The sequence below is a fragment of the Arvicola amphibius genome, chromosome 10 (genome assembly GCF_903992535.2).
Source record: "Arvicola amphibius chromosome 10, mArvAmp1.2, whole genome shotgun sequence".
In the NCBI taxonomy this organism is placed as follows: domain Eukaryota; kingdom Metazoa; phylum Chordata; class Mammalia; order Rodentia; family Cricetidae; genus Arvicola; species Arvicola amphibius.
In genome coordinates, this window is record NC_052056.1 from 101,679,575 (window position 1) to 101,819,990 (window position 140,416).

The following is a 140,416-nucleotide window of genomic DNA, read 5'->3' on the forward strand; positions in this document are numbered from 1 at the left end:
AGATGGCTCAGCAGTTAAGAGCACTCCTGATCCTGCAGAGGACCTAGACTTGGTTCCCAGCACCCACATGGCAGTTACCATCTGTGACTCCAGCTCCAGGGGATCCAGTGTATAATTCTGACTTCTGTGGGTGCTGCTTACACATGGTGCTCATACATACGTGCAAGCAATACACTCTCACACATAAAACAAAGATAAATATATCTTTAAAGAATAGTGTGTAGAGCCGGGCGGTGGTGGCGCACGCCTTTAATCCCAGCACTCGGGAGGCAGAGGCAGGCGGATCTCTGTGAGTTCCAGGCCAGCCTGGTCTACAAGAGCTAGGTCCAGGACAGGCTCTAAAAAAAAAAAAAAAGCTGCAGAGAAACCCTATCTCGAAAAACCAAAAAAAAATAAATAAATAAATAAAAGAATAGTGTGTAGAAAGATTGAGGAAAAGATCTGATGCCAACTTCTGCCCTCTACATGCACATGCATGTACCTGCACCCACAGGCGTGTGTACAATCTACATAAACATAAGCAAACAACACACATGTACATGTGTGTACCTGCACCCACAAATGTGTGTACAATCTACATAAACATAAGCAAACAACACACATGCACATGTGTGTACCTGCACCCACAGGCGTGTGTACAATCTACATAAACATAAGCAAACAGCACACATACACATGTGTGTACCTGCACCCACAGGCGTGTGTACAATCTACACAAACATAAGCAAACAACACACACGCACAGTTGTGCATACAAGATCTTTCCTCACTTGCTAGCATGTCTGTGTTGTTCCACCCTTGTAGGGAATCTCAGTCCTTTTCCTTTCTCTTCACTAATTTCAGTGATGTGACACACAGTCACCGCAGAAAGACGGTCCACAAGAGAAAGGCATCTGAGAAATCGCAGTAGCTGGGATGGGAGGTGGCTCAGTGGTTAAAGCATTTGCTGTGCAAGCCGCAAGCTTGAAGACCAGAGTTCAGATCCCCACGCCATGTAAATGCCGGGTGGGCACAGCATCTCTCCTGTAATTCTGGCTCTTGGAAAACAGAGATGGGGGCCAATGTGTGTCCTTAGAACAAGAGAACAAGCTGGAGAGACTCAGTGTATTGGGAGCTTTGGGTTCAAGAGAGTCTGCCTTAATGAATAAGGTAGTATGCCATCAAGGAAGACATTAGAAATCAACCTCAAACCATCCCACACCCTCACATATACACAGATTTACACACAGGCGAACATGGAGACACCCATTACTGCATAACACACACACACACACACACACACACACACACACACACAGAGAGAGAGAGAGAGAGAGAGAGAGAGAGAGAGAGAGAGAGAGAGAGAGGTCACAGTAACATACATTCATAGAACATGAAACACATTTAACCTTTATTATCTGTCCCTGGGGAAGGGCCTTGTGACACGGATGCTCTTTCAAACACACACCCCTTTTAAAGTGATACACAAACATGTCCAAGCACATCAAAGTACCAAAGCTAAATGTTGACATTCAACAACAGAGAATAAATATGAAATAAGTGAAAGCTTGTATTCACAAAGATCTAGGGTTCACATACAAGACAGACAGACACATAAGTGTAATAGATTTTTAAAGGTAAAAACTCTCCATTGAGTCAAAATAGTCATGTATGTATAAACATTATAAGAGCTATGATAAGATATAGGAGCAGCGTGTTCTCAAAACATGAAACTAATATGCCAATTATTTTGTAGTCAGCATAGAATAAGACAATAAAATTTATTTATTGATAATACAACAAAACTTGCTATGTGTACTAATGATACAATAAAATATGTGACGTGTGAAAGTTATTACAATTATATAGATCAAATATTTTCCTTCTCGTCTGACCCCTGAGGTGCCTCCTTCAAATGGCCCCAGCCTGTGGAGGCCAATTATAGGGAACCACGGGGCTGCTGCCTTGGGGGGATGGGACTGGGAATATCCGGATGACATTTAGACGGTGTCGCTGAGTGGAGTGAGCCCTGGAGGAATCCTGATGTCTGGCTTCCCCACCAGAGCCCCTGCATGTGTTCCCGCTCCCAGGAGCATGGTGTGGTGATTCCATTCCACTCCTTCTGGAAGAGTCTGGGTTCTTCTAGTTCCTGTGGAAGGCGTCCTCTCTCTTTTCCCCCAGAGGTTCTTAATGTTGGCATAGAGTGTCTCCCTCAGGCACAGGGATCTGGGGGAAGAGGGAGCCATGCCAGTCTTCATACATGCAGTTCCTCAGGCATGATCAAGTGCTTTGTCCACGTCAATCCTAACTAGAGATCAGAACATTTGAAATGGGAACTTATCTTGAACCCAATTTATCTCAGACTCTTCTTGCCTTTGTCTGTTTGTTCTGTGGTGCTCAGGGTCAGATGCTGAGACTGACACATGGAGGCTCTATCATGGAGTAGCTCTGGCTTTAACAGTATATTCTTTATTTTTTGAAGTGTGTGTGCACACATGTGTGTGCGTGTGCGCACACGAGTGCATGCGTGTACCTGTGTGTGTGTAGTGATGGGACTGATAAAGCTGTGAAAATGGTTGGGTTGTTTCAAAAGATGGAGTCGAGTGTGGGATGATGGTGGGCGGGGACTTAGTGGTTTTCCTTATCAGGCCAGACGGGACTCTGCACCTCAGAGAACATCAACATACCTTCCTTAGGCCGATGACCTCAGGCCTCTACAGTTCTAGGTTTCTAGGTGAGGTTGGTGCGATCTCGTGCCCACACCCACAGCTCTGGATCGTAAGCCTGGATCTGCAGAGGGAATAAGATCCTTGAGCAATGCCAGTCCGTCCCTCCCCCAACACCCTTACATGCCCTGTTTATCCTCAAGGTTTCCCACTCCGCAAAACCCCACCTCCCACATTTAACCACACTCCTCTCTGTCTGTCCAGCCCATCCCGCTGCGCCCCACGTGCCCCACACTCACCTCTTCACACTCCTCCCGGGACACCCAGATCCTCCAGCCCATGGACCGAAGGAACTGGAACCGCAGTTTGTGGAACATGGGGCGCTGGGCGTAGCTCTTCCCGTAGAGGAAGTAAAAAATATCTTGTTTAGGGGCCTGGTTGTCCTCCTCCATGTCATTGGCCAGGTACCTGGGGAGGGAATCAGGGTGTTGTTGAAAAGCTCAGAAGGACCCAGAAGAGGACCCGGGAGCCACCTCAGCACGGGATCACATCAGCTGAGCAGATGAGGATAAGCCATGGGCAGAACCTGATGCTGTCTCTGCAACTTTCACCGTGAGCCGGCTCCACCACCCTCTCCCTTCCTTTTATGTGTGCGTGTGCACACACCTGTGTCCTGCCTCAGGATAAGCATCCCAGAGCCCCAGAATCAGGCCTGATCCTGCTTGTTTTCCCTTCCCCTTCTCTCCTTAATGTCAACTAACATTTCTGAGGTCTCTCTCTCTCAGCGTCACCTCATATTTTGGCACGAAGAGGGCACTGTCCAGAATGTGCTGGATGAATTGCTGAATGTGTGAATAAATGGATGGAAGTGATAGACAAGGCAGACGTAAGCTGATGATGTGCATGGCTGAGTTTATAACAGAAACACCTCCGGAATAAAACAGAATCAAGGTGTCTGGAGAATGACTGGGTGTTTGACCAGATCCTGCTTTCAACAAGTGTCCACTGTGAGGGAACTGGGAAAGAGGAGAGGGCGCCAGAGGCTACAACCCACCTCTTACATGTTTTTTAGTATTTGTGTGTGTGCATGTGTGTGTGCATGCGCATGTGGGTGGGTGTGCATATGCATGTGTGTGTGCACGTGCATGTGGGTGGGTGCACGCGCATGTGGGTGGGTGTGCATATGCATGTGTGTGTGCACGTGCATGTGAGTGGCCTCAGAGGCCAGAAGAGGGCATCAGATACCCCTTGAGCAGGAGTCCAGTGTACTTTCTTAACTGCTGAGCTGTGTCTACAGCCCCTTAAAAATACTTTTCATTTTTAGGTATGGATATGGGTATGTGTGGGTATGTAACATGTGTGCAGGTGCCCATAGCGAGAGCTGGACCCCTGCAGTGCTGTGAGTGGCCTGATTTGAATGTTGTGAAGCGAAATTCGGTCCTTTGCAAGAGCACTATAGCTCCTAGCTGATGAGTCGTCCCTCAGATCTCCCACAACTTCATCTTGATAGGATTTCAGCACAGTTCTGCTGGAGGCAAAAGCTGGCAGATCAAACAGCGCAGACAAAAGGCTTCCTTCATGATCATGTTGATTTGAGGTGCCCTGCTATGTGGCTATGGTGCCCTCAAAAACTTGGCTCAAAGGATCATCCTATCTCAGCTTCCTGAAGGATTTCGGCTAGAGGGAGGCTCTGCCTCATCCTGTTAGATTTCAGAGTATAAAGTAATTTGAAAGAAGGTGATTGTCTCCAGGCACCCCAAGATGATTAGAAAAGAGGGCACCGCTGGGAGGAGACAGGGAGGAAGGGAGTACCGGGTGGAGGCTGGGTTTGGTCGAGGAGCACCTAGAATGATGACTGAGCTCACCCTGGGAACGCGAGCCTGCAGGTATGGGCTGGCTAATTTTGACTGTCAATGTGACACCCGCTAGAACCACCATGGAAGAAAGCCTCTGAGGGGGAGTGAAGAAGGGGACACAGCCACACCTTAATGCTGGGGACAGAATTGAAACTCTTCAAAGAGCTCTACGCTTCCTGGTTTTATTCTATGTGTCCTGAGTGTGTGAGGGCATGCATGTGTGTGCCCATGCGTGTGTGGAGGGGGGGGTGCACAATTGAGCACTTAAATTTAAATTTAGTTCCAGCACAGCCCGGAGTTCTTCCTAGGAGCTGTCTACCTCGTTTCACGGGACAGGGTCCCTCACTGAGATCTCAGTCACACCAGTTAGGTTAGGAGGCTGCTCTGAACCCCAAGTGGTCTTCCTTTACCTGACTGCTAGCACTGAAATTGCAAGCACCTAGCTCACCATTTCCTGTGAGTGCTAAATATCTGAACAAGTCTTTGTGCTTGTACGGCAAGCGCTTTACAAACTGAGCCGTCTCCGGCCCTTGTTAAATTTCTGGATGGTATGAGTTTGAAAAACAAAACACACACACACACATACATCTACACAAAATAAGTTTAAGGACATTTTTGCTAAAAAGACAGGCCAGACACCCACTTTTTGTGATCCCCACATGCAGGATAAGGAACAGTGACCAACAGGAGGGGGCAAAATACTCACAGAGCCAGGAAGAAGTGGATGGGCCTATACTGCCAGGAGAAGAGCCCAGCGCGGCTGAAATAAGCTATGACCATAGACAGGAGGTACTGAAGGAGAGAGCAGACAGGAGAGGAGCCATCACACCCTGGAGAGGAAGACCATAGGGACAGGGGACGGGGGCTGAGGGGGCGTGAGGCTCAGAGAGGAGCCCCGAGGTTTGGGTGCCTGCTGGTGTGGGGAAGGGAGGGTGAAAGGGGCCTTCAGGAAGGCATGGCTGGCTCCGGGTCAGTTCTGAGGGAGGACTTAGGACAACTGGGACAAGGAGGTCTTTGCCCAGCGGGAACAAAGGGTCTCAGAGAACTGTGGGAGAGAAGAAGCAATTCCCAGGGTAAGATGGTGACTGTGGGGCTCAGACCCCAGTGAGGCAAGGGTCTCCTGTCCACTCTGTAAGACACTGCCAGGCCCTGAAGAGAGACACTGGCAGGATATCGAGGGTCAGGATCGTGTGACTTCTGGTGGCTCTGGGTTGGGACAGAGAACAGTGGTCAGGGAGGTCCCTCCCCAGGCAGGACAGGGTCTGGAGCCCAGCTCGGCACACCTTATCAGACACTCTCAGCGTCTTGTCCCAGGCCAGGAACTTTTTCACCACAGGATCCTCTGTGAAGGAAGCACACGTGTCATGGTGTGAAAGGGAAGAACTTGGGGAGAGCCAGGAGAGCCGCTTCCCTGGGGGAGAGCCAGGAGAACCCACCCCCTGGGGGATGGCTCAGGTCAGAAGCCTGCCTCAGAGCTCCATCCGCATCCCAGCATGTGTCAAGACACCATGACATCCTCTCATTACAGCAAATGCACACCATGCACACCGTCACAGGCCAGAAGCACTTAGGCCGACTGTCTGGTGTGATGTCATATGACAGTGGGAACTTGGCTGGGTTGCCCTTGTGTGGGCAAAGACACCCAGCTCAGCAAAGCCGGGAAGAGGTAAGTTACTATCCTCTTCCTCACCTCCATGTGAACCTTTGTCAACTCTAGCCTAAGCCCCTGCCACCTATGGGTCCCTGAGAGTCAACTGAGCTTGAGCCTCCCAGGCAGACCACTCTGGACTGGGAGGGCAGCTTTCCCACGGAGAAGGAGGTTGACTAGATAGAAGCTTCCTCCTTCGCCTAAGGAGGGAGCCATGCAGTGTCACCTACCCAGCATCCTGGTGAAGACCTTGTGGTGTTCAGGCCTCACCATAGACGCGCGCCTCCTCTTCAGCGTCATCCTGAGCCCACACAGTGTCTCCACGGACCACACCGGCTTAGGCTCAAGGTCCAGTAGCTCTGCCAGGTCATCCTCAGAATCCGATGACAAGTTCCTCTTCCTCTTTGGGCTGGTGTATGGAGGCTGGGAGTTGGCCTCCACCCTTAGTTCTAAGTGAAGAAACCACACCCCAGTGTGAAGCTCAGGCTTTGGTGAATCTCAGCCCTGCCCCTTGATACCCCAAACACTCCAAACCTTTTCAGCTACTGCCTTTCCCCAAACCATCGTGCCGTTTCCCTCTGTGCTGATGGCCACCTGCCCCTCATCTTGTCTCCACCTCCTCTCCCCGTTTCTCAAGACTCTTCCTTATCAGAGACAAATAGTTCCCATACGAAGGAAGTCTCTTAATACGTCCCTTCTTCTCTGTCCTGTCTCTGACTCTTGGTGCCTAACCCCTTCCTTGTACTGCGGGTTTTCAGTCCATGTGTGTCTGACTCCCTGTCCTCCCTACCCCCAACCTGCCTCCTGGGCCTCCCTCCTTCCTTCTGTGCCCTTCCTTCTTGCCATCACCCTCTCACATCTCTCCTCACCCAGTCCCCTCACCTGCTGGTCCTGAGATCTCCCCATGCGTCAGCACCCCAGGTGAGGGCCTGGTGATGCCAGGCTGAGTACTCTGTCCCTCAGAACACAATGACAGTTGGCCAGCGGTCACGATTCTCCCAACCTGTTTCCTCCCTTCCACAAATCTCAGACTTTGGTTTATCCCGCCCTCCTCCTGGACTTTCACTGAATCCACACATGACGTCCCTTCCCCCATCGAGGGAGAGGTGAGGTGTGGAGGAAAGCTCCAAGAAGATGCTGTTGTCCACCGAGCTGCCCACCACCATGGAGTGCTTCTCCTCCAATCAGGAGGGGCAGACGCCTGTGATGTCATCAGCCTTCCAATCTGGCAACCAGTTTGAAATAAAACATGTGTAACTGACAGCTTGATGTGTCTACTTGTTCTGAGGATTAGGGCCCCGTCTGCATCCTGCCGCGGACCTACGCTCATTCCATCTCCAAAACCATCCTCCATGTCTGTTCTCTTTGCAATGCACATGTTAGGGGGTGCGGCCCCTTCACATTCACGGAAGCATCTTAAATTCCCCTTCACTCTGTGCATGCCCATTTGAAACCTCAGTCTCTTCCCCATTATACACTCTTTCTGCACTTGGTAAAAAAGGAAACATTTTAATTTTTAATTAAGTAATAATTAAATTCTTTTTTTTTGTTTTTGTTCTGTTTTGTTTTTTGAGACAGAGTTTTTCTATAACCTTGGAAACTGTCCTGGAACTCACTCTGTAGACCAGTCTGGCCTCGAAATTACAGAGATCTGCCTGCCTCTGCCTCCTGAGTGCTGGGATTGAATCAGGCATGCACCACCACTGTCTGGCCTTAAATTTGATTTTTGAGTCAGGGTTTCTTTCTAATAATCCTGGAACTTGTTCTGTAGGTCAGGCTAGCTCCAACTCAGATGTCTGCCCCTTCTGCCCCCTGAGAGAAATTCCTTTTTACAATTCCTCATTCTCCTTCCTTGCTTTGTAGATTGCCTGTCCATGTGACATTCATGTCCCATTGCCTGTCCTCCCCTTCTCCAGTCTCTAGCATCTAGGGCCCCCTCCTTCCTTTCTCCTATGCCCTTTCTGCTAATGGCCACCTGCTCACATCTCTTCTCACCCTGGTAATCTCACCTGACAGTCCTGGGATATCTTCGTCCACCACTGGTGATGACACCGTGGTGCTAAGCTGGGGACACTGCTCCTCCTGTGGCAAGAATGGGTCACCAGCAGCCATGATCCTCTGAGACACCTTTTCTTCTACAAACCCTAGACTCTTGTCTCCCCCACCATCCTCCTAGGCTCTGGCTGAATCCACCCCTAACTTTTTCTTCCGTCGTCTCTGGAGAAGTTCAGTGTGGAGGAGAAAAGTGAGTTTAACCACCGAGCTGCCTAGCTCCACAGAGTTTGACCCTTCCAATCAGGAGGAGCGGAAGCCTGTGAGGTCATCAGCCTTCCAACCTGGCAACCGGTTTGAAAGACAACATGCATAACTGATGGATTGATGTGTCTACCTGTTCCGAGGAGGGACGTGCAGGTTTGCAAATCCATAGTTGAAGAATGCAAAGGGATTCTACAGAAAGCACGGCCACTATCGATGAACACAGCAAGGTAGAGTCTTTTGGGGACTTGTGAAGTGATGGAGATCTGATATGTAGGATGCTGTCAGGCCAAAGGTGCTTACCTGACAGCACCATTGATCCAGTGCTTCTGGCTGGTGAGTGGTACCCATAGATGGAGTGTCCCTGTGAAGAGGAAGACCTCAGAGCAAAGTTGAACCTGGGCTTCTACCCTTAGCATTGCCACAACCTTGCTGGGCCTGCCCCTCCAATCTTCCCATTGTGTCCTCTGGTGACTGTGGTCTTTAACCCTTGAAGCAATCTCCCAATGCTATGACCCCTAAAATCTAGTGAGGCCTGCAGAGGCAGAGGATGGCTGCTAATGATGGGTTTTTGCTACCTGTGCTCACAATGCAGTTTGAACCACAGGAGTCAAGATTGACTCTTTCAGCTGATCAAGTTTGCAAAGAGGGGAAAGTATATGAAGTGACAGTCTCTGGATTCAGACACCTGAGAGAGAGGCCAGCCCTGAGGCTCACTCCCAGGCCCTGGAGGAAAGGACAATCCTGGGTGGAACTGTAGCATCCCTTAACAGAAGAGTTGATGTTCAGTGTCTTCCCTGCTTATATTTTTGTTCCTGCGATTAAATATCCTGATGAAGAGCAACTAAGTGAAGAAAAGTAAGTGCAGGTTACAGTCAGTCACTGCGGAGAAGTCAAGGCAGTGTCCAACAGCTGGTCACATCACATCTGCAGAGAGACCAGTACACAGAGGCTCACTCATCTACTTGGGCACCACCCACAGTGGGCTGGTTCTTCTCACATCAATTAACTCAATTAAGGTGATCTCCCACAGACAATCCACTCACTGGAACTCTCATTCCAAATTATTCCAGATGGTGTCAAGTTGACAGTTGAAGCTAACCAATGATGTATCCAAGAGGGCAGTCTACTGCAGAGCACAGGACAGAGGACTAAAAAGAACCACGGTACCAAGGACACCCAGTCCTGGACCGAGTGCAGTCACTGTACAGTAGGCAGGGATCCAGCTGATGCCACCCTGTCTCACAAGCTGTCCAAACACAGTCCCATCCTCTGGCTGATGTGGAAGCACACTCCAGTGACATTTGGGGGTGTGAGCATGGTCATGATGTTGTCACTTTGGCTCCACTGCTGAGAATTCTAATGTAGGATCTGCTGAACAGCAGCGAGTGCTGGGCAGGATGCCCCCACTCGCACTGCTGCCTTTTCGGAAACCCCCTCTGCTTTGGTCTCAACTTCATATATGCTTTGCTGACCAAAGCACAGACTTTCCCCCAAGTCTTTCTGCTCTGCTATTTTTTTTAAGATTTATTTTTTTATTTCTTATGTATACAACATTCTGCCTCCATGTATGCCCCCATGCCAGAAGAGGGCGCCTGATCATTCCAGATGGTTTTGAGCCACCATGTGGTTGCTGGGAATCAAACTCAACACCTCTGGAAGAGCAGCCAGTGCTCTTAACCACTGAGCCATCTCTCCAGTCCACTCTACTCTGCTTTTGATACTAATTCTTACTTTTAAACCAGACTAAAAGCAGTCTGAAATAACCATGCCATATCCTACACGCTACAATGTCTCAAAATTTCCTTTACGGTATTAGTTAGTATATTATTATCTTGGTCTTTTTGTCTGTTGCTATAATAAAAATGCCTCAAAGAAAGCAACTTAAGGGAGAAAGGACTGATTGTGGCTTTCAGTTCAAGGGTATAGTCCATCGTGGCAGGGAAGTCCAGCAGCAGGAGGTAGAAGTAAGTGGCTGGTCACATTGCATCCACAGTCAGGAGGCAAAGAGTGGCGGATACAAAAGGCTGTTCAGCTCCCTTTCTCCATCTGTTACAGCCCAGTGTGCCCTGTCTAGGGAATGTACCTGCCCACAATGAAGATGGGTTTCCTGACATCAATTAATGTAAGATAATTCTAGACTCAGTCGAGGTGACAACTATAACCACTGCAGCTGCGAAGTCTCAGAGCAGCTGGGCATGGTAGCTCCTGTCTATCATCCTAGCACTCCAATGACAGAGCAGAAGGATCTTCTGCAAGTTGGAGGCTAGCCTAATCTGTATCTGTATAGTGAGTTCCAAACCAAAGACACATAATGAGGGCCTGTGAGAAACGCAGAAACCAAACCAAAACAAACAAACAATAAAAACAAAGGCACAGGCAAAAGATTTACCTGGCTGAATATTCCTTGGCAGAATGTAATACAAATGGCCTCTTGCACAATTTCCAACTCTCGCGTGAAACCTCTGGGTGCAGTCTACGCTGTCAGTGTCTACTGGGATTCTTACCTTTTGGACTCACGTCGGGATCTCTCACCAAGTCAGGTTTACAACATCCTAAGACTTCCCTACTGTGCACCTCCACACATCTGCAAATTCCTCTTTCAAGTCAGCCCTAAAGGTTTAGAAACCATAAGGTCAGTTTGATCACAACCGTGCTCCCATTTTCCTGGCACCAGCTTTTTGTTCTTAAAACAGGCTATGGATGGAGGGGCGGGGCTGTGTCCCGCCACCCGGCTAGCTTTACACCTGAAATAATTACACGGAAACTGTATTCATTTAAACACTGCTTGGCCCATTAGTTTTAGCCTCTTATTGGCTAATTCTCACAACTTGCTTTAACCCATATTTAGTAATCTGTGTAGTACCACAAGGTGGGCTTACTGGGAAGTATCTTAACCTGCGTCCAACTCAGAGAGGAGAGGCATGGTGACTGCCTATGGCGACTGCTTGGTATCTGCCTGACTCTGCTTTCTTTCTCCCACAATTCTGTTCTGTCTACTCCGCCTACCTAATTTTCTGTCCTATTAAAGGGCCAAGGCAGTTTCTTTATTAACCAATGAAAGTAACACATAGACAGGTGACCCACCCACATCAACAGGCACCTGAAAGATGGACATTTTATTTGACTTCATCCTTTCAGAGGGTCCCTTGGCTCTGTGGTTCTGGGATCACTGTGAGGCAGAACATCGTAGTGGTAGGATTGTTGCTCCTTGCATGGTAGACAGGAAATATAAAGAGGGAGATGGGAAGGGACCAGATAGCCCCACTAAATCCCCCCTGCCACCACTGAAGCTGCTTCCTCCATCTAGGCCCCATACCTTACGTTTCCAGGACCTCCCCAAACAATGCCATTAGTTAGGAACCTAGGCTTTAATACTGCAGGGATGAAACATTTGACAAAAGCAGCTTCAGGCTGGAAATGGGTATTTGAGCTCACGGTTGGAGAGGCTGTAGTCCATCATGGTAGGTGTGGTGGCAGGAGCCTGAGAAGGCTGCTCAGAGTCAGGAAGTAGAGAGAGAGGGGGGAGAGGGGGGAGGAAGGAGGGAGAGAAGGAGGGAGAGAGAGGAGAGGGGGAGGGAGGGACAGAGAGAAGGAGGGAGGGAGAGGGAGGGAAAGAGAAAAGGAGGAAGGGGGAAGAGGGAGAGGGGGAGAGAAGGGGAGGGAGGAAGGAAGGAGAGAAGGAGGGAGAGAAGGAGGGAGAGAGAGGAGAGAGGGAGGGAGGGACAGAGAGAGGGAGGGAGGGAGGGAGAGAGAGAGGCTGTTGCTTAGTTCACAGTCTCCCTTTCTTCTTTTCATTCAGTCTAAGACCCCATGCCCATGAGACAGTGCTGTCCATTTCAGGTGTGTCTTCTCAGAAAACCTCTCAGGAAACTCTGTCAGACACACCCTGTGGTGTGTCTCTGGGATGGTTAGTGTTAATTGCCCACTAGACTGAATCTCGAATCGCCTAGGTGACAAGCCCACAGGCACACCTATGAGAGACTATCTAGGTTGGAATGGCCTCCAGGCAAGCTTGTGCAAAGTTATTTCAACTAGGTTTGCTGGTAGGGAGTCCCACTCTGAAGACACCCTTTCCCTGGGGTGAGATCACAGACTGTGTAGATGGAGAAAGCTCAGTTGGACATAGTGATTCCTCAGCCCTTTCTGCTTCCTGGCTCTGTAGATGCGATAGGATGAGCTACTTCAAGTTCTGGTCTGTTTGGCTTCCCTGCCATGACGGACCATTTTGAACTGTGAGCCAAAATAATCCCTTTCTCTCTTAAGTAGCTTTTGTTGGGTATTTTATCAAAGTGACATGAAAAGAAACTAAGGCAGTATTTTAGGTGTCTCTAGATCTAATCAAGTTGACAATTCAGATCCACCATGAGGAGCGTTCTCCACTTGTTAATGATAAAAAGTGTACTTAATATTTTTAGCTGGTTGTTGTTGGTGCATGCTTTTAATCCTGGCACTTCGGAAGAGGAGGCAGGAAGATTTCTGAGTTTAAGGCCAACCTGGTCTACAGAGTAAGTTCCAGGACAGCCAGGGCTACACAGAGAAACCTGTCTCCAAAACAAAACAAAACAAAACAAAACAGCACAACAACAACAACAAAAAAAAACAAAACAAAAAAGATTCACCATTATACCACCTGAATAGGTAGTGGTGGCTGCCAGGTGCTGAACTGGAAGGGTTGACAGCGAACATTACCTGTAGCCTAGAGCCATGAGTCTCTAGTGGCTGGAAGTATAAATACAGAACGATTTCTTTAGTGGCCTTGTAGCACACAGAGGCACCGACTGAGCGGAATCTGCTGGAGTATGTGAGATTTGTGTTTTCCCTGTCTTTAAGACCATGTGGCTTTCAGATGTGTTTGTTTATATTGGTGTTCATGATAGTTTTGTTTTTTAACTTGTTTCTTTACTGTTTTTTTTTTGTTTGTTTTTGTTTTTTTTTGTTTTTCGAGACAGGGTTTCCCTGTAGTTTCTAGAGCCTGTCCTGGAACTAGCTCTTGTAGACCAGGCTGGCCTCGAACTCAGAGATCCTCCTGCCTCTGCCTCCCGAGTGCTGGGATTAAAGGCGTGCGCCACCACCGCCCGGCTTTTACTGTTGTTTTTTATGTGAGTGTGTCATGGCACACGTGGGAGATCAGAGGGCAACTTTTGGGAGTTAGTTCTGTCCTTCCACTGTGCGCTCTGGGACTGACATCAAGTTTTCAGGCTTACATGGCACCTAGCTGACCCTCCCGGGGAATTTTCTGAAGATAAAATAATTATGTGGCTTGTGTGTGCATGTGTGTGTGTGTGTGTGTGTGTGTGTGTGTGTGTGTATGTGTGTGTTGGTATGTGTGTGTACCTTTAAGATACTCTGAGCTGAGGTCCAGGTGGGGCAATCTGACAGACAGTGGAGCTGGGAGCCACATACAGGTCTTCAAAGAGAGCAGTGCACACTCTTAACTGCTGAGCCACCTCTCCACCCTGCTCCGGGTCAACTGTTTGTGAAAATTCCTTAGGAAGTTGGATCTGCTAGTGTAGACTGTCAGACTGTCATGGTAGCTGCTCAGGACTGCAGGCTCAAGGCCTGCCTGGACTCCAGAGCTGGCACAAGCCAGCTCAGGTAACTTACTGAGTGAGTCACCTCAAAACAGAAAGAAAACAAAAAAGGGCTAGATGTAGCTTAGTGGCCAAGGGCTTGCCTAGCATGTGCAAGAAACTAGGTTCAACCTCACTAACACACTAACACACATACACACACACACACACACACACACACACACACACACACACACACCTCTGCTTTCCTTGGAGTATCAGATAGCAAGTATTTACGTAGTCTTGTGAGTACATCTTCAAATGATTTACCTATTAAAATTCCATTTGTGTGTCTGTGAAGTCCGTGTGTGGATGCAGGTGAGTGACGACCACGGCATGCACAAGCCACAGGGTGTCGCTGTGGCTCAAAAGACCTCTTTGTGGAGTTGGTTCTCTCCGACTCCATTTACATAGGTTCTGTGGATCAAAGCAAGGTTGTCGGGCTTGCTAGGCAAGTATTTTTACCAGCTGACCCATCTCTCCAGTCCTTCTTCCTTTTTTTTTTTTTTTCATTTCTGTGGGGAAATTAATAACAGAAACACTTGAGGAACAAGGAGCTGGAGAAATGGCTTAGTCTACAGGCAAAGTGATTTCTGCACAAGCCTGAATCTGGATCTCCCGCACCCGTGTGAGAGCTGGGTGCAGTGTGTACCCAGTGCGGAGAGGCAGAGACTGGCAGATTCAGAGAGTTCACTGGCCAACTTTTGTCGGCAAATTGGTGAGCTCCAAGTTCAATATGAAGACCTTGGAGTACGCACATGCAAACAAAAACACATACCAAAACACACAGACACAAATACAGACACGCACGGACACAGACACACACCTTCAAAATACATTTGGAGTCAATAGGATGCCCAGCTCTTCAAGAGTATTTAGCAGAGTATAGAACACTATTAAATAGTATTGAATGATTGTCAGTGTTAACAAGAAGCCTTTATTATAAGCACCCATATTAATGTTTATTTTTCCTTCAAATAAACTCAGATTTGCTCCCCTAATTGATAGCTGCTAGTCTCTGCCTGGGTATGCCAAGCAGAAGACTATTAGCCAATCAGTTTGGTGGACCACCCTGCCGGGGGGGGGGGTGGTTGGGGAGGGGAGGGTGGCAGCTACTCTGAACATGCCCCAGCCCCCTTGAGGAAGCTGCACAGCTTTCACAGATGGTTGCTGTTGAAAAGAGTCTCCACTTCCAAAAGCCTCTACCCTGGGCACCACTGTCCCGGACAGCTTCTGTCTCCTTCCCTCTCTCCCTCCCTCTTTCTGCCTGTTCTTCCCTCCTACCCTCCCTCCAGGATCTCACTGTGCTGCCCAAGCTGGCCTCAAAATCACACTCCTCTGTTCATCCTCTCCAGAGCGCCATCCTACCCAGCTTTCTAAAGGAATCCTTTTGTGATCACAAGCCTCGGTGAACTGAGGCGGCCATTGAAACTCGTGCTGCCGCAGCAGGCTCCATAAAGAGCTTCTCTCCGGGGCTCTTTGCCTACTTTTGATTCTTCTCATCAGTTCAGTGGGCTGAACTGGGAATATGATCGTGAGACGACTGGAGGACTGCCAGAAGAGGCCGGAAGAGAACGAGCATGGACTCCAAGGGAGGACGGGAGTAGAAACAGCAAATGAGCGACCCTGAGGGGAGCTGAGACTGAATAGGACAGAAGGCAATGAAGAGCCACAGACAGACAGTGAGCTCTCAGGAGCTGGCAGCGAACCAGGGAGCTGTCAAGCATTAAGGGCTAAGGGGACACCTTGAACTCAATAACCGTAACACAACACCCAAGTCCATTGAGGATCAATAGCACCAGCAGGCACAGCTGCTACCTGTTGCTGCTATTGGAGGCCATATATGACAACAGCTGCCACGTGCCAGGGCCACCGGTGGGTTAAAGGCCGGGACATTAAGTCTCTAGTTTATTAAGCTGGACACAGTAGACCTCAAGGTCAAAACTTGTAGCTGAAAGCCTGTAGACCTGCTGGTCCAGTCAGTAGACTGTGGGCACACCTGGGATGCTGGCACTGGGTGAGCTTCTCCTTGCTACTGAGCAGAGTAGAAGGACCTCAGCCTGCTGGCTGGTGACCCTTGTTCTGTCTGTACACACGGAAATCTTTTCTTAATACGAAAATCTATAGGCTTGAGATATCCTCATTGCAAGGAAGGAATTCCTTTTCGGAAAGACCCGAGTCCCCTCTGTGCAATGTAAATCTCAGGAAAGAGAGTGTTCCTATCTCCTTGTCACCTGGGGAGTGTAGTCAGGGCCCCTGTTCAGAGATGTAACTACCTGCTTGTCCCAGGGATGTGGGAGCTTTAGCTTCGTGAGATAAGACCAGCTCAGATGGGCACCTCAGTGGCCAAGTGACCTCAGAACAGACCTGGGAGGAGAGGCAGCCATTCTTGCAGAGCTGTCCTTCCAAGGAGGAAGAGTCTTCCTCCTGAGACCACAGGCACCTGCAGTGTCTGAAGGGTTATTCATGATGCTTCTGCCTCCTGCCTACTCTTCACGGGGCAGTGGTTCACCTGCGATGGGCACCACCCGTTGACTGGGGCGCTTCGTTCATGATGAAACTTATTTCCTGCAACTATGTAGAGAATTTTCTCATTGGCAGCTTTCGTTCCGTCTCCATCAACTTTGGAAACCGACAGGACAAGAACCCGGTTGCGTTAAGGAGCAAGGGTGGAACTGGGAAAATCATTGACCAAATGGTATCATGTTTGAACATTGTTATTGTTGGCTGACTTCAAATATCGAGGCATCTGTAATAGGACTTTCTGTGTGTCCGTACTGGTTGCTTTTAGAACTTTTATGCCTTCGTTGTGTGATCCAGAAAAATCACTATTTTTGTCTTCTCTCCCTTCTTCGGAAAAAACTGCTGGTCATTTCTTGTAGTTGGTGTTTTATGAAAACTTCTAGCACTTCGGTTAATAGAGCACGACACACAGTTATCTGTCAGAATCCGCCTTTTATCTAAAAGTCCCTGGCCAGGAGAGGGAGTGGTGCCTCAAAGATAGAACCCCTCGGGCCATTTCTGGAGACTCAAAGGGAGTGGGGACCAACACGACGGTGACCGCGGGGCCCCGAATTATTGTTGCTCCCAGCTTGGTGAGACGAGGAAGAGACTTGTGCGACGGTCCCTAGAAACAGGGGCGCCTAGACTTCTGGGAGTCCACCCTCTTCGCCGGGGTGAGAGGAAGACCACAGGGACCCGCTACTTCGGGAACTCGGCTGCGCGTGCGCACCTCGGCCTGCGTGCGAGCTCGCGCGTGCGCACGATCGCTGCACCGCCCTGGCTTCCTACGGTCTGTGTTTCTGCCCTCGCTCCCGCAGCTTTGCCTTGCGCGAGTTGGAGTGGTGGAGAGTGCGGGTCCGAGGCCGGAGCGTCCGGGTCCGCAGCGGGCGGGCACAGCTGTGCAGGCCGGGGAGGCCGAGGGCCGGGCTGACAGAGGTGTCAAGACCCGGGCCCGGCGCGGCCTCCTAGGTGAGGCCTGGGGATGCAGATCGCGGCCTTGGTGGGGGAGGCTGGATCTTGCTTGCGGGGGAGGCGGGGCGGGGGGCTGAGCAATCAGCGCCTGAGCGAAGCCTCTGCTCCCTCCTTCCATAGTGTTAGGGATCCGGGATGGTCGCAGTGGTCAGGCTGAAGGCAGGGTGGCTGCGCCACTTTGGGCAGCGTTGTCAGAGGACGAGGCGTGCGGGCATAGCAGGGGTTAGCGGCCTGAGCTGCAGAGGCTCTGTCCACACTCCTTCCTCACGCAATACTCCTTCCTCTCACCGCTTCAGATTCTCACGGTGTCACTCGGCACCCATCGGTACCCGTGCACTGTCTGCTTGGCTCCCTCGAGTCTGTCCCTTCAACATCATAGGGTTTAGTTCCGAGAAAGTTTGTGGGGAGACTGTCTGCCATGGTGGTGACTTAACCGATGTCACACTGAAGTGTTTTCAGTAGGAGTGCTCAGTCCCAGGCTGACATTCCTTCTGCAGTATTAAAGATGCAGTCACAATATCACCTAATTTTATACAAATATAGTCACCACCAGGCTAACTGTGTTGTTTTCAGAGCAGCCTGTGAGTATTCTTTTGTATCCCTATTAAACAATGTAAATTATTTAACCAGCATTTCGTGTTAGTTTACCTAGACAGTCCCGTCCATCCATTCCCCATGCATCGTTAAAACTCTCCAGTCCCTTCTGAAAGCCAACGAGACCATCACCCATAAGGTTTCCTTCTTGGAATGTTCTAGTAGGTTTTTCTATAGATTTCCCACTTGTTGTACCACTAATAATGGCTTTGTTTCTCCTTCCCCAGACCCAATCCGAGTACTTCTCCAGACTTTTCCTTCGGCAGCAGAAGATGACAACATCCTTGGTAAGTTTTTTTCTCTTCACATCTCTATGGTCTCGTTTGGTCCATGCACTCAGAGAGGCGAAGAACAGTTCAGGCTTTAAAAGGGAAAATAGATAAAAGAGTCAGACAAAACCATACTGAGCAGTAGTAAGTGGTTTTTGTTGTGCTTATAGCTCCAGGTAGCACGGCCCTTGAAGAGTCCTTATGATGGTGTAGTTGTCACCTTGACCAGATTCAGAGACGTGGGAGATGGGCCTCTGGGAGTGTCTCTGTGTGTGTGGGTGGGGGTGCCTGTGTGTGTGGTGGGGGTGTCTTGTTATATTCACTGATGTGGAGAAACTTGTTTGATTGTGGGCAAGACCATCCCCCTGGGCATCCTGGGCTATGTAAGATGGAGAGAATGACTTTCACACTAGCAGGCACGCCTTCCTTCTCTGTTTCCCGGTCATGGATTCGATGTGGCTAGCTGCTTTCTGCTCCTGCTGCCTGGGTTATTCTCCATGATGGATTGTAGCCTTGACGATCTACAGCCCAGCTCTCCAATGGTAACAGGCAGAGAAAAAAGTGGTTCACGAAGAGACAAGAATGAACCTTTGCTCAGCCTGATTTTATGGTAACCGGCGCCGGAGCAGGACTTACAGGGTCCGGCCCAGATCATTTAACTTTAGCCATACTTAAACACAGCACAGTTCTGGAAAAAAGTATTCAGATAACAATGAACTCAGCCCCAAGTGGACAACAACTCAAGACATGTTTACACTGAGATTCTTTACAAAGTCCATCTGGCTTCTTTCACAAGCATGGCTACCGTTGGCCCAGAGATAGTGCCCGAGTCCAGGGAGTTTGACCAAGGTAAACATAGTGCCGGTGGGTGTCAGGATTGGCCTGGCCCTAAGATGACATAGAAGTCTCTTAGGTTGTCGTGAAGCACAAGTGACGTCACTTGTAAGAGTGGGGCTCATGGTCTAAAAACAATGTTTAAGATGTAGGGGACAAATGTCTTAAATAAGCAAAGACAAATTCTGGGAGATAAGGGCAGAGCCTGTCTCGTCAGACAGCAGAGGATCACCGGGCTGTAAACGACATCATCCTAGCGTTCCAGGAAGAACAGCTGCGTACCTCAGCTGTTGAACTCTTCTGGCTTCCCCAGTGCTTACCCGTGTGCACAAGGTCTTTCTGCTCTGTACAGTATCCTGACACACACACACACACACACACACACTGTTGACGCAGCCTGTCTCTAGTCTTCTGTCAGTTTCTGTCTTGCTGCCCTCGTCCCGGAGTTAGGATTTCTTCTGCCTTCACGTGGCACTTCTTAACCCTGCTCTGACCTCGCTCTTCTGGTGTTAGCCAGTGGCTCTGTGTTGGTCCACCTGTGGATCAGCCAGCTGCCTGCTGACCACCTCTGTGGACCATGGCCCTACAACACCCAATAGACTGTGGCATCCACGCACGTCAGTCTTTCTCAGCCCATCATTTTGCCTTCTGTTCTTTTCCTTTCCTCGTTCTGTTGTCCAATTCAAAGGATGCAGTTCGTTCAAAACTGTCCCATTTTCTGTCACCGTGTTCAGTTTTCTTTTACGGTCTCAGTAGCTTTTCTTTGTTCTATTTCCATTTCTTTGTTTTTGCGGCATCGGTTGATTTGAAAAGGGGTCTTGATGTGTAGATCAGGCTGCCCCTGAGCTCTTGATCCTCCCTCTTCCACCAAGAGTTAAAGGCGTATACTACCATCCCTGGCCCTGGTGATGACTTTCAGTGTCGCACAAAGTTAAGGGACAGACCCCTTGGACTTTTTCAGCCCTCACTTAACCCTCCTTCCCTTTGGCTGGAGTTATTTGTTTATTGGAGTCATTTATTCTCCCGCAGATGCCAGTGTGCTCTCCTAGACACCAGCGTTCTCCAAAGAACGGAATATTCCCTCCCAGGTGCTCACCTAGTTCCCTCAGTGCGGGAGTCTCAGATAGAAACGCACAGGTTGGGAATATCTACGAATGTGAGAATAGAGTGGTCGTTCTCAGAGCTGGTCCGTGGCGGCTTTTACTAGAAGAGAGGCTCTACTGCTCTGAGACAGATTCTGTCAGCTTACACTTACGGAGTCATAGATCTCTGCTCTTGTTTTATCTTACTGTTTGGGTTGATGGTATTTTTGTTGTTGTTTGGGTTTTTTTTTAATTACTTTGTGGGTGTGTACATGCCATGTTGGGTGTGTGGAGGTCAAAGGACAACTTTCAGGAGTCAGGTCACGGGGATTGAACTCGAGTTGCTAGATTTGGTGGCAAGCACCTTCACCTGCTGATCCATCTTGCTGGCCCTTGTGTTTTTATTCGTAAGATGCTCTGTTGTTTCCTTTCATTTCCTAGAGCATTGGCTTCACATCTTTCTTCCTCTCTCGAAAACTGGCTTACAGGTCACTGGCTTGAAGCATGCTTATAATAATATATATTCGATAACCAGCAATAGGTTAAATACCGATGGAATCTACTTCACTGTACTAAGTGCTTCTCATAGGGTCCATGATACCCCCTGATGTTCACGGGTGGCGGTGATGCTGTGGCGGGAAGCGGCTGCACTGCTGATATGTTCGGGTGATGCTGTTATGCTAGGGTGATGCTGATGTGTTCGGGTGATGCTGTGGCGGGAGGCAGCTGCACGGCTGCTGTGTTCCGGTGATGCTGTTGTGTTCGGGTGATGCTGTTGTATTCAGGTGATGCTGTGGAGGGAGGTAGCTGCACGGCTGTGTGTTCATGAATGAAACAGTTTAAACACTAAATGGAAGTTTGAGGAGCTGAGGACATAGCTGTGTGGTTAAACACTTGTCCCACAGAGTGTGGACTGGAGTTCAGATTTCCAGAAACCCATAAAAATGCCAGGAGGATGTGCCTGCCTGTAATGGCAGCCTTGAAAGAAAGCGACAAGGGGATCCCAGGAAGACTACCATGTCCCTAAGTTCTGGGCTTGATTAAGAGGCTGTGCAACGGACAGTGTTGAAGAATCTGGGGTGTCTGTGTCGAGAGTGCAGGAGGAGACCTGACCTGGTGCTGATTTGGGAAGGGTTTGTACATGGAGGGCAGTTTAACTGCCGTGAATCCACGCAGGCTCCTCCATCAAAGCAGTCAGTGATCTGGAAACCCGAGTGAGAGAAGAGCCAACAGAGGACACAAGGAAGAGTCAGGGAAGTAAGGGGGGGGAGACTAATATCATTCATGTAATGGAGACCAGATGGAGAGTGTTCCAAAGAGTGGGGTGCACCTAGGATTGTGTGGGGGCTCCTCAGGACTGAGCTCTTCAGTGGTGGGAACTGTTTCTGATGGGTTTTGTGTCCCCAGTAGCCAGCATTATTCCTGGCTTGTAGTTCAAGCCCAGTACTTTCTTAATGTGTATAAATGAGTCCCAAGGCAGTTGGGGTTTTTCTTTCTGTTTTTCATGTGTGTGTGTTATGTGTATTTGTGTCTCTGCACAGTTTTGCTTGTGTGTGAGTGCGTGTGGAGGCCCAGGGCTGGTGCTGGGAACCGTCATTCACCCTTCTACTTGATTCCTTGAAGGAAGATCTTAGTCAAACCCAAGGCTCTCCAGTATGGCTAGTCTCACTAGCCAGCTTCCTCTGGAGAGCCCCTAGCTTGTCTTCCAAGATTAGAACTACAGAGAGGCTGTCATGCCTACCTGGCATTTCCCTGGGTTTCTGGAAACCTAATCTGGTACTCAGTAATACTGCAAGTGCTTTAGGAGCCGTCTCTAGCCCCAAGGCAGTGTGTTCTGATAGGCAGGCTTTCCTTTCACAGTCTGATATAAAATAAAATGTGCAGTGTTCATGGTCGACAGCACAGCGAGCTTGGGAAGAGCTTGTCTTCAGATGCCTGTTCCTTGTGATTGCATTCTGAGCATGTTGTTGCAGGGCCCACTGTCCTTCAGGGACGTGGCTGTGGCCTTCACCCAGGAGGAGTGGCAGCGGCTGGGCTCTGAGGAGAGGACGACGTACAGGGACGTGATGCTGGAGACCTACAGCAACCTCGTTTCCGTGGGTGAGCACCGCTTCCTTCTCAGCTGCTCAGATGTGGGGTTGCCTTTAAAGTCATTAGAGAGTTGGTGGCTTTAATTTGAGCTCTGTGGGATGATTGTGAGCAGTTCGCTCTGATTGGCCGTTCTGTAACGATAAAGCGCAAGGGCTTGTGCTCTCCCGCCAGTACAGCGGCAGTTGCCCTGCACGGTGGAAATGATGAAGCCAGGCCGGCAGGCTCAAGCTGTGTTTCATTTCTCATTAACAGGGTGTCACATTATCAAACCGGATGTTATCATCAAGTTGGAACAAGGAGAAGAGCCATGGATAGTAGAAGGAGCATTCTCACCTCAGAGCTATCCAGGTGTGTTAGTGGAGGCAGAGAGGCAGAGATGAGGTGGTAACTGGGGCGTTTCTCCCAGGAACATTCTGATCATCCCACGCTTTGGAAGTTACTGAAGGTAGTTAGTCGCTCCTAAAGGTTTCTTCCCCACGAACATATATGCTTATAGAGAATCTCCCCCTGGCTACCTCTTTCCAGAATCAAAGGTTCCTAGCTGCCTGTGAAGGGCGCTCACCTTTAAGCCAGCACTCGGGAGACAGAGGCAGGCTGAATTCAAGGCCAACCAGGGTTACACAGAAGAGTCACCCATTATCATAGTTTTCTTAGGTGTTCATAAGTGTATTGTCAGTAATCAGCCTTCAGCTCTTAGGCTGTTAACCCCTTTACGTTTATTTTCATTCTCTCCGACCGTGAGATGCTTTGGGCTCTGTGTCGGTCACTTCCCTGTGGCTGTGATAAAGCCTCACAAAAGGAGCTCACAGCTCCTGGTACACAGCCCGTCACAGCCTGGCAGTTGCAGCAACAGGGCTTGGAGGCAGCGGCTCATGCTGTGCCCGCACTGCGTCCGCAGTCAGGAAACGGGGTGATGCTTGCTGGTGCACAGCTCCCTTCTCATTTTCATTCAGGCCAGAATCCTAGCCCAGGGACTGGTACTCTATCAGGATGACCCCACAGGGTGCCTAGAAGCTGGACTTCTAGGTGATTGACAGTATTAACCATCATGGGCTCTTTTTTTAAAGCCTTTATTTTTATCTTATATGTATGTTTTGCCTGTGTATGTGTCTGTGTAACGTGTGCATGCAGTGCTTGTGGAGGACAGAAGAGGGGTTGGATGCCCTCAGCTGGAGTTCTATGGCTGTGAGTAGCTGTCTGGGTGCTAGGAATCTAACCCAGGTCCTCTGGAGGAGCAACTAGTGTTCTTAACTGATAATCCATCTCTCCAGCCCCTTTCATTCTATTTACTGTCATTATTGGGAGTGTGTGTACAGGTTCAACAGCATGCACCTGAGGTCACTGGACACTGTGACTGTGGAGTGGTTCTTTCCTTCTGTGTTCACGTGGGAGTCAGAGGTTGAACTTAGGTTGCTAGGTTTGTTCAGCAAGCTTCTTTACCCAATGAGCCATCTCACCTCCCACCTGTAGCTGGTGTGTTTTACTCTTTGCTCTTAGGGGGCCTGCCACACAGTCCCAAATAAATATACAGAGACATAGTCTTCCTTAGGAATGCCCGGTTTTAGCTTGTCTTGATGCTAGCCAGTTTTTCTTAACTTAAGTTATCCTGTTTGCCTCTGGCCTTTTACCTTTCTCCTTCCTTCCTTCCTTCCTTCCTTCCTTCCTTCCTTTCTTTCTTTTTGGTTTTTCAAGACAGGGTTTCACTGTAGTTTTGTATCCTGTCCTGGAACTAGCTCTTGTAGACCAAGCTGGTCTCGAACTCACAGATCCTCTTGCCTCTGCCTCCCAAGTGCTGGAATTAAAGTCATGTGCCACCACCACCCAGCCCTTTCTCTGTTCTATATTTCTTTCTTTTCTTTTCTTCTTATCCCGTGGCTGACTGGCCCCTGTCGTCCTCTGTCCTCCTTTTCTCACTCCTCCCTCTCTTCTCCTTCTCTTTGTTCTTTGCCTGGCAGCCCTGCCTGTTTCTCTCTTTTGCCTAGCTATTGGCTATTCAGCTCTTTATTAGACCAATCGGGTGTTTGTAGGCAAAGTAACACAGCTTCACAGAGTTAAGAAAAAATGCAAAGCCGGGTGGTGGTGGCGCACGCCTTTAATCCCAGCACTCTGGAAGCAGAGGCAGGCAGATCTCTGAGTTCGAGGCCAGCCTGGTCTACAAGAGCTAGTTCCAGGACAGGCTCAGGAAAACCCTGTCTCGAAAAACCAAAAAAAAAAAAAAAAAAAAAAAAAAGCAACACATCTTGCATCATTAAGCAAATATTCCACAGCATGAATGAATTGAACACATCTAAAATAATAATCCACAACACCCACCTCTTTATTTTCTTTGAGGTCGGCTTATAAAATCCCTGTCCTAAACCATTTGACCCTGGCCTGTCCCTGCCTCCGTGGCCAGGTCTTCTCATTCTTTGGAAATCCAGCCTGATGATGTTTAGCTCCTGCAGACCTGGTCTCTCTCTTGCTTCCAAAACACTTGTTTTTCTCTTAGCTTTGTACTTGCTCTCTTCCCCAGCCCTTGAATGATGTTCCATTGTATTGTGTACATAAACAACATTTGATTAATTTCTCTTTCCACCTTCTGAAGTATCTAGGAAGGGTATTTTTCCACCTGTGCCCTGGCTTCATGATTCTTCAGAGGGCTTCTCTACTGTCAAGTCTGAAGTTTTTCTTCGCCTGCTTGTTTCTCTGCAGACTCACACCCGTGTTGCAGCTGCATGGCACCTGCTGTCTTTTCTCTGCTTACAGCGAGTGTTTCTCTCATTCTTGCTGTTTGTGAAATTGATCATGAACTCTTTCAGCTTATGGCTGCTGAGCACTTTTCCTATCCCCTTAATTAATTTATTGCATACTTCTCGTTTCTCACCATGGCCCTCATAGACTCTCTGAGAATATTTACTCATCGGGTGGTGCAGGTCTCCAGAGTGGCTGTGTGTTTTTCCCTTAGGAAATGTCTTATTTACCTTTTATGCCATTTTAATGTAAGCATGAAATGCGTCTGGACTGCTGTTGCTCCTGATTGACTTGGGAAGACTCTTCGCCGTAGGTACCCAGTTGATCCTCTACAAAGAAAACCTGTCTCAGAGTCGTAGCCCTAACGACTCTGAACCGCCTGCAAGAGTTTCCTGAAACCCTCACTAACCACATTTGCTCCATGGTCCTAGCATGTTCTCGTCATGGGGTTTTCATCTCTGCGCTTTACACTTCACTAGGAAGGGCTGTGCTGTCAAGTTTCCTCCCCTGGAAGTATTTTCTTTCCCAGCTCTTATCATTACTCCAGTTCCACCTTTCTCTCTGCATTAAAAGTAGGCAGGACGTCTAGCAGGAAAGCTTAGGAACAGAGACTTGTAGGTGCCCGTGTGCTAAGAATTTGCTGGCTATCCCAGGAATCCTAGCATAAGGCCGTGGGCACTGTGATCTGTGTCAGCCAACATAATAGGATGTGATGATGTATATAGTATTGACCTCCAGAACAAATCAGTGTTCCACATGACCCTCTTTCTCAGTTAATAGCCTGCTTTTCCTGGGACAGAATGTTTGCAGTTATGACCTATCCTGCCTGGCTTTGAGTCATTTTTGAGTCCAGGTGGTGACGTATTGTTTTTTGGCACTGTTGGATTCTGGGAGGGCATAAGAAGAATAAGATTAATAATTTGAGATTTGATATGCATGACATTGAGTGAAGTAGGTCCATCCCATAATTTCTGAGATAAGTGAAAGCAGACCCACCATTGGAAGAGCGCGCTGAGGGCCCTGGCGCCCGTTTGCACAGGAAGTGGAACTCAGAATTAGCCTGCGGCAGGTGGTGTGGGACGGCGGTGTTGGCGCTTTTCAGCTGCTGTCATGCAGTGCCATGGCGGGTGGGGTTCTTCCCAGGGGCCACGGGCTCCCAGATAACCACAGACTTATTACTAATTATAAACACTCGACTAATAACTTGGGCTCGTTACTAACTAGCTCTTAGAACTTAAATAACCCATAATTCTTATCTACAGTCTAACACATGGTGGTACCTTCTTTCAGCATGGCATGTTCATTTCCTGCTTCCTCTGTGTCTGACTGGCAGCTCTATCCTTCTCCGTTCCCGAGCTTTCTTTTTGTTCACAAGTCTCAACTAATCTCTACCTGCCTACCTATTGGCCATTTAGCCTTTTATTAAACCAATCAGAAGGCACCTTGGCAAAGACACATCTTCACAATGAATGAAAAGATTATTCCACAACACAGCATGACCAAGGGAACAGAGAAGAAAGAGTTTATGTGGGGCTGATGGTTCCAGAAGGATAATATATCGCTATCACAGCAGGGCATGGTAGCAAGAGGCGGGAGCAGCTGCTGAGAGCTCACATCTCAGTCTACAGACAGGAAGCAGAGAGAAAATGCCAGAGTCTTTTGAAACCCAAAAGCTTCTCTTACTGATACTTCCTTCCAAATAGCCACCCACTGGGGACCAAGTATTTAAATGCTCAAGACTTACAGGGAACATCTCGTTCAAACCAACACAGAGCTGGCAGATTGAAAGCGGGAAAAATAAATGCTCAGGAAACCTTCAGCATGTATTCTGTGCCTCTTGCTGTCATGAGCATTTCGAGTCCTGTAATCCCACAACAACCGTGTGAGGTAAAGCCCGTCACTTCCTGCTGATAGGTGGAGATGGTGGCTGTAGAGGCTGTTAAGTAGCTCTCCCTGGGTGACCGTATCAGCTCAGACAGCACAGTTAGGAACTGTCCAGCTAGGAACAGTTGTACATTTCATGGTCAAAGTGAGTTCAGTCCTAAACCACAGCCTTGATAGAAATCCTTTTTTTTTTTTTAATTCAAAGCTTTTAGGGGATGACATCTTTTTCTGTGCCTTTTGATACTCCCTGTCTCACATAGATGTTCCAGAACTCGCCTTCCAAGTGAAGCTTAGAGGGAAATCCTGGGTCTCAGGTTCTAGACACGAGGAATTTAGGTGTAAAATTTATGTGACACTGTTGTGTGGAATGCAAACGAGATACTATGGTAGGATGCATGTGGAGAACGAGGCACAGGTGTGTCAGCGTGGCCAGCAGCGCCTCAGATTCCAGCCTCTCCCCGTGTGAGTGATGTGGAGAAAGTACTTGTCGGCCACCACACCGTCCTGTTTCCGGATGTCTTGGGCAGTGGCGCTCCTAACTGTCCTGCAGGCTCTCCCTTGCTCCAGGTCCTTTTATCCAACCCCCCCCCCCCCGCCCCTTTCCACCAGTCATTGCTCTGGATCTGTGAACAAAGTGTTAGAGAGTGACCCAGATCAAAGGTGCTACCTGTCATCAGTTTCCTTCCCTTACCGCCCGTGGAGATCTGTCCGTTACTCCAAACGATTCAGCAGGTGGATATTCACAGGATTGTGAAGCTAAACTCAAAACGAGAGGCTGTGTATCAGTTGTCAGACCATGTCTTATGTAGGAAAATGTACAAACTTGGGTTCATTTTGTTTTTCTTCAGATGAAATCTGGCAGGCGAATGACCTGACGGAGAAAGCCCAGGGAGCTGGAAAGAAGCTCTCGAGGTCGGCTGTGCTCAGCTACAGAAGCATGGTCGGAAAGACAGGCGATGCTGCCGGTGAAGCTGCTCCTGCAGAAACACTTGTTCCTTCAGGGAAAGTCATCCCTAAATGCAGCTCCTGCGCGAAGAGCTTGACGTGTATCTCCGCCTTCATCAGCAGCGATGGAAGCTACGCAAAGATGAAGCCCAATGTCTGTGCTGGATGTGGGAAATCGCTGCTCCACGCTAAGCCCGAGAAAACACATCCAGGAGATGATTCTTATGAATTTAGTCAGAATGAAGATGATTACATTCTAAGTGAAGAAAATTTTTACCAAAAAATTTGTACTTTGGAGAAGCCCTTTGAATATGTTGAGTGCCAGAAATCCTTCCCAAAGAACACAGTTTTTGTTGATCCTGTGGAAGAGAAGCCCTATGATTGGAGTGAGTCTGAAATGGCTTTCCTCCAGATGTCAGAGCTCAGTGTTCACCAGGGTTCTCACATGGAAATGAAACCCTACGAGTGCCGGGAATGCGGGAAGTCCTTCTGTAAAAAGTCAAAATTCATCATCCACCAGAGAACTCACACGGGAGAGAAACCCTTTAAGTGCAACCAGTGTGGGAAGTCCTTCTGCCAGAAGGGAACCCTCACGGTGCATCAGAGGACACACACAGGGGAGAAGCCCTATGAGTGTCACGAATGCGGGAAAAACTTCTACCAGAAGTTACACCTCATCCAGCACCAGAGGACTCACTCGGGAGAGAAGCCCTATGAGTGCAGCTACTGTGGGAAGTCCTTCTGCCAGAAGACGCACCTCACGCAGCACCAGAGGACACACTCGGGCGAGAGGCCCTACATCTGTCCCGACTGTGGAAAGACTTTCTCTCAGAAGTCAGCCCTTAACGACCACCAGAAGATCCACAGCGGGGTGAAGCTGTACAAGTGCAGCGAGTGTGGCAAGTGCTTCTGTCGCAAGTCCACGCTCACCACCCACATGCGGACGCACACCGGGGAGAAGCCCTACGAGTGCAACGAGTGCGGGAAGTTCTTCTCCAGGCTGTCCTACCTGACCGTGCACTACAGGACCCACTCAGGGGAGAAGCCCTACGAGTGTGCCGAGTGCGGGAAGACCTTCTACCTGAACTCGGCCCTCATGCGGCACCAGAGGGTGCACACGGGAGAGAAGCCTTACGAGTGCAGCGAGTGCGGGAAGCTGTTCTCACAGCTGTCCTACCTCACCGTGCACCACCGAACTCACTCAGGAGTGAAGCCCTACGAGTGCAGCGAGTGTGGGAAGACCTTCTACCAGAACTCGGCCCTGTGCCGGCACCGGAGAATCCACAGAGGGGAGAAGCCCTACGAGTGCTACATATGCGGGAAGTTCTTCTCGCAGATGTCCTACCTCACCATCCACCACCGGATCCACTCAGGGGAGAAGCCCTACGAGTGCAGCGAGTGCGGGAAGACCTTCTGCCAGAACTCCGCCCTGAACAGGCACCAGCGGACACACACAGGGGAAAAAGCCTACGAGTGTTATGAGTGTGGGAAGTGCTTCTCGCAAATGTCGTACCTCACCATCCATCACCGGATCCACTCTGGGGAGAAGCCCTTTGAATGCAGCGAGTGCGGGAAAGCCTTCTCTCGGATGTCCTACCTCACCGTGCACTACAGAACACACTCGGGAGAGAAGCCCTACGAGTGCACCGAGTGTGGGAAGAAGTTCTACCACAAGTCAGCGTTCAATAGCCATCAGAGGATTCACCGAAGAGGGAGCACCATGTAGCTGTGTGGGAGGCTCCCCTACAGCGGACTCAGATGACTGCCTCAGTGAGCGAGTGGAGCCCTGTGTACATTTGTTCCTCAGCACCCAGAGCTTCCATGTCCAAGGATTCAACCGACCAGAACTATTTAGGGAAAAGGTTTTATCTATACTGAATATATACAGACTTTTTTCTTGTACAATATAACAACTTTGATTTGCATTTGTATGATATTAAGCATTATAGATCATCTAAAGATGAGTTAAAATGCATAGGAAGATTATGTAGGCTGTATACAAATGCAGCATTTTACATAGGGACTTAATATAACTGCAGACTTTGGTGTTCAGGTGGTCCTAGAACCACACTCACACATACCAAAGGATACTTTATCAGAGAGCCCACACAAGTGAGCAGGACATGTCCATGTGAAGTAGATCCATCCGGAAATTCACAGGGCAGAATCCATAGTTGTGAACAGAGCACATAGCAGCCTATCCAGGAGTAAGAATGTATAAATATGTTTCAGCGTGATTTCAGACAGCCGTTAGGGAGTCGACTCACTTAAATGTGAGACATACACTCCTTTGGAAACTGCTAGTACTAAGGGATGTTTTGTAAAAATTAAGATAATCCACTAGAAATAAGTACACTCTGTAACTACAGGATATAAAATGTCAGTCGAGTTAGCCAAGTTTGCTGCATTAAACTGGCAAATAATTCCCTAGGAACACAGGACTTGGGATTTTTTGTTCTTATTTTAGTAACCATCACAGAAATCATATGTTCGTTCTGTTTTAATCAAGCTTAGAAAAGTGTATCCTTAGTTTGTAACATGGTAAGGTAGCCCATTCTAACTAAGTTCACATCTTGTTACTTTCTGAATATGCATTTCACTGAAGTAGGATTTGAAAGTTATGAACTATGCTTTTTCCTTGTTGCTTGTATTTTAAAATGCATTTGGTCATTGTTACAGGATTATATCTGTAATAAGCCAATTTTTTGTTGTTTTAACTATAGCAAAGACGACAGATATGTATCTATAAAATAGGAAACTCTGAATAGATCATTTTAAATTAAGCCAGAAGTCTTCAAGGGTGAGAAGTAGCTTTAGCACTCACTACTCTGTACAACCACGACCTAAGAATGTGCTCCTTCCTCTCTGCTGTTTGCTTGCTTACTTTTTATGTAGATGCTGAGGTCGTAGGGCACAAGGGCTGCGCAGCTGTCTGTGCTAGTATGCTGCCATCACTAGGAGGTGAGAACGCATAAATCAGGGTGTGGCAGACATCATCCCTGCCTCTGTCACTCCCTCCTTGCTCTTTGCCCTCCTGGGAGTATGGGCTATAACTCCTGGTAAGTGTCATTGGTAGTGATAATCCTTCCCTGTAGCCTTGGGCCCAAGTCTAAAGAGTTAACGGGGTCATCAGAGATCATCTCTTGAAAGGGTTTCCTCAAAGAAGCTGAACCTTAGTGAGCACCGCCTCGTCTGGATGTGGTGCTAATGAGACTCCCTACAGTGGCCACAGTGTGACAGTCATGCCATACAGAAGTAGAATAGACTGGGACCTGATGTCACAGAGGCACGAAACCAGCTTGACTGTAGCCACTCCATATCTGGACTGTTTCTTTTTCTAAGAAACTATGTGTTTCTAAGCCACTTGACTTAGGAACATTCTGCAAGTAACAAGACAGTCTACCTGGTATAGTATTATACTTTGTAGGAGTTATGCAATTCAGAAGTGGGCTTTAGCTAAATCATTTATTTTGATGTGTTAATAGAGAGATTTATTATCTGTAAATTTGTATGTAAATAATCTGAACTTTGAAAATGAATTTGAAACAAACGTATATGCTTTCTTGAGCTGTCCTGTCATTAGCTTGTAAGATTATTTTCCTATGTGTTTGTGTGTGCACAAGTGTGTAGAGGCCCAAGGACAACTTTCAGGCGACGTCTTGTTTGCTGAGGCAGGGTGTCCCTAACTGGCCTGGAGTTCACCAAGTAAGCTAGGCTGGCCCAGCATGTCTCAGGAGCCACCTGTCTCCAGCTCCTCATTGCTGAGATTACAGGTGCCCATGGTTCCATTTTGTACATGGATTTTGGAGCTGGAACTTGATTCATACATGTGCACAGCAGGCACGTAACCAACAGCTAGCCACAGCCATAGCTGACTTTTTTCACATGGGTTCTGGGAATAACTCAGAGCCTCATGATGGTGAGGCAGGCATGTCGCCAACTGAGGCCTTGTTTTGAGAGACAAGTGTTGCACTGTAGCCCTGGCAGGCCTTGAACTCATGGTAATCCTCCTGCCTTACTATCCCAAGTGTGGAAGTCCAGATGTGAGCCACCAGAACCAGCTTGACTTGTGAAATTAATTTTTGGAGACAGTCATCAGGTGTGCTCCCGTTTTCTAATACATTAGATTTTGTTTGGGGTAGTTTAGCCTGCACATGGACCATTGTTTACATCTGGCAGTATGTGATATGAGGTAAGGATCTAGTTTTGTTCACTTACAGATAATTATCCTGGTAGCCCATAACTTTTGAACAATGTATCTGTTACACAAAATGCCACATTTGTGTGTGTGTGTGTGTATAAAACTTACACAGCTCTCCCCACTCCCCATGTCCTTGTATAATACTGAGTATACCTCGTAACAAAAATTTAAAGTCTGGTAGGTGGTTTAGTTCGGTATTGAGACAAAGAGTTGGTGGTATATTTGTTGAAATGGTAACTACAGCAAAGCATGGTGCTGTGTGCCTGTAATCCCAGCACTTGGAAGATTGGAGGCAGGACAGTTAAGAGGCCCAAGCCAGCCTGGAGTAAATAGCAACATCCAACACGAATGTTCCACAATTATATCATAACTTGATGACACAATGTACATTTGTGTGTGTCTGGTGGTGTGTGCCCAAGGCAGATGCTGTGTGTTTCTCCATTTTCTGAGACAGGTCTCACTGGACCTAAAGCTTATAGGTGCATGTCTAAATTGGCTGTCCAGTGAGCTTCAGGGATCCACCTTTCTCTACTCCCAACCCCCATAACTTGGGTTACAGGCATATATCACCGTGCACGGATTTCAGAGTCAGAACCCAGGTCTTCCTGCTTGTACAAGAGGCACGTCACTGACTGAGCCGTCTCCTCAACCCATGATGCACATGTAAAGAGACAGTGAAGATGTGCTACCACCAGGACCATTGTGTAAGCATGGTGTGCACAATGCTACCTTCCTTCATTCCTGCCATCTCTTCATCTAGCTGCCATCCAGCTCTAGCCAGGAAGCCACATGACTGGCCCCCAAATTATGGCAAGCTCTGTAGAGTGCCTCTACTTTAAATGTACAAGGAAATTTACCACATGGGTAACTATGGCTCAGAACCATCTAACTGGTTTGAGGGGATCTGACCCCTCTTCTGACTTCAAAGGGTGAAAAAACAAATTGGGTGGGAGATCTCAGCGGCTAAGTCACTCGTTCTGCAAGTAGAACAGAGTGCAGGTCCTCAAAACCCATTTAAATGCAAGAGCATGTGGTGGCCCATCTGGAATTTCAGCCTCAGCAGGCAGAGACGAGGTCCACAGAGCAGGCTGGCTAGTCCGGACAGTGAGAGAGAGCCTGCCTCATGAGTGATGTGGAAGAGTGATCGCAGACCATTCCAGGCATTGGTTTCTGGCTTACCCGTGTGCACAAACCCAAATGTGGGACTGCAGACATACATGCTCTCACATGAAAATGGAAAAAGCAAAATCCATCCGTTGGATTTTTTAAAATACATTTATGTTATCTGTGTGTGTATACCTGAGTGTATGTATGCACACCATGTGGGCAGAAGCCCGTGCAAGTCTGAAGATTTTTGGGTCCCCTGGAACTGGAGTTACACATGGCTAGCTACCACCTGACTGCTGGGAATTGAACCAGGGTTCTCTGCAATAGCGGTACGTGTTAACAGGTGAGCATCTCTCCAGCGGCACTCTCCTCTTCTCTCCCCCCGTTGGATTCAAGTTTATGATGCTTGTGGAAATGATGGGCTGGCACAGCCAACGGGCTTGTTGCTGCCACCTGAAGCTGGAGATGGCATAGATGCAAGGGTTACAGAGCAGGTGAAGCAGTTTAGGAAAGTGGTAACAGATGGGCACTGAAGAACGCATGAATTGGAGTCTTAGCAAAGCCTTTCCCTTCTATATAACCTTTTAGAGAAACAGTCAAGGTTCTGGTGAAACAGCTCAGTTGATGAAGTGCTTGCCATGCAAACACGAATCTGTTCCCCAGTACTTCCTAAGCCGGGGAGACAGGAGGACTCCTGGGGTTTCACTAGCCTGCCGGCAAATCAGTGAGCTCTAGTGAAAGACCATCTTAAAAAAATAGGTGGAGGGGCTGGAGAGATGGATCAGAGGTTAAGAGCATTGCCTGTTCTTCCAAAAGTCCTGAGTTCAATTCCCAGCAACCACATGGTGGTTCACAACCATCTGTAATGGGTCTGGTGCCCTCTTCTGGCCTGTAGGCATATACGCAGACAGAATAATGTATACATAATAAATAAATATTTTTTAAAAAATAGTTGGAGAGTAACTGGAGCTACCTACCATCAGCCTCAAGCCTGCATGCATGTGCCTGCACACGTTTTCATATACATACACAATTTCTAAATTTTTATGTTTGAACAATGTGTACATGAGCCCTCGGAGGTCAGAAGAGGGGTCAGATCCCCTTAAAGCAGAGTTACACATGACTGTGAGCCACATGGGTGCTGGGAACCGAATCTGGTTCCTCTGAAGAGTGACCGGTGCTCTTAACTACCGACCTGTCTATCTAGCCACACAAATTAAAAACAACAAAAGAAAAAAACTAAGACATGTTCTAATTGTACCAGGTGAAACGAAAAACGTGTGGAATGGGGAAAGTAGATAGGAATGTGGATGAAGCAAATTCAGCATAAGTTGTCTGTGGCTTTTATTTGTGTGTGTGGGTGCTCAGTGTGCCACATAACGTTCCCTGTGTCTGCAGAGCCAGGAGTTGCAGACAGCTGTGAGCTGCCATGTGGGTGCTGGAATGGGACCCAGATCCTTTGGAAGAGCAGCCAGTGCTCTGAACGCTGAGCCATCTCTTTAACCTCCTGTTGTTGTTTAGACTACAACGCACTCTGGAACTTAGAATCTGAGATCTTCCTCCGCTGCCTCCCAAGTGTTAGGACACAGGCATTATATGTCACCATGCACAACTGTGCACGGTATGCTTTGAGGTGGGGGAAAAAAGCAAGTTGCTGAACAGTATCTGAAGTACATTCTTGGTCCTGAACCGTTTCCATATAGACATGTGCATATGAACAGGAGCCCAGGTATTGGATGGGATGAGCTTGATATTTTCATACTGTTAGTGGTTTTACAATTCATATCTAACTTAAAATCTGCAGAGAAATAATGAACAAGGAAGGTAAAACTTTGATATAACTAAATCTAAAATCACTTTATTACATAAAATTGAGGGAGAGGGAGAGAGAGGGAGAGGGAGAGAGAGGGAGAGGGGGAGAGAGGAGGAGGAGAGTCTAAATAGGAAAATAAAGTTAAAAAAAAAGGCTGAGAAAACAGGGGCATGAGAAAGATGAAAACAGGTAGGTAGAGGAGAAAATGCCCAGCCATGATGATCCTCCAGCTGTCACGTTTGGTTGGTCACATTTCACAGGTAATAAAGACTTTATGAGGCAGTTGTTGGATTTGGGATTTCTTACCCCACAACAAAAGAACTCCAACTGCACATCAATGGTAAGCTTTATCAAAGAATTGCTTGGCCTTTCTCAGTAGGCTAAGATCTGAATGGTCATCCATCCTTATGACTTCTCCATCCTTCTAAAAGTCCTAAAAGTCCTAAAAATACCTCCTAAAAGTCCGGGGTATTTTTGTTTGTTTGAGGTAGTCTCTATGTAGCCTAGGCTGGCCTCTAACTCATGGAGCTGAAAATGATCCTGAACTTGTGGTCCCCCTGCTTCTCCTCCCAAATACTGACATGACAGGCATGCTCCACCATGCCTGGTTTATGGAGTTCTGGGCATGAAAAGCTGAATGCTGGGCAAACACTGTACCAACTGAACCACACCCCCTGAGATACTGGTTTCTTTTATTCTGAAGCCTCAAAAATCATATCTGCATATTCTCAAACCCATGGGAAAAGATCCTATCACAGAGACCGAATAAGAAAAAGTTTAAAGGGAGTTGTTTGGGAACTCCTGGGGATGGCCATGCCTTTGTGGCTTTGGAGTAGATAAACCCCACAGCACTGGAACCCCTGAAAAAAAGGCCAAAGCATGGATCTGCACTCTGAGAAAGATCAGGCCCTCTCTTTAAACCCAGAAGGTTAGCCGAATGAATCCCCGTCATGTCCCATGTGTGTGTTCCACTTGTGTGGCAGTGTGAGGCATCCCAGGAAGGAGGAGTTGACACAGGCCAAATCCATGATGTGCCAAGCAAGAATCCGATTCCAGCTTCTCGGAAGGGGAAAACAAGTCAGAAAAGAGATGGACACAGTAGAGTGAGCTTCCCTGATGGACACCAAGGTGGGGCAAAAGCAGAGTCCAGTCCCAAAGCTTGTTTCTCCATCTTTATTAAAGCTAGGTCCTCCTGCCCACAGCAGAGGGGCAGAGTGGAAACCGCTGGGGAAAAAAGAGGGATGGGGTTGGTGCCCCGCAGCCCACCTTGCCCTGGCTTTTTCTGAAGTTCATGTACCAGAAAACATGGGAAGAGCATAAAAAATAGGATAGAGAGGCCACTGCTGAGCAATCAGGACCCATGCCTTCCCACTTCACCTCACCCAGCCAAGCTACCTTCTGACCATCACCACCCCAGCTCCTCCCACCCATGGACTACCCACCCGGCACCTAGCAGCCTCCCAGCCTCCCCGTTAGCTCTTGGGCCCCAAGAGCGTGTCTACACTACAACAAAGGATCTAGGTCTAAAAGGGAACCGCAGTTGGGTGGAAATCTCACTTCTTTAACACTGGCCCAGAATTCATGGAGGATGGGAGGGGCTTGTGTGTGCCACACCTCAGATGCCAGCAGTGCAGGCTGGAGAGTTAGCTATCCACTGTGCAAGGGCCTTGCATAGTAAGGCGTTGTGAGCTCAGGTCCACGTGATACCTTAGGTGGACAACCACTGTGCAAACCACCAATCACTCTGTAAGCCATGGACCCACCCATGGCAGAAACACTACCTGCTTCTAGCGTAGGGTGATTACAGCAGAGTTAAGAGTCTTGCAGAGGATAAAGGGCCCTTATTATAAGCTGAGGGGAAGGTTCCAGAACCCACCCCAGTGCTGTGAAAGGCTGAGCACAGGGCTCCGCAGCTACCTGCTCCGGCGGAGGGAGCTGCTAGGGAACTCCTATGGAGACCAGGTCTGTAGGAGCCCACACCAGGCACTCCAAAGATGTCCATGTGTGCCACTCGCAGCCACTAGAGCACCAACAAGCTTGGAGGGGATTCCAATACCAAAACGCACCTTGTAGCCAGTGCTACAAGGGGTTGGTGTAAGGATTCTCAAATAAGGCTTCCAACTCTCTGGGGTCCTAGCCAACATTGGCAGCCTGACTACGCATTTGGTATCTTGCTTTTTCAACACCTCCCCAGTTTTCAGGCCATACAAAAGATGGAAATAAATACCCAGTCGATAGAACAAAAGCTTCCCCTGTTCGCATCTCCATCCCCCCAAAACCTAGTGAGGCTCCTGCCTGTCATAAACCATGTTCTTAAAACTTACTGGACACACCCAAGTGACCGGAAAACGGTCCCTGAAACTCCTAGGGAGACTGGGAAGAAGCCAAACCCACCAAGAAACCCGGATGCAGCTGGATGACCTCTCTCACCCTCTCCCAATGATAGGGCTTCCCCATCGTGACAGACTCCTAAGCCACTGGCCCTACGGGCCACCTGAATCTGAATCCGTGATGAACGAACTGGCTTTGCCGGCTATCTCTGCAGCACAGATCCAGGGATGGGGCGCTCTTGATCAGGGTGGCGGCCTGTGCGCACCCAAGCAAGATCTGAAGCTCGGGGCGATAGTGCCAAGAGCACCCAAGATTGGGAATCCTCAGCCCGCCTCGAGGAGCGGGAGGGCTCCACGCGCTTCGACCTGCTTCACAAGACGCTCTCCTCGTAGGCACCCGAGGGCCCAGCGAACGCGGCAGGATCGGAGCCGAAGCTGGTTCCGCCGGCGAACTCGAGCAGCGTTCCTGACCCGGTGCCCGAGCCCGGTGGCGGCGGAGGCGGCGTCGCCTTGGCAGGGGCCTGGGCCTTGGCGGCGGTATTCTGCGTCTGTACGCCCGCCTGCCCGCGGTGCGTCTTCATGTGCGTGAGCAGATGCGAGCTCTGCGAGAAGCGCCGGCCGCAGTTGGCACACGCGTACGGCCGCTCCCCCGTGTGGGTGCGCTGGTGCGTCACGAGCACAGATCGCTGGGAGAAACGCTTGCCGCACTCGGGGCAGGGAAAGGGCCGCTCGCCCGTGTGGCCGCGCCGGTGCTTGGCGAGGTTGGAGCGCTGCGCGAAGCCGCGGCCGCAGTCGGCGCAGCGGAACGGCTTCTCGCCCGTGTGCGTGCGCCGGTGCCGTTTGAAGTCCGAGCTGTGGCCGAAGCCCTTGCCGCAGTCAGGGCAGCGGTGCGGCTTCTCCTCGGCGTGCGCCCACTGGTGCCGGGTCAGCGCAGCGCTCTGCCCGAAGCGCCGGCCGCACTCGCCGCACGCGTAGGGCCGCTCGCCCGTGTGCGCGCGTCCGTGCGCGGTGAGATGCGCGCGCCGGCTGAAGCCCGCCCCGCACACGCCGCACACGAACGGCTTCTCGCCCGTGTGACCGCGCACGTGCGCCGCCAGGTGCGAGCCGCGGGCGAAGCGAGCGCCGCACTCCGGGCACGGGAAGGGCCGTTCGCCCGTATGCGTGCGCCGGTGGCGCGCCAGGTGCGAGCCGTACACGAAGCTTTTGCCGCAGTCGGCGCAGCGGTGCGGCCGCTCGCCCGCATGGTAGCGCTGGTGCTTGGCTAGCGCCGCGCGCCGCCCGAACGTCTTGCCGCAGTCAGAGCAGATCCACGGGCTCTCCTCCTCCGCCATTGCGGCGGGTGCGGGCTCTGCCAGCAGCGACCCCACGGTGGGCGCGAACGCTCGCAAGCCACCATCCGTCCCGACTCTGGGGCCCGCGCTGCGGAACGGGTCACAAACCAACCCCGTGCCCTCCAGGGACAGCGGGGCGCCCAGGGGGCCGGAGAGATGACGCCCGTCTACCTGCAGCCGTTCGGAGAACTCGGGGAACCCCAGTATGGGGAAGCCGTCTGGATGCAGCCAAGACTTGGGGTGCATGGGAAAATGGAAGCCGAGCGGGTGCGAGGAAGGCCCTTCGCCCCCACTCAGGCCGTTGCCCATCTCACGGAACCGCCTGTCAGGCTCAGAGTCCTTCTTGCTACCGGGGACCGTCGCCTCTGCCGCCGCAGCTATCACCTCCTCGTCCTCTCTGGCTTCAGCTTCAGTGTCTCCAAATGCCACACCACTCCCGGGCTCTTTGGTCTCCTCGGGCCTGGCCTCCAGTTCCTCCGGCTCCGCTGTGGCTACAGCAGCTACTGCCATCTCCATCTCGTGGGGAGGCATCCCCGCACCCTCGCCACTGCTGGGCTCCGTGCAGCCGCCGCGCCGGTGCCGCTGGAAGTCAGCGCGCAGGCGGAAGGCCTGGCCGCAGTCCGGACAGCAGTGAGGACGATCGGCGGTGTGCACAGCCTGGTGGCGAGCGAGTGCTGAGCTCTGGCTGAAGCTACGGCCGCAGTGTAGGCACGGGTAGGGCCTCTCGCCCGTGTGCGTACGTTGGTGGGTCACCAAGTAGGAGCGCCGTCCGAAGCCGGCGCCACAGAAGGCGCAGCGGTAGGGCCGCTCGCCAGTGTGGATGCGCCGGTGCGTGACCAGGTGCGACTTGTAGACGAAGCGCTTGCCACAGTCCGGGCACGGGAAGGGCTTCTCGCCGGTATGCGTGCGCTGGTGGATGGCCAGGTGCGAACGGTACACAAAGCCCTTGCCACACTCCTGGCAGCCAAAGGGCTTGACCGCTGCATGGTAACGCTGGTGCTTGGCCAGGCGCGAACGGTGCAGGAACACTTTACCACACACGTCGCAAGTGGTCTCCGGATGTCCTACGGGGACAGCTGCTGCGGGAAATGCCCAGGGCGCCAGAAAGTTCTCCCCAGGCTCCCGGCCAGACAGGAAATGTTTAGCTTCAACCTCCTCAGCCAGGATACCGAGGCTGCCTGGGCTGGGTCCCCAATCCTCTGGAGTCTGAACCGAATCTGAATCGTCGGGTCCCCAAGTCCCAGGCACATCCCCCACACCATAGGCTGCAGACCACAGCCCTGGGGGCTCGTTCTCCTCCTCTGCCATCTCAGCGAGGAAGTCCTCGTCGTCTTCCTCCTCATGGTCCTCTATGTCATCGTTCCAGAACCAGGCTCCTGAAGGTGACGAGACAAGAGGATGAGGGCACAGGAGCTTGGCAAGGAAATTGGAACAAACCAAACAGACCTGCTTCAGGCAAGTCAGAGGTGGTGCATGCCACAGCCAGTACTGGCCAACTGCAAGGCAGGAAAGCCGCTGGCCTCCCCTCCCCCAGTTAGGAGGTCTTACATGCACACCTGGCCAGGAAAGCCAGGGTCTCTCTAGGGCTTGCCACTCTGTAGAGGACAGGAGCCTGCAAACTGGGTAGTTTATCAGCAGATAAACTTGTGCACAGAGTGAGACCTGGGGCACTGCAGTCCCCAGACACCCAGCATGGCCCATCCAGCCATGTCCTCTGCCTGGAGGCCCTGCCTCTGTGGAACTTACTCCTCAGTAAGTCTTCCTCTCCTTGCCTTTACCAGTGGCCAGGGGGTTCTCTTCCACTCTAAACAGCAGAATCAGGAACTGCTAGCCGGGGAAGAGCCTCTGGGGAGCTGTGTATTTGGGGTCTTGAGTTCCTCCCCCTGCTGTGGGGTCACCCTGGGCTTCACTTTCCTGAGCTCTGCATTTGAGAAACCCCAGGCCACCTGAGATTACGTGTACTGTGAGCACCCCTCCACTGAGATGCACCCCTGGCTCACTCTCTGCCCTTCCAGGGGATGGTGTGGGCTCTAGAATCAAGTCTGTAGGGCCGCTCTGTTCAGGAAGTGAGAGCATGTAGACAGAGCCACCATGATACACCCAGGAGACACAGGGACACCACCTGCACCACAGTGTCCAGGTGTTCAGAGCACCTGTGTGCCGCTCTCTTGTCCATCATTCCCACCTCACTGAGATCCCATCCACTTGATTCTGAGGGCAAAGTTCTGGACCACAAAAGCCAGGGGCTGGGCCAGGAAGTCTCAAAAAACAGGGCTGGCTTCACATGTCAAGTCTCGCACCCCAATCAGCCCTAGTTCTACATGCTAGATGTCATTCACAGGGGAAGACAGCATAGTTCCACATCCATGAAGCAGAGAGAACGGTGAGGGCCTTACTACAGATGTGAACACACACGCTGTTCATATGAAAGGACAAGAAAACGGGTTACTTTATTTTTGTTTAGTCTTTAACACTGTTTCCCACTATTCTAGTAATATATAATTTAGATATTTTAGATGGAAAAATTTCTTAAGCTGAGTTTACCTCTAGCTGCCAACGTGGCCACCAGAGGGACAAGAAGTGACAAAGAGAGGCCCTGTTGCTGGCTGGCTGCCCTTCTTTGTTCAGCCAGAACTTTGCAAACCTGGGACGGCAGGAGCAGCCCTGGGGCAGAGAGAAGCTGGCTGACAAAGACATCCCCCGGGCTCTGGTGAGAGGCTTCTGTAGTTTTTAACTAGAGCCCAAGTAAATCAGGGGAAGCTGATGCTAGGGAATGAATACAATCCCTGGATCTCTCCAGGAGCTCGAGAGTAGGCTGCTACTTGCCCAGAGTCTGGGAACAGCAGGGACATCTGTCTTGAGGAGTCGACTACATGACGCTCTGCAGGGTGGGCAATCATGAAAAAGGCCTGGGGATCTCACGGCTGCCTCTGGAGCTGGCATGGCCACTGCTCAACAAGGGTGTGGTGTGTTCTACACAGCTAGAAGGAAGTGGGGAGGGCAGCAGTCCAACAGGTGGCCCTGAGGGTCACACCCAGACCCCTGGGGAGTAAAGTAAGGATGGGGGCTCCTTGCACCTAACGTTTGTCCAGAGATCTGACCACAGGTGAGGGTGATTAGGCCTCCAGGAAGAGGCAGGGCTCAGAGTCTACTGTCTAGACAAGTCACACAGCATTGCCACAAGGACATCTTTACAGCCCACGTCCTGAGCTAAAGACACCCGGACTCTGGTGAAAGAGGTTTTGGGAAAGATGAGAGGAGCAGGGCAGGAAGCTGAAACCCTCGGGATTGTGGGCTGTCACAGTTTCCCCCATTCTGCAAACGTCACTCTCTCTCATGGTGGCTGTCAGTGTGAGTCTTACAGATTTGTCCCTTCGAAGCATAATACTGGGGATTTATAAGCTCAAAACTAGCTCGTTCCACTGCGCTCCACCCCAGGGGATCTCCCATGGCTTATGTCCCCAATCTGCTGGATCCCCCCCAGGACTGCATAGGCCAAGCTGGGCCCTTGACCCAGCTCCTTTATTCCAGGGACCTTGCGCAGGCCAGTCCCCTCCAAGGCTAAGGCTGGGGAGTGGGTGTGGGGGGAGGGGAAGCTGGCTGTCTTAGAGGCAGCCTGTCAGCGGTTGCAGAGAACCAGGGATCCTGACAAGACATGGCAGGCATAGAGGTCCCCAGTCAAGGTGCCATTTCCTTTCCATTGACAGCCAGTTCTAAGGTCCCCGAGTAATATCTGTGCCTGTCTTCATTCTCCCCCCAAATCTCCATCTAGACCCAGAAACTGAAGATGAGCTCAGGCAGAGTTCCTTCCCATATTGGGGACAGTCCCCAAGGGAGGAGGCATACCAAAAGGATGCCCAAGTCTATGGATGTGGGCAGCCTCACTGAGGGTTGCCAGGAAGGTGTCTGAACTGCAGCCTGGGAAGGTAGCCAGCTTCTACACTGGCATCTGTCCTCTGTGCCAAGTGCTGGTGGCCTTTCTCCTAGGATGGGCTCTGGGCTGCCCCCTGTTGCTGGTGAGTGGCCTCTAAGAGACCAGCAACACTTTGGTCTTGATGTCCTCTTGAGTAATGTAATTGAACACCAAGGCCCGAGTATTAAGAGGACCAAGGCCTGCCTTTGTCATGGGGATTTGGGAGGAGTAAGCCTTCCCTCACCCCATCAGAGCCTCCAGCACTTGGATACCTGTCAGCCCCTTTGTCCCAGATGCTAAGAAGCCAGCCTCTCTGCCAGACGTTCCCTTACTTCTTCCCTTCTACCTGCACTAAGCCCAGGGACCTAGATACAACGGGGCTCAGTGCCTTGTGCCCTGGCTAGGACCAGAGGACTCTACTATCCAGCTTCCAGGGCATGGCTGAGTGAAACTCCACCAAGAGACCCTCTACGGTTCCTAGTTCATAGCTGTGTGCCAGACTCTGCCTGCTGGGGGTGTCCATGCCCTGCTCCTGGCTGAGAGCCCTTCCCCTTGCCTGTGTGCATCTGTGCTAAGCTGAACCAATAGATAACCGGTACTTGCTGTGTCTGCCCAGATGGATACCAGCTGTCTGCAGGCTGGCAGTGTGCACTTTGAGATCAGTCTTGCTTAGGATCACACGTGGGGCTCCAGACCCCCTGGCTGTGCTCACTTGCTGGTTATTGGAGTCTGACTGCCTCTTAAACTCTTTAAGCTGGTTCAATCCTCAGTGGTATGTTTCCTTCCTATCCTCTTTCAGAAACGGCTTGGTTAATACTTGCCACATAAGTACAGACACCTGAGTTCACTTTCCAGCACCCACGTGAAAAGCCTGGTGCAGTAGTACATGCTTGGGTAGACTCCTGGGGCTCGCTGGCCAGCCAGCCCAATCATCAAGCCCCAGATCCCGGTGAGAAACCAAGCCTCAACAAGGGGACCGCTCCTGTGTTGACCTCTGGCCTCCATGCAAGCCTGTACACCAAGAAAGGAAAAGGGGTAGAGGCCTCAGCGGAGGGAGAGGGGATGGCCCCACAGGGCCGGGTACTGCTCTAGGCAGCACAGCCTCTGGAGGCTGCTGAAAGGACGATTGCTAGGGGGAGGATCTGTCCCAGAGTGAAGGGCCAGGCGCTCACAGAGACCGGGAGCAGGGCAGCTGCTGTCAGGGCATGCCTTCTCCAGCTGTATTCTCTGCTTGGGTGCAGACTGGGGGCAGGAAACAGGGTTAAGCCAGGGTCTCTCCAGGACCACATGGGATGGAAGCTGGGTCGGGGGGTGGGGGAGCTAGTTCAGACACTGCTGGAGTGAAGAGTAGAAGGTGGCGGCCAGGGTTGCTAGGATACAAAGCGCAGGCTGAAGGGCAAGTGGGACTCTGAGTATCACAGAAGATGGCAACACCTGAGTGAAGGAATGTGCCCGGGAGCCCACACATCGTGTACAGCTGAGCTCACAAGGGGCAGAGGAGGGGAAATTAGCGTGTTGTCTTACAAGGCTGATTTAGAAGTCCAGATGGCCAGTCTTGGGACAGTTAGGATCTGTCCTGCCAGACTCAGCCACGCTCAGGGTCCAGGTGGCACTGCTGGGCAGGGTGAGAAGGGAGGCAGACACTCAACTGCCGGCTGTCCTCAGAAGACCTGAGAGCTGCCCTGTGCCAGTGCCTCTCCCAGATCCCGCCATCTGCATCCCCTGTGGGCAGTCATGTGACACATCAAAGACATGACCTGGGGATAGCTCAGTGAGTAACGTGTTTGCCCTGCAAGTATGACAACCTGAGTTCAAATCCCTAGAGCCAGTGGAAAGCCAGACACCGTAGCATGAGTCTAACCCAGGCATCCTGAGGAGTGGGAGACGCCCGCAAAGCTCACAGGTCACTAGTGGGACCTATGCAGTGTTGGGAAATAAAGACATCCTCTCCTGGACAAGGCAGATGCTGAGGACTGATGCCCGAGCTTGTCCTCTGACCTCACACATAAAGATTTTGTTTGTTTTATTTGTTTTTCTTGAGACAGGGTCTCACTATGTAGCCCTGCCTAGCGTCAAACTCGGATTCACCTGCCTTTGCTTCCTGAGCACTGGGCTTAAGATAAAACGTTTAAAAAAGATGTTCATGGGTCCTGCACCAACCGACCGTCTGCAGACGGGGCCAGGCGGAGAGACATCTCAGGCTAACCCCCCTCCAGGGCCACCAGCCCAGTTAACCAGTTCTCTCAAGGAGCTTTCAAGCCCCATCCAGGTGCACAGCCACATGTCACCTGTCATCTGGTGTCACCTGCACTAAAAAGGACCAGGCTCTCCCCGGACCCTTCAAGAGAATGAACCATGACAGCAATGTCTTGAACCTACAGTCGAGGGTGGCCAGTGCTGGCCTGCGCCCTGCTCTCTCTAAGCGGTTTCTCTGAATGTGTCTGTGAATGGACCACACCACCTCCTGGGTCCTCAAGCAACTCGACCTACTTCTGGGCCTCATGTCAGAGGCTACAGAGTCCTCGCTGCCCCTCACTGAGCTACTAAGGGCTCACAGGCGTGTTACCAGAGTAAGGTTTTCCTCTTCTCATTTTAATATACATCTATGATAACTCCAAATTAGTTCCCTGTCCCACCCTGGGCTAACAACACCCCCAGCCTCAAGAGGGACACCCCCAGGCAAGGGCCTCCGTCACTCCAAAGTCCCAGTGAGACTCAGACCCCCACGGCATATTCAGTGTGACCAGGAATCCAGCATGCTCAGGCTGGAATCTGTGGATTTAGTTCAGGCTCTGTTCTCCATATGAATGAAGCAGGGCTCAGAGTTGAACGGGCAGAGCCCGAGTCAGTGTGAGGCACCCAGAGAAGCCCACCTTTCAATGCCTTCTGTACACATCACCTCAACTCTCCCAGAGGCTTTAAACCGCTCACCCAGATCAGATCTGAACGTCTGAGTTAAATCCCAAACTCACACACACAGAAACCAAACCAAAGTGGCAGCACACTCATTGGAGGGGCAGAGATGGGCAGATCCCCGGAGCTCAATGGCCAGCTAGCTTACTCAATTGGTGAGATCAGATAGCAGTGACACCCTGTCTCTAAAAACAAGCTGGACGGCTATGGAGAAAGTGGAGGGACTGAGGGGCACCATATGAAAAAATGGCCAATGGGTGGAGCAGTCAGAAAATTGGTGAGTCTGCGCGTAGAAAGCCACATTGACAGTGTAGCAGGTGTCCGTGCCAGCTTGACAACTCCCCTCACTTATAGAAAAACAAAACCCAAAGATTTCACAGGTTCCAAGGTAAGAACAACAAAAACCACTTAAGGTTCTCTAAGGACAATCTAGCCTTCAGACTCGGTGAAGTTGGACCATGGGGCCTCAAGGTGACGGCAGGGGCAAGTACACAGTGGCCTCCCTGTCTCCTCACAGCCACCCACACCCATGAGCACTAACAGCATCGGGGAGGCAGAGGGCTTGCCTTGGTGAAGGCTCAAGTCTGACACAGCCTGAGCAATCATGCCAGCAGAATCCCCTCGAGACTCACTCACCCGTGTAGACACCAGTGACAATGTCTCCCTCCTCGGGAGGGGGGCTGTCTGGGACCCAAGGTTCTTCTCCTTGTTCGAGGTGGAAGATCAGATCCGGCTTGGGAATTGGGTATCCTACCCAGGAGAGGGAAAGATGGTGGCTGTCCCAATGGAGTCCAAGCTATCCCTGTCCACACCCAAATCCTTTGCTCTTTACCCTCCGAGGACCAGCCCTTCCCACAACCTCTGCTCTGAGAGATCCTACGATCCATCCCTGGAAGCCCTGCCTTCCAAACCCACACCAGCAGTATACACACACGTTCTCCCACCGAAAGGCTTCTGGGGCTGTGCAGCTAAGAGCCCAGAGTGGACCACCAGCTTCAGAGCATGTTTCCTCCTGGTCTGGACCTCCGAACCCGGCGGCCAGAATGGGCTGGCTGCTCCAAAACCCAGGAGCTCAAGAAGCACGCTCTTTGGCAGCTCTCACAGGGGACTGCCTCGGGGTCCTTCCTTACCCAAGGAGACCAGGATCCCATAGTTCTCCTGCATTACTTCCCGGTAGAGGTCTCGCTGGTCCACATCCAGCCTCTCCCACTCCTCCAAAGTGAAGTACACAGCCACATCTTCAAAAGTCACCAGCCCCTGAAGCACACAGAGCCCCAGGAGAGAGGATGAGGGAACGTTCTGCCTCCAACACCCACTCGAGATAAGAAAACATAGTGGGGACATGGCCCAGCACCCCATTATTTATGGGTCTACATGTGTCCAGATGGTACAGCCATCTCTCAGGCCTCTCACCCTCTGACAGGGCCCCATCTCCTATCCATCAAACTCAGAGAGGGCAGGCCCCTCTTAGCATGGCCCCTCATATGTCACACAGACTAGTCCTGGCAAATACCTTGGCTTTATCAACAGGTTAGCGATGGACAGGTGGTACCAACTAAACTGAGTGTGGGTACTGATGTCTGACCCAACAGCAGGAAAACAGACCCCAGGAGGGGAACAGTCATTCTAGAAGACTCCAACCTGACTTGGGCGTGGGCTGGGGACAGCCACGCCTAGTACAGTTGAGTGGGAGGTAGCCGGAGTACTCAGAACAACGTAATGACCTGGGGAGGGACAGGGACCTGGGAAAACAGAACCATATAAACCCCAACACTAAAGCCTTGTCCTCACTCAAGAGCCACAAGACAAAGAGGGCCCAAGACCATGGCTGACCAGTGTATATGCAGTTCACCTGAGTCAGGAAATGCTCATCATCTTCCTCCTCCTCCTCTTCCTCTGGATCTTCATCCTGAATAGCAGGTGAGACCCGGGAGGCCTGCAGGGCTGAGAGGAAGGAAGATTGTTTAGGGCCAGTGGCGCCTGGCTGGCAAGCAGGGTGGTTCTCCCGGCTACTCCCATACTTTAGGCCCAGGTCCAGTCCCACCCTCATGACCCCAGCCTCTTCCTTCCCCCAGCAGCGGTGGGGTCCTTGTTCCTACCTTTCCCTTGAAGAACTGGCGACCTGACATCACCGCCGTTGCTTAGCTGCTCCTGGGTCCCCAAGCTCAGCCTCTGCTCCTTTGCCAGCCCCTCCTCCACACTGTCGGCACCAGCAGCGTCCTCTGAGTTAGCCTCCACCTCCACCTCCTGGACCTGTGTGGCCACTTCCTCCTCTTCCACTACTACCTCTTCTGCTTCTTCCTCCCCCTCTGCCTCCTCTCTCCCCTTCTCCTCCTCATCCCCATCCTCGTCAGGGTCAGCATCGCATTTTGACCCATCTTCTGCAGGCTCCAGCTGGGTAGCTCGGGAGTCTGGAGTAGTGTGAAGGGCGGCCATCAGCCCTAGGAGAGAGCCTCTGTGTGGCCTGAAACACAGAGACACTTTGCAGGGGAGGCCGCAAGGGCTGAGGGAGGACCATGGTCTGTCTGTTATCTCAGGCTGTGCAACTGGCACATGATTGATCCAGAAAGCCCACCCAAAGGGCTCCTCCCCACAATCCTCTGGGACACGGCTTCTGTTCCCTCACAAGCAGCCATGGGTCTTGTGTGAGCTGCAACCTGTCCCTGGGTGAGGCACCCGTTATCGCAACCCATCGATCCTCAAGGAGGAGAAGCACGGAGCGCAGTCAACAGAGCCCCAGGGATCCATGTGTACGGATGGGAGAGCATAACTTACAAGGGGCAGCCTGTCCCACATAGGAAGCAAAAACGAGCAGCTTACCCAGCCCTCAGCACACATGAGCCAGGTCCGGCCGAGGCGCTGTCAGACCACAGGCACCTGTGCAGCTGCGGGAGGCGGGGTGGGGTGCAGGATGGAAGGGTGTCTTGCTTCGTCTCCTCAGGGAAAAGGAAAGAGCACCCAGCAGTCAGCAAACTCTCAGGCCCCTTCCTGGGAGTCAAACGAGAGACAGGGCTGAAATGTCATCACCTTGGAGACTCACAGGATCCTTTTTACCCCAGCGATGTCACCGACTCAGTCCAGCTTCACCTGGCCTGAAGCCTAGAGCCTTGGGCCTAAGGGGACAGCCCCAAGGGTCCTACAGCCACTAATCTAGTCCATGTCTACAAAGAACCAGTCCAGGTGAATCTCAAACACTGGGCAGTTATGTTTCTTTTAATTATATTTTATTTATTTGTGGAGTGGGGTGCATGTCATTCAAACGCGTGGATGGTGGAGGACACCTTTCAGGAGTCAGCTCTCTCTTTCCTCCCCACGGGGTCTCAGGGATCAGACTCAGGTCATCAGGCTTGGCAGCAAGTACTGTTAGCTGTTGAGCTATCTTACCGGTCCACTGTGGTTTTCAAGAATTCATTCCTATGATCTTTCACCATTATGACACTCCATACCTGCCCCTGTACCTGCCCAGATCTGAATGGGACCATTTTCAAAAGTAGGGCAGGCCACTCCAGAATGCTGAGTTTCAAAAAGATCCAGAAATGCCAGGCCACACCAGACACTGGAGCCACCTCAGTGGACAGCACTGCCTCGGGATGCTGGTAAAGCTGCCCAGGGCCATGGCTGTAGCAGGCAAAGCTGCCCAGGGCCATGAGAAGTCACTGTGCCTGGTATTCCCATGGACACACCTGAGCGGCTGGTTCCGACCAGGCTCACCTATACCCCATCCCCTTTCTGTTCAGACATCTGCTTCCAAACCTATGCTCTGGAGGTTGGACAGATGGCTCAGCAGTTAGAAGCACTGGCTGCTCTTCCAGAGGACATAAGTTCAATTCCCAGAATCCACATGGTAGCTCACAATCATCTGTAACTCCAATTCCAGGGGATCCTATGCCCTTTCTGCCCTCTGTGGGCACCAGACAGACAAGTAGTACACAAGACATACAAGGAGGCAAAACACTTATACACATAAAAAATTAATTTAAATCTATACTTTGGGAGGTAACTTCTGCTTTGCATGCATGAAAACCCAAGTTTGCTCCCCTGAATGTCAAAGTTGGGCCTGATGGTACACACCTATAATGCCAGCACTATGAAGACAGAGACAAGAGATTCCATGGCACTTGCTGGCCAGCCAGTGTGGCCAACACAGCAACTGAGGACACCTAGCATTGACTTCTGGCCTCTACATACATTCATGCACACCCGCACACACATAAACAGGGACACACTCCATACTCTAAGAAAGCAAACAGAAATGAGCAGTCAAAAAGTCAAAACAAAATAAAAAGAATTCCATACGTTAGCAGCTAGACCTCTCTGAGCATCCCTGTCTATGCCAACCCCCCAAATCCAAGGGCTGGGACTCCTGACATCCAGAAGTCCCCTCTGCTGTGACTGTTCCCCCAGCACTGCATCAAAGATTGAAGCCACAAAACTAGACCTAAGAGGACCACCAGAGCCCTCCAGGGCTCTTCAGGGTTGGAAGATGCCTGAAGGGTAAGAACACACATGCCTCAGGCTGTCCTGGCCAGCACCCAGGGGCACTGAGAACACTAAGGGAGAGATTTCCCAACCGCCACCCACCTCAGACCTAGAGAAGGCCTTTGCTTACTCAAGCCTAAGGCTGTAGATCAAGCTGAACCTAGACACCCACAGAACTAATTCCCAACTGGTCACCACCTTGGGCAGCAACTTCAGACTTCCGCAAGCCAGACTATTGTCTGTAAGGACCCAAGAAAAGAAAGCTGGGGCTGTGGAGGAAATTGAGTTAGTCAAAGTGCTTGGCCACACAAGTGTGAGGACCTGAGTTCAATCCTCCAGCAGCTGTAGGGAAAAGGAGAGGAAAAAATGTCAAACACAGCACTGTCTATCTGTAAACCCAGGCCTGGTAGTGCTGGCCAGGCAATGGGAACTGGGAAACCCCAGGTTCAGAGAGACACTGCCTCAAATAATATGGTGGACAGTGTCTAAAGCAGAGACCTGATGCCGACCTCTGTCACCTACACACACACTTGTGTATATGCACGTGCATGCACAGACGCTCACACAAAACGGTACAGACACTATACACAAAGAGGAGGAGGAGGAGGAGGCAGCCCATCGTGGCTACCTCTCTTCCCAGGCAGCATCCACGTTTTCTTTACTAAAGATGATGCAGAGTCCCCATTTTCTTCCCCCTGGGTCCCCATGCCAGCAGACACACAGCAGTCACGCCAGACCTTGAAGACAGGGCCCAAAGATCATAGTCAATGACCCAGATATCGGTTTGTTTTGTTTTTTAAATCAGAGGCAGGGCTCAGCTGTCACACTCCACAGCAGGCCAACCACAGATTGAGGGAAGGATCCATCAAACTAAAATCCACCCCAGAAGCAGTGGAGAGTCTCTGCCTCCAAAGAGGACAGTGGGTAATATCAAATTTGTGCACTAGCCCAATGATGGTTACTGCTATGCACTTGACAGGATCTGGAGTCACAGAAGAGAAGCCTCTGGGGTGTCTGTGAGGGAGTTTCTATGTCAGGTTGATACCATCCCGAGCTGGGGCCGGGGACTGAATAAAAGAAGCAAGGGAGCTGAGCACCAGCATTTTCCTCTGTCCGCTTCCTGACTGTGGACCAGCTACCTCAAGCAATTGTCTGTGCCTTTAAACTGTGAGCCTAGCAAAAGCTTCCTCTCTTAAGCTGCTTGTCAGGACAGAGCAAGGAGAAAGAAACTATTTAAAAGCCTCTAAGGTTGCTGGGTGGTGGTGGTGCATGCTTTTAATCCCAGCACTAGGGAGGGAGAGGCAGGCGGATCTCTGTGAGTTCGAGGCCAGCCTGGTCTAGAGTTCTAGGGCAGCCAGGGCTACACAGAGAAACCCTGTCTTGAACCCCCCCAAGTGAGCCCCCCAAAAGAATTCTCTAAGGTTAGCAGTTCACAGGAAGAAATGGCAAAAGCCAAGAAAAGCCTGAGGCTTCAGGCACCCTGACCTAGTCCTATTCCTAACAAAAGTTCTGAAAACCAGTCTGACCAGGGTTAGGTCAGTTCATATGCCTAAAACTCGGGCCCAGGGGGCTCCCCACCTCCCCGGATATTCCCACCCCCACCTACCCCCAGCCAATCAGTCCCCAGAAAGCTTTTCTCCTCACCTCCCCTTGACCTCCCATCCTAGATCAAAATGCAGGAGACACGTTCATGGCTTTGTCATGCAAAAACCCGACGTCACTCCAACCCCTCTTACCACGAAGGTCCCGAGCCTTAGTGGACTCAGAGCCTTAGTGGACTTAGCAGACACAAAAAGGGGCGAGGCCCTGTCCATAAGAAGGGGGTTTGCAAACACAAGTGGTAAAGTTTGAAAAGTTGAAAAGTTAGGAGCTCCCGAAAAGTTCCAAATCCAGGGGAACCCACGTGAAGGAGCATGTCTGTGTGTGCTCGTGCACATGAAAGCACACTTGTATCTAGTTACCTTCATTCCAGCTCAGTGCCCCCCACTTCAAAGGACTTCAAAGCCCTTCAGGACTTTTTTGTCCAGGTTGTCTTTCCCTGTTCTCTACAATCCTCACCATCTGCCGGGTTTCCGGAGCCCCGACTCTCCAGGGTTACTCCTGGAGGCCATCCAAGATCCCCAGATCAAGATCCTCAACCAGACCAGCTAGCCCCCCCTCCCCCCCAAGACCGGCCAGTAGCTACTGAACCAAAACAAAGTGCTAATGCCACCCACTGACGCTGAGTAGGTGACCTGATCCTCGCAGGTACCTGCACCTCCTCTTTCCCTCCTTGTGTCCACATGAGGCACCCTCAAATGCAACAACCAGCGCGCGGTATGAGTTGCCCCACCCACCTCGGGGGCAACAGACTTAGCAGATAGGCACCCAGTCAGTCTCTATTTGCAGACGAAGCAGACTGGACCGTGGCCCCCAAATGTCACAAAGCCGGCTTTAGGGCGCCAACACAGGGTGCTTCCCTCCTCTACTTCCCTATAGGGGGTTACCTAGGATCCGTCTCACGCCCGGGTAGGAGTGGTGACAGCCCTTCTTGGAAGGTGTCTCTTTGGGGGGTGGAGGCGGCCCCCGCCCAACTCCCGCCCCTGAACTGGAGGAGGCGGCGCTGTCACCTTCCAAAGGTGCAGCGCAAGTCGTCTCCGACCCACCCCCTCCCACGCTGGAGTCTATGACCCCCTCGAGGTGGGGGAAGAGTCAAGCCATCCGTGACGTGACGCGGAGGCCCAGGCCGGTACGGGGGGACCTAGGGGCCTGGAAGATTCAGCTCGTGCAGCTGCAGCTCCGACCCATCCAAAGACAGGCCCGGAAGCCCCGCGATCGCCCCACGACCACTCGAGGCCTCCAGCGCCCGGGCATCCAGGACGGCCAGGCTCGCCGCTGCCACCGCCCCCAGCGCGCGCGTCCCTCCCGCGCGCACCTGCCGCGTCCGCGCGCCCCACTCACCGCGCGCGCGCCCGAGGCCCGGCCAAGCCGGAGCGAGACACGGACTCGGGGGCGGGGGCTGTGACCACCGGGGACCCCCCCGCACTACACAAAGTGACGGCCGCGAGCTGCGCGACGGCGAAGGAGGCGGCGGCGCGTGGGTACCGGAAGTGCCGCCCGCCTGCCCCGCCTTGTCCGCGCCCACGGGGGGGCACTTCCGGTCATGGGGCATCACCACGGAGTTCTGAGTGCAGATAGTGAGACTGCCGGGAGGACCCTCCATGTGCGTGGAGGACGCTCGTGGCTACTCATGGTGAGCATCCCTGGACTCCCTACTCCTCTCCGCTGCAAGAGACCCCAGCCCACCCTTGGAGATGTCCGCGACGTCAAGCCCCAGCGAGCATCCTTTCCTTCCAGACCACAGCCTAGGTCCTCGGCGGTGCGTGTCAGGACGTGTCCGGAGCCCGTCCCCTGGTCACAGGTCCCTTCGTGGAGCTCACGGTGTGAAGAAGGGTGCTGTCCCCTTGAGGATATCCAGGCAGCGGCGTGTGTCCGACCCTGACATGGGCAAGGGTGTGACCAGGAGGTTGATCCCTCTTTGATGACCCACAGCTCCACCACACTGCCTTCTGGCAATGCTTGTGTGTGCAGGCTGCTGACAAAGGTGTGGCAAACAGGGGGTCAGCCTGTTCGAGCCATGAGGGGTTCCTGTGGGCTATAGCAGTCAAATGAACAAAAGGTTGTAGTTTGAGGCCACACTTGATTACTGTTCTGACCCCAGGCCTGGCATGAATAATGGGTGGTGGACTTGCAATGGCCTTAGACAAGTGGAGGAGCCTTGACAGTTCCATGCTATATCCATGGCTATTTGGGGCAGTGCTCTGCTGCCCCACACGGGTCACCTATGTTCTGAAGTTCCTGGACCCTGACTGAGCCTGCTGGCCACCTAAGTCTGGAGCTGAGTGCCCCAGGTACCGGTCTAGCCTCACCAGGTCTAGCCTCTGCCTCCTCCCTCATCTTCAGCCTCCTGTCACTTACATTGAGAAGACCTTGTGAAATGCTTGTGGTTTTCTTGATAGACCATGTAGCCCCGATGCTTCAGAGTAAGGGCCTGGCTGGCTCTCTACCCGTGGTTCTTTAGGAACCAAAACCTCACCCCTGTTTGCCTATACACATGCAGGCACAAAAGGAAGGAAGGTCCTTGTCTCTCATTTCCCTGGGATGTGTGTTCCCATGTGCACACGTGAGCTATTTCCATGATGACACTCTTACATGCCCTGGTTTTTTACACAGACTGATAACCTAGCAAATCACCTTCCTCCTTGCAGGTGATGGGTGTGTATACCCCCACCATGTGCCATGCTTTTCTCAATCCCCATGTTCTCGGGCCCTGTTGTCAAGTGGGCAGGGCACAAAGCGGAAACAGATCTTAAAATGGGGGCCATGATTATAAAAATCATGCAGGCCAACATGGAGGTGCAAGCCTGAAGCCCCAGCTACTCTGTAGGATCATGAATTCAAAACTACAGAGGGAATTCAAGGCCAGCCTGAGCGACTAGGAAGACCTAGCTCCAAACATATTAAAAGCTGGGAGGTAACTTACCAGTACTGAACCTGCCTAGAATCCCCCAGTGAGGGGCTGGGGTGTGGCTCAGTGGTAGAGCTCCTGCCTAGAATCCCCCAGTGAGGGGCTGGGGTGTGGCTCAGTGGTAGAGTCCCTGCCTAGAATCCCCCAGTGAGGGGTTGGGGTGTGGCTCGGTGGTAGAGCCCCTGCCTAGAAACGACTGGTGAGGAATCGGGGCTGCCCAAGGCCTCAGATTCCATGCCTAGCTCCTTCAAAATCAAAACAAAACAGATAAGACATCAGTATTCCCTATAGTGGGTGGTTGGAATTAGAGTGGTATTTGAAGTCACTATTTTGGAGAAGGGGATAAAGAAAACAGGTGTATTTAGCTCACAGTTTGGAGACTGGAAGTTCGAACAGCCTGGCACAGACCCTGGTGAAGGATCCTTGCTACCTCAGACTGTCAGGGGAGTGTGTGCGCACACGCTGATACCACTTTTTTTGTTGTTTTGTTTATTTGAATGACTCTTGACTTGGCATGATGGCTAGTCACGGTGCTCATCAAGTTGAGGCACCTGGAAGAAGAACTCTCAGTTGAGGAATTGCCTCCGTCAGGTTTGCCTGTGGGCATGTCTCTGCATTTTCTTGATTGCCAGTTGGTGTGGGAAGGCTCAGCCCACCGTGGGTGGTGCCACCCCTAGGCAGATGGGCCTGAACTGTGTAGGAAAAGTAGCTGAGCAAGCCAGTAAGCAGTATCCCTCCACGGTTCCTACTTCGGTTCCTGCCTTGAGCTTCTTCCATTGGCAATGGATGGTGACCTGTCAGCCAGAATAAACCCTCTCCTTCTAAGATGCCTTGGTGAGAGTGACTTACCACAGCATCAGGAAAAGTAGCCAGAGCAGATAGCCTCGCCACGTAGCCCAGGCTAGCCTTGACCTCGAGATCTTCCTGCCAGAGAAGATAGTCTCACTACATAGCCCAGGCTAGCCTTGACTTCGAGAGCCTCCCACTCCCACTGCTGGGATTCCGGGTATGCTCCCACCTACCTGTCCACTGTCACTTTTGACGTGAGATGAATGTCAATATGCCCAAGGTTTGCCTATCCCCTGCCAGACTAGAACCCAAGGAAGGGGCCAGGAGCACGTCTCACTCCATGGGAGATGAAAGCCAGTGATGGGGTTTCGGAGGAAGAGGAAGGGCGGTTGAGCCTGCCCATATTGTGCATACTGAGGTAGCGGAGAGAGGGAATTGGCAACCTGCCGTGGACTAGACTTGCCCAGGCCTGTGCACCCCAAGAGAACAGAAGCAAGAAAAACAGATGTGGGGCTGGGGAGATGGCTCCCTGGTAAGGGCTTGCCACACCAGCAGAGAGGCCTGGGTCTCATCCTGAACACCCACATAGAAGCCGGGCCTGGTGATGCATGCATGTACTCCTCGTGCCGGAGAAGCAGGGATAGGAGGATCCTTGGGGCTCGCTGGGTGATACCCAGGCCCCAGTAAGAGACTCTGACTCAAAAAATAAAGTGGGGACTGGAGAGATGGGTCAGGGATTAAGGACTGTACTGTCCTTCCAAAAGACCCGAGTTCACTCCCAGCACCCACATCAAATGGCTCACAACCACCTATAACTCCAGCCCCACGGGAACGCACACTGCTGACCTCTGTGAGCACTGCACTCACACACACACACACACACACACACACACACACAATTAAAGATATTAAAACCTTTTAAATTTTTAAAATTAAATAAAATGATGGCTCCTGAGGAAAGACACCCAAGGTTTCCCTCCAACCTCCACAGGAACATGAGGAACATGCAAACACATGAACACGTATGCACACACTCACAAAAATAAACTCTAGGGCTTGGGGATTTGGCTTGGTGGTAGAGTGCTTGCATAGCAAGCCCAAGGCCCTGGGTTCTGTCTTCAGCTCTGAAAAAAAATAACAAAAAAGACCCCAAAACAACCAAAATAAGGTAAATAAACACTATAGCGGGGGGGGGGAGATACCTCCACTGGAGAACAGCTGTCCCTCCATCCTGGGTTCAAACTGCTGCACAGTGTCACCAGCAGACATAAGGTGTTGGTGGGGGGTGTCACAAAGCAGTGAAGGGCACACAGCCCAACCCCTGAGAACCAGGTTAACCCAAAAGCTGTGACTGGACACACACACACACACACACACACACAGTCCCATGCAAAGTGCTGAGACAGCAGAGTCAGGTGGGTCACTGTGCCTCTCTGACACAGGTAGTGCTTCCCCTAGCCTGACAGACCAGAGAACAGGACACAGTAGGCCCTGGGTGAGAGCCCCAGGTGGGAGTTCAGGGTGATTCAGGGAGCCTTAGCAGGGTGGGCAGCAGAAAGGTCATGGAGGTGTGATGTGGCACTCCTGGGGAGCAGCAAGAAGGCACCTAAAAGCCGTTGAGGTGGTACAGGGGCCAAGTGGACAATCCCTGCCATGCAAGCAAACAGATCTGAGTTCAGCTCCTCAGCACCCACAGACAGGCACGGTGGCACATGCATGGAATTCTAGCACGGGAAAGTGAAGATGAAAGTCTCCCCGGGGCTTGCTGGCAGCCAGTCCAGACAAACCAGCACACTCTATTGTCTTAAATAAGCAGAGAAGAGGAAGAGGAGGAGAAAACAATGGAGGAAGACAGGAGGATCGCTGGAGCTCAGTGATCAGCCAGTCCAGCTGAGTAAGTGAGCTCCAAATTCAGTGAGAGACCCTGCCTCAAAAACTAAGGTGGAGCCTGAGCAAGGGAACCCAGCTTCAGCCCCTGGTCTCCACATGGGCATACGCACACACGCGCGAGTGCACCTGTGAGAGCACAGATACACACAGAGAAGACTTCGATGGATAAAGTGACAGGCTGTGAAGATGAAACCTGCTCAACAAGAACCGGACCCCTCTTTAGGAGCCCGAGTGTCTCAGGTCTGCCATGTGGTCCATTGATGGAGAAACAGGGACTCCATCTTCCCTTCAGATAGTGCCCTGCTTCCTGCCCCAGTCCTATTCAGCATGTCCACCTCTGCCCTCCGCTGCTCTGCCCAGGCAATCGAATCCATTGTAACATCCCTACTGGAAGTGAGCTGGGCCTGGGAGTGGCCAGCCCGGTGGAAAGGAGGGCCAAAAGCTCGTTTCTTGCTGGGTATGAAGACGGTGACAGAGAGCCCACCAGAGAGGACTGGACCAATTCCAGGCCTCTGCACAGAAGCAGAAAGGAACAGGCAGTGGTGGGGATCTCGCCTGAAAACAGAAAAATGTACTTCGGTGCCATCTCTATCCAGTTGTAGCAAGAATCTTGTCCAGTCAGTTCATCCGGAAGCTCCATCTTCAGTATCTGGTGAAACTCTCCCACCACCCCGAAGTGATTGCTAGCTCGTCACCCTGACCTGCCTCCACAAGTACCGTCGCTGGTCTGCTTAACCAGAATCCTCCACTCTTAGTACTTTTTCTGTCTCTTGACACCTGCCCCACCCCCAGCTCCTTGACAGTATAGTCCATGTTGTGTTCCTAATTAAGCTGGTTCTATCCCCAGATCTCTGTTCCCTGAGTTAAATGTGAATTTCGCACTTTAATATTCTATGTTTGTGTGTGTGTGTGTGTGCGTGTATGTGTGGTGTGTGTTATGGACACACAGTGTGTGCCCATGCTCAGAAGCCACAATAGGATGCTGGCTGTTCTACTCTAGCACTCTGGCTTATCCCCTTGAGACCAGAGCTTTCCCTGAATCTGGGGCTAAGTTGGTAGCCATCAAGTCCCAGCAATCCTCCTGTCTCCACTCCTTATGGCTCTGAGGTTACAGGTACATGCACAGCCATCTCGGCTTTTTATGTGGGTTCCAGTGATTCACACTCGTTTTTACCCAATGAACCATTTCCCAGCTCTAATGTATGTGTGTGTGTGTGTGTGTGTGTGTGTGTGTGTGTGTGTGTAAAAGAGACAGACAGAGACCCAGACAGAGAAAATCCACTGTAGCTAAGGCTGTCATAACTGCCCCCACTTCCTGAGGGCCAGAATCCCAAGCATGTGCCGCTGTACCCAGTTTATGAGGTGTTGGGGATCAAACCCCAGGCTCCTTCCATGCTAGATAAATCCTCCACCAACTGAGCTACATCCTCGCGGCAAGCACTGTAATTTCTTTTCCCAATTGGCATTGCAGCAGCTGGAGAGATGGCTCAGTGGTTAAAAGCATTTGATGCATTTGCAGGGGAGTCGGATATGGTTCCCAGCACCCACATGGCAGCTCAAACCATTTGTAGCTCCAGTTCCTGGTGATCCGATGCTCTCTTCTGACTTCTGCAGGCACCACGCCTGTTCATGGTGGACACACATACATGCAAACAACACGCTCACACACAAAAAAACAAATACATCTAACAAACAGGTCAAACAAATGGGCAGTACAGTTGTCTGTCCAGTCTGGGGACATGGGTCAGCACTCCCCTGTGCCAGGCTTCTTACTTCCCTGTGCCAACCCTGGAAACTGAGCTGGTGTGGACATTTGTCGCCAGCTGCCTGGAAGATACAGAAACCAGCAGAGCTTCCTGGAAGAGGTTTAGACCAAGGGATCGGGAAAGGACACTCTCCAAACTGATAAGCTGCCTGCGGGCTGTGCAGCGTGCTCCCCTGCAGCTGTCTGTGAGTCATTTCTACTCCACTAAATAACCCCTCACCCATAAGCCTGTAAGTAGCTCCAATAAAACTCACAGGGTCCCCACGCTGGACTTTGGTGGAGTCCATATCTGTCTGAGTAGACATCTGTGTTGTGTCTCCCCAGGAAAAGTTTTGTCGCACACCATAACTGGCGCCTGGACAGGGACGCTACAGAAGACGAGTTAGGTAGGAGTGCATGCATGGTTCTGGCTACAGGTAACAAGCCATGCAACCAAGACATTTGCTAAGCAGCCTGAGGGGGCAGCATCTGCCAAGGAAATCCCACTAGAGTTGTCCTTTCCTGTCCGGTGTATATTAGTGTACCTTTGTTCATGACAGGGGTTGCGTGGTTCTTCTTGCTATGGGGAGTGAGATATGCAACTAAGGATGAGCCATCAGGATGAGGAGTGCCCATGGAAGAAATCCCAGCATGGCAGTCTGACTATGTGGTACAGGGTGGCATGCCCACTTGATGAGTGGGGCTCGCCGTGTGAATATGGAGATTCCCTGACAACAGTTACCGGTTTAGAGGAAAGTTTTCAATCTTTGAGATTGGTGCACAGGAGTCGGGATTATGGGCAACAACGGCAGAGGGTGCCTGGCCACTGTTGTGCATCTGTTGTGCATCTGGAACAGCTGCCAAGCCGGAGCTTAGCTCTGTAAAGGAGTAACTGCAGCGAGAGAGGGAAATGTGGCAGAATCCTTCGTGTTAGCCTCTGATCTGTCGGGTAGATTGATAAACGAGAGGGGGAGATGGAAGTGTTGACTTGTCCCTTCTTAAGGCTTGGGGGCCAGAAGAAAAAGGGAACCAAGAACGTAGAATCCAGGGAAGATCCAGAGAGTGAGGAGGAGGAGAACATCACAAAAGAAATAGAAAACGGGGATCTATGATCGATTATGTGGATTAGGGCATTACCACTGTCCAGGGTAGTAATCAGGGAATAATCAGCACTCTGAGCTGCTGGAACCGGGGAAGACATTTAAACAAGCAATGAAGGAGCCTGTCGCCACCTGGCTTCCAAGGCTCTGGGACATGGGGGTGAAAGGGATCAGTATGCCTGCTGCCGAGGCAAGAAAAGTGAACCCATCCCTTCGTAAGAAAAGGCAGCCGGGCGGTGGTGGCGCACGCCTTTAATCCCAGCACTCGGGAGGCAGAGGCAGGCGGATCTCTGTGAGTTCGAGACCAGCCTGGTCTACAAGAGCTAGCTCCAGGACAGGCTCTAAAGCTGCAGAGAAACCCTGTCTCAAAAAACCAAAAAAAAAAAAAAAGAAAAAAAAGAAAAAAAGAAAAGGCTGCACAACCAGAGACAGCCCGAGGGAAGTCAGTCCCTCGGGGACATTAGGACACTCGGTTATTTCCATCTGAAGTCCCCATAAATATAAGGGGTTGGAAGACCAGGAGGTGCAGATGCTATTGAGGGAACTAGGAATAAGAGAACTGTGTTTGAACCCCAGAGGAGTTAAGGAAAAGGCTGACCCAGCTGGAGCCTCGAGGCTGGTGTGGAGCTTTAGTGCTGGTATGGGGCAAGATGTTCATTAAGTAGGAAAAGCTTTGGCAGACCTCAGTGACTCAGACCAGCCTGTGAAGAGAGTTTGTAAAACAGGGAGCAACCTAAGGAACTTAGTAAAATGGTAACGTGGAGGAAGATGTCTGTCTGGGCTACTTAAAGACAAATGTGGCAAGATTTGTATCAACAGGCTAACAGATTGGATACGAAAACCTCTGCTGCATACAAGAAACACACCTCAACCTCAAAGACAGACATTGCCTCAGAGTAAAGGGTTGGGAAAAAAATTTCTATCAAATGGACCTACGAAACAAGCTAGCACAGCTATCCTAATATCTAAGACTTCAAACTAAAATCAATCAAAAGAGACAAAGAGGGACATATATTAGTCACAGGAAAAATTTATCAAGAGGAAATCTCAATACTGAACATCTATGCTTCAAATACAAGGGCACCCTCATATATGAAAGAAAAACTTCTAAAGCTTAAATTACACATTAAACCCCATACACTAATAGTGGGAGTCTTCAACATTCCACTCTCACCACTGGACAGGTCAGTCAGATAGAAAACAGAGAAATAAGGGAACTAACAGATGTTATGACTCAAATGGACTTAATAGACATCTATAGAATATTCCAGTCAAACATAAAAGAATATACCTTATTCTCAGAACCTCAAAAAATGACCACATGCTTGGTGATGAAACAAACCTCAACAGATACAAAAAAATGGAATAACCCAGATATTAATCCACACACCTATGAAAACCTGATTTTTGACAAAGAAGCAAAAAATATAAAATGGATAAAAAGAAAGCATATTTAACAAATGGTGCTGGCATAACTGGATATCAACATGTAGAAGAATGAAAATAGACCCATATCTATCACCATGCACAAAACTCAAGTCCAGATGGATCAAAGACCTGAACAGAAAGCCAACCACACTGAACCTTATAGAAGAGAAAGTGGGAAGTACATTTGAACACATTGGCACAGGAGACCACTTCCTAAATATAACCTCAGCAGCACAGACACTGAGAGAAACAATTAACAAATGGGACCTCCTGAAACTGAGAGGCTTCTCTAAAGCAAAGGACACAGTCAACAAGACAAAACGACAGCCTACAGACTGGTAAAAGATCTTCACCAACCCCACATCAGACAGTGATGTAGGAGAGTCTTCTGTTTGTGTTGATTTCATTGGTTAATAAAGAAACTGCCTTGGCCCATTTGATAGGCCAGCCCTTAGGTAGGTGGAGTAGACAGAACAGAAGGCTGGGAAGAAGGGAAGTTAGACAATCGCCATGCCTCTCCTCTCTGGGTCAGACACGATGGAGCCAGCCGCCAGGTCAGACATGCTGAATCTTTCCCAGTAAGACACCACCTCGTGGTGCTACACACATTACTAAATATGGGTTAAAGAAAGATGTGAGAATTATCCAATAAGAGGCTGAAACTAATGGGCCAGGCAGTGTTTAAAAGAATACAGTTTGTGTGTTGTTATTTCGGGGCATAAGCTAACCAGGTGGCCTGGAGCTGGGCGGCAGGAACACTCCTCACTACATGACAGAGGACTTATCTCCAAAATATACAAAGAACTCAAGATATTGGTCATCAAAAGAACAAATAATTCAATAAAAAATGGAGTACAGACCTAAGCAGAGAACTCTCAGCATAGGAATCTAAAATGGCTGAAAGACACTTAAGGAAATGCTCAGCATCCTTAGCCATCAGAGAAATGCAAATCAAAACAACTCTGAGATTTCATTTTACACCTGTAGGAATGGAGCTAGTTTCCCAATCAAGAAGTCCCCCAAGAGCCAGGTATGGTGAACGGGGAGGCTACAGCTACAGTGGTAACCCAAGCTGACAGAGGGAGCCCTCGAGCACAGCAGGGGAGAGCAGGGTCACATTCCCCTTTGGCCGCCCCGTGTAGGTCTGAGCAGATTAAATGAAGTCCACTGAGTTCATCAGGAATGGAGAAATGTGGAAAGGCCCGCGGAAGACCTCCATGATATGGTAATGTGCAGGCTCAGAGAGAACCTCTAACGATCACAGGGAGCTAATTAGGTTAGTTAGCTCTTATCCACTATTGTACCTGACCTTGATCTGTGGAGGGAGCAACTGATCCAAATGGATGGAATGGCCTTGCCGTATTAGACCTCGCGGATGTTTGACTCCAGTACGTTCTTGATTGTTAACCCCTGGGGTCACCTGACGCTTGCTGAGAACAGACGTCAGTAACTTCCAGAGTGCCTCACCAAGGTTATCTTTGCTATGGGACAGTGGTTCAGGATGCGACCTCGGCCTGCATCCTCTGGAAAAGGTTTGGTTCTATGGATGACGTGATGCTAACCTCTGAGTGTTTCACAGATTTGGCAACCACCAGAGACAACCAGATGCCATGGTGTTTCTACATAACTCCCGACCCTACAGGGCTGGGCTAATTAAAAGAGGAAAAAAATTCCAAGAGATAAAGTACATGGGTGGAAATGGCCACTTCCAGAGGCTCTGAGGTTCTTGAATGACAACCCTACTGCCAGGGGTGGGCTGCCTTCCTGTGGTCTGTTGGCCAGGGAAACCCCTGAGGTCCCTCAAGCCATAAAGTCTGTGGCGGCTGTTGTTGGTTGTACACCAGAACTAGATGGTCGAGCCTTTTGCTGAAGACACTGCATTGTGCATGCTCTAACTGGGACCTTGCTGCGTCCACCACATTTAGGAAGCCTGGGGATCTTGCTGTAATGGAACAGTACTTTATTTTTATTTATTTATTTATTTATTTTTTTGGATTTTCGAGACAGGGTTTCTCTGTGGCTTTGGAGCCTGTCCTGGAGCTAGCTCTTGTAGACCAGGCTGGCCTCGAACTCACAGAGATCCGCCTGCCTCTGCCTCCCGAGTGCTGGGATTAAAGGCGTGCGCCACCACCGCCCGGCTGGAACAGTACTTTAGAAACAGCATTGTATCTGCTTTTATGGCTGTCTTCCTCTAGCTACACTATTCTGATTGTCCTTTTCTTTTTAATACAAAGTGCCACTACGTAGCCCAGGCTAGCCTCCAACTCTGGATCCCCCTTCAGCATCCCAAGTGCTGGGATTACAGGCGTGAACTACCTTGTCTCGCTGGCTTCCTCCCTCCTTTTCTTATATGAGACAAGAGCTTGCTATGTAGCCCAGGTTAGCCTTGAACTCACTGTCCTCCTGCATCTGCTTCCCAAACGCTGGGATTACAAGTGTATGCCACCACACCTGGAAAAATTCCTTTAAAAAAAAAATTCTCTGGTCTCTGCCATTGACTTTTGTTTTCTCCAACAAGTGTGTCTTGGACAGGTCTCTTCTGCTGCCAGCATCAAGGGGAAAAATAGGATCTGAACACATGTGATGGGTAAAGGCATATAAATCGGGGTAGCCTCGGGTCATTCAAGTTAAAGAATTACTCATTTCTAAAACTTTCAGCTAAAACCAAAGGTAGGGACTGACAGGATAAGCCTAACAACCTAAGTGTGATCTCTGGGTTCACTTGGTTGGTAGAAGGAGAAAACTGACCTCCACACACAGGCTGTGGCACATACTAACTAATCAACTAACTAACCAAATTAATTAATTCATTAACCAACTAATTAACTAACTAAACAAACAAACAAACAGGCTGCCAATGGAGGGCTTAGGCAGAGCTTCTGCTGAGCCAAGTAGCTGGAGGTCCCTAAATCTAGCTCACCCTCTCTCCATGAGCCCTGAGGCCTATAGTGGAATAGCTGTGGGCTATGCAGAGATACGTGGGTTCCCAGGGCTCACTAGTCAGTTCGTCTAGCCAATGAGTGTACTCAGTGTTCAGTGAGAGACCTTGTCTCAAATAAATAAGGTAGTCAGGGCTGGTGATACAGCTCAGTGGGTAAAGAAGCTTGTCACACAAGCCAGGCTTCCTGAATTCAAGCCCCTGAATCCATATAAAGGAGGGAGGAGGGAATCAGTCCCACAAAGTCCTCTGTGCACTGTGGCACACGCATCCTCAGGCAAACATGTGCACACACACAGGTTTGTTCTAATCTCAGCGTGTGGTGGCACATGCTCAAGAGGCTGAGGCAGGAGAATTACTGCAAGGTCAAGGATGACTTGGGTTACACTAAAAGAAAAATCTCACAAAAAGAGAATCCATAGCTTGGGGCTGTGGGTATAGCTCAGCTGGTTGAGTGCTTGCCTAGTGTACACAATACCTTGGGTTCGATTCCCAGCACCGCATATACTGAGTACAGGGGTGCATGCCTGTAAGACCAGCCCTTGGGAGGAGAATCAGAAGTTAGTTCGAGGCCATCCTCTGCTAATAGAGGGAATTTGAGACCGGTCTGGGCTACTTTTTTTTTAAAGGTTTATTTATTATGTATACAACATTCTGCCTTGATGTATGCCCGCACGCCAGAGGAGGGCGCCAGATCTCAGTACAGATGGTTGTGAGTCACCATGTGGTTGCTGGGAATTGAACTCAGGACCTCCGAAGAGCAGCCAGTGCTCTTAACCTCTGAGCCCCCACAAGACTCTGTTTTAAATGAACAAGTTACAGGCAAGATGCAAAATGCAAAGCTCAAATCACAAGCAGGACACACGGGATTTTTTCTCTTTATTTTCCATGTTCTGTTTCTCACTTGCCAACACAGGTACACAGTTTGCCAGATTGTGTTAATAAAGGAGAAGCAGGGAGGGCAGCAAAATGGCAGGGACCAAGCTGCCACAGTGGGCCAGCAGGTCAAGTGGGGTAGGAAGTGGCTTGGGGGGGTGTTTGGGGAGGGCCCCCTCCACCTGGCACACCTTCCCAGACGACTGTTCTGAGCAGAAAGTCCCTTGCCCTATATGATTTGGTAAACATGGTTTACAGCCTTTCTGACACCTCCAGTCCTTGTCCCCAGCATTCATCTCACATTTCATCCAGGAGGTAAGGTCACCTCTAACCAGCCCTACCCCATAGCCCAGCCCGGAGACTGTGGTCCCTGGGTCATATGCGCACCACCTAAACAGCTTAGGCTAAATGGGGACTACCCAGAAGTTCTTCCCAGGCCCCTTCCTTCCTGGAAATCTCTGCTTTGGACACAGGCTCTTACACCGGGGAACAGTAAGGAGGTACAGATGGCTTGGGAGCATTGTAACAGAGGCCCAGAACCTGCTTCTAATGCCTGTAGGCTGGGCTCCTGAGGAAGGAAGGTTTGACCTTCCACGCAGAGCAGAACTTCCTGACTTTTATTTGCACATTGCCCCCATGGCCACTGTGACCCTGTGTCTATGAACACAGGAATTTGCACCAGAACTACGTTCACCCTTCGGCCTTTCATTCCAACAAGTATTTTCAAGGTTTATGTCACGACAATTTGTTGCCTGGACCAAGTTCACTGCATTGTGCAAGCCAGTTTCCTTTCCTTCCCATTCCTTTCCTTTTTTTTTCTCCCTCTTTTTCTCTTTTTGAGGCAGGGTTTCAGGTAACCCAGGCTATCCAACTCACTATGTGGCCGAAGATTACCTTGAACATCTGATCCTCGGGCCTCTACCTCCCAAGTGCTAGGATCACATGTGACAACGCACATGTTTATATGTTTCAGTGATGCTAGGCAAGCACTCTGCCGGCTGAGCTACACCATCTGCCCCCTTTTCACTTCCTCCTTGAGAATTTGGAATGATCCATTCATTCTCCAGCTCCCACACACACCGCGCGTTTCATTGGCTGGTTGGTGTCTGGGCGTATCAACCCTCCCCCCCCCCCCCCCGCAGAGTTGTTTGCCATCAGGCAAGTTCTCAGTCCAGTTTTCCCAGGAAGGCGATGGGAGGCGTGGAGCGGAATCGGGTAGTAGTCTTAGTAGTCTCTCTCACCCACATGGAGATGTTCTCTTGTGCATGGTTTAGAGGGAAGGAAGACTGAATCAGTGGACTTGGTGCATTGTGGGCGTAGGTCTGGGGAAAGGTGGACGTCTTTCTTTCCTAAGGATAAATCAGGATACCCAGAAAGACCTCAAACCGGGGTTAAGATCATGACCTAGGGTCGAGGTGTGGGTGGCTCTCACGCCACTCAGGGCTTCCCAGATGCAGAAGCCTTTTTGGCCCTTGTGGAGACTCCTGAGGGCGCTTGCCTGGAGGAGCGCTGCAGGCCCAGACCTCTGGAACGGCCTAATCCGTGCTGCAGTCGCTCGTGTTTGCGGATCTGCACCTTGTGCCGGAAGCGCTCGCCGCAGTCCTCGCACGCGTGGAGCCGCTCAACCGAGTGGGTACGGCGGTGGCGCAGCAGGTTGGAGGAGACGCTGAAGCACTTGCCGCAGTCGCCGCAGACGTAAGGCCGCTCGCCGGTATGGGTGCGCTGATGCTGCACAAGCGCCGAGCTCTCGCAGAAGCACTTGGAGCAGTAGGTGCAGGCGTAGGGCTTCTCGCCGGTGTGGATGCGCTGGTGGATCACCAGGTTAGAATGTTGCGAAAAGCCCTTGCCGCACTCGCTGCAGAGATGCGGCCTCTCCCCAGTGTGCGTGGCCTGGTGTCGCACTAAGTCGGTGCTGCGGCTGAAACCTCTGCCACACTCCCCGCAGATGGTCGGCCTGTCCCTGCCTCGCCTCTTCTTGCGCTGTTTTGTGGGCGTCAGAGCCTCACTCCCTGTGGGGCCCGCGATGGTCACCATAGTGGATGTGGCCACAGTGGGCAGTACCATGAGCTCTTGCAGCACCACATAGCCTGGAGGGGCCACCACGTAGGAGACTGGAGCTGATGCTATGCCACCTCCGGGAGTGGGAACCAGCTCCAGCTGCAGCTCGGGCTGCACAGCGGTCAGCTGCAGCTGCAGCTCCTGATGCTGGGCACTCACTTCCACCGGGGCCAGCTCCAAGTGTACCTCCTGTTGCTCCAGCTGCTGCAGCTGCTCCAGCTGATACTGCTGCTTCAGGTGCTGCTCCAGCTGATGCAGTTGCTCCTGCAGTTTTAGCTTCAGCTGTCGTTGTTCTTGCAGCCTCTCCAACTCCTGCTGCTGCTGCTCCAGCTCCTGTTCTGACCTTATGCCCAGTGGCATAATCTCCAGTTCCACATCTTCTTCCTCCTCTGGCTCCAGTGGAGGAGGCTGCAGCTGCTGCTGTTGCAACAACTGTTGCTGCTGCAACTGTTCTTGCTGCAGCAATAGTTGGTGCTGTATCTGGACCTGCTGCTGCTGCAACAGCTGTTGCTGCAACTGTGCCTGCTGCTGCAGCAACAGCTGCTCTATATGTCCCTGTGGCTGCAGCAACAGTATCTGCTGCTGCAACTGTTGCTGTTGCAATTGTCCCTGCTGTTGCAACAGTTCCTGTTGTTGGAGCAGCAGCTGCTGCTGTAACTGCTCCTGTTGATGCTGCTGCAACAGCTGTTGCCCTTGTAATTGCTGTTGCAATGCTTGTTCTTGCAACTGCTGCAGCAGCAATTGTTCATGTTGTTGCAGTAGTTGCTGCTGTTGGAGAAGCTGCTGCTGTGACTGTTGTTGCTCTTGCATTGGCTGCTGTAAAGGCTGCTGCTGCAGCAAAGCCTGTTCTTCTACTTGCTGCTGCAATAGCTCTTGCTCATGCTGCTGCATAAGTTGTTCTTGTACTTGCTGCTGCTGCTGCAGCCGTTCTTGCTGCTGTAGCAACAGCTGTTGCTTTTGGCCTTGGGGCTTCATAGTCATTCACTGCTGCTGCTGCTGCTGCACCAGCTGCAGCTGTGGTTTTGGTTCCTGATGATGCTTGGACTGGAGGTTTTCCTGTAGCTTTTACTGAGACAGCTACTGCTGCCCATCTTGCTGCCGCCGCAATTCTGGTTGAGGTCCTAACAGTTGATGCTGGGGTTGCTGCTCTTGTAACTGCTTGTGCTGCAGCTGCTGTTCCAGCTCTTGCTGCTGCTCTAACTGCTGCAGATGCAAGTCCTGTTGTCCCGGCTGCACTGCCCCAATGCTGTTACTGGCCCCTACTGGGGCTGCGAGTGCTGGCGGCTGCGGGCTGCTGCTCACCTCCTGAGCCTCTTCCTCCTCCTGGTTCTCGCTCCCACCACTGCCACCTGTAGTGGAAATGGCAGGAAACCAGGAGAGAAGGATCGATGGACAGCTAACCTGCACAACAAACCCCCAAAAGAATGTATTCAGGATCCGCTAACGGGCTCTTAGCAGGGACCCAAAAACGAGGGATTGAGTGGCAATGATGACAGGACAGACATTTTCAGAGTTTCACGGGTCACCTCATTCAGACTCCCTCTGAGCCTCCCTCATGCAAGCCTCATGCATTGATACCAAGCAGAGCTTTGGGCTCCTGGCACCATTCCCAAAGAGGTCTCTAGTACTGACTTCCTTCCTAAGCAGGATAAACCAGATTTTGCAGTAGGTGAATTCTGACTCCATTTATGGTCACACTTTATTCATTCATTCACTCATTTGTTCGTTCATTCATTCATTCATTTGTTATTTTGGTTTTTCGAGACAGGGTTTCTTTGTGTAGCCTTGGCTGTCCTGGAACTAGCTCTGTAGGCCAGGCTGGCCTCGAACTCACAGAGATCTGCCTGCCTTTGCCTCCTAAGTGCTAGGATTAAAGGCGTGCGCCACCACGGTCCAGTGATGGTCACACTTTAAATAAGTGAAATATGCCTTGTCTATGAATAGTGGGCATTTCTGTAAAGATACAGCAAGCCATTTCTAGGAAGTGCGGAAGGATTTCCTGGGTCAGGTAGGGAGTTCGTGGTTCAGAATCGGACTGAAAAACCAGGCACGCAGTCCACCTGTAACTCCAGCCTCAGAGGGTGGAGAGAGGGGATCCCTGGAGGGAGTGGCAGGAGTAGCTGTGTGGGCAAGTGCTGGGTCTGATGGAGAAACCCTGCCCATTGACTAAGGTGGAAGAACAATCAAGGATGATTCATGACATCAACCTGTGGCCTCCAAATGCAGGAGCACACATATCAATGCACACCACACACATGAGCTCCCAAACACATATATGCACACATACACACCACATACACACATACCACATACTAAAAAAATTGTGTAGTAATTATCTTTTAGGGAAAAAAATTCTTTCCAACCACCTTCGTTGAGTGTCTTGTGTGTATGTGCATGTGTTCATGTGTGTGCATATGTGCCACAACACACCTGTGGAGGTCAGAGGACAACTTTGGGTGTTGAACCTCACCCTCCACTTTGAGGCAGGGTCTCTCATCTGCCACTGCACAGGCCAGCCAGGCTAACTGGCCCTGGAGACACCAAGGGATTCTCCTGCCTCCGCCTCCCATTTCACCATAGGAATGCTGGGATTACAGACATGCGCTACTATGCATGGTTTCTGGGGATTGAATTCTAATCCTGAAGTTTGCCGGGCGAGGACTTTACCTGCTCTTTTTCCTCCCCAGTACCTTGGTGTATGTTTCAGACAGACTTCTACAGAACAGCTGGGATGTTAGGTGGTGGATGAAGACGGCCATGGGAACCTGTCTCCACAGCGAGTTCAATTCTGCCTCCTCCGCAGGGACAGACCTCACCTCTGGGCGAATCTCCACAGGGCTAGCTTGGTCACGTGGTCCCTCTGCATTCCTGGGACAGCAGTTTCCATGGAAGCATTTTATTGACCATGTAGTTAGATGTCACCTGAAGTGTATGCCTGCTAGAGTTAAGTTCACAGTCGGAAAGAGCCTTTGTTCAATTCATATATATCCCCATTTTATCATTTTATTCTCCCCAATTTCCTGACAGTCTCTCTTGTTCATTCTCTCCACCCCGCTTCTGTCTCTCTGATAGAGTCTCATTGTACAGTCCTAGTCTGGAACTCAATGCCCAGCCCTGGCTGTCAAACTGTGACCCTCTTGCCTGAGCCCCCCAGGTTCTGGGATTCCAGTTCTATGTCACCATCATCAAACCCACCCTGGTTCTCTCTTAACTCCCTTAAAGCTGCCCCACGCTGTCACTCACCACAGAACGTGAGCACTAACTCTTGTCCACCCTTGAAGGCTCCCCCTGCGTGGGGCTCAGGGACAGCCCTGGGCAGTCCCATAACACCAGGGGCGCCCCTGTGTGGCACATGGAAGGAAAGGGATGGGACAGATGTTGAGGAAATGGGACCCAGGGTCGAGGTCACTACAGACAAGAAGCCATGCACCCCATGTCTGAGGCATCAGAGACGGAAAATCCCTCCAGCTCCATGGGAGAGAGTGGAGGCCACCTGGGAAAAGCAGGTTAAAGCCAGCCCAGGTGGGAAAAGCAGGTTAAAGCTAGCCCAGGTGTGGGGGTCAGGACTGAGGCTACCGAATCTGTCTCCTGCAAGACCTTGGCCTGACAGACACCTCAACAGGTCCCAAGTTGAGTTCCAGGGTAGAGAGGTTAGCAGGTATGAGTGAGTGCACTGTTGGCCACACAGGGCTCCCTCTGCTGTGGCCTGGGCTGTGCCAGCTTGCAACTCAACTACAGAATCCTTGCTGGGGTCCCCATTGTCTCCACCCCCCAACCCTCACCTGAGAGGGTGTCAGGCCCTGGACCCCCATCCTCAAGACATTGCAGCTGCAACACAAAGGTCTCTGTTGTGGGGCCCAGCTCCATCCTGGCGGTCTCACCAGGGTCCTTGGGAACAGGCTGTGCTGAGAGCAAGAAAGGAAGCTGTTCAGGAGGGAGATGGTGATGCCCGAAGCCCATTCCTACACAAGAGCCAGAGCTGTTATTTGCTGGATATACACAGTGATCCATCTCAGCTGACCAGCAACCTCCCTGCCCCCACTGGGAACTATAACTGGGAAACAGCCTCTCCCAAGGCTGGGATGCTTGAGGCACGCCTGAGGGTACCCATGGCACAGTCCCGTGGCCCCTTCCATCCCCCAGGCTTCAAAGGCCAATAATATCAGGTGTCATCCCAGGTCCCTACTAAGGTAGGAGTCCAGAGCACTGTCATCCACGGCTGGGGCCTTCTGCAGGCCTGTGCTCTGTCCTGAGTCCACTCTGAAGAAGTGGTCTCCACATTCAGGCGTCCCCACTCCCCCATGCCAGCGGACTCCATCTCCCTCTGGCTTAGGAGCCCTGGGTAGAGAAACGCCCCTGTGCCCAGCAAGGTTGCCAGGCCTCACCTGGAAGAGCATTTCCCGCCGGCTGCAGCCTCTGCGCTAGGGGAGGTGTGGTCACCAGTGGCTATAAGGTGAAGGCCACAGCTCTTCAGCCAGCTCCTTCCGGAGGTGCCTCCATACCTCCATCTAGAATGAGCCAGGGAGGTTCTGACCTCCCACCGAGGAACCCTTGGCAGGCACTCCGCGGGGTCTTCGCTGTCAGAGCTGCTGAGGTCGCCCTGGGCCAAGACAAGGTGCAGAGTGGAGTTGCCAGGGAGAAGTTGGTGGAGACTCTCACGTAGGAACAGGGAAGGGAGGCAGGGCTCCAAATCCTGAACAGGGATCAGGGTTGGTCCGGATGACCATAGCGCGCAGCAGGGCCCAAGCTGGAGCCCTAGGTTGCCTCAGTGGGAACCGGGTGACAAGGGTCCTGGGCGTTCACTGGCCACAGGTGCCCAGGGGCGGAGGGCAGGGGGCGGGCCCCGGCCGGGCCAGGTCTCGGGTCGCTCGCCCGCCCTCCGGTGCTGTGCGTCCCTGCGGGAAACGGCCGGGCCGGGGCGGGGGCGATGGGGGGCCGACACAGGAAGTCCCCTCGGCATCCGCATCCTGTCCCCCGCCCCTGCTGCCTGCCGCGCCCCCTCGCCCCGGTCCCCACCACTACCACCGTGGCCGCTGCCTTCGCCTTCGCCACGGTCGCCGCCGCTCTAGCCCGCGCCGCCAGCTCTGTGAGCTTAACCCTTGCCGGCCCGGTCACTCACCAGGGCCCCCCGGGGAGGTGTGGGTGGGGATGGGGACGGGATGCTTGGCCCTGCTTGCGTCCCAGAGCTCGCCGGTGCTGGGCGCGCAGCTCACGCTGCTGCAACGCATCGCCCAGTGCGGTGCGCGTGTCCGTGCGCCACGGTTGTGACTGTCACTGAGGCTGCACGGATGGAAGAGGAAAGGGGTTCCTAGCCGACATCCCCAATGTCCTCTGAAGCGTTGGTGTTACCTCCCCGGACAGGGGTACAAATTTGGTCTAATTAGCACTTAATTAACCAGTTAGTGGGGAAGACCCCTCCTGATTCCAGCAGGTCCAGAACTGCCAACCCAGTCCACACCTGGAACCTTGAGTTGGTTAGGATAGACAGATGGCAACTGTGCCAGCTCCAGCAGGACCATCTTCAGGAGCGGGGAGGGGGGTGACAGGCCCGTGTCTCTTTGGGTTCTTCTCCCTCCAGTAGCCCCAGGCCCTTCCTCCTCCATCTTCAAGAAGCATTCTGAGCCATGGCAGCCCCAGTGGCTTCTCCCTGTTTGCTTGTTACCTTAACAAGTTGTTTCCTGCCTGGGAATCAGGGTGGGGTGGGGAGTGTTTCCTCCCCCAGGAGGTTTGAGCTGACCATCTGCATATCCCCTCCCCTAGTTGTTTTTTTTAATAAATTTTTATTGATATTTATTGAGCTCTACATTTTTCTCTGCTCCCCTCCCTGCCTCTCCCCTCCCCCTTTCAATCCTCCCCCAAGGTCCCCATGCTCCCAATTTACTCAGGAGATCTTGTCTTTTTATACTTTGTACTTCCCATGTAGATTAGATCCATGTATCTCTTAGTGTCTACATTGTTGTCTAAATTCTCTGGGATTGTGGTTTGTAGGCTGGCTTTCTTTGCTTTATGTTTAAAAACTACCTATGAGTGAGTACATGTGATAATTGTCTTTCTGTGTCTGGGTTACCTCACTCAAAATAATGTTTTCTAGCTCTATCCATTTTCCTGCAAAATTCAAGCTGTCATTTTTTTCTGCTGTGTAGTACTCCATTGTGTAAATGTACCACATTTTCCTTATCCATTCTTCCGTCGAGGGGCATTTAGGTTGTTTCCAGGTTCTGGCTATGACAAACAAAGCTGCTATGAACATAGTTGAGCACATGTCCTTGTGGCACGATTGAGCATCCTTTGGATATTACTGGGTCTTGAGGAGGGTTGTTTCCTAATTTTCTGAGAAATCGCCACACTAACATCCAAAGGGGTTGTACCAGCTTGCATTCCCACCAGCAATGCAGGAGTGTTCCCTTTTCCCCACAACCTCTCCAGCATAAGTTGTCATCACTGTTTTTGATCTTGGCCATTCTTACAGGTGTAAGATGAAATCTCAGAGTTGTTTTGATTTGCATTTCTCTGAAATACTGAGCATTTCCTTAAGTGTCTTTCAGCCATTTCAGATTCTTGAGAGTTCTCTGTTTAGGTCTGTACTCCATTTTTTATTGGATTATGTGATCTTTTGGTGTCCAATTTCTTGAGTTCTTCATATATTTTGGAGATAAGACCTCTGTCTGATGTGGGGTTAGTGAAGATCTTTTCCCATTCTGTAGGCTGTCGAAAAAGTCTTGTTGACCATGTCCTTTGCTCTACAGAATTTTTCAGTTTCAGGAGGTCCCATTTATTAATTGATTCTCAGTGTCTGTGCTGCCAGGGTTATACTTAGGAAGTGGTTCTCTGTGCCAATGTGTTCAAGTGTACTTCCCACTTTCTCATCTATAAGGTTCAGTGTGGTTAGCTTTATGTTGATGTCTTTGATCCATTTGGACTTGAGTTTTGTGCATCGTGATAGATATGGGTCTATTTTCATTCTTCTACATGTTGATATCCAGTTATGCCAGCTCCACTTGTTAAATATGCTTTCTTTTTTCCATTTGATTTTTTTTTTTGCTTCTTTATCAAAGATCAGGTGTTCGAAGATGTGTGGATTGATATCTGGGTCTTCTGTTTAGTTCCATTGGTCTTCCTGTGTTCTTATGCCAATATCAGGCTGTTTTCAGTACTGCAGCTCTGTAGTAGAGTTTGAAGTCAGGGATTGTGGTGCCTCTAGTTTTTATTGTACAGGATTGTTTTGGCTATCCTGGGTTTTTTGCTTTTCCAAATGAAGTTGAGTACCGTTCTTTTGAGGTCTTTGAAGAATTTTGCTGGGATTTTGATGGCATTGAGTTGAATCTGTAGATTGTTTTTTGGTAAGATTACCATTTTTACTATGTTAATTCTGCCTACCCAAGAGCATGGGAGATCTTTCCACTTTCTGGTATCTTCTTCAATTTCTTTCTTCAAAGATTTAAAGTTCTTGTCATACAAGTCTTCCACTTGTTTGGTTAGAGTTACTCTGAGATATTTCATGCTGTTTGTGGCTATTGTGAAGGGTGTTCTCTGATTTCTTCCCCAACCCTTTTATCATCTGTGTACAGGAGGGCTACTGATTTTTCTGAGTCAATCTTGGATCCTGCTACATTGCTGCAAGTGTTTATGAGTTGTAGAAGTTCTTTGGTAGAATTTTTGGGATCACTTATGTAAACTATCATATCATCAGCAAACAGTAAGAGTTTGACTTCTTCTTTTCCAATTTGTATCCCCTTGATCTCCCTTTGGCGTCTTATTGCTCTAGCTAGGACCTCAAGAATTATATTGAGGGGGGCTGGAGAGATGGCTCAGAGGTTAAGAGCACTGACTGCTCTTCCAGAGGTCCTGAGTTCAATTCCCAGCAACCACGTGGTGGCTCACAGCCATCTATAATGAGTTTTTTTTTTTTTTTTTTTTTTTTGTTTTGTTTTGTTTTGTTTTGTTTTTTGAGACAGGGTTTCCCTGTAGTTTCTAGAGCCTGTCCTGGAACTAGCTCTTGTAGACCAGGCTGGCCTCGAACTCAGAGATCCACCTGCCTCTGCCTCCCGAGTGCTGGGATTAAAGGCGTGCGCCACCTCTTCTGGCATGCAAGCATACATGGAAGGAATGTTGTATACATAATAAATCCTAAAAGAAATTATATTGGGGGCTGGAGAGATGGCTCAGAGGTTAAGAGCATTGCCTGCTCTTCGAAAGGTCCTGAGTTCAATTCCCAGCAACCACATGGTGGCTCACAACCATCTGTAATGAGGTCTGGTGCCCTCTTCTGGCCTGTAGGCACACACACAGACAGAATATTGTATACATAATAAATAAATAAATATTAAAAAATTATATTGAATAGATATGGAGAGAGTGGACAACCTTGTCTTGTTCCTGATTTCAGTGGAATTGCTGCCCTCCCCCAGTTTTAATGCAGGCCACAGGCTTCTTCCATCTGGAAAATTCACATAAGCAGCACTGCCCAAGTTCTCTTGAGAAGAGGCTGGGGATGTGGCTCAGTTAGCGGAGTGCTTGCCCTGGCGCTCACAAAGCCCTGGGTTCCACCTCCAGTAGTGCCTAAAACCCACATGGTGGTAAATGCCTGTCATTCCAGAACTCAGTAGGAAGATCAGGAGTCCTAGGTTATTCTTGGCTACTTGGCACATCTGAGGCTAGCCTGGACTACATGCAACACAGTCTAGAAGAAGGAAAAAAACAAAAAACAAAAACAAAACCACCAACGGCTGAAAAACTCACAGGTCTGGCAAACCAGAGCTGCCAAAGGTGAAGTGCAGATGTCCCTGGAGGGTACCAGAACCCTCTGTGTGCTTACAGCCCCGCTCTTCTTCCTGTCTCCCTGCTTACACATAGTCTCAAATTCACACTATTACTGTTCGGGCAGGCTTTCCTGCAGCCAGGCTTGAGAGGCCTGACTCTGAAGGCTTGACTTGCAGACCAAGAGCCCCCCTTCAGGGGCAAGGGTGCAGGAGGCCACAGCAGATGCACTGAGCCATGGGTGCAACAGTAAGGACCCAGACTTGGAGGCAGGAAAATTTGGTGTCATAAGGACCTCTGGTAGTTAGGTAATTTGAGGCACCATAGAGCCTTACAGGGTGAAAGTGGAGACAGGCTGCCAGGCAGCATCTAAGGACAACTGAGCAGACAGTGAACTTACGGGTAAAGAATGGGCGTGCCTTCTTCCACCGCCCTAACTGGATGGGAGCCTCTTCCAGAGACCTCAGTCTCCAATGTTTCTCTCCTCCCTGAATCGGTTGTGTGTGTATGTGTGCGTGTGTGTGAGTGCGTGTGTGTATGTGTGTCATCCACATGCTCACTTAAAGAGGCCAGAGGAAGATTTTGGGTGCTCTCAGTTTATCACACTCCAGCTTATTCCCTTGAGACAGGGTATCTCACTGAACCTGGAGCAAGGCCAGCAGCCAGCCAGGACCAGCATTCTCTTATCTCGGCCCCAGTCCAACCCTAGGGTTACAGGCACATGAGTATCCATGGAAGTGTTTGCACATCCACGGGACCAGGCAGTTCCCACTGCTCCCTCATCTGCCCATCCCTCCTTCCCTTCTCCTACCTGGCATGAGCCCCGTCACTTCCCCTAGACAACCCTCCCTCTCACAGGACCAGCCACCTCCACTGTTGGAGAGTCACCCAGGAAGGGAGCATCAGTGAGGAACTGTCTAGATTAGGTCACCCTGTGGACACATCTGTGAGGGATTTTTAACCGGGTTGTGATGGAAAGCCCCATCCTGTATGTGGGCAGCTCCACAAAAAGGAAACTCTATAATGCCCATAAAACTGTTTAGAAAAAATTTATTTTGAACACATGAAAGGAAAATTTAGAGATACCCCCCAAATAAAACACAGAAAATCCTTTCCAAAGTGATGGGGAATCCCAACAGGTGTCCCTGAGCAGTGCCCAGTGCTGCGTACAAGCATGGGTCTCTCCCTCCGCACTCTGAGCTCACGGAGCTGCGGAAACCGTGCGCTGGTGGCAGAGACACGGCACATTCCTGAGGCAGGGCAAATGGACCCGAGGGGCGGCTTACCCGTCAGCGTTCCCTGGTGGCGGGTTGAGTGTGCACGAGTGCCACCGTCACTCTGAGACTGGCATATTTAACACCCGCAGCACTCTCTGCAGAGGGCTGAGTGCACTCCCTTTCATCCATCCAATCTGGATATTTAACATGACCAGGTAGGAGGCACCCGGGCACCAGCAACTTGGGACATCAGTACCAAGATAGTTCTACCAGCTGGAGAGACCACCTGCTGCCTCCCAAGGGTTCTTGTCCCTGGGGCCAGCATCCCTCTCTCCGAAGGCTTCCTTGGCCCAGGTGCAAGGCACATTGCCGCTTGGCGGCTCAGAAGGGCCAGCCTAGCGGATGGGCCTGAATGGAAATGTCACACCTGAGATGAAGGTGTGCCCTGGGTGTGTAGGCAGGGCTGGGTGGGCAGCTGGGTGGGCTGGCACAGCGCCATAGGCGAGCGGGGGGGTGTGGATGTGCGGGTAGAACCCAGGGGGAAGAGCGGTGTGCGGCGACTGTTGCACTGGGCCTGAGATCACCAGCTGGAGCAGGCTGCAAACACAAGGAGAGAGATTAGGTCCAAGGCCCCAAGCCCAGTGTTACCACCTGGGCATCCAGCTTGCTCTCCCAACAGTACAAGCCTGATAGCACTCCAGAAGCTGTCTGTCCCTCACACATCTCGGGCGTCAGGGGCTCCTGCAGCTGAACTTGGAGCACAGGAGACTGGGAAGGGGAAGGGAGTGGAGGGGTGAGCAGGATCTAGGCCAAGACTGAGAGAGAAGGACCCGTGGGGATAAAGCTAGAACCCCACCAAGGATGGGTGGAGGTGCTCTACACGGAACCATGGGCTATGGGACAGCCATACCCCTCAGCACCCAGAACTTGAGGTTCATGGAAGTAGTCTCTGGGCTGGCTAGTTTTTGTTTTTTTTTTTTCTTTTTTCTTTTTTTGGTTTTTCGAGACAGGGTTTCTCTGCAGCTTTTTTTTAGAGCCTGGCCTGGAACTAGCTCTTGTAGACCAGGCTGGCCTCGAACTCACAGAGATCCGCCTGCCTCTGCCTCCCGAGTGCTGGGATTAAAGGCGTGCGCCACCACCGCCCAGCTTGGGCTGGCTAGTTTTATGTCAAGTTAGAGTTATCAGAAAGGAGGGAGCCTCAGTTGAGGAAATGCCTCCGTAATATCCGGCTGTCCGTTGTAGGTGGTGCCAGTCCTAGGCTTTCTGTAAGAAAGCAGGCTGAACAAACCATGAGGAGCAAGCCACCCCATCCTGCCCTCTGCAGCAGCGCCTGCCTCCCTTCACTGATGGACAGTGATGTGGAAGTGTGAGCCCAATAAAGCCTGTCCTCACAGCAATGGCCACCCTAGCTCAGACGGCTTCCATGCCAGCCTGGGCCAGTGCCCAGGTGCTATCTGAGGGCAGCAACATGGCCATCAGGAAAATGTGAATTCAGGTTGAGTCTTGACTGCACTCCATATATAAGCCCTAGAGAGTGGCTTTTCTTTTTTTCTTTTTTTTAAATGTAAGGTATTACTTTTATTAAATAAGTAGTATTTATTTTTGTACACTGTTGCAAGTGACTCTTCAGCTTGTCTAAAGGCAGCACGGGCTCCTCCCACTCTTCTATAATGTTAGTTAGCCTTGATTTAGTTCCAGGAAATCGGGAAGTTTTCCTCTTATTCCCCAGATCTGTATACTACAAATGGATTTCAGAGCACAAAAGTAAAATGAAGTACATATAATAGAACAGTTCTAAGTACTGACAAGTTTTCTTTGGAATTAGGTAAATTTTGGCTTCTTCTCAACACTCTGTACTCAGACCCACAGCCCTGGAAGAGCTGAGTGGAGGTGAAAGACACATTCATGTAACAGCAAAGTTACCGTGGCCAGCTCAAACAAGAGAACAATGGTGACAATTGTCAGAACTGGTGCAGTCTCAGTACTGGACTGTGGCCACTGCTGAGATCCAGAGTCCGATGCATCTCAGCCACTGGTACTCCCAAGCCCCAGGCCCAAGGCCCCTCCAGGACCCTGAGGTCTACTGTGAACCTCCCCAGCGCCTCTTCTTCCTTCCCTTTCTCCATCCTCCACCTCCTAGAATTCCCCACCCTGAGTTCAGGGCTGGTCTGAGACCCTGGCTCCTTTCCAGCCACCAGCATGATCAAAACCTCCCTGCTTTAAAGCTCAGCACATCCATCCAGTTTGAACTCAGTTTGCCAAGCAGCCCGGGCTCTCCACACTGAGGACGCAGGCACCTCCAGCCTCCAGCTTAAGTCTCTGCTCAGTCTTGTCCAGACTCACTGAACCTCAGCCTGGTCATGTGCCTGGAGTCCATGCTGGTCTCTCTCATCACCAAACCCAGCCTTCCAAGTGATCCTCTCACCCCCTCAGCCCCTAATTCCGCCATGCTGCACCTCACTGTGTGCTGTCTGTATGACACGGCTTTATGCGGTGACAACCTGCCCCCAGGTGGACCCTCCTGTGCTTCCCTAAAGGAGAGGTAGGACTGTCACAGACCCTCCTGTAGACCCAGAGCCCACAGGAGCCCTTGGCCAGTACTGTGGGCATGAGGAGAGCAGGCACAGCTAAAGGGCCAAAGCTCCTCTACGACCTTTTCTAAAAACAACAACCACACAGATTTATTTTTATTTTCTGTGTATGGATGTTTGGCCTGCGTGTATGTCTGTGTACCACATGCACACAGTACCCATAGAGGCCAGAAGAGGGCATTAGGTCTTCTGGAACTGAAGTTACAGCTGATTTTAAAACAAACTCAGGTCCTCTGCAGAGCAAGTGCTCTCAACCACCGAGCTACCTCTTCAGCCCTCTAAGCCTTCATTTACATCACAGTATCTTTTTGTTACGGTAACTCTGGGCAGCCAGGCAGTGGTGGCGTGGACCTTTAATCCCAACAGGTTAATCTCCGAATTCAAGGGCAGCCTAGTCTACAGGGTGAATTCCAAAACAGGTAGGGTTATGCATAGAAATCCTGTCTCAAACAAAACAAAACACCCCCCCCCCAAAAAAAAAAAAAACCTCTGGATGAGAAGCTCAATATAAACATTTAAAATTCAAGGACAGTCAGGGCTCCATGGCCAGATTCTGTCTCAAGCAAGCAAGCAAGCAAACCAACCAACCAACCAACCAACCAAAAAAAACCTTATTAAGCCTAGAGAGCACTACAGAGGCCAAACTGGCATACCCTTCTAGAGATTTAGCATTTCCAGAAGTTTCCGGTCTGGTTGGAAAGTCAACACAAACCACGACATCAAAATTCATAGTAACACAAGTGAAACTCAACTGTCGTGAAGCCAGATTTTCCCCATGATGACCGCGACTATGGAGGGACCCATGGGACAGAGGAGAGGAGATTTTCAGTCTCGCTTTCACCACCCTAGAGGGAACGTAGACTCAGAGGCACATACAGAGACTGCCCAAATGCCACGGCAAATCTCTCAGAAGCCACCAGCACACCTGGTTCTGGGTCCCGTTCCTCCCAAACAGATGTAACTTGGGGTCACACAGAGTGACAGCATACCATCCTCGGCACATACTAATTCTGGCCTCCCATCTAAGGACAGTCACAGAAGTGAACCGCCCGGGTTTTGAAAGGGACACTGTGACCAAGCCCTGCTCTAACAGAAAATTACCATCTAGCGGCTCTGAGTGACACTGGGAGGACGCCGCCCTCTTCCAAACTCCAGCAAGAGGGCCACTGAGCCTGCTTTACCCTACAGAAAGCCCATCAGTGGGAACTCTGCCCACTGCCGCCAGGCTTTCCCCAGGAAAGCAGCTCTGTCCTGCTTTGCCTTCCACCATCCCTACCCTGCCCCAGCAGTGCCAACCCACTTAGAGACTAGGACACCTACTTGTTATGGGGCAGCCGGGAGCACAAGGTTCTCAGGTCATCTGAAACCAAGGAGACATGAGATTAGATCCGGGGAGACTGAGTGCTGAGGTTCTTAATAAGAGTACTGGACAGACAGCAGCAGGGACTGTTATGGCAAGTTATCATGCTCCTTAAAAGCTGGGCTCTCATGTATGGTAGTTTTCAATTCAAAAAACAAACCCCAAGGGGCTGGAGAGATGGCTAAGTGGTTAAGAGCACCGACCGACTGCACCCGGGCGGTGGTGGCGCACGCCTTTAATCCCAGCACTTGGGAGGCAGAGGCAGGCGGATCTCTGTGAGTTCGAGACCAGCCTGGTCTACAAGAGCTAGCTCCAGGACAGGCTCTAAAGCTGCAGAGAAACCCTGTCTTGAAAAAAAAAAAAAAAAAAAAAAAAGAGCACTGACTGCTCTTCTAGAGGACCTGGGATTGATTCCCAGCACCCACATGGCAGCTCACAACTGTCTGTAATTCCCAGATCTGACACCTAACACAGATATGCATGCAGGCAAAATAACAATGTACATTAAAGTATAAAACAAAACATAAAACACAAATGGAAAGAACCACTTAGGAAGAGGTAGCCCTGAGGACAATCTGTTGAGTTTCAGGGAGAGAGTCAGAAGTCAGGGCTCTCACGGGTTATCAAATACCCAGGGTAAGTGGGGGAACTCGTCACTGGCAATCCTCAGCTGAGGACACAGGCAACAGTCCATCAGACAGCAAACAGGGCTGGCGCCACAGCTCAGTGGCAGGGTACTCACTTAGCACACAGGAGGCCCCAGCTCAGTCTCTAGAACTGCCCGCCCTCCCACCAAAGGAGGGAACCAGACAGGGAACACATCCAGGCATGGTGGCTCACTCCCAGAATCCTAGCACTCAAGGGCAAAGGCAGAAAAACTGCCATGAGTTTCAGGCTAGCCTGGGCTACAAAGCAAGCTTTCTCCCCCACCCCCGGCTCTCACATAGACCCCAAAAACTTAGTCCCCCAGGGAAAAGTTCTGTATACTCTAGTGGCCCTGTGCCACAAGAGTCAGGCAGTATCTAAATGTCCTACAGAGAGCGCATTGGCACTCCAATGCAGGGGACTCTGGGGGTATTCCAGGACTTTCCACCAACCTCCCTTGTGGTCACCAGGATAGGGAGCAAGCCCTAAAAGCAGCAAAGGAGGTGTCTGTCTAGGACCCCCTGTCCTTTCTGCCTACACCAGGGGGCCGTGGGGTCAGCAATTACCTCTAGTGCAGAGCAAGGCCCCCGATGCCATGGCCACCTGCAACGCCTGGGCCAGGCGGTCCAGTGCAAGCTCGATCTCCTGGGAGGCATTGAGGGGGTTCAGTTCATCTGCCAGCCTGTTGACCTCCTCCACAAGTGGGACCATGTGGTCAAACAGGATGAGTCCCAGGCGCCCATACAGGTTCTTCTCGGTCAGGTGCAGCTGGAGCGTCATCAGGACTTGCAGCACACTTAGATGGAGCTTTGAGTACAGCAGGTGCGAGTCTCTGTCCGTGCCCGTGCCCGAGTCCTTGGCGACCTTGTGACCCAAGTGGCCATTGGAGAGGCGAGGCTTCTTCCTCTTGTAAGCCAGAGGGGCCTTCACGCACCAGCGGATCAGTCCAATGAGGGGCGTGAGCTCTAAGAATCCTACGGGCAGGTTGGTGGCAATGGGAGTATTTAAAAACGTGATGAGAATCAGCCTCGGGTCCTCGAAGATCCAGCTGACAATCATTTCAAGCAAGTCCAAAGGTGGGATGAGGTCATCTGCAAAGAGACATTCAGTTGGAAGAGGCCTTGTAGGAAGGAGCAGAGTGGACAGTGGGTGACGACGGAAGCAATTTCACGGTCTTCCTGTCTGGTGTTCAAGTTCACCCATCTCCCATCTCCTTTCCTATACCTGCTCCATGGGTTAATGTCCTGTCCCCGTGTCCAGGACCTATGGCCAAGGTCAAGGCCCCTCGCAAAAGAAAACAAAAAAACCAAACCCCCAAACACCCCAGTAAGTTAATTCCCTTGAACCACATCACTTACCCCGACATGTATTTATTATTTATTTGTTTGTTAATGGGGGGTGCCATGGGGCATATGTGGAGGTCAGAGGACAACCTGCATGAGTTCCTTCTCTTTGGCACTGTATGTGGGTCCCAGGGATTGAACTCAAGTTGTCAGCTGGGTGGCACATGCTTCTATGCACTGAGTCACGCGACCCGCCAGTTCCTAGCTCAGAACTACCAGCATACTTCACCCGTCTCTACCGTATGTCCAGTGTCTCCTCCCTAGCACAGTGACAGCTACAGTGGCCTTCAGAGAGTCGCTTAGAGTCTCACCAGTCATCTATCAACCACCAATGGCGTCTCAGCCCCAACCAGCCTGACTCCTGAACAGCACTAAGGAAAACGGAAGTTGGCACTGACTGTGTCAGGTCTGGTCCTGATCCTTTAGACAGACAGACCCACTTAATCCACACAGCACCCTAGATGTTCCCCGGAAACAGAGGCAAGATGCTGTTGAGTCCTTTCTTGGGATTCACTGGCAGCACATGGTGGGCTTGTATCTTACCCTGGCAGCCTGGCTTTTACACCACCATGCTACACTGCTCAATTTGCATTCAGCATGGTGTATGCTCAGGCTGGCTGTGGCCAGCCTCCTCTCCGGGATGAAGTATTCTCAGCTCTGGGAAAGCAAAGCACAACTAAGTCCCTTCCTGTGCTTGACTCAAGCGTATCAGAGAAGGACTTGGGAAGCAAGGCACACACTCCCTCTATTGCAGTAAGGTTTCCAGCCTCTTCCTCTGGAAGGCAGTCCTCTCTGAGACTGTTCCCACTCTGTGGCAAATGTGTCCCTCAGCAGTAGGCAGCAGCTCTGGTCTACAACCTTCTATGGCAATCCTGCTTCTGTCCCTCGGTTTCCCAAGGACAATGTGAGCAATGCCATCTCCATTTCCAGCATATGCCCAGGCCTCAGTGGAGACGCCAGCAGTGGCCTGACGGCAGCATGTGCACAGGGAAAGGGGGATCTGTGCCCCGCCTGTGTGCTTAGTGACTAAATTCTCCATCCCCACATAGAGGCCCATGCTCTTAACTCCGCCCAGCAAGAAGTGGTATGTGTGGTTGGGGGATTTTCTCCTTTTGCTGGCGTGGAGGTACCGACTCCCCCAGAATGCTGTCTTCAGCAGCCCCCAAAGGTAGCACTGCACACCATTTTGACAACTGTCTTCATGGCTGGAGCCAGGGCTGGTCACTGCGGCTTATGTGAAAACATCCTGTCTGGGACACACAGCACAACAGTGGCTCCCCAGGCCTGACTTTCCAGTCCACGTGCGATCACCTACTCTCAACGTCAAGGCCCACGTCCACCCTGTCAGTCTAAGGTGACTGACGGACTGCAAGGAACCGCAATGAGGTGACTAGGTCTGGTGACATCTCTCCCACTGGAAAGTCAAAGGCCCGAGTGCAAGTGCTGGCTAGTGACTGCTCTGAGGAACTTTGACAAGAGTGACCGAGGAAGCTCTACCTTGGCAGCAGGGCTCTGCTTCAACCTCAGAGGCAGACCGCTTGAGGAAAGAGCATGGGGCTACAAGGGAATGCATCCGCATACTATTTCCAAGTGAATGTTCTAGAGAATAACAAAGGTTAGGTTTACCTATTTTATTTTATGCACATCAGTGTTTTGCTTGCATGTGTGTATGTGCACTACATGCACGCAACTCAACCGGGGTTCTCTGTAAAAGCAACAAGTGCAGCCGCGTGGTGGTGGTGCACATCTTTAATTCCAGCATTGGGGAGGCAGAGACAGGAGGCTCTCTATGAGTTTGAGGCCAGCCTGGTCTACAGAGCAAATGTCAGGACAGGCCCCAAAGCTACAGAGAAACCCTGTCTAGAAAAAACAAACTCCCTCCCCCCAAAAAGCAACAATGGGTAAGAAGGAAATGGAGACACACAGATAATAAAGGCAGCTGACGAACAGGAAGTAGGTAATATTCCCGAAGGCTCTCAAACTACTGGCTTAGCTATCAGATCAGGACAAGACACCACTAGTCAACCCCCAGGGCAGAAGGCAGGAGGCAGGAGGCAGGAGGAGGAAACGAACCATGAGCACAAAAGCAGGCCCAGAGCTTCAGTCCACACAGAAAGCCACACATACCTTTGCATCACGGGAAAACAATGAGCCCGAGCCACACAGGACTGCGGGGCCAGGGAAGACACAGGCGAGGAAGGACTTAAGCAGGAGCCCTGCCTGTCCTGTCGACCCTGTTCCTGGAAATGTGTCCATGTCAGAGGACATAGGCAGCAAAGCCAGCTGGGAAGCCTGAGCCCTCTGTCCCCATTTAACCAGTCAGTCGACTGCTACCTGACAGGGACAAGGGACACTGGGCTTTTCCTGGTTAAGCCAAACGCTCTCCTGGCTAGCATGGGAATCTACTAAGAGCCGCTGAGGAAGTCTTACAACTTAACTATAAACCAGGACTGAGGGTGCAGCACTGCTGAGGAAGAACTGCAGCTAAAAAGGTTTACCTGCTGGGGTGACGGCTCCGTGGGCAAAGGTGCTTGGTACCAGTTCTAACAACCAGAGTTCCACACACGGGACGCAAATGGGGAAAGGAGTTGCCCTCTGACCTCCATACACACGCAGTGGTATGCAAATGCCCACACATAAACACACAAAATAAATAAATGTAATATAAAAAAAATTCTAAAGATTTAACTCCAAGGTTAGAGAAATGGCTCAACAGTTAAGAGTACTGGTTGCCCTTCCAGGAGACCTGGGCTGCTCACTACCATCTGCAATTATAGTCCTGGGCACCCAACACCCTCTTCTGGCCTCCATGGGCATCAGATATGCATGTGATGCACAGATATACATGCAGGCAAAACATCCACACAGAGAAAAGAGGAAGAGAGGAGGAAGATGGGGAGGAAGAGAAGGAGGACAATCTTTAAAAAGTAATAAAATAAGGCCAGGCAGTGGTGGTACATGCCTTTAATCACAAAACTCAGTCAGAACTCAGAGACAGAGGCAGATGGATCTCTGAGTTCTAGGCCAGAGTAGGTTTCAGGACAGCCAGGGATACACAGAGAAACCTTTGGTCTTGAAAAATAAAAATAAATAAATATGTAAATAATACAATAAAAAGAGCACTTGCTATTGTCCCAGAGGACATGAGTTTGGCTCCCAGCTCCTACACAGGGCAGCTCACGCTACCTGTGACTTCAGCTTCAAGGAACCTGACCCCTCTCCTGGCCCTCTTGGGTACCCACTCTTACCTGTACCTACTCACACACATGCAAATAATCAAGAATGATTCTTGGGAGAGGCAGGTCATGTCTATGAAAAAGGAGCTATCTCAGCCCCTGGCTCATTCCCACCACTCAGACCCATGGAAACCAATGGAAAAGGTCTAGATGCCAACCTTTAGGCTTAAGCCCACAGTAAGGATGTACACTTCACAGTTAAAAAGTCAGTGCAAGGGGCTGGTGAGTGGTTAAGGGCGCTCACTGCTCTCTAGGGGCCTGAGTTCAGTTCCCCATGCAGGGACGATCTGTAACCCAGCTCCAAGAGATCTGACATCCTCTGCTGATCTCTGTGGGCACTACACACATGTGGCAAACACATGCATTGTACACGCACGCACGCGCGCACACACACACACACACACACACACACACACACAATAATAACAAAACCAAAACAAAAGCCAATGTAGCCACTGGCGCATGGGATGTAGTTTCATGGCAGAACGCTTGCCTAGGACGCAGAGCCTTGGGCTCCACCCCGACACAGCTCAAAGATAAATGCACAAAGCTGGCGTTCCCTAGAAGGTGCTTTGACAGGAACAGCTTGACACTTACCGGACGACAGGTCATAGAGCGCAGTCACGGCCGTTATGAACTGGCAGCAGAAACGGGGACTGGCGCTGAAGATCTGCTTCAGCGTCTGAACCGAGCCTGGCACCAAACAGCAGTAGTCATCCACAAGGGCCTTGGCCAGGCTCACGCAGTAGACCACGGGTGTCCGCTGGAAAGAAGCCGATGGTACACATCACTAAGGAATCCTGGGCTAGCAGGCAACAGCTGTATATAAACAGTGAACCTGCCTGAGTGGATCGAGGCACTGGGGGGGGGGGGGGGGGGGGGGGGGGGGGAGGATCTGTGGAACCAGCCTACCTCTCACCCACATATGTGAGCACAGCACCACCGGGACGGCCATGCTCCTCTGCCTGCTGTCCCAGGCTGCCCCTGCACTAGAGGACAGGGATCATGCAGCCTGCAAGGCTGGAATATGGACGTAAACCTTCTGCCAGTCTTTGTCAAGATGGCTGCCGAGGCCAGACACCACAAATCAAAGCTAGCCATTATCACCACTCTGAGGTTCGGAAGTCTGGGAACCGTCAGGTGATGAAATGTTCCAGCGGGGCACGGTAATCCATGCCTTAAGATCAGTGCTAGGAAGCCAAAGGCAAAAGGATCCGGAGTTTTGGCTAGCCTTGTCTTTTAAGATTTTTTTCTTTTTTTTTAAAACATTTCTTTACTTATTATGTATACAATATTCTGTCTGTGTGTATCCCTGCACACCAGAAGAGGGCACCAGACCCCATTACAGATGGTTGTGAGCCACCATGTGGTTGCTAGGAATTGAACTCAGGACCTTTGGAAGAGCAGGCAATGCTCTTAACCACTGAGCCATCTTTCCAGCCCCCCTTTTTTTCTTTTTTGATTGGTTTTTCAAGACAGGATTTTTCTGTGTAGCCTTGGCTGTCCTGGAACTTGCTTTGTAGACCAGGCTGGCCTCAAACTCACAGAAATCTGCCTGCCTCTGCCTCCCAAGTGCAAGATTTTATTTTTAGTGGTGTGTATAACGGTTTCTGTGAGTGTGTGCACGTGAGTACAGGCACTGAGGGAGGCCAGAAGAGAGTGGCTGCTATCCTGACCTGGGGGGTTAGGCAGTTGCAAGCTGCCTGGCTTGGGTGCTAGGAACTAAATGTGGGTCCTCAGTAAGAAACTGTGGTCCTAACCACTAAGCCATTCCTCTATCCCTTTGCACAACATTTTTAAGATCTAATCATTTTGCCTAGAAAACAGATTTTTCATTTATTCTGAAGATAATGAGGCCATTTTTTCCTAATAAAAAAAACTAATTTGGGCTGGGCGGTGGTAGTGAATGCCTTTAATTTCAGCACCTCGGAGCTCTGTGAGTTCAAGGTCAACCTGGGCTGGAACCTAAGTAAGGGTAAAGGGAGTGGGGGCTGAAGAGACAGCTCAGTGGTTAAGAGCACTGGCTGCTCTCCCTGAGAACCCAGTTTTGATTCCCAGCACCCACATGGTGGCTCACAAACATCTGTGACTCTAGTTCCTGGGATCTGAAGCAACTCTTCCAGCTTCCCTGGTTTGAGTGCCAAGCACACAGGCAGTGAGTGCACAGACATATATACAAGCAAAACACCTACATACAACAATTATTTTTAAATTAATAAATAATAATTTTAAAAAATATAAAGGTGAAAGGAAGCCAGGTGCGGTGGCGCACACCTTTAATCCCGGCACTGGGGAGGCAGAGTTCCCAGCTAGCCTGGTCTACAAAAGGAGTTCTGGGATAGCCAGGACTACATAAAGAAACCCTGTCTTCAACAACAGAAACTAGAAAAGGTGAAAGGTGTGAACTGACTTCACAAAGTTGTCCTGACCCGCACAGAGCCACACGCACATCATACATGCATAATAAGGATAAAAATTTTCAATAAGCTGGGAGGTGGTGGCACACCCCTTTAATCTCCAGCGGAGGGGGGGGGTAGAGGCAGGGACAGGTGGGTCTCTGTGTTTGAGGCCAGCTGGTCTACATTTCAAATCATACCCTGTTTCCAAAACAAAACAAATCATAACCATTTACCACTGTATGCATAAGAAAACTACAATTCCAGAGCCAGGCACAGGACTCCATATCAAGTCCTTGTCTCAAACTAACTAACTAACCTTATGTGCTATAAAAAAGGGACTGGGTATAGCACGCAGGCAGCAATGATTGAGGACATCACACATGTGTAAAAGAACTCTACAGTCTATGGAGACTCTGGGAAGCAAGAGCGCTTGGAGAACAATACCTGAAGCCAGGAGGCCGCACATTCCAACACGGGGATCCTACACACAGCCACAGCCATGGAGACCAGCTTTCCCAACAAGCTCATTCGGCTGTCGTCGGCTTTGTTCCCTTGGGGGCTGAAAAGGGAGGAGAAAATGATCTGCCGCACAGAGTCCTTGCTTTGCTCCTGGAAATAACTGCACATGATTTCAAGAAGCTGGAGCTCCTGGAGCGAATTCAGTCTCTGTAAAAAAACAAATCCGGGAGAGAAGCGGTGAGAGACGGGGCCTGCGCCCACCCCTTACCTCCCACAGTAAAGGATTGAGGAGTGAATGCCTGAAACCCAAGCACTCAAGAGGCTGAGGATCTTGAGTTCTAGGCTGGCCTGAGCTACACAGTACATAGAGAGGCAATGTCTCAAATAAAACAAAGCCCAAAAAGCCAAAACTGTAGCGCTCCCCCCCACCCCCGAGTATATGTTTTCACCTTTCTGAAGCCTAAACCCTGGGGCCTTACTTAACCCCTTGCACAAGAAAAAGTCGTGCATCTAATTATGCAACATCCCAGAGGACACAGGTTTGAGACTCCAGTGATGTTAAGTAGCCAATCCCCAAAGTCTCCTCCTGGATCATAGGTGGATAACTGTCACACTCCTGCAAAACAGGCACGCGGCTGAGCCACGCCGCTGGACTGCAAGAACGGGGGACTGGAGGAGGCGGTGAGACCTCGGGGCGAGCGCTTGTCACCGAGCGAAGGCACGGACGGGACGGGCACCTTGGGCTGCGCGCCGCGCTCCTTGGGCACCTGGAACACGAACTCTTCCAGCAGCTCCACGGGGCCCTTGTCCACGATGGGTAGCGGCGCGCTCTGCAGCTGGCTGCTGAAGTAGATGTCCAGGTGGTACAGCACCTCCTTGGCGGCGCTCAGCGCATCGCGCCGCAGCAGCGAGTGGCGGATGTCGCTCATGGTGCGGCCGCCGCGTCCCCGCCGCGCGTCCCACTTCCGCCCGGAGACAAAGAGGCGCGATTAGCCTGGGCTCCGACGCGGGCCGGGCCGCGGCTCCCGCCCGCCCGCCGCTACCTGGCGCCGACCCGCTCAGGGGGCCATCGTCGTCGTCGCCGTCGCCGCGGGTCAGCGGGCGCCGTGAGTCCGACAGCAGCGCCCAGAGACGCGGGAGCCGACTCCGCTCGGCCGAACCGGCGGCGGAATGCCGGGGCGGCGACGGCGGCCCGCAGGGGCCAAGCTCAGGCCGCGGCCGCGCGCTCTCGAGGACGCCCCCTGGCGGTGAGGCCCGCACGAGCTAGCACGAGGGCACGAGGCCCCGCCCCGCCCCGCCCCGCCCGGCCCCGCAGTCTTGGGAAACTGATCCTCCACCAGGTGTGCAAGCCTTCTGCTGCTTCTCAACACCCTAGGGCACATCCTTAACCCCGGGGGCTACCAGGCCCGATGATGCTGGTAAGCACCCCTCCCCCCTCAAACGCCTTGCTTCCACCTTCTGTTCCCAGAGCCTGTGTTTCCAGATTCTCTCCTGAGTCCTGGCCCCGCTGGACTGCTATGCTCTGGAGTAGCCCAGGAGGACTATGGGAATTTTAATACAAGGTGCAGCCCACAGGCTTCCTGCTCCTAAAAACCCTCCCACCCTGCAGCACCCCCCACTCTCACCCCAGGATTTTTATACAATTTATGGTCAGTCATTTACACTTCACGCTGAACTAGCTGGCGGTGAAGATTGGAAACTGAACAGAGCAGAAACGTCTTGAGTGTGGCCCACTCACAGAACAATGACTAAGAGCCCTACGGTTGCCGAAGGTATGCCTCGGTGAGGATTTGGTCAAGGTGATGAGCGGCTCCTGGGGAGAACACACTAGGGAAAGAGGGTAGCTGGGCGCAAACCTGAGACATGGAGCTGCCAAGACCCTGCTATACATCAAGGAATAAGGCTGTATGGTTCTTGTTCATGTGAGAGACAACGGCCTCCTTGTCACCCACAGCCTTGGAGAAGCCATCTCTTGACCCTCCTGACACTCGGCCCTTGGAAGCTATTGGTTCTAGCAGGAAATCAGCAGGCGGGGAGTCTACCATGGGGCCGGGAAAGGTTCGTGGAGCTCAGCAAGCCCCGCTTCCCTTCTTTGCCTCCCCATCAAAAGCCCATTCACACTCTCACAGCAGAAACCAACACAAACGATGCTTAGAAAATAGCCATCTGTACAGACAGATGTGCGCTGTATTTGAAAGACCACTTCCCAGGCTAGTTCTTCTTCTTCTTCTCGTAACAGGGGATGGCAGGTAGAAAGATCTCGTGAAGATTGCTCCAGAACCCGTGGGAGTGAATGTTCTGGTAGATGTGAGTCTCGGCTGATGTGGACTGGGCCACCAGAGGGCAGTGCTGGCACCAGGCCCAGTCCCCTCTACACCACTCATTCGTGGTCTGGTTAGTGGCAGCCAGGTACAGAAGGAAGCATAGGTAGCCGGCCAGGAGCAAGCTCAGTACCATGACAAAGCCCAGCAGGAAGATGATCCTTGGGAAAGCCAGGAACAGATACTGGGGGATAGAAGAACGTGCATGTTAGCAAATAGACTATGACACCTGCGAGCACCAGCCGTGACCCTATGCGATGGCGCAGAGCCACCACCTCAGTTCAGCCCATGCATCAAATCTTACCCACCAGGCGGTACATACAGCTCAGAGGTACAGCAATGCTCTAGCATTCGTGAGGCCCTGGGTTCAAAACCCTCTTTCTCTCCTCTCTATATCTCTGTTGTCTGTCTCATAAGCATGCATGTGCACGCGTGCGCACGCACACATATACACACATCTGAGTTCATATTTCTCTATCCATAGGGTAGTGCAGATCTCAGACCTCATTCTTTGCACAGTGGGCGGTGGCGAGTGTGCAGACAGTGGTCAAAGGCTGAGCGTGCGTGTCTGCAGAGCTCAGCCATAAACAGGACAGAACATCTATTTCTCTTTCTCTCTCTCTCCTCTCTTACACACACACACACACACCCCAAGGCCCAGGGACCATCACGGAATGGAGGTCACAAAGAGTGTAAGAGCCAGAGGGCAGGGAGGATCAGAGTCAGACAGTGTCTTCTGGACATGATAGGATCATGATCTCACGGCAAGTGTCATTGTCTGCACAAAATCAAGCCAGGCAACATTCCAGTGTAGCCCCCACCCCTAACTGGGCAGCCGGAGATGGTTTATGGATTCTGGGAGAGAGTCTGGCTCCTAGGAGGTCCTTGACCATGATTCAGTGAATGACCCCACCATTATGAGACCTCATGGGTTTAAGAAAAGAAAAAAAGGACACAAAGTTGGGAGGGACAGAATACACTGTATGTGTTTAGGAAATCCTCAATGAATAAAAATAATGTATTTTTTAAAAAGAGTAGCTTTGTGTTTTTTCCTGGGACCCAATGCAGAATTACCTGAATAAGAAAGACTGTGTCTACAGACTGGAAATGCCCAAGGTCATCAATGTAAGTTTCCTGGTACAGATCCGATGCTGCCACTAGTCGGACCAGAAAGGCAGCACTCAGAATGGCTATGGTGGCAGCCGATGCTGTCAGTGTCAGGAGGTAGATGAGGAAGTACCTGATGTTCCAGGCCCCGATGCAGTTGTTCACCCAGACGCAGTGATGATCAAAACGGTGCACGCACCTGTCACACACCCCTGCAAAGAAAGGAGGTGGCACAGCCAGTGTGTCCTTGAGAAGACAGGAAGAGCAGGCACACTGACTGCGGCTTACAGACTGACCACTGGTGGCCTGGGAGCATGGCAGCCGTTGTCAACAGGCTTTTAGTGCCGCAGCTTATGATGCTGGGAGATGGCTCAGGATGTGAGTGCTTGCTAGGCATGCATGATACGGGTTCGGATCCCTACCACAGACAGATGCCAGGCAGGTTCGCGGCTTCCCAGGCAGAAGGCCACAGGATTCCCTGAGCTAGCTAGCTACCTAGACTGCTTGAACGAATCAGCGGGTGGATTCAAGTAAAAGGCCACCATCAATATATATGATGAAGAAGACCCCTGGCACCAACCTCTAGCCCCACACGCACAGGCCACACATCTGCCGCACATACTGGAACATGGGCACGTGCCCGCGCCACACACACACATATTTAAGAAAGAACGGCAGTGTGCAGCTACTAGAGTCACTGAGCACCAAGTAGGGCAAGAAAAATCAGAAAAAGTTTCTTGACATTAACCAAGTTAGTGGGTTCTGACTTATGGCACAAGAGTGAGTCTAGAACTTATTGTAGACAGATGTGACTTTGGGGTGTGCGTTCTACAACCCCCGCCCCATTCAGTCCACTGTTCCACCAATCACCAGGTCAGTGTGGCTGTGTGAAGGAGCACACTTTAGTCCTGGGTTCGGCTGTTGGAAACCTGGGAGAATGCCCACACGGAGCTTGGTGTATGCTTCCTCTGCCAGCATTCCCTTGTGGGCTGGCGGGTGTGTGCTGGGGGAGGGAGGGGGCAGAGCCCGAAGAGCCACACTTACTGCAGTGCTTGGACCGGGCTGGTTTCCGTAAGTCACAAGTGGAGCACCTGGAGTTCCCTGGAAACATCACATCGTCAAACTCATAGACTTGCAGGAGCAATGATTCGTTTGTTTTATTGATGGTGCCTGAGAAGGGAAGGGGTGTCAGTTTTAAGCAATATAGTCAACCAAGCCTACGATACCCAAACCAGCACAATGCAGCTAAAACCACAATTTTACTATTTTAAGAAATTCACTTTATTCTCTGTGGTGTTCATGTATGCAGACGCACACGTGTGTGGAAGCTGGAAGCCAACTTCCAGTGTTGCTTCCTAGGTATCAGTCAGCCAACTTTTTTTTTTTTGAGACAGATTCTCACTTGGAGCTCAGCAATTAGACCAGGCTGGCCACTGAGCTCCAGGGTTCCTTCTGCCTCTGCCTTCCAGCCCTGGGAGTCCAGGTTAGAACCACTGCACCCAACTCTTGGCTTTTTTTTTAGGTTCTGGAGATTGAACTAGGGCCCTTATGCTTGGATAGCAAGCACCTCACCAACACAGCAACCGTCCAGCCCCTAATGCACGTTGAGTAACTGGCTTGTTGAGACATAACTCAGAAACCTAATTCACTTTTTGTTTTATTTATGTAGTAACATGTGTTTGAGTGACTAATGTGTGTGGAGGTGTGTGGGCTACAGCACCCGTGAAGGCCAGAGAACAGTGGTATGGAGCCAGGTCTCTCCTCCCATAGGACGTAGGTCCTAGGGATCAAATTCATTACCAGGCTTGTTCCACAAGTGCCTTTATCCCCTGAGCCATCTCGGTCCTTTATATGGCTTCTTGAGTCAGTTTTCACACTGTAGCACAGGCTGGCTTTGAACTTGACACAATCCTCCTGCTCCAGCCTCCCAAGTGCTCAGATTATAAATGAGAGCCAATTTAAGCGTACTCAGTTCCGTGGTCAACAGAGCACCAGGCTCGTGTGACCATCACCACAATCAACGTTGGAACACTATCCTCATCCCTGGAAAGCACTTTTTAAATAGTCGTTCCCAATTCTTCTCTAATGCACTTATAGAAGTGGAACCCTGCCAGGCAGTGGTGGCGCACACCTTTAATCCCAGCACTCGGGAGGAAGAGGCAGGCGGATCTCTGTGAGTTCAAAGCCAGACTGATTTACAAAGTAAGTTCCAGGACAGCCAAGGCTGTTACATAGAGAAACCCTGCCTTGAAAATCCAAATTAATTAATTTAAAAAAGAAAACAAAAAGGAAGCTGTATCATACTGACCAAGTAGACATATGCAATTAAATGAAAATTTTAAAAACTACAACATATATTCATTTGGAAGAAGTAGGAGGCTCCTGAGTTCAAGGTCAGTCTGAGACGCAGAGCAAATCCCTGTCTCAGAATAAACAATGCATATTGGAAGATTGCACGCTAGTTAAATAGCCCATGGGTCAAAGACCAAAAATAAAATAGGAAACACTCAAAACTGAAAGACGGCGCAAACATCAGACAGGGGGATCCTCTGCCATCTTCTAGGGAAGGCGTCACCTGTGACTCCGCAACACAAGGCCTGAGCTGTGACCAGCCTGACAGCTGACTTACCTGGATTGGCCGAACAAGTCAGGGTGAAGAACAGCAGGTTCACACCCAGCAGCAGATAGGGCAGGAGAAGGTAAGGCAGATAGAACTCCAGCTCCTGGCAGTAGCCAAATATTTCCAAGGTGTACTCAGCATAGACCAGCCCTTGCAGGAGCAGGTGCAGGACCATGAAGGTGGGGTTGCTGGAAGGAAGCACAGGGGGCTTATGCACAGGCCACTCCCAGACGACATCACGTGAGCCCAAGGAGCAAGACCTAGGCCAGCCGCTTCCTACAAGGGTTAAATAAGGGCCCAGCACCTCGGGGATGAGCCAGGTTTGCCTTGAGTTTGAGGCTAGCCCAGTCTACACAGCAAGTACCAGGCTAGCCAGGGCTACACAGTAAAGCTCTGTCTCATAACCAAAATAAAAGCCAGGCACGGAGGTACAAAACTTTAACTCCACCACTCGGGAGGCAAAGGCAAGCAGATCTCTATGAGTTCTACATTAAAAGTTCCACGCTAGCCAGAGCTACATAGGGAGACCCTGACTAGAAAAATGGTAGCAGCAGTAGTAGTAATTGGGGCTGAGAAGGTGGTTCTGTGATTGAGAACATTCCCTGCTCCTGCAGTGGACCGAGTGCAGTTCCCAGCACCCACACAGTGGCTCCTGACCATCCGTCACTCCAGTTCCAGGGGATCCAGTGCTGTCTTCAGGCTTCCACCAGCTCCTCCATCCATGTGAGGCACACACACTCAGGCACACATACAGAAATATTCTTTAATGAAAACCAGAAACACATCTTGCATACATTTTACAGACATTTTAAAGCACCTTTACTTGAAAGCAGGCATGATGGCAGTAGGCACAGTGGCTCGCAACTGCTATCTCGGCACGGGGGAGGATGAGGCTAGAGGACCGCCATGAGTCTGTCTGGTCTATGCAGTCAGTGCCAACCCAGCCTGGGCTACAGGATGAGACCCCGTCTCAACAGAAACAAAACCAAGTGGCCACGTTGGTCTGGGGATATGGTTCAGTGGTTGACAGACACACATAATATCCTCAGCTCAATCCCCAGCGCTATAATCAGTCAATAAACAAAAAAATAAAAGCAGGCACCTTCAAAGCTCAGAGACAAATGGTAAATGATCTGTCAGGAGAGGTCCCAAACCCAGCACTCTGGAAACTTCCAGGATCCTTCCCCTTTCTATGCTGAAAACCACAGAATTCCAGAAGCCATGGAATGGCAACACTCAGTCACCCAGACTGAATATGGCCATGTTTAGACCCCGAACCACAAATACCGTGTGTGGAAGAACTGGTGAAGAAGCCTCCGCCCGGCCCTCTGAAGGCATTGTGGGATTACGCCGGAGCACACCTGAAATCACAGAAGGGTCAGCCTCACTTCTCATTCCTCTCCCGCACAGTGAGATTTTTTTCCACAGGTGGTGATTCTAGCCACTGTTCCTTCATATTGCAGAGAAGCAATCCAAGAGAATAAAGAGAACTTGTTTCTATACCTTCCCTTTCAGCCAACTTGCTCACATTGTTATGGTGCATGCATGTGCAGTGTGTTTCTGTCTACACATGTGCACAAGTATGTGGTCAGAGGTTGATGTCAGGTATCTTCCTTGGTTGCTCTCCAACTTACATACTGGCACAGGGTCTCACCGAGCTCACCTATTTGGCTGGTCTAGCCAGCCAGTCTGCCCTGCGGCTCTCCTGTTATTGCCTCCAAGTACTGAAATTGCAGGCTGGCCACCGCACCAGCCAGCACTATTGCGCGTTCTGGAGATCTGAACTCCAGTCGTTACGGCTGCATGGCCAGCACTCAGCCACCTCCTCAGCTCCCCCTCTATTTTTGAAACAGTCTCATCATGTCACCTAAGCTAGCCTGGAATGTATGATCCTCCTGCCTCAGCTTCCTAAGTGTGAGGACTTAGGATGTGTAGACAACTTCTCCATTTCTGCTTTGACTGCAAAGACTGTATATGCCAGAGTCTCTGAAGAAGAGGGAGTGGGCAGAGGCTGGTGTGGAAGCTGCCGTTTCCTTACTCTGGGTTCAAAGTCCACCTGCAGATCCCCAGAGTCCTCCCAAGTCAAGCTCTCCTCATGGCCACTCGCCCCATTTGGCTTTTGTCCCCGAAGGAAGATGGATGGTATGACGTCAAATGACAGTGGGCAGTAGAATGCTCCGCGTTCTGCTTATATGTCCCCCTCCTCCCAGTCACCTTGAAAATTAGACCTCTCTCAAAGCAAAGTAACAAAACGACTTTTTGTTCGTTTGGACACAGGATCTTTCTGTGTAGCCCCAACTGGACTTGAATTCCCAGTCCTCCTGCATCAGCTTCCCAAGAGCTGGGATTGAAGACAAGACTCCCAAGACCTGGCCCAGTGAGCGCTTCCAACTATGCCTACAGTATAGTATCAAACTTCAGCAGTATCCAAGAATTGCTACCTGTGCTCCTTCCAGGACCAGGCCCTTCAAACGCTGGTTCTTTGTGAAGATGCAGATCATGACAACGCCAATCAATAGGAAGGCCAGGTAGAACAAGAAGAGGACCAGGAAGTCCATGCTGGAGGCTGCAGAGAAAGACAGCATTAGTGACTGCAGCTGAAGGAGTTATCCCGGCAAGTATCCCAAGCCCTGGGTTTACAACTGTGTTTGAGTTCCGCACCCTGATTGGCGCATCCTCAAGATGAACACTGGGTCTGCCTTCAGGGCAACAAATCCCGTTTATTAGTTTGTCTGTGGGCTGTGTGTCTACAGATGTACATAGACATGTTTATATGTGCTCAAGCCAGAGGTTGACATATCTTACTCAATTATGCTCCATTTTATTTTAAATTATATTTTTTATTAGTCTCTGTGTATGAGTGCCACAGTGTATGTGTGTGTGTGTGTGCGCGCGCGCGCGTGCGCGCGCGCACACACACACACACACACACAAAGCATGCAAAGAACAACTTTCAGGAGTTATTTCTCTCCATCCACCATGTGAGTCCTGGGAATTAAACTCCGGTTCATCAGGCTTGGCAGCCGGTGCCCTTACCCACTGAAACATCTCACTAGTCCTGGGGCTTAGTTTTCTTTTTGTTATTGTTTGAGACAAGGTCTCACTATGCAGATCAGTCTGGCCTCAGCAGAGATTCACCTGCTTCTGTATGCTAAATGCTGGGATTCAGGCATGTGTGACCATACCCAGATTTTAATATTTGAACATTTGTCTGCGTGTGGACGGATCATGCCACAGCATGAACGTGGCTGTCAGAAGACAACTCTGGCATTGGTCCTCCTCCCCCACCTTGCTGTCCATTCACTGTGAGGTACATCAGGCCAGCTGGCCTGTGTGTTTCTGATGACCCTCCCGCTGTGCGCACAGTGGGAAAACTGGAATTATGTAGACACATACTACTACATCAGGTTTGGCATAGTCCTGGGGATTTGAACTCTGGCCTTCACACTTGCAAGACAAGTACTTCGCTCTCTAAGCTAGCACTCTATCCCAAAGTATTGGACAAGGCAACATCAAGTCAGTAGGTTCCTTTCTTTCCTGTCAGTATTGAGGACAGAACCTAGGGGTTCATGTGTGCTGGGCAAGCAATCTATCGTAAAGCTACAACTCAGCCTTTACCTATATTTATTTGAGGTATGCGCCCTCTCAGAGCCCGTAGCTCTCAGATTCAGCTGGACTGGCTGGCCAGCAGGTCCGACAGACCCCACTGACACCTCCTCCCCTGGGCTGGGATTACAGACCTCTGTTGCCCACCACATTCTATCTTCTTTCTTTCTTTTTTAAATAAGATGAGAAGGTACCTTTTATTTCACTATTTATTTACTTTAGTATCTGTTTTTGGGAGTGGGTACTTGCAGGTGCGTGTCTGCAGACATGAGGAAGATGTCGGGACTCGATGCTTACAAAGTAAGCACTCTTGCCCACTGAACTATCTCCCAGCCCCTCAACTTTTGGCTTTAACATAAGGTCTGGTCATCAAGTTTGAGTCCTCAAGATTACAAGGCATTATTAACAGAGCCACCTCCCAACCCCTCATTTTTTTTTTTGTTTTGTTTTTGCTTTTTTGAGACAGGGTCTCACTATGTACCACCGGCTATCTTGGAACTCAGAATTCTGCTGCATCAGCTTTCAGAGTATTGGGATTACAGAGATGCACCCAGAACAAAATCATTTACTTCCTTAAGTATTCGCATAGGCACTGATAAAGTTCCCCTTCCCCCAAGAACCTGCGGACCTCATCAGAATGAGCAATTCCTCAAAGTAATCAGGGCCCCGCACCCAGAATCAGGCATCGTGTCCTATTAATCAGGTCAGTGGCCTCACTGTCACGGATCACCACAAGAACCAGAACACAAAGACCTGGGTTAGAAACTGGAAATGGTGGCATTGGCTTTACCAGGCAGGATTCAGATCATCAAACCAGAAACGATGAACAAAAGAGGGAACAAAACAGGCCATTCTCACAAGGTAGCAGAAGATCTCCCGCCTACATGTTTCTCTGGGTCAGACTCTGTTCCGGCGGCACCTCCAGCATTCATTCCTCTCGGCCACACCCACGGAGAGAATTCAGATAGCACCTCTGCGTGGACAGCGCTGAGCGTCTGGAACGCGGAAAGACGGCGACATAGTTGTTCCAGAACTAGCTGCGGAGACAACCAAGTGCAACGCTTACACAATATTGATTAAGTACCAGTTGGGGGGTGGGGGATGCACTGCGAAAGGCATTTGGGCGTAGAGGCTACTGCGCCGCTGCAGAACTGGGACGAAAAGTTAAAGTCCAGTTGTTTTGGATCTACCGTCCCGATAGCTGTCACTATCACTATAGGGCTCTCTGAGGCGCCCTCACCGGCGAGATTGCCTCCATGAGGTCCCGGATCGTTTTCCCTTGCTGGATGCTTTCCGAATACATTATATCCAAGACCTTTGTAAACTTGAGCTCACGCTGTGGTGGGACCGGGAAGGGGTAGTGGTGAATGGAGGCCACCCTATGACCAGATCCGGGATGCATCAGGCTCAGAGGAGATAAGGGAAGCTCTGTAGCAGGTTGGGAGATTGTAGCCGCGTCCGGAGCCCCGAATGAGGACCTGGCGGACAGCCGACTGGGAGGGAGCACAAGAAGCGGGGTGCAGGAGGCTCGGAGGACTGTGATCCCGCACATAGCCAGGAGGTTTAAACACGGGGTGCAGACGGCCGCCCAGCCTAGGTGTCACAGCCTTCCGAAGCTGCCTTACCCCAAGCCCAGCCAACTGTCAGCCACTCCCAGCTGGCGCCATCCGAGCGCTCCCGGGTTTTCCGGCGCGTCCATGACGTCATCAGTGCCCGCGACAAGGATAACTTCCGACGGAAATAGCTGCCCGAGGCTGGGAATTTGGGTGCTTAGACTCTGGTGCCGCTATTACATTCTGGTTTTGGTTTTGTTTCTCCACGCCTATCTTCATTGGTTTTATTTCTTCTCCCCCTCCCCTTCTCTTTTAACGTCTGTCTCCCTCCCTCTTCCTCTCCGATCCCTTCCTTCCCACCTTTATTATTACTTGACATTTTCCTGCGCGTATGCAATGAGTCTTGGTCATTCCACAGACTACTCTCATTCGCCCCCTACCGACTCCTTCATTTCACAAAGCCCCCATCCTACTTCTGTGGCTTTTAATTTGATTCTTGTGGGTGAGTTTGTTTGTTGTTACCCGCTGAGTTTAATTCGGATTTCTTGTATGAACATGCATAGAAAAGCTATTTTCTTTTTCTTTAAAAAAATTTTTTTATTTAAAACTAAGGTCTCCACGCCGGGCGGTGGTGACGTAAGCCTTTAATCCCAGCACTCTGGAGGCAGAGGCAGGCGGATCTCTGTGAGTTAGAGGCCAGCCTGGTCTATAGAGCGAGTTCCAGGACAGGCTTCAAAGCTACAGAGAAACCCTGTCTCGAAAAAACAACAACAACAACAACAACAAAAACCTAAGGTCTCTGCCAGCCATAGTGGTGCACGCCTTTAATCCTGACACTCAGGAGGCAGAGGTAGAGAGGTGAATCTCTACGTCTAAGGCCAATCTAGTCTACATAATGAACCCCAGACCAGCCATGGATACATAGCTAGACCTTGCCTAAAACAAAACAAATGAGCAAACAAAACTAAGGTCCCACCACACTCTACCAAGATGGACTTGAGCTTTTGCACCTTATTGTCTTAGCCTTCCTTTTGTTGGGGTGACAGGCATACACAACCACACCCAACACAGGAACTGGAATTTTCTAGCACCTTTGCTATAAATAAATAAATAAATAAATAAATAAATAAATAAAGACTGTCTTGGATCTGGTGCAGAACCGCTTGGCTGTGTAAGGCAGCCTGGGTCTTTCTGTGCCCTGTGAGGAGCTTGGTACTGGCGCCAACAACTGGCAGGTACCCTAGCAGAGGATCTGTGTCTTACCGGTGGGCCGTTTACTCAGTCAGCCACATTATTGGGACCTGGTCCAGTCCCAGCATCTTCCACTGCAGAAGTCACAACATGTCCCCATGTGAGTTCAGATTCTGCTATGTGCAAATCCCTCACTCCTGCTGTCTCCATGTGCAGCTCTGAGCACCCTTCCTGGGGCGCAGTGGCTAGTGTTTGGCTGGAATCCCTGAGGATGAAAAGGCTGTTTTGACGTTAGACAGGGCTTGGGGTGAGAAGGGCAGCTTCCAAACATAGCACTGAGCAGGTCCTTGTGGATGTGGCTTTGCTCTGAACGCCTGCAGATCCTCTAAGAGCTATTCTCGACACCTCTGAAAAACAGGTTCTCTTTGAGGAAAAATGTCTGATCTCTAGCCACTGACCTCAAAGCTCATTCTTCCTGTTTGCTTTGCTGTCTACCTCAGCTTCTTGATTTCTTTTTCCTTTTAGAAAAAAAAAAGCATACCTTTCTAAATATATTGTATCTGAGGCTTTTGCAAACTTGCGAACACAGAACGGGCAGGCGTGATGAGACCTGGAGAAATGGTTGCATGCGGAGACCATCTCACACCCAGAACAGGCTAGATTTCATCAAGGGCTCCAGCGGGCTCCAGCCTGACAGTTAGCCCTTAGCTGGTAAATATTTCAAATGTTTGTCTTTTCACCCACATGAATTCAGAGCTTTATTCCCATCCCTTTTCTGGTTTTCTCAGTTCAGACTAACTTTGAATCTCAGATCAATCATCAATTTTTCCTTGTGCTTCATTGCCTTTCATTGAACACAGAGAGAAGAGAAGGGAATGGAAATGAATCAAATTATCCTTTGGTCACCGTCTCCTCCAAATCATTCCACGGTGGAATTATCTGGTTTTTTTTTTTTTTTTTTTTTTTTTGGTTTTTCAAGACAGGGTTTCTCTGTTAGCTTTGGAGCCTGTCCTGGAGCTAGCTCTTGTAGACTAGGCTGACCTCGAACTCACAGAGATCTGCCTGCCTCTGCCTCCTGAGTGCTGGGATTAAAGGCGTGCGCCACCACTGCCAGGCCAGAATTTCCATTCTTTAGTATATGTCCTGCAAACTCCTTTCTCTCTCTCTCTCTCTCTCTCTCTCTCTCTCTCTCTCTCTCTCTCTCTCTCTCTCTTAGATAGGGAGAAAACTCTCATTGTATACCCCACATCGGCCTTGAATTTAGAGCCCTACTGGGTCTCCTTCATGAGTTCTGGGATTACAGGCCTGGCCAAAACTCACTTGCATTTGTGTATATGTATCCATTCAAACACATATCGGATGTAAAACTCTAGGATAACTCTGAACCCATGTCTGACAACTCTGAGGCCATTTCTGAGGCCTCTCAGCAGTAGTGCTCCCCCCTCCTCTGGGAACCAAGGACCTAACAACTACACATGCACGTACTGGAATGTTGGAGATTTTCCATCTCCCTGAGTCCTTGTGGATGTTCTCCAGATAGAACTCAGTTATTGGAATTGGGGAAAGATAACCCTTAGATGTTGACTCAGTTCCTCGGATACAGTTAGGATGACTGACAAATGTTTCTCCCTTACCCCGCCTGATCTAGCAACCAACCACTCTCTCGCCGTGGCTCAGACCAATCATTACTAGTAGCCCTTTGTATCAGCCAATCCTAATAGTTGGAAAAACAACCCCCAAACTCCCTTCTTGTTTCTGTGGCTTTTTACTTTAAAAGTAGCCTGTAGCAGCTATTCGGGGGTCTTTTTGGCTTCCTGAATGCTGAAAGACAGTGTCACGACAGAATTAATTAAATCCCCTTGCTTTTACATCAACTGTGGTGTGAGAGTGGTCTCTTGGGGTGACTCTTCCTCAGTGATTGGACTTCAGAGTCCAACAGGCTAATAGTGCCAGCTGCTCTTCTAGGTCAAGGGAGTACAGCAGTCAAGCAAAAGAAACTGCTGCTGAAGTTGGGACTAGGGCTACTGTAGGTCAGTTGATAGAGCCTGGGTTCATCTCAAGGACCACATAAAACCTAGCACGGTGGTACATGCCTATAATGCCAGTACTGAGGAGGCAAAGGCAGAAGGAGTATAAGTTTAAAGTCATCCTCAGCTACACGACAAGTTCACAGTCACCTTGGGCTACATGAGACCCTCCCTGCCCTTGGTCTGTGAGCCATAGGTTGGACACACCTATCTCTAGACAGTTTTTTTATTTATTATGTATACAATATTCTGTCTGTGTGTATGTTTGCAGGCCAGAAGAGGGCACCAGACCTCATTACAGATGGTTGTGAGCCACCGTGTGGTTGCCGGGAATTGAACTCAGGACCTTTGGAAGAGCAGGCAATGCTCTTAACCACTGAGCCATCTGTCCAGCCCCTCTAGACAGTTTTATATTGTTTAAGTTTAGTGGGTATACATGTTTTTCACCTCCCACATAGTGGATTTAACATTCTTACTGTGTACATTCAAGAGTGATGGTGTATGCCTTTGATATTAGCACTCTTAAGGGAGGCAGAGACAGGTGGATTTCTGTAAATCAGAGGCCAACCTGGTCTACATGGTGAGTTCTAGGACAACCAGAACATGTAATGAAACCAAGTCTGGAAAATAAAACAAAAGAATTTTTACTGCGGGATATTGTACTCTCTCCTACTTTCTTCTTCCTCCTCCTCCTCCTCCTCCTCTTCTTCTTCTTCTTCTTCTTCTTCTTCTTCTTCTTCTTCTTCTTCTTCTTCTTCTTCTTCTTCTTCGCTGGAGTGTGGTTGAATCATGGTTTCTCTGTGTAGTCTTAGCTGTCCTAGAATTCACTCTGCAGACCAGGCTAGCCTCAAACAAAGATCTGCCTGCCTCTGCCTCCTGAGTGTTCGGGTTAAAGGTGTGGACCACTACCACTTGGCTACTTTGTAATGTTACAGGTAGTTTTTCAATGATACATCTATAGCTTTAAAATATTTCTGGCCAGATTTGACAGTGCAGTCCTGTGGCCCCAGGGCAGAGGCATGGAGGAAGGAGGTTCATGAGGCTGAAAAAGAGAATCATGAGTTTGAGGCCACCATGGACTACATAGATGCTGTCCTGTAACCCCAGCAGTCAGGAGGTTGAGGTGTCAAGGGAAACCCAGCTTATATATAACAGAACCCTGTCTCTAAAATACAAGTTCTGGATAAATTTCTCAGTGCTTTTCTGGCTTTTGAAAACCAAGTGCAACTTGAACTATATTTTCCTCTGCGTGCCTCGGAACCTCTGATCACAAACACTGGCGTCTGTTTTATAAGAGCATAGGAAAAAACTCTGAAGCCTAAATCCAAGTATCTTACTTTAGTCTTCTAGAAAGTACTGAGTTGCCTTTGATGCGTGGAACGAAGGCTTCTTCTTAGAATTATTCTTAGACCTTCCTGTCAACCCCTGAAACTGGACCTGTGATATCAGGTTGGGTTTTTTTTTAACCTGTCATGCGATCAGTTGACAGGATCAGCCACCTTTTACACCATGATCGCTTTTCCCGGGGAGGAATGTCAGAGGTGATATGGAAATGGGATACAGACTTCCTAGCTGGGCTGGGGGACACAGCTCAGATGGCAAATGACCTGCCACAATACACACAACCACTTAAAAAAATCAAACACAGCCAGCATAATGGCACAAGCCTTTAATCCCAGCACTTAGAACACAGAAGCAAGTGGGTCTCTGTGAGTTCAAGGCCAGCCTGGTTTATGTAGTGAGTTCCAGGACAGCCAGGGCTCTATAGAGAGACCTTGTTTCTGGGGGATGGGAGCTGGACATGGTGTTATGCTCCTGTAATCCCAGTGCTGGCAGGCCAGAACCAGGAAGAGACAAGGGGTTGGCTGACCAGCACGTCTGGGCTGATGGGTGAGCTCCATGTCCCAGTCTAAAACTCTTTAAAAAAAAAAGAGTGGGCAGGCTGGGCGGTGGTGGCACACACCTTTAATCCCAGCACTCGGGAGGCAGAGGCAGACGGATCTCTGTGAGTTCGAGGCCAGCCTGGTCTACAAGAGCTAGTTCCAGGACAGGCTCCAAAGCCACAGAGAAACTCTGTCTCGAAAAACCAAAAAAAAAAAAAAAAAGAGTGGGGGCTGGCATGATGGGTAAGAGCTTGTTCTGCACGCCCACGAGGATAACTGAATCCACAGAAAGCCTGAGAAAGCTTGGGAAAGAATAGAGTAAAGCATGTTTTCTTGGTAGCAGCAATTTCTCAGGTCTGCTCTGCTTGCTAGAGACAAGCAAGCGCTCTCGTCTAAGAGAGGCTTCCTGACTCAGCTTTAGCTGCAAAACCCTGCAGCACTTTTAAGAGGTCCTGCCATGAAACACTTACATAGTGTTGATGAAAAGCTGACTGCATGCTTTTTGGTTTTCAGCTGTAGCAGAAAAAAAGTTGCGCTGTTTTAAAATGCTGGCTTTCTGGGCCACCCTGCCAGGGCAAACTCTGACTCTTTCAGGCAGGCAGTCTGATTGAGTGTGGTCTGTGAGCAGAATGCTGCAGCTTACTTGCTGGCAGGGACCTTGAAACACCATAGAGTTGTGGCAATAAAAATGGCTACAGCCGGTAAGTCTGCCACGAGGCTGGAAAGCTAAGGAATGGGCTGGATTCATCCTCCAAAGCCATGGCTTTAGTCCTACCGATATTGCTTAGCAAATTAAAGACTCGTGTGGTCAGAAAAAGAGAGATATACAGTAAACAGATATTCAAAGACAAAGAAAACCTCTAAGTGGTTTCCAATGTGTTAAAAATAAATGCAGGCTAAAGGTTAAAGTTCTTAAAAGTAACAGAAAAAAGAGAGAAGTTGGGTGTGGTGGTACACACCTTTAATCCCCATGCCTGGGAGGCAGAGACAGACAGATCTCTGTGAGTTCAAAGCATTGTAGTACACACCTTTAATCCCAACACTTGGGAGGCAGAGGTAGATTGACCTCTGTGACTTCAAGGTGTGTTAGCACACACCTTTAATCTCAATGCCTTGGAGGCAGAGACAGACAGATCTCTGAGAGTTCAAGGGCAGCCTGGTCTACAGAATTATTCCAGGACAAAGATATACAGAGAACCTGTCTCAAAAAGTAAAAGTAAAAATAAAAGAAATAAAGGTTAAAACAAAGCTGCACAAAGATGGAAAATACACAGACAATCTTGACACTGTATGCTATTATGAATTGTTTGAATGCTGAGGAAGGAGCAACAGCTGCTATAAGATATTTGTTTATAAATGCTGCTGAACGAATCCAACATAGATATTTTGAAAATACCTTGACTTCAAAATTTGGATCTAAGGTTATGACGCTTTGGAAAAGTTCTTCTTTTGTTTTCACTGATGATGAGATGTATGGATTGCTTCTATCCCAATATGGTATGATAGACCACGCCCTCCTGAAAGGTTGCTGTGAACACCCTCAAGAAATTACTTCACTTAACTGCCAACTGAGATGAAGCTGGCACACAGGTTACACCATGAAAGATCTGATTAACAGTGCCCCCATACAGAAGGAAGCATTTTGGAGAGAAATAACTGTGCCCATATTCCCAAATATTGTTTATAATTGTTCTTTTACATTTAAAGGGGGATATGATATAGATATGAATAATTTGCATTGATATGGATTTTGCTTTAGTGATTTAAATTTAAGGTCAATTTTGTTATATGTATATGTATTTCTGATCTTGATTAAGGTATTGTGATTGTGTAGTTCATTTTAAAAATGTAATGTATAATTAGGAAATATAGGTTGTTAATGGATAATCATCAATAATAGTCAAGCTTGTAGTCATGTTAGTTAGATTTTCTAGATATATAGAGATATATTTCAGTTAGATAGGCATTCTTCATATATTCCAAAAACTACAGAATATGGCATTTTAAATGTTTTAATAATTTAGGGCTTTTCATGACAATGAGACGTCTGCTCCTGGCAGCACCAATCTACTTCAAGAGGAAGATAGGCATCAAAGAGGCTCCTTATGGACTTTGATAGCCATTTGGGCAAGAAACTGCTCTTGCCTGGACTGTTGCATAAACTGGACACAAAGAACCCACAGAGAGAGGACTGCTGAACTTATCTAAAGGTAAGATGGTCTTTTGGGGTACCTGATTCATGAAAGAGTCTGTGAAACATTCTGCAGGACACAGCAGATAGTGACTGAACTGCCTTTGAAATTTCCTGCTTCATGGAAATGTCTGCTGGATACTATGGGCCTGAAGGCTGAAGATGGATGCCCCGACAATACAAAAGAACTTTGGGTGACTGTCCAGGCAGCGAGATGTCTCTGTCATTTCTAGAGTTTGGAAGTTACTTATTTCTTGTTTGCTTAGGTAATATAATAACCTTCTGGAGTCTTTGATAGAGTTGAAGAATAGATAGATAGTTATGGTTATAGTTTTCCATTTTATGATAAAAGATAAAATAGATATAAATATTGTAACTGTAATTCTTGCTTGATAACTGTTTTGTTATATGTAGTTTTACTATGTTAAAGTTAAAGCCTTTCTTTTTTGTTTAAACAGAAAAAGGGGAAATGATGTAGGAGTGACTTATATCTATCTGTTGTTTCATTGGTTAATTAATAAAGAAACTGCTTGGCCTGATAGGTCAGAACATAGGTGGGTGGAGTAGACAGAACAGAATGCTGGGAAGAAGACCGTGAGGCAGACACTTCAGGCAGTTGCCATGATTCTCCGACCTGAGACGGATGTAGGCTAAGATACTTCCCGGTAAGCCACCACCTCGTGGTGCTACACACATTATTAGAAATGGGTTAATCAAAATGTGAGAGTTAGCCAGTAAGGAGGCTAGAAACTAATGGGCTAAGCAGTGTTTAAAAGAATACAATTTGTGTGTTGTTATTTCGGGTGTAAAGCTAGCCATGCGGGATCCAGGCGGGATGAAAAGCAGGCCTGCCCGCAGCACATCACTACACCTGAGGACCACAGTTTATCTTCCAGTATTCCTGTACCAAGGCAGAAGTGGTCCCCCGTGGACTTTGAACCCCAGCACTGAGGTGTTAGAGACAGGAGGATCACTGGGAATTGCTGGTTGTCAGCCTAGCTGAAAAAACAAGAGCTCCAGTTTCAACAAGAGATGCTGCTCTAGAGAAATACTTTAAAAGCAGTGGAGAATGAAATGGGGATCCTCCCCTAATCTCTGTACACACATGGGTGAAGGCACCCCATTACACACGTGCATGGACAACACATACACCTAAAGGATGTTTTTTCATTATTTTGAGACAGGGTTTCTCTGTGTAGCTTTGAAACCTGTCCAGGAACTCACTTTGTTGAGCAGGCTGGCCTCGAACTCAGAGAGATCCGCCTGTCTCTGCCTCTGCCTCTGCCTCCCATGCTGGGATTAAAAGCATGAACCACCATCACTTGGCCAAAGAATTTTAAAACATAAAGACAAAATGGGTGTCTCCTGAGGAACAACACCAGAGGTGTCAACGCACATGCTCACAAGCACAAACACAGATATGTAGAGATTCCATAGCTGTTCATGCAGGAAACATGTATTAATCATGGGGAATTTTTCCATAGAAAAACAGATGGGTCAGGGAAGGAACGTAACAGAAGTGCTTTGCTGGCTTGTTTTGGTTTGTCATGATATCAGTAGCACTGGATGAATGGGGAGGGGCCGAGTTATATCTGATTGAAATCTATACTGAAAAAAAAAACAGTCAAATAGGGCCTGCCAGGTGGCTCAGAGGGTAAGAGTACTGGCTGCCCTAACAACATGAGTTTCTTCCTCAGAACCCACATAATGGTGGGAGAGAATTGACTCTCACAAGCTATTCTCTGACCTATGTGCCTGCACGCATGCGTGCTCTCTCTCTCTCTCTCTCTCTCTCTCTCTCTCTCTCTCTCTCTCTCTCTCTCTCTGTCTCTCTCTCTCTCTGTCTCTCTCTGTCTCTCTCTGTCTCTCTGTCTCTCTCTCTCTCTCTCTCTCTCTCTCTCTCTCTCTCTCTCTCTCTCTCTCTCTCTCACACACACACACACACACAGATATCAGAACAAAAATTACTCTGGCCAGTAGGTGGTGCCACAGTGTGTTGCCATTAGCTGGTTTGTATCACAGCCTGTGGGCGTCCAAGTCACCCATTGGAATTTACACTTTCCTTTGTTTCTTTTTTTATTTTAAAATTTTTTAATTGATCTTTTTGAGCTATACATTTTTCTCTGCTTCCCTCCCTGCCTCTCCACTCCTCCTCAACCCTTTCCCATGGTAACCATGATCCCAATTTACTCAGGAGTTCTTGTCTTTTTCTATTTCCTATGTAGATTAGATCCATGTATGTCTCTCTTAGGGTCCTCATTGTTGTCTAAGTTCTCTGGGATTGTGATTTGTAGGCTGGGTTTTTTTTTTTTGCTTTATGTCTAAAATCCACTTATGAGTGAGTACATGTGATATTTGTCTTTCCGTGTCTGGGTTACCTCACTCAATGTGGTGTTTTCTAGATCCATCCATTTGCCTGCAAATTTCAAGACATCATTATTTTTTTTTCTGCTGTGTAGTACTCCATTGTGTAAATGTCCCAAATTTTCCTATCCATTCTTTGGTCGAGGGGCATTTAGGTTGTTTCCAGGTTCTGGCTATGACAAACAATGCTGCTATAAACATAGTTGATCACATGTCCTTGGGGCATGATTGAGCGTCCTTTCTATACCCAAAAGAGGTATTGCTGGGTCTTGAGGAAGGTTTCTTTCCTAATTTTCTAAGAAATCACCACATGGACATCCAAAGAGGCTGTACCAGCTTGCATTACCACCAGCTTTGTTTCTATGATTGGTGCAGTGTGCTTCAGGACTCCATCACGGCTCCTAAGCACCTTGATGGTGAGGTTCCTGAAAGTGGACGGTGAGAACAGAATCTCTATTATGAGTCTCACTATGGACTGCTCTTAAACTGTGTAGTTCTTGTCTTGAATACCTAGGTGTACGGGTGACCTGCTGGAGACAACGTAAGCAAGGGAGGATTTGTTCGAGCTCACGGTTCTGGAGGGTTCAGTATATGGTTGGTTGGCCCCATGCACTTGGGCAGAATGCCATGGTGGTGGGATTGTGTAGCAGAGGATGTACCTTACTAGGCAGTGGCTGACAGGAAGCTGAAAATGAGACAAGAAGGGGATGGGGGATAGAAATAGCTCCCTAGTGGGTTCCAATCATTCAAAACATGAACCTGTGGAGGTAATTTGTATTCAAGCCCAAATCCAGCATTACCCTTGCCACCATCAGATGTCTCCCCTCAGAATGAGGCTGGGGAAGGAGAAGGCACAGCATCTCAGACCAGTGGAGAAGAAATGAGTGACAGTTTTTAGTTCATGCTCAGTCATGTGACTCAACACCGAATAGCTAATCTTCTCTGTCACTTTAACTTCATTTAGAATCACCTAGGAGACACACCTCTGGGTGTAGCTGGTTTTTCATTTGTTCAGTTTTGTCTTCTTTGGTTTGGTTTTTGAGACAGGGTTTCTCTGTGTAACAGCCCTGGCTGTCCTGGAACTCACTCTGTAGACCAGGCTAGCCTTGAACTCACAGAGATCCTTCTGCCTCTGCCTCCCTAGGGCTGTTGGTTTTGGTTCTTGTTTCACTGTTAATTCTTTGAGCAGCCTTCCACCCAGCTCTCAAATAAATACACAGAGATTTATTCTTCTTATTGTTATGGTTTCAATTACCCAGCGCTTTGGCAAAATATCTAGCCACTCCAAATGCTGGCACTTCTGGGTACCAGGGCCTCACATGCACCACCTAGTGCTCCGGCAATTTACATAGCCACCCGGGGCCCTCAAGCCCTACATGCAGCATCTACAGCTACTTAAGCCCCTCTGCACATATGCTAGGCAGCCTTTAAAAGCTGGACATGCCTGCTCTAACCTCTCTCTTTCCATCCCTCTTCTGAAGAGGTAACTACTGCCTCCCTCTCCCCCCCATCTCTTTCTCTCTATCTCTCTCCCTCCCCTCTCTCAGGCCTGTGCATGTGTCTTTCCCTCTCTTAATAAACTCTTAAAGTGGGTTTCGTTGTGTGTTTTGTGATCTGTTCTTGCTTGTACCTGGTAATTTCACTTATGAATGCCTGGCCTTGGCTTGTTTCTGGTTAGTTTTTCATCTCTCAAATTATCTTGTCTACTTTTTGTCTCTGGGCTTTTTACCTTTCTTTATATCTCTTTCTTTCCTTCTTACTCCATTGCTGGTTGTGTGACTGGCCCCTGGCAGCCTCCTTTCCTACTCTTCTTGCTCCTTCCTTCTTCTCATTTCTCCTCCTATTTATTCTCTCTGCCTGGCAGCCCTGCCTATCCCTCTCCTGCCTTGCTATTGGCCAATTTAGCTCTTTATTAGGCCAATCAGGTGTTTCAGGCAGGCAAAGTAACACAGCTTCACAGAGTTAAACAAATGCAACATAAAGAATGCCAACACATCTTTGTATAATTAATAAGCAAATGTCCCATAGCACAGATGAATGTAACACATCTTAAATCTTAAACTAATATTCTACAACACTTGGGTATGTTTATGAGGGCATTTCCAGAGGTTTAACCAAGGAGGGAAAAGTCTCTCAATATTGGCAACACCACTATAGGCTGGGGTTTTTGAAAGTGAGCTGAACGCCAGCATTTACTCTTGCCATCCTGCCTGCAGATTCAACATGTTCAACCATCTCAGACTTATACCGCCATAACTTTCTAAACCAAAGCACTGTACTCCTTCCAAAATCATGAGTCAGAATGATACCCTGGGGTCTGGAGAGATGACCCAGCAGGTAAAGTACTTGCTGCACAAGCATGGTGATCTGAGTTGGATCCTCAGAACCCATGTAATTCCAAATGGTCATGGAAGCCCACCTCTAACCTCAGCACATGCGATGCATACATGGGCGGCTCTGCTCCATTCCCCCAGAAAGCTGGCTAGCTTATTCGGCAGGTTCTGGCTACCAGTAGGAGACCCTGCCTGATATATGAGATCATAAAAGACACTGGACACCAACCTTTGGCCTCCACACATATGTACATGTGTGCTCACCAACATAAAAACAAAAAGCAACAAGCCTTTCCTTCCTTCCTTAAGTTGCTACTGCCAGGCAATGAGAAAAGTAACCAATACAACTCTTTGGACACCAAGTGCATCTTGATCCCACTGAGCTCTGCTGAGGACCAACACAAAGGTAATTACAACAAGAAATGCAGAATTAGAATATTGAGAAGTCAAGTAAGGGTAAAGAGTGTGTGCACAGAGTCAGGCATGATGGAACATGCCTGTGATCCCAGCACTGAGGAGACGGAGGCAGGAGGATTGTGAGAGTAAGGACTGCCTTGTCTACACAGTGAAACATTGCCTTAACCCCACCTTTAGAAAACTGGGCCTGTTGACATTCTGTCTTGAAGAGGGGTGGGGCTCCCAAGGCGCAACCCTTACCTGACATTCTAGAGGCAGTAGACAGTTGCTGGGGAGGGATAGACATTCTCTTTAAGTGGTGTTACCACTGTTAAGGCACCGATACTCATGCCCAGGAATCCTGGGCTTCTGATGGAGCATCCGTATCTTCCCCCTGTGTGGCTATAGGCAAGTTACTAACCTCTCTGTTCTTTGGTTTCTTCAGACTCAAAAATAAGGATAAGGGAATTTACTTCAATGAGTTATTGTGAGGATTAAACAGGGAAATGTCCCCATATCATTTTGGCTGCTGATGTAATAAACACAACCCTCCACATTAACAAGTGGAGTCAGAACAGAAGAACAAAGTAGGAAAGTTCTGGAGTGAGAGCTTTGGGGTGTGTGAAGGTTAGTCATGTAATGGTCTGTTGAAGAGAGAGCGGGCCCTTTGTTCCGTCCCGCCTGGCTAGCTTACACCTGAAATAATCACACAAAAACTGTATTCATTTAAACACTGCCTGGCCCATTATCTCTAGCCTCTTATTGGCTGACTCTCACATATTAGTTTAAACCATTTCCACTAATGTGTATCGCCACTTAACTGTGGCTTTACAGGCATGAGTCTAATCAGTGTCTGTCTCAGGCAGGAGAATCATGGCGTCTGCCTGTCTCTGCTTTCTTCCTCCCAGAATTCTGTTCTGTCTTCCCCGCCTACCTGAGTTCCGCCCTATCAAAAGGCCAAGGCAGTTTCTTTAGTAACCAATGAAAGTGACACAAATACAGAAGGACCTCCTACACCAATGGTCAACTAGACACAGTGTGGCATTGTGTAGGAAGAAAGTGACAGTGAGGGTTTGTCTAGGCTCAGGCTGGCCTGGGGATATGTCTAGGGGGGTTGCCTTGACTGTTTGTAATTACTGTGAGAGGATGAGCCCACTGTGGGCGGCACCATTCCCTGGTTTGGGGCCTGGACTGTGTAATAGTAGAGAAAGCTAAATGAGTACAAAGCACACACACACACACACACACACACACACACACACACACACACCATTCATTTCCTTCTGCTCTTGACTGGCTGTGACTAGCTCTGTTAACTCACGTGCTATTCTGTACCCTGGAATTAGGAGCTTATATAAACCCTTGCTTTTTGATCAGGCTATTCTATCATGGGACCAGAAATAAAACTAAAACAAGGTGCTAGGATGCTTTGTTTTCAGATGTTTAGTTTTGATTTTCATTATGTGTGTGTGTGTGTATGTTTACGTGTATGTGTATATGTGTGCAGGTGCTCACAGCGGCCAGAAGGGGGAGTCCGATCCCTTAGTTAGAGGCGCTTGGAGATGAACTCCAGGCTCTAAGTCATCATGCTCCCACGTTCATAGACAGTGAGAGGAGGGAGGGAAAGACATTCCTGCTAGCTCTGGGTATAATGTTCACCCTTGAACCAAGGACAAGGGCAAGAAAATAGAATGTGTCCCTTAGCTTGAGTTGTATAACCTACTCCCATGCTGAAGCAGTTTGTGGGGGGTAGGCAGGAGGGAATCTGCTTTCTCTCAGACCGATAGCTGCTAAGAGAAGGGGAGAAGCCCAGAAAGGAGGTTTGGGGTTGCAGGAAGAAGCATGAATCCTGGGTAGGCAGTCTACGCATGAGTATATAATGTGTTGTAATATTGGGAATGGCTGGAGGAGTATGTCAAAAACGACCCCCAAATTCATTATTGGCCCAAGGATGCAGCAGTGAGAATTTGGGGTGCCGTGGGGCGAAGTGTGGCGTGTGTCCTCTCCTTTCTGGTCTCAAAGGCAAATCTATTGACAAGTTCCTTCCTGGCAGCTGCCTCCTGCAGCAGATTCAAGGAAATGTATATTCAAAGTCAGGAGAAGGAAATTTTATCCACAGAGCTGCCATTTCACGCAGCGCAAGGTCACGGAGAATGGATGTCGTTCCTTCAGAGGAGCGAGAGAGCGGAGGCAAAGATGCTCTCTGATCACAGGGCCAGCAGGACAAAGTGGGATATGAAGCCAAGGGAATGGCTCAGCAGCCAAGAGCATTAGAACTGGCTTCAAATCTCCAGCACACACATAAAGGCAAGCATAATGGCTATGCATTTCTGTGAACCCCCAGCACTAGGGAAGGGCAGAGACTGAAATTGGGTACTTCAGTTACCAGGAGACTCTGTCTTAATGGAATAAGGCAAAGAGTGACCCTGCAGTCATTTAACTTCTTTCTCTGGTCTCTGTATGTATGTTCATGGACACAAACAAAGACTACAAACACACAAATAATAAGGGAGAAAGGAATTAAAAAAAGACAATGTCCCCAGCACTCGGGAGGCAGAGGCAGGCGGATCTCTGTGAGTTCGAGGCCAGCCTGGTCTACAAGAGCTAGTTCCAGGACAGGCTCTAAAAAAGCTTCAGAGAAACCCTGTCTCGAAAAACCAAAAAAAAAAAAAAAAAAAAAAAAAAAGACAATGTCAACTCTGGCCTTCATATACATAACATACACATGTGCGTGTGTACTCAGGTGCACACACACACACACACACACACACACACTGTGCGTGTGTACTCAGGTGCACACACACACACACACACACACACACACACACACACACACAAAGGAGGTCATCTGGAGGTGTACTCTGATCTCCCCAAGGAAGTGCCAATAGATAAGGCCAATGAGAAGGTCTAGAAATAGCCTCCTATAGACTCCATGGATGGAGAGGGGTATTAGGTACCCCACCATCCTTGCTCCAATGATGGCTGCAAACTAGGTCACCAGGTACTCTCTACTCAATTTAAAGAATCCTTGTCCCCTGTAGGGAGAGCCATACATATAAGTGTTGGAGGAGGCTACTAGTTAGTTCCCGGCCACTTAGCCCTGAAATAATCACACAGAAACTGTATTATTTAAATCACTGCTTGGCTCATTAGCGCTAGCTTCTTATTGGCTAACTCTTTTTTTTAAATGTTTTTTTAATTTATTTATCATGTATACAATATTCTGTCTGTGTGTATGCCTGTAGGCCAGAAGAGGGCACCAGACCCCATTACAGATGGTTGTGAGCCACCATGTGGTTGCTGGGAATTGAACTCAGGACCTTTGGAAGAGCAGGCAGTGCTCTTAACCTCTGAGCTATTTCTCCAGCCCCCTTGGCTAACTCTTACATATTAATTTAACCCCTTTCTTTTAACCTGTGTATTGCCACGTGGCTGTGGCATACCGGGTAAAGTTCCAGTGTCCGTCTCTGGCAGAGCTACATGGCTTCTCTCTGACTCTCCCCTCTTTCTCCCAGCATACAGCCTAGCTTTCCCTGCCTAGTTCTGTTTTGCCCTGCCATAAGCTCAAAGCAGTTCTTTCTTCATTAACCAATCATATTTACGGCATACAGAGGGGAATCCCACATGATATAAGCAATGAGTCAGTTTCTAAAGACAGAAAACAACAGAAGGCGATTTCAAAGCAAATGTAAGAGGGAATAGGACCAACTGAAGTGCACAGAAGTGAGTCAGGCACACTAGTGGGCTCAGCAAAGTCAACCTTAGTGTCCCCAGCGCTGAAACTTGGTTATATGAGGCCACTGAAGTTGGAGGCTGTTTGTTACAGCACCTAGAACTAATGGTGCTAATACACCACCCACACTGGTTAAGTGATGCCATTGAAATTGGTGGCTATTTGTTACAGCAGCTAGTGTTAATAATACTGACTAATATACTACCCACATTGATAGGAAAAGCTTTAACATGTCCCAGCGATGACCCTTGTCTTGTTAGGGTTTCTATTGCCACGATGAGACACCATGAACAAAAGAAAGTTGGGGAGGAGAGGGAGTATTTGGCTCACACTTTCACATTGTAATCTATCACTGAAGGAAGCCAGGACAGGAACGGGAGCAGGAACCAGAGGCAGGAGCTGATGCAGAGGCCATGGAGGGGAACTCCTTACTGGCTTGCTCCTCATGGCTTGCTCAGCCTGTTTTCTTATAGAACCCAGGACTACCAGCCCAGAGATGGCACCACCCATAATTGCCTGGGCCCTTTCTCACAACCACTAATTGAGAATATCTTACAGCTGGATGTAATGGAGGCATTTTTCTCAAGTAAGGTTTCCTCCTTTCAGGTAACTCCAGTTTGTATCTGGTTGACATAAACTAGCCAGAACAGCCATCAAGCCTCCAAATATCATTACATCATTCATAGACCAACTTCAGCTCATTCATGGAGTTGCCTAACCTTCCCCCTATGGAATAGTTTTGTTTTGTCCAGGATCTCATGTAACCCATAGTAGGCTCGATCTTACCGGCTCACATAGCAAGAATGACCTTGAACTACCATTCATTCAGCCGCCACCTCTCAAGTGCTGGGTCTACAGGCGTAACACAACTCAACACGCCCTGTCTGTCAAGCCAAGATTTTAAAAGCACAGTGCAGGCACACACAGCCCTTGGGCAGAAATGCGTGACTGCAATATATAAATTCTAGCTTGGCCTCTGTCTTCAGGATAGCTGGATGTGTCGGATAGACTTGGCAGGAAAACAAGACACTGGCTTCTTTCAAGCCAACGTCTGGGTTTTCCTGATACATCTCTGTCTGACATCATTTACTGCATTAGGCAAAAGCCTCTTCCTGTGGCCTCACATCCTGAATGAAGAGCCTTTTGTATGCAAATAGGAGCCCACCATAAACCAAGCCCACCTTAGGCTTTGCAAGGGCCACCAAGCAAAAGACCGTGGATGGAGTGGCTTCAGCAGTAGCAGTTGCTTGGGTTTGGTTCTCAGAAGGGTCTCAGGTAATGCTGGCCTTGAATGTTTTATGTAAACCAGAATGGCATTGAACTTCGGTGGAGAGCTGGGATCACAGACATGGACTACCATGCTGGGTTTACGCTGCTGTGAATGAAACCCTGAGTTTTGTGCATGCTAAGCAAGAATTCTACCGACTACGCTACAGCCCCACCACTAAGGTTCACTTTCTCACAGCTCCGGAAGCCACAAGCCTGGTTTGTATTAGCAGTTTTGTTTCTTCTAAGGCCACTTTAGGACTTGCTAATGGCTAGCTTCTTGCTGTGTCTTTATCTTGGCATCCTTCTGTGTATCTTTGCCCAAACGCTTTCTTCTTATAAGAATATTGTCTTGGCATCTTTAATCCCAGCATTTAGGAGGCAGAGGTGGCAGAGCTCTGTGAGTTCAAGGCCAACCTGGTCTCCACATAGTGATCTCTAGGCCAGCCAGTGAGACCTTGGAGAGGGAGAGAGAGAGAGAGAGAGAGAGAGAGAGAGAGAGAGAGAGAGAGAGAGAGAGAGAGAGAGAGAGAGAATATATATACTCTGGGGGGCCGGAGAGTTGACACTATGCTTACAAGCACTTTTTGCCCTTACAGAGGACCAAGGTTCAATTTCCTGCACCCATATAGCATCTTACAACTGTCAGTAGCTCCGATCCCAGGGGACCTGACACCCTCTTCTGACATCAGCAGGCACTATGTGCCCTGCATGATGCACAGACATACCAACAAACAAAACACACATACATGTAAAATAATAAAATATTTTTAAATATTTTGGAAAGAATACTATCCTGGGGCCGGAAAGATATTTGGCTCAGTAGTTAAGAATGTCTGTTGCTCTTGAGAGCACATGTTCAGTTCCCAGAACAAACATCCCACATGGTGATCCCAGCAGTCTCTGACTCCAGGTCTGGAGGATCTGGTGACATCTTCTGGCCTCCAGGGGCACCAGGCATGCAAGTAGTACCCATACATACATGCAGGCACTCACACATACATGCAAAATAAAATCTTTTCTTCTTAAAGAGCACTATGTTGCGTTTTCTTTAATAGCTTTTGATGGCTGCCATGTTGGTGAGAGAATGCAGAGGAGGTGGAAAATCAGTAAGGATCTAAATGTAGTGGGGTGGGCCTGTAACCACAGCACTAGAGATGAAGGGGAGCATGGGAATTCAAAGCTTCAGAATAGAGGAAGGGAAGGAGGGAGGGAGGGAGGGAGGGAGGGAGGGAGGGAGGGAAGAAGGAAGGAAGGAAGGAAAGAAGGAAGGAAGGAAGGAAGGAAGGAAGGAAGGAAGGAAGGAGAAAAACCGAGCCAAGTGGCGATGGCATATGCGTTTAATCCCAGCACTCAGGAGGCAGAGGCAGGTGGATCTCTGTGAGTTCCCAGACAGCCAGGGCTACACAGAGAAAATAAAAGAGCTCAAGGCTATCACCAGCTACGAGCAAGTTTGAGGCCAAATTAGGCCACGTGAGAATACATCTTAAAACAAACAAACAAACAAACAAACAAAAAGAGTCTGTGAGGTCCTTCTGAACAGCTCTAGTGACATAAATTCAGTCTCCATAACCCACACAAAGGCAGAAGGACAGAACTGACTCCACGAAGCTGTCCTCCTGCCTGCATGCCTTCTGTGATGTATGACTCAAACACACATATGCAAATAATAACATGAAATAACAAACACAAATTTTATCTTTGTTTTGTTTTGTTTTGTTTTGTTTTGTTTTTCGAGATAGGGTTTCTCTGTAGCTTTGGAACCTGTCCTGGAACTCACTCTATAGGCCAGGCTGGCCTTGTACTCTCAGAGATCTGCCCGCCTCTGATTCCCAAGTGCTGGGATCAAAGGCGTGCGCCACCACCTTCAGGCTCAAATTTTATCTTTAAAAAATGTTTTATGTAGTTTTTATTTGTTGTACATTGTGTGTCTCTGTGATGGTCTTGGTTCCCCTGGAACTGGAGTTGCAGACAGTTGTGAGCCACCATATGGGTGGTGGGAATTGAACTCAGGACCTCTGGAAGAGCAGCCAGTGTTCTTAACCGCTGACTATCTCTCCAGCCCCATGAATACAAATTTTAAAAATATTTTAATTTCGTGTTATGGCTGTTTTGCATCTATGTCTGTGCATCTGATACCCACAGAGGCCAGAAGAGGGTGTTGGATCCTCTGGAATTACAGTTACAGACATTGTGCATGCAAAATATGAAACCTGGGTCCTCTAGAAGAGCGGTCAGTGTTCATAGCAGCTGAGCTCTCTCTCACTGAATACAATTTTAAGTTACATTTTATTTGTTTTGTGTGTATACATGCACATATGTCATGACCTGCGTGTAGAGGTCAGAAGACATCCTAAGAGAGTTGGTTCTCTCTTTCTACCATGTGGGTTCCAGGAATCAAACTCCGTTTGCCTTAGGCACAAGCACCTTTTCCTACTATGCCATCCTGATGATCCCTCCTTTTTTATTAAAAGAAAGAGAGAGAAAGGAGTGGTGGTAGCACAGACCTTTAATTCCAGCCAGGGCTATACAGAGAAATCCTGTCTAGAAAAACAAGAGAGAGAGAGAGAGAGAGAGAGAGAGAGAGAGAGAGAGAGAGAGAACCAATAGAAGCTTCTGAAATCATGAACCAAAATAAATCCTTCCTCCTTTGATTGCTTATCTCAGATATTTTGTCATAATAAGAACAAAAGCTTGTGCAATAGTAAATAGTACAGGTCATTCCGCTCAGTTTTAACCCAGTCTCTTCCTGGACTCAATTGTATGTAATGCACTACAGTAGATCACACAACTTCAGGGCACACTTTGCTTATTATTATAAATGTTTTATGCAGAAGATTTCTGGGGATTTGTTTATTTGTTTGGTTTGTATTTATTTTGGATTTCTTTTTAAGACAGAGTTTCACTATGTAGCCCTGGCTGTCCTGGAACTCACTCAATAGACCAGGATGGCCTGGAACTCAGAGAGATCCACCTGCCTCTGCCTCGCAAGTGCTGAGATTAAAGGCATGTGCCACCGTCACTTAGCTTACACAGAAGTTTTAAAGGGTACAAGTGCCCATAATTTGGAGCTGAAGACATAACTCAGTGGGTAGAATGGTGGTTAGCATACACTAAGCCCTGGACTCATTGCATAATTGGCTATGTTGGAGCACTCCTGTAATCCCAGATCTGGGTATATGGAGGGAGGAGTATTAGAAGTTCAAGGTAATCCTCAGTTACATAAAAAGTTCAAGACCGTCCTTGGGTTTATGAGCTCCTATCTCGAAAAAAATGTCAATAATTTTGTGCAATTGTTGTGTGTCAACTTCAAATGCACTTGCCACACAAACTGGGGGACCTGGACTTTTCTAAATTAAAAAATACATTTATTTATTTATTTGTTTGTTTGAATATGTATTCATGTGCACACACATACCACAGAGTCGGAGGACAGCTTAAAGGAATTGATGCTTTCCAACGTGTGGGTTTCAGGGATCAACTCGTCATTGGATGTCCTAGTTTGCTTTCTGTTGCTATGATAAACACCATGACCAAAAGCCCCTTGGAGAAGAAAGGGCCAATTTCAGTTTACAGCTGCAGTCCAGCAAGAAGGGAAGTCAGGGGAGGAACTCAAGGCAGGAACCTGGAGGCAGCAACTGAGGCAGTGACATGTTAGTTACTTTTCTATTGCTGTGAATAAGACACCATGACCAAAGCAAAATATAGAAGAAAGGTTTTATTTGAGGCTCACAGTTTCAGAGGGTTAGTCTGTGACCATTATGGTGGAAACCATGGCAGCAGGCAGGCGTGGCGCTGGAACCACAGCTGAGAGTTCATGCTTTGAGACTCAACCAGGAGGCAGAGAGAGCTAACTGGGAATGGCTAAGAGTCTTTTGAAATTTCAAAGGCCACCCGCCACTGACACTCTTCCTTCAACAAGATCACACTTCCTAATTCTTCCCAAACAGTTCCACTAATTCAAATGTAAGTGCCAATAAGGGCCGTTCTCCTTCAAATCACCACAAGAGGCCATGGATGAGTGCTGCTCATTGGCTTGCTCCCCGTGGCTTGTTCAGCCTGTTTTCTAATACCACTCAGGACCACCTGCCCACAGTGGAACTGAGCACAGTAGGCTGGGCCCTCCCACATCAAGACAATGCCCTAAGGACTTGCCTACAGGCCATTCTAATGGAGATTACAGTTCCTTTTCTCTGATGATGCTTGCTAGTGTCAAGTTGAAAACAAACACACAAACCTGTGTTTTTTCTGTCCCACCAGCTGGCTCCCAAATCATGACACAAAGACTTTTTGTCAATTATAAAAGCTCAGCCTATAGCTTAAGCTTGTTCCTAACTAGCTTTTATAACTTAAATTAACCCATTTATATTAATCTAAGATCTATCACATGGTGTTACCTCTCTTCCATCTTGCATCTCCTGTTTTCTTTCTGTGTCTCCTGGTGTCTCCCACACACTTAGATTCCTCTTCCTCTTTCTCTGGCAGGAAATTCCACCTATATCTCCTGCCTAGCTATTGACTGTTCAGCTTTTTACCTTTACATAGCAATATACCTTCATACGGTGTGCAAATATCCCAAAACAACAACAAAAACAAACAACTAACTAACCAGCATATCAGGTGTGGCAGTGAGAGCCTTTAGCTACTCAATGATCAAACCAGCCCCCCAAGATCAGAGTTTGATCCCAGGACTCAGGCAAAAATCAATCAAACAAACAGAAACCAAGCCACAGTGTATGCAATTCCGGAACTGAGAGGCACAATCAGGAGGACCCCTGGGATTTGTTGGCCAGACAGGTTGGCCTACTATTAGAGCCCACAGAAGGGCTGGAAAGGCAGCTCAATGGTTAAAGTGCATATTGATTGTGCAGAAGACATGAGTTCAGCTACGTAGGGCGACTCACAACTGCCTATGACTTTAGCTCCAGGGAACTCAAATACCCTCTACTGGTCTTCTCTGGCACCAATAATTGTGTTCATATACCTACACAGAGATATGCATATTCACAGGAAAAAAAAGCATCCAGTTTGATCTTTGGTCCACACACACATGTGCAAGCATATACCCAAATAACAAATAAATAGGCAGGCATGGTAGTGCATATCTTTAATCCTAGCATTTGGGAAGAAGAAGCAGGCAGATCTCTGAGTTCAAGGCCAGCTTAGTCTACAAAGAGAGTTCCAGAACAGGCAGAGCTACATAATAAGTTCCTATTTCAAGCAAGATAAACAACGCCACCCACAAATATGTTTGTATGTATGTATTAGGCATGGTGGTATAGGTCATCTGTAATCTTAGCACGCAGGGGCCTTGAGCATGAGGATTATGGGTTCAAATCCAACCTGGGTTATGTAGTGAGAACTTGAGTCAAAATGAAACAAAACAGACCAAAATAAATAAACTTAAAGAATACATATGAAAAAATAAAGGGTACAAATGAAGAGCCAGCTGGAGAGACATTTTAAAGAATGTTTTAGCCGGGCGGTGGTGGCGCACGCCTTTAATCCCAGCACTCGGGAGGCAGAGGCAGGCAGATCTCTGTGAGTTCGAGGCCAGCTTGGTCTACAAGAGCTAGTTCCAGGCCAGGCTCTAAAAAAGCTGCAGAGAAACCCTGTCTCGAAAAACCAAAAAAAGAAAAAAGAAAAAAAAAGAATGTTTTAATCACACTTATTTAGTTAGTTGTTCTTGTGGGGGTGGGGTATGGATTGCTGCTGGTGTGACATATAGAGGACAGAGGACAACTTGCAGGAGTTGGTTCTACTTCCGCTTCTGCTGTGTGGATCCCGGGGATCAAACTCAAGTCCTCAGCCTTGGTTGCAAGCTCCCTTACTTACTGAGTCATCTCGTTTGCCCAGAAAATCCATATTACAAGGTTTGGGAAGATGCCCCACACAGCAGTTTCTGTACCCACGGAATTAGGGCAGACAGTATTCCCTTCCCAAGCACAAAACCTTATTCTTGTCCTCTAACCTAATCACCCTTGGAAGCCTGTCCTTCCATCAGTGGCGTGACTAATTATAGGGGTAGAGTTGAGCGGTCCAACCCTCTAATCACGTCTGGTTACCCTGGCAACCAGCCCCCATCCTGTGGTACCCAGAAGCCCACCAAGAGGCATTTCATTAGCACAAAAGACACTCCTGTCCCTGAAGAAATGACAAGGCTCTTAAAAAGTCTACGTCAGAAGGCAGGGCAGAGAGCCCATGGTTGATTTTGTCGAAAGAGGTGTGTGCGTGTGATGTCTGTGTACCTGTAGGTGTGCGGGTACAGGAGGATGCCAGAGGCTGACTTTGGGTGTCGTCAATTGCTCTCCACTGTGATCTTAAGTTAAGAGTCCCTCCAGGCCTAGGGCTACTGATGGACAGTGCCATTTTTGGCTTTACTCAGGGATGCTGAGCGCTGAGCATCCGAACTCAGTTCCTCTCATGTGCAGCAAGCACTTTATTCATTGACCAGCTCCTCGGTCTCTCTCTATATTTATTATTTTCCCCAGTAGCAAGAAACTCTAGATAGATCATGAGTTCTGGAGTCAAGAACAAATACTGCCTTGGCCGCTCTGGCCCGTGTGACCCTTAACACGGTTATGATCACCCTGACACTGTTTTCTCTTCTTTAAACTGGACTAATGGTTCTGGGTTTCTGGGGCCGGCAAGATGGCTCAGTGGGTAATGCACCTTGCTGCCAAGCCTAGCGGCCTGAGTTTGATCCCTGGGATGCCCATGGTAGAGAGAAACAATTCCTAAAAGCTGTCTTCTGACCTTCACTATGTGTAGGGTAATACACATTCCCCCCCCCCCCAAATAAATATGTTTTTAAAAGACTGGATCTGGCCAGCTTGTAGTGATGCATACCTTTAATTCCAGCACTTGGGAAGCAAGCAGGCAGATCTCTGTGAGTTCAAGGCCAGCCTGGTCTAAAGAGTGAGTCCCAGGACAGCCAGGACTACACAGAGAAACCTTATCTCAAAGAGAAAAGAAAATGGGTCGGATTCAGTACCCACTACTCACCCCAGTCCTGTAGGCTACAGATTTAGGAATGCAGTCCTTAAGGAATTCAAAGGTTTTGTCATTTTTATTTGTGTGTGTCTGTACTGTGTGTGTGGTACGTACCAGTATGTATGCAAGTACATATGTGTGTAGAGGCCAGAGTCAACTTTGAGCTCCATCCTCAGGAGACATCTATCTTGCTTGTCGAGAGTCTCACTGAGGAGTCCTGAGATCTTCCTCCATCTCCTCAGAGCTGGGGTAACAAGTGTGCACCCCACCTTGGCTCTTCACATGGGTGCTGGGAAATGGAGTTCAAGACCTCCTGTCTGTGTGGCATGCACTTTACCGTTTGAGCCCTCTCCCTGCCCCCCCCCCCTTCTGTTTTCTTTTGTTTGACTAGGCCTCTCATGGGCCAGGCTGGCCTTGCTTTGAACTCTACCTCTCTGACTTGCTTGTTTCTACCTCTCCATTCTGGAATTAAGGAAGTATACTACCATGCCAGTTTACATAGCGCTAGGGACCGACACAGAAATCACCTAATAGTCTAGGCTGACCGGCCAGCAAGCCTAAGGCTCTGCCTTCTCCACCTACCCAACACTGGGAATTACAACTACCATGCTGGACTCTTTGACCTGGTTCTGAAAATGGAGCATCAGGCTTGCAAGTCAAACCTTTCACCCAATGAGCCGGTTCCCCCGCCCTTTGATGGACACAACTTAGGCCCTGCCCCTTCTTCCCTCCCCACAACTTCCTGCTTCATGAAAGCCATGATGCGAACCATTTTCTGCTAGGTGGTCTTCCTCCCCTTAAATTGGTTCTCCCTCCCTTCAGTCATGATCTCAGCTATTTCCTCTGAATGGAAGCGCCCCTTCCTAGAGAGAGGAGGCTGAGAAAGACTTCTCAAAGCTCGGGAAACTTCGAAGACCTTGAAGCTTAGAAAACCAACGACTCCGAGGCCCGTCACTGGAGTCTTGTGAGCTATGAACAGGGCTGGGGAGGACCCGATTCTCATATGCAGCTGCTTGTAATCGGGCACGAGACTCTGGGAACGCAGGTTCTGTGGGCTTTAGCTGGCATAGCTGCCTTTGAGTCCCAATTCTTCCCCGCCCTCCTGTAGGTGCCCCCTCCCAATAAACTGACTGGTTTCTCAGGTCAGACTCGGTCAGAATCCTTTCTTCCGTATGCTGTCCGTTATCTGGGGTTAAAAGGTGTTTGTTCATGCGTCTTCAGGACAAGTCACATGAAAGGTTAATTCTCTCAGGGACTTCTGTTTACCACAGCAATAGACCTTACTGCTCTGAGCATCTCTAAGGCTATGTGTGGAGTTAGGTCTGCATTTCTCTAGGTAAATTCTTAAAAATGATACTATGAAAGGAAAGGTATGTGGTCTATCCAAAGTTTTGTTTGGTTGGTGGTTTTGGTTCTATTCGAGACAGGGTTTCTCTCTGTAGCCCTGGCTGTCCTGGAACTTGCTCTGTAAATCAGGTTGGCCTCAAACTCAGAGATCCACCTGCCTCTGCCTCCTGAGTGCTGGGACTAAAGGTATGTGCCACCACCGCCTGGCCCCAAATTCGTATCTTAAAATCCCAACCTTTGTGCTTGAAGATAGGACCTCTGAGGAAGTGATTCAGGTCAAATGGGGTTATCAAGATGCGGTCTTGGGGTTGGCAAATGGCTCACTGGGTAAAGGTGCTGCCACCAAACTGGAAAACCTGAATTCAGTGCCTGAGGTCCACATGGTAGAAGGGGAGAGGGGGAGAAATGACTCCCAACATCATCCTCTGACTTCCACGGGTGCTCACTGGCAGCCATACACAAAAACACACATTAAATAAATAAATGTAATTCTTTTTTTTAAAGATTTATTTATTTATTATGTATACAACATTCTGCCTCCGTGTATGCCCGCACACCAGAGGAGGGCTCCAGATCTCATTACAGATGGTTGTGAGCCACCATGTGGTTGTTGGGAATTGAACTCAGGACCTTTGGAAGAGCAGCCAGTGCTCTTAACCACTGAGCCATCTCTCCAGCCCCAATAAATGTAATTCTTAATTTAAAAATAAATGTGACCTTGATCTGATAGAATTAATATCCTTATCTAAGCACAAAACAAGCAGACTGGCGTGCTAGTTCAGGCAGAACTCTCTGAGTTCAATGCCAACTTGGCCAATGCAGCAAGTTCCAAGCCACCCAGGACTACAGGTAGAACCCCGTGTTAAAAAAAAAAACAATACATAGAAATGAAAAATAAATAAGCTGGGATAGTGGTACACTCTGGTAGGCGGCCAGACCACAAAATTATCACTCAGAAACTATTATTTACAATACTGTTTGGCCAATAACTTAAGTGTATTGCTAGCTAGCTCTTCTACCTTAACCCATTTCCATTATTTCATATTTTACCACGAGGCTCCTGGCCTACCAGCAAGGTTCCAGTACATCTGTCTCCAGCAGCAGCTCCATGGCTTCTCTTTGACTCCGCCTTCTTTCTCCCAGCATTCAGTTTAGTTTTTCCACCTTGTTCTATTCTGTTAAGCCACTGGCTGAAACAGCTTTATTCGTTAACCAATAAAAGCAACACATATACAGAAGGACTTCCCACACCAGCGCACATCTTTAATTCCAGAATTTGGGAAGCAGAGGCAGACATATCTCTGTGATTTCAAAGTCAGCTGGGGCTACATAGTTCGAGGACAGCAAGAGACTTACAGTGAGACCCTGTGTAAAAATAAAATAAAATAAAAAACAGATAGTCTCAGCTGGTGAGATGACTCAATGGATAAAGTGTCAGCTGTGCAAGCGTGGAGACCTGAATCAAGTCCCCTAGCAACCTCCACCCCCTCCCAAACCTGGATGTGGCAGCACATACCTGTGACCCCAGCACTGGTGGAGGTGGAGACGAGAGGACTGTAGGTGGGCAGTGGATCTAGCTGAAAGAGTGAGTCACAGAAGATGATGATGATGATGAAGACGATGGTGATCATGGTGATGGTGATGATGATGGTAGCAATAGAGGACACTCCATTCTGTTCTGGCCGTGTGTGTGTGTGTGTGTGTGTGTGTGTTTATATCTGTGGGGGGCAGGTGTGAACCTCACAGGAGGACTAACATTTTTCTTTCTAACTCCTGGATCATGACCTTCTAGCCTCCTTAATTGTGACAAACGAATTTCCACTCTCTAAGCCATCTGGCCTGAGTATTTCACTATGGCAGCCTGATCACATGCAAGTGGAATATGGTAGGATATGGGAAGGGTTACATTTAAGAGTGTAATATTTATGGCATCCCAATTTTGTTTCATATTGTTTTGAGACAGGATCCCTCTGTGCGGCTCTGGCTGTCCAGGAACTTGCCATGTAGACCAGGCCAGGTTTGAACACATAGAGATCGGCCTACCTCTGCCTCCCAAGTGCAGGGATTAAAGGTGTGCATTGATTTGTTTTGACACATGGCTTTAACTATGTGGCCCTGATCTAAAACTCGCTCTGTAGACCAGTCTGGCTGGAACTCACAGAGATCCACCTGCCTCTTCCTCTTGAGTGCTGGAACTAAAGGTGTGCACCACCACACTTGATTTTGTTGTTTTTTGAGACAAGGTTCTAAGATGGAGTCAGGGATGACCTTGAATTTCTGATCCTCCCATCTCCCCTTCCCAAGTGCTGGAACTAGAGACAGGCCTCACCACACCTGGCTTAACTTGTTAATAGAGAAGACAAAAATGCTTGCCAAGTCCTTCATGTGATGGCTGCTGTTCATGTCTAATTGCTGTGCAGCCCAGCAATTAAGCAGCCCATTAAGCATTTGATGCTCTGCTCTGCCGTGTCTTCTGTTACAACAGAATCTGATCAGACACTGGGCTCCTGCTCTGCTCTGGACCACTCCTGCTCATACAGGGTCATGTAGAAGCCTCACAGTAGAGGGTGTATAGTGGGTAGAAGGCGAAAGATCATGTGGGGTGTGTGTGTGTGTGTGTGTGTGTGTGTGTGTGTGTGTGTGTGTGGTGTGAAAGAGACAGAGCAAAAATATAGCATGTTAAAATACAGAGAGTCTAGAAGGTATATAGCTCCATCATTATGGTCTAAATTACAGGTAACCCACATCCAAGAGGATGTTTTCCAGTGTGTTTAGAACTGAACTCGGGGGAAAAAGAGAGAAAGAGAGAGAGAGAGAGAGAGAGAGAGAGAGAGAGAGAGAGAGAGAGAGAGAGAGAGAGAGAGGCTTGGGGCCTTGGCCATGCAAAACAAAAGTTCTAAGGGTTGAGACACATCCCCAGTCCCTCACTGGAGGATTCTAGGCAGGGGCTCTACCACTGAGCCACACCCCAGCCCTCTTTGTACTTTTCATTTCGAGACTCAGTCTCCCTAAGTTGCCTTGTGATCCTCCTGCCTCAGCTTCTCAAGTGCTGAAATGACAGGCCTGTGCCACCATCCCTGGCAAATAAAGGGATATTTAAAATAAACTTTTTAAAAATAATTGTTTTTAAATTCAATATTTATTTTAAAATAATTATTTTTTTCCTGGTAGTAGTGGCACACACCTTTAATCCCAGCACTCGGGAGGCAGAGGCAGATGGATCTCTGTGAGTTTGAGGTCAGCCTAGTCTGCAGATCAAGTTCCAGGACAGCCAGAGCTGTAACACAGAGAAACCCTGTCTCAAAAAACCAAATAATAATAGTTTTATTTTTTTTAATTGTGTATAATGTGAGGGGGAGGGTGTATGCACACTAGAGCAGGTGCCTATGGATGCCAGAAGAGGATTATTGAATCCCGTGAAACTAGGCAGTCATGAGTTATCCAGTCTAGGTCCTGGGAAATGAATTCCAGTCTTCTGGAAGAGCAGTGTATACCCTTTACTGCTAAGCCATTACTCCAGCCCCTAAAACAAACTTAATTTTTAAATATTTTTAGCCTCATAAGAAAGTCCCTTTATAGCCCACATCCTATTCCCCTCGTTGTTGTTATCTTATGCGATCATAGGACATTTTGACACAACCAGTGAATCCAAATTGACTTATAATTATTAGCCAATTCAGAGTTCAGTAAAGATTAGCTAGAAAATGCCCTCAAAGGCTTACGGATCGAAGGTTTGTTCCCCAGCTACTGGCACTATTGAGAGGTGATGGCTGCAGAGAGGGACTGAGATAATTGATGGATTAATCTACTGAAGAGGGTTTGTCTAATTTCCTCTCTGTGGCCATGGTAGAACACTCTGACCCGAAGCACGTTGGACTAGGGAAAGATTTATTGACTTACAGTTCTAAGTCACAATCCTCCTCCATCACACGCCTCTCCTGTCATGTTGTGGCTGTGAACCGTGGGGACAGACTGAAGCCTCTCCTACCGCAAGCCCAAACCAGTCGTCCTTGTTTTAAATTGTTTCTCTAAGGCATTTTGTCACAGGATGGAAAACCGGCAGTGTTTCCTCAGATACCCCTGCTGCCATTCCGCCACACGCCCCCCAAGACACCTAGATCTTTGGAATCCTTGAATCTGGGGCATTTTCTCAAGATTTCTTTATATTTGATGATCTGTATAGTTTTCAAGGATTGCATGTGCTTTGTAGACTAAACCTGTGATCTTAGAGCGAAGGAGGCCAAGACAAAAAGATCATGGGTTCGTGGCTACCCTGAGATACTCAGCAAGACCATGTTTCAAAAAATAAAGCCTGAGGATAAAGCTCCATCCATAAAGCCTCTTAAGCATGGGGACCTGAGTGTCAACCCCAGCACCCACTGCCTGATGTGGTGGCTCACGCCTGTAATCACACCTGTAAACCCAGCGCTGGGGAAGTAGAGGCAGGAGGATCCCTGGGGCTTGTTGGCCAGCTAGCCTAGCATACTCTGTGAGCTCCAAGCTAATGAGACTTTGCCTCAGTGGAGACAGAAGGCATTTGTGAGAATGACAGCCACAATTGTCCTTGTCCGGTCTTCTCTCTCTCTCTCTCTCTCTCTCTCTCTCTCTCTCTCTCTCTCTCCTCTCTCCTCTCTCTTTCTCTCTCTCTCTCTCTCTCTCTCTCTCTCACACACACACACACACACACGCACACACACACAGAACTGTACCTGCGCACACACGAATGCACACATGCCTACATACACATACATGAGAAACTGTATTAAAGGGTCACAGTATTAGGAAAGTTGGGAACCAAGCACTAGAAGGAAGTCACTGCATATCTATGGTCATGTCCTCTCCCTCCTCCATGGGTAGGCTGTTTTATTTTCATTGCTGTATCCAAAATTCCTGGTAAAAACAACCTAAGAGAAGTGTCTTTATTTCTTTTCTGGTTGCAATGATAAAATATTCTTACCAAAGCAGCCTATGGGAGAGGGAACAGGTTTATTCTGGCTTGCTGTTCAGGGTCCAGTCTGCCATCATGGTGAGGAAGCCAAGGCATCAGGAGGCTCAGGCAGTTGGTCACTGTCACACTCACAGTCTGGAACCAAAGAACCATGAATGCACGCGCTGTTCAGCTCCCTTTCTCCACTTACGTAGTTAGCCATACCAACTAGGGAATGGCGCCACCCACAGTGGGCCAGTCTTCGAACCCCAATGAACCCAAGCAGAATAATCCACACAGGCATGCCCAGAGACCTTTCCCCCACATGATTCTAAATAGTCAGGTTGACAATTAACACAAACCACCACAGGAATAAAGATTCATTTGGGCTCACACTTTTAGAGGGTTCAGTCCACTGACTAACATGCTCAATCCCAGTGGGTGTGTCCATTGTAATATCAGAATATTAACCTATATCCTAGCAGGAAACATCTCCAACAACCAGAGCACAATGCTGTGTGTGCTTCTTTCTGCCTTTAACTCTAGAGTGCTCTCCACTGACTTCCAGAATCATGTTTGTTGGTCAGCACCCCAATGCAGACACATCTGAGCTGGTTTCCTTTTTTACATTGTGTGTGTGTGTGTGTGTGTTTGCATATATCAAGGTTCACGCGTGGCTGTCGGAAGACAACTTGCATGAGCTGACTCCCTCCTTCACTTGGTGGCTGGAGATGGAACTCAGATCATCAGGTCTGACGGCAGGTGCCTCCGTCTGTTGAGTTGCATCACAGTCCCAAGTCGTTTGTTTCTTCTAGGTGAGCATTCTACCAGTAGCATCCCCAGCCTCCTTGTCTTCTCGGCATCGAGTCTCCCTTTCTGTTGTTATTAACACTAGCCCATGGGACTCTTGCTATGACAGTTTCTGTGGAGACTGGATCATATGTCCCATTGGGTCTTACCAGTTCCTTCTTCCATCCCTGGCCCCATTGAACTGATGACTGTGTCCCCACCACCACCACCACACCCACACAAACCAACCCACTTGAATCCTCTCCACCTACCTTCCAGGGCCATGGTTAGATGACCCCAGTAGGTCTCCGTGTCTGCCTGAGGACCGCTGCTTGCCCCTCCCTCCAGCCTGGGTCCTGGCCAAGCTGTCCCGCCATCCTGCTGGTCTACCTGGTAACCGGGAGCTTCTCAGGTTACTCAGAGGATCGCTTTGCCTTCGAAACTTCAGCCGTTCCCTCAGAGCTTCAGTAACCGATGCCAAAGCCCCCGAGCGACGCAGAGCCCGACAGAAAGCGGGTGTCCCTAGATGCTCTACCATTGCTCGTCCTCGGCCTCTGACCGCCCCAGTCTCAGAGTGGCAGGTGAGTAGGCAAATGTGGGGAGCAGGGAATGGGTATGGCACCCGGTAATCTGTGTTGGGAGCCCCCAACGTGACTTTAACTCATGCCATGAGATAACCAGTCAGCCTTTGGGGGATCCTGCATCCTGGGGTGGATGGATGAGGGTGGGTGGGGGTGCGGTAGCAGGGGAATGAGAAGGAGAGTGCAGTTTGGTCAGTTTTTTAGTGGATAGAGGCACACCCGAAAGCCTGACACAGTTCAGAAGTCCCGGGCACCTGCTGACAGCTTTTTTACTTTGTGTTGCTGGGCGGAGGAGGGGTCACTGGGAACGGCACGTGTGCCAGTACGCATGTGTGGAACTCAGAGACCAGCATGAGGGAACTGGTGCTGTTCTTCTACCCTGTGGGTCCAGAGATGGAACTCCAATCCTCAGGCTTAGCAGCAAGTGCTTTTAGCAGCCGAGCTCTCGGGCAGCCTCCTGGATCCGGGCAGACTCCTGGTTGGGTGGAAAGGGGTGAGGGGCTCCTTAGGTAGCCCTACTGCCCAGCATAGGTGTGCTGCTCAGAATAAGTGTGTTTGGAAGAAGACTGTGGGCCATAGCTCTAAATTCAGTTCACAGTTAGCCCTTTGTTTCTCTGAGACTGGCTCACCTGTAGGCCTTGAACTCACGATCCTCCTTCCTCAGCCTCGTGTGTCAGGGTTATAGGCATGTGCCTCCTCCCCTGGCTTCTCAGACCCCCACTATTGAAACAGTGATGGGTGGTGGAAGGGAGCACCATGGAAAGAGCCCTGGGGAAGGGCCTGGTTCTGCCAATTCCCTCAGGTGACCTCGGATTAGGACTGGTTCTGCCACCTCCCACAGGCCAACCTTAGGTAAGGACTAGAGAAGTGTAGAAACCCCGTTCTGCCTGTGATGGGGAACACAAATGGTTGCTTGCTGGGGCCTCCTCCTGCTCCAACATTTTGAGCTGAAATCCGTTATGAAGTGAAGAGGTCCTTTGTCTCTGTCCCACCCCCATTCATCCCCCACTGGGTCTCCTGTAACCCAGGCTAGCCCAGATTTGTTATGAAGCCAAGAATGACCTTGAACTTCTGGTCCTCTTGCTTCCATCCGGGAGTCACATGCATGTGCCACGGGGCCTTACATGGTGCTGGGGATGGAACCGAAGGCAGGATTATCATCAGCTTCATCCACAGACATACATTCATTTATTTGATCTGAACTAGGGTCTCATGCAACCCCGGCTGGCATTACATAGTCCAGGCTGGCCTTAAACCTCTGGCTTTCCTGCCTCCACCTCCAAGTGGAGGGTCACAGCTGTGTAGCCCTACGCCTGATTAATTAGGTCCTAGGGGTGGAGCCCAGGACCTCGTGCTCACTGTGGGCACTCTGTCAACTGAGTTGACACCCCATCCAAGGACTCAGACTCACCTGTCACACATGGATCATCTTCAGACCCTCTAAAATGAGGTGATGTCACCACCTTACCTGTTCCCAGTGGACCACAGGAGAAAGTGTCCCCGACTGTCCACAGCCAGCAATGGGCAGAGGAGGACTAGGGGTCCTTTGCCTGTAGGCTCAAAATGGACACTACCGTCCCTGCGGGCCTCAGGCTGCAATAGTTCCTGCTCTACCCATTGTGAAGAATTCTCACAGTGTGCCCTGGTAACAAGTGACACATGACATCTCACTTCCCATCACCCAAAGGACATGTCCTTGTAATTCGTCAAGCTATTAGAAAGCTAGATTCCCTTCCCTTCCTCAACACTCCAGGTTCTAAGCAGTGACTCCCTCGGCCTCATGGGAAGGGTGCTTCCTCGGAGAGTGAGCCCCTGAGACGACTGCTGGAGGGAGGTCTCCCAGACCCCACTGAAGACTGAAGGACTCTGAGTCCAGGGCCATAAACTCAGCCTTCCTACACCGGGAACGCAGTTTAATTGGTAGAAGGCTTGCGTAGCACGCATGAAGGCCTGGGTTTCCTCTCAGGGTGGTGCATGCCTGCAATTCTGGCAGAGGAGATAGAGGCAGAGGTTAAGATGAGTCTGAGGTACACAGTGACTTTGAGAGCAGGCTCAACTACTTGAGATCCTATGGTGAGGAAACAGCTTTCAGGGGACTGTAGAGATGGTTCAGTGGTTAGAGTACTCCGCTGCTCTTCCATAGGACCCGAATTCCCAGCACTCACATCAGCGAACTTTCAACTGCTCACAACTCCAACTCCAGGGGAGCCCAAGACTCTTTTTTGAACTCTTTGAGTATGTACACATGTGTATACACATACACATTAAGAAAATCAAAACCATCTGGGAGGTGGTGGCGCACGCCTTTAATCCCAACACTTGAGAGGCAGAGGCAGGGGCGCTAGTTCCAGGACAGCCTCCAAAGCTACAAAGAAACCCTGTCTTGAAAAACAAGGAAGGAAGAAAAAAAAATCAAATCAAAACCAGTTTTCAGGGGTCTCTCTAAGCTAGTATCAGGAGCCCTTAGACTCACCACCACCACCACCAACAGATCCCAGGACTCAGGAAGCTAAAGTTAGGAGGGTTTCTGTGAGTTCAAGGCTAGCCTGGACTACAGAGAGACCCTGTCTTAAAAAATAAAAAAAAAAATGGCTGAGGATATGGCTCAGCCAGTAAACTGAGTTCAGTCCCTAGAAACCACGTGGAGGAAGTTAAAGAAAAAAAGAGTCATAGCAAGGCAGCTCAGAGCTGACGAGACAGACACAGGCAGGTGACCAGTCAGTCTGACCTATGTTGTCGGGGAGTACCAAGCCAGTGAGAGATTGTGCCTCAAAGGAAAGGAAGGGGAGGGAAGGGAAGGGAAGGGAAGGGAAGGGAAGGGAAGGGAAGGGAAGGGAAGGGAAGGGAAGGGAAGGGAAGGAAAGGAAAGGAAAGGAAAGGAAAGGAAAGGAAAGGAAAGGAAAGGAAAGTGGTTGGTGTCTGAGGAACGACACCCAAGATTTTCCTCTGGCCTCTGCATACACACCACACACGTTCCCCCATATGTACTCATCCACACAAGCAAGCGCACAGCAACACACAGATGTCACCTCACATACTGCCCACCATACAGAAGCCCTCGCAGATGCCTATAAGAAATTCTACTCCCCACACAGACAGAAATACAATTCTTCCAGTGTGTGTTCTCAGGACACCTCTCCAGCCCTCACAAGGGGTCTCTGGAGGACACATAGCTCCTCCCCTGAGCCTGTCTAGAGTTAAGGTCCCAGAGACCCCCACGTCAGTCATGCCATCGTGAGTAACAGAAGGGTCTTGGCTCAAAAGGAAAACCCCCAAGTCAGCAGCAGCCAAAGGATCCAAAGCTTGCGGCCTGCAGAACTACAGGGCAAGTTCAAGTCCATCCTGGGCAGAGCCCAATGTAGTGCCTCACACCTGCAAACCCAGGACTCTAGAGATAGAGACAGGGAAATCGCTGTGAGTCCAAGGCCAGCCTTCTCTACATTTAGGAGAGAACTAAGATTTTTTTTTAATTAAAAAAAAGGCAAAACAAAAACAAAACCAACCTGGGCAACTTAGCAAGACACTTATTTAAAATTTAAACTTTTTTAAATTTTTAAGTTTTTATGGCCGGGCGGTGGTGGTGCATGCCTTTAATCCCAACACTCCGGAGGCATTGGTAGGTGGATCTCTGTGATTTCGAGGCCAGCCTGGTCTACAAGAGCTAGTTCCAGGAAAGGCTTCAAAGCTACAGAGAAACCCTGTCTCGAAAAAACAAAAAATATGAATGTTTGTATGTATTTGCCATGAATGAGAATATTTTCATTTTGAGCCAAAGTCTCACTTAGTTATGAAGGTTGACTTTGAACTGGAGATCCAGCTGCCTCAGTCTTCCTAATAGCCGGGATGCCACCACCAGCCTGGCTCTGGAGGTTCACAAAGCCTCCTCGTGGGCTGGGCATGGTCACTGGGATCTCCCCTCCCCGCTCCAGCACTAAGGTTTCTAGAGCATATGGTTCATCTGGGACTGAGAGAAGGTGTTGGCAGGTAAAAAGGAGTTAGGAGAAGACGGAATCTTGGAAAATGGGTGCTTCATGGTCACCCTGGCACAAGGTGACCCCCAGTGAGGAGATGGGGGCATGGCTCAGAAGTAGACCCCCCAGTGAGGAGATGGGGCATGGCTCAGAGGTAGTTCCCCCAGTGAGGAGATGGGGCATGGCTCAGAAGTAGACCCCCCCCCAGTGAGGAGATGGGGCATGGCTCAGAGGTAGACCCCCCAGTGAGGAGATGGGGCATGGCTCAGAGGTAGACCCCCCAGTGAGGAGATGGGGGCATGGGTCAGAGGTAGACCCCCCAGTGAGGAGATGGGGCATGGCTCAGAGGTAGTTCCCCCCAGTGAGAAGATGGGGCATGGCGCAGAGGTAGACCCCCCAGTGAGGAGATGGGGCATGGCTCAGAGGTAGTCCCCCCCAGTGAGGAGATGGGGCATGACTCAGAGGTAGACCCCCCAGTGAGGAGATGGGGCATGGCTCAGAGGTAGACCCCCCAGTGAGGAGATGGGGGCATGGGTCAGAGGTAGACCCCCCAGTGAGAAGATGGGGCATGGCGCAGAGGTAGACCCCCCAGTGAGGAGATGGGGCATGGCTCAGAGGTAGACCCCCCCAGTGAGGAGATGGGGCATGACTCAGAGGTAGACCCCCCAGTGAGGAGATGGGGCATGGCTCAGAGGTAGTCCCCCCAGTGAGGAGATGGGGCATGGCTCAGAGGTAGACCCCCCCAGTGAGGAGATGGGGCATGGCTCAGAGGTAGTCCCCCCCAGTGAGGAGATGGGGCATGGCTCAGAGGTAGACCCCCCAGTGAGAAGATGGGGCATGACTCAGAGGTAGACCCCCCAGTGAGGAGATGGGGCATGGCTCAGAGGTAGTCCCCCCCAGTGAGGAGATGGGGGCATGGGTCAGAGGTAGACCCCCCAGTGAGGAGATGGGGCATGACTCAGAGGTAGACCCCCCCAGTGAGGAGATGGGGCATGACTCAGAGGCAGACCCTGTGGTCAACCTGCAGCACCACAAACCCAAACCAAATCAAGACACTCAAGACTTCAATAAATACCATTTGTCTTTCATAGCAAAGGGGGGAAGTTTTCCTCTCTACAGTCCAGAGCTAAGGGTAATGCAGATTGGTGATGTCTTCATAGACCCCTCCCCACTTAGCCTTGGTATCCCCTGGAGCACTAAAGCAGCACCCCAGTTGTCCTCCGCCCTCTTCCTAAAATCCCTATGCGTGTCTCCAGCCCCTCTGACGTCTCTGTGGGATATGACAGGCTATGACACCTGTCTGTGTCCAGCAAACCAGTAGAGGGACTCAGGCCTAAGCAGGCCTTCACAGAACCATGGGGGCTTCTCTCCCTCTCCCGTCTCTCCAGCAGGACCGCCGCAGCAATGCCAGCCACCAACCAAGGTTGGCCTGAGGACTTTGGCTTCCAGCTGGGCGGCTCTGGACCCTGCTTCGTGATGGAAGTGGCTGAAGGAAGCAGCGCGCACGCCGGAGGACTGCGGCCTGGGGACCAGATCCTGGAGGTGGAGGGGCTGGCTGTGGGTGGTCTGAGCAGAGAGCACCTCGTGCGCTTGGCACGGCGCTGCCCTCGAGTGCCACCCAGCCTCGGTGTACTCCCCGGCCCCAAGGGTGGCCCCACAGCCTTGACAGCAGCCTGGCTAACCCAGCGATTCGACTGCAGCCTCCCGCTGGGCCGCGAACTGCTGCGTTTGGCTGGCCGCCCCAAACCAGACGCTGTGCACAGAGAGCGCAGGCGCAAGGCCCAGGAGTTCAGCTGCAAGGTAGGGCGCCCAGAGAAAGAAGGGGCTAGGCACAGCCCTGGGCTGTCACCTGAGCAAACTTCTTTTTGTTTGTCTGTCTGTTTTAGCTTTTTTGGAGACAGGGTTTTTCTGTTTTGCCCAGGCTAACCTGGAACTCTCTCCGTAGACCAGGCTGACCTTGAACTCAGAGATCTGCCTGCCTCTGCCTCCTGAGTGCTGGGTGAACAAAGTTCTTGAGGAAGAATTACAAAGCAAGTTCCTAGCCAACCTGGGCTACGTAGTGAGACCCTGCCTCCAAAATATGATTCATAGCTCATTGGATCATTGATTAATGATAAACAGATAATATATAAATTAATAGACAGGTGTTTGATAGATGAGAGCTAAACTGGTAAGTAGGTAGATAACAGCCAGATAGATAGATAGGTAGGTAGATAGATAGATAGATAGATAGATGGATGGATGGATGGAGGATCATAGGTAGGCAGGTAGATGATAAGTAGGTAGGTAGATAGATAAATAGATGGTAGGTAGGTAGGTGGGTAGAGAGATGATATAGGTAGGTAGATAGATAGACAGGCAGATGTCCCTGCTCCTCATCTGGCCAGGCTCCAACAGAACAAAGAGTGAACTTGTGAGTGACCAGGGAATTCTCTGGAACATAGATATCCCGCTTCATCTGGATGCTGAGCCTAGAAACTTAGCTTCTACTTCTTGACAAGGGTATTTGAACTCCTGAGCTTGTCCTCCATAGAAGGAAAACTCCTTGATGCCGGTCTTGGGTAGACATGGGGGATGGCCATTAGGATTTGGAGGGTCTCAGAAACTAAACTAGCTACTGTCCACGCACACCAGGTTCTCTACAGAAGTTCAGCCAGTTTTCCAGAATGGCTGATAACTGTGTAAGATTACCTCATCTCAATGGGAAGCTTCAGAGTTAAAAGGGGCAGCTGGGAGGAAAGCCGGAGAGACTCCTGTAGATTGTCCTCTGAGCCCTGCCTGCATGATATGGCACACATTTGCTCCCCCATAACATATAAAATATAATTTTAGAATGTAAAAGGAAAGAGTTCAAGGTCATCCTCATCTATTTAGAATGCTTGAGATAACCCAGAGATGTCTAAAATGCAGAGAGAGAAAGAGAGAGGGGGGGAGTGGGAGACAGAGGAGGGAGGAGGGAGGGGAGAGAGGGAAGGAAGAAAAAGAAAACAAATCACGTCTGCAACTGTCCCAGATGACTTGCTGGGATGAAGCAAGCGAGCAGAAAGCTTGTCCCATCTAATTCCTGCAGAGGTGGAAAGCAGCAGTTAGAGCCCCCAGTAAGGCAGAGTGGACATATAGACTTGCCCAGGGTGCATAGCTGGTAAAGATGGACTCTGCAGGCAATCAGGGAAGATCTGACGCAATGTTTTTCAGCCTGGGGGTGTGTGAAGTGGTAGATTCTGATTGGGGCCTACCAAGCACTCCCCAAAAGTAGGTAGATGCCAATAAAAGATGGCCTCTGTGGAACCCCCACTAGTTTATAGTAACCAGCTCCCCCACCCGGGTTCCCACCAGTGCTCCGCCTGCCCCAGTTTTTGCTCCTTTAAGTCGCTGATATTTAATAGAAAATCCATTAGTGTCCCGTGATGGAGTCGCACGCTTCGATGTAGGTTGGGAACATCTGGGTAATAAGTGACACCAAAACCACTCTGTGGCCCGGGCCCCAGGAGGGGGAGCTATTTTTTCCTCTTTCTTACATAAAGCGTCCTTGCAGCTAGCCACACACTCTTTTGAAATGAGGCTGTTGCTTCTGGCTTTGATTCCAACCCTGCAGCCCTTGCAGCATCACAGGGATGCAGGGGGTTAGGGTTGTTGGTGGTGGTGGTGGCTGGTGTCACAGATGGACCTAACCACTTTGAAGACAGCAGAGGTGAGCGGGGGACCTTAGGAAATGCTGTGTGATTGCTGCCCTTTAGTTCCACCCCATAAATATGCATGGAGTGCCTGCTGTGTGCCAGGACCTGTGCTTAAAGCTGGGCTGAAGTCAGGTGAGGAGCCAGACGTCATCGCTGATGGGCATATAGACAGTGACGTACAGAGAGCCCAAGTGTTAGGTAGGAGTGACCTCTGCTTAGCATCCCTCGACTTCAC

General features: G+C 49.7%; 6 protein-coding genes across 10 annotated transcripts; 1 reads left to right on the plus strand and 5 right to left on the minus strand.

Moving 5' to 3' along the window:
- Nucleotides 1-2,709: 2,709 nt before the first annotated feature.
- LOC119825537 (speedy protein E4A-like) lies at nucleotides 2,710-8,261 on the minus strand. 2 transcript variants are annotated; one of them, XM_038346457.1, is made up of 7 exons: nucleotides 8,164-8,261; nucleotides 7,313-7,324; nucleotides 6,380-6,591; nucleotides 5,785-5,843; nucleotides 5,208-5,293; nucleotides 2,945-3,113; nucleotides 2,710-2,769 (listed from the first exon to the last, which is right to left on the minus strand). In XM_038346457.1, exons 1-7 carry the CDS (start codon nucleotides 8,259-8,261, stop codon nucleotides 2,710-2,712), a joined length of 696 nt encoding a protein of 231 aa, XP_038202385.1. The 2 variants fall into 2 exon arrangements, with proteins under 2 accessions (XP_038202385.1, XP_038202384.1); XM_038346456.1 differs by lacking the exons at nucleotides 7,313-7,324; nucleotides 8,164-8,261 and adding an exon at nucleotides 7,032-7,245 and having other exon boundaries at nucleotides 6,380-6,598.
- Nucleotides 8,262-17,313: 9,052 nt separating this feature from the next.
- On the plus strand, nucleotides 17,314-31,435 carry Znf12 (zinc finger protein 12). 2 transcript variants are annotated; one of them, XM_038345826.1, is made up of 5 exons: nucleotides 17,314-17,449; nucleotides 18,274-18,333; nucleotides 22,205-22,331; nucleotides 22,575-22,670; nucleotides 27,785-31,435. In XM_038345826.1, the coding sequence occupies exons 2-5, from the start codon at nucleotides 18,319-18,321 to the stop codon at nucleotides 29,605-29,607; spliced, it is 2,061 nt and encodes a 686-aa protein (XP_038201754.1). In that variant the 5' UTR covers nucleotides 17,314-17,449; nucleotides 18,274-18,318; the 3' UTR covers nucleotides 29,608-31,435. The 2 variants fall into 2 exon arrangements, with proteins under 2 accessions (XP_038201754.1, XP_038201753.1); XM_038345825.1 differs by lacking the exons at nucleotides 17,314-17,449; nucleotides 18,274-18,333 and having other exon boundaries at nucleotides 20,521-22,331.
- A 4,615-nt stretch (nucleotides 31,436-36,050) lies between these two features.
- Nucleotides 36,051-53,033, minus strand: Znf316 (zinc finger protein 316). Its single transcript, XM_038346826.1, has 7 exons — nucleotides 52,909-53,033; nucleotides 48,310-48,477; nucleotides 47,589-47,953; nucleotides 47,342-47,433; nucleotides 46,620-46,746; nucleotides 46,126-46,239; nucleotides 36,051-40,039 (listed from the first exon to the last, which is right to left on the minus strand). Exons 3-7 carry the CDS (start codon nucleotides 47,923-47,925, stop codon nucleotides 37,704-37,706), a joined length of 3,006 nt encoding a protein of 1,001 aa, XP_038202754.1. The 5' UTR covers nucleotides 47,926-47,953; nucleotides 48,310-48,477; nucleotides 52,909-53,033; the 3' UTR covers nucleotides 36,051-37,703.
- Nucleotides 53,034-66,677: 13,644 nt separating this feature from the next.
- Znf853 (zinc finger protein 853) lies at nucleotides 66,678-71,695 on the minus strand. Its single transcript, XM_038344492.1, is given in 3 exon segments — nucleotides 66,678-68,647; nucleotides 71,081-71,198; nucleotides 71,684-71,695. Coding segments are annotated over 3 exon segments (2,100 nt in total).
- A 5,393-nt stretch (nucleotides 71,696-77,088) lies between these two features.
- Nucleotides 77,089-90,463, minus strand: C10H7orf26 (chromosome 10 C7orf26 homolog). Of its 2 annotated transcripts, none has more exons than XM_038345340.2 (6): nucleotides 90,073-90,463; nucleotides 89,291-89,512; nucleotides 87,045-87,210; nucleotides 82,435-82,959; nucleotides 81,184-81,223; nucleotides 77,089-77,869 (listed from the first exon to the last, which is right to left on the minus strand). In XM_038345340.2, the coding sequence occupies exons 1-6, from the start codon at nucleotides 90,232-90,234 to the stop codon at nucleotides 77,668-77,670; spliced, it is 1,317 nt and encodes a 438-aa protein (XP_038201268.1). In that variant the 5' UTR covers nucleotides 90,235-90,463; the 3' UTR covers nucleotides 77,089-77,667. The 2 variants fall into 2 exon arrangements, with proteins under 2 accessions (XP_038201268.1, XP_038201267.1); XM_038345339.2 differs by having other exon boundaries at nucleotides 90,043-90,463.
- Nucleotides 90,464-91,456: 993 nt separating this feature from the next.
- Nucleotides 91,457-100,659, minus strand: Zdhhc4 (zinc finger DHHC-type palmitoyltransferase 4). 2 transcript variants are annotated; one of them, XM_038345432.2, is made up of 8 exons: nucleotides 100,585-100,659; nucleotides 99,844-99,996; nucleotides 97,795-97,919; nucleotides 96,641-96,714; nucleotides 95,363-95,541; nucleotides 93,778-93,903; nucleotides 92,701-92,945; nucleotides 91,457-91,810 (listed from the first exon to the last, which is right to left on the minus strand). In XM_038345432.2, exons 3-8 carry the CDS (start codon nucleotides 97,909-97,911, stop codon nucleotides 91,517-91,519), a joined length of 1,035 nt encoding a protein of 344 aa, XP_038201360.1. In that variant the 5' UTR covers nucleotides 97,912-97,919; nucleotides 99,844-99,996; nucleotides 100,585-100,659; the 3' UTR covers nucleotides 91,457-91,516. The 2 variants fall into 2 exon arrangements, with proteins under 2 accessions (XP_038201360.1, XP_038201359.1); XM_038345431.2 differs by having other exon boundaries at nucleotides 99,818-99,996.
- Between the last annotated feature and the right edge of the window lie 39,757 nt (nucleotides 100,660-140,416).

Coding starts and splice junctions, on each gene's coding strand:
- LOC119825537 (XM_038346456.1), bottom strand. CDS start 7,245: ATGGGGGAAGGGACGTCATGTGTGGATTCAGTGAAAGTCCAGGAGGAG. Junction 6,599..7,031: donor GGAGATCTCAGGACCAGCAG/GTGAGGGGACTG, acceptor TTCTTCACTTAG/AACTAAGGGTGGAGGCCAAC. Junction 3,114..5,207: donor ATCCACTTCTTCCTGGCTCT/GTGAGTATTTTG, acceptor TTCCCTCCCCAG/GTACCTGGCCAATGACATGG.
- Znf12 (XM_038345825.1), top strand. CDS start 22,121: ATGGTCGACAGCACAGCGAGCTTGGGAAGAGCTTGTCTTCAGATGCCT. Junction 22,332..22,574: donor CAGCAACCTCGTTTCCGTGG/GTGAGCACCGCT, acceptor TCTCATTAACAG/GGTGTCACATTATCAAACCG. Junction 22,671..27,784: donor CTCACCTCAGAGCTATCCAG/GTGTGTTAGTGG, acceptor GTTTTTCTTCAG/ATGAAATCTGGCAGGCGAAT.
- Znf316 (XM_038346826.1), bottom strand. CDS start 47,925: ATGGCCGCCCTTCACACTACTCCAGACTCCCGAGCTACCCAGCTGGAG. Junction 46,747..47,341: donor ATGAGCATTTCCTGACTCAG/GTGAACTGCATA, acceptor TGTGTGCTTCAG/GGGCTGGTGACTTTTGAAGA. Junction 40,040..46,125: donor TGTCACTGGTGTCTACACGG/GTGAGTGAGTCT, acceptor CGTCACCTTCAG/GAGCCTGGTTCTGGAACGAT.
- C10H7orf26 (XM_038345339.2), bottom strand. CDS start 90,234: ATGAGCGACATCCGCCACTCGCTGCTGCGGCGCGATGCGCTGAGCGCC. Junction 81,224..82,434: donor GGCCTTGCTCTGCACTAGAG/GTAATTGCTGAC, acceptor CCTTGGTTTCAG/ATGACCTGAGAACCTTGTGC. Junction 77,870..81,183: donor TCCCGGCTGCCCCATAACAA/GTAGGTGTCCTA, acceptor TTGTGTTTGCAG/CCTGCTCCAGCTGGTGATCT.
- Zdhhc4 (XM_038345432.2), bottom strand. CDS start 97,911: ATGGACTTCCTGGTCCTCTTCTTGTTCTACCTGGCCTTCCTATTGATT. Junction 95,542..96,640: donor CACCAGTTCTTCCACACACG/GTATTTGTGGTT, acceptor GCTTCCTTCCAG/CAACCCCACCTTCATGGTCC. Junction 93,904..95,362: donor GACTTGTTCGGCCAATCCAG/GTAAGTCAGCTG, acceptor TTCCCTTCTCAG/GCACCATCAATAAAACAAAC.